We start from the raw sequence: 144,179 nt of genomic DNA, 5'->3' as shown, positions 1-144,179 counted from the left end.
CTTTTCAAGGCCTTATGAAAGGCGAACAAGGACAGGGCCAAACTAATCTCCGTGGGAAAGATGATCCAAAGGGTTGGTGTCATGGCGGAAAAGGCCGGTCTGTCCAAAATTGATAAGCTCTGTCTCTGTATCCTGTTTGGAACTAAATAAATAATTCCAGCTGGTTTATGGTTAATTAACTCTGGTCAAATTCACAAATGCATGCTTGGCTTGGAATACATATTATCGTCACAGAATAATAGAGCTGGAGGTGGCCATTTAGACCAATTAATCCAATCCCTTGCCTAGTGCATAAATTCAAATTAAAGCAACCCTGACAGATGGCTGCCCAGACCCTGCCGAAACACATCCATTGAAGGGAGCCCACCACTTATTTGAGAACTGGTTTCAGTATTAAAACTGCTTTTAATGGTTAATAAAGGTTCTTTCTAACATTCAGTCAAATTCTCATTCCCTTGAACTTCAATCCATTATTCTTGTCAGATGTAAATGCCTTATTCTCTAATGTGTAAATAATGTATATATGGAACATCAGGGGTTAACTTATTCTTTGGACTTTAATGTATTCATAATTTACCACTCCCATTCCTGGCTCCACCCCTTGTATATATAAGGAGCCATCCTCCCCATTTTCATTGCTTCTATCTTGAATATTCAGCGAATATAGAATGCCTATTATGATTAAAGAGAAATATATTTAAATCTCTAACTTCTATCATCTTTATTGAGTCTGATCCTGAAAATATTGCAACAAGCTGGTAGCAGAGGATGGTTAATTGACTCAATAAGTAATAAAAAATGTCCAAGAAAGATAGGCCCAACACCAGGGCCTACAGCAAAGAAATAGAAACTGATCAAGAGACAATCAACGAATCCACTAATGTGATTTCGAGAGAATCCGAAGAATACACCACTGAAGAAGAAGAACTGATGAGTGAAAATAACGACCAGGAAGAAATCGAGATAGAAAATAACGAACTCAGGTCAGAGATATTAAAGATACTAAAAAGCCAAAAGAATGATGAAAGCCTCATCGCGGACCTCCAGGAGATGCTGAGAAACAGCGGAGCAGCGAGAGAGAAAAACGTCATTAAAGAAAAACCCAAAGATCAAAAAACTGTGAGTGAAATGACTACTGAGAAAATAGTTGTAAAAAAGAAAAGATGTGACATCGCGCGAAATTTTGAATGGCAGCCATCTTGTTTTCAACGAACTTCAAAAGAGAGTGAAGCGGAGCCTATCAAAACGCTCAGTTCAAAATTTCTGGCGCGAAAAACGCTATCAGACGAAGAAAGTGAAAAAGAAGTCTCAAACTCTTCAGATGAACCAAAATCAGAAAGTGAAGACGATTTAACAAAGTCTCAAGTAAAGTCAGCAATGAAAACGCTTTTTGCTGCTTTTGGGCCAAGATTGAAAATTTCCAAGACATCAACAAAGAAGCAAGAAATCAAACCGACAACTCAAGACCTGCACGCTCCCATCCTGACTTCGAAAACGACGACACCCGAGCCCAGAGAGCCATGCCGATTCCGTCCTACACCGCAGACAGAATCGAGTGCCAGCGCACACAAGAGAAAGAAAAGAACCGTCGCCATCACCAAAGCCCCAAAAACCGAGCCAGAGACCGACTCATCTGAAGAGGAGCGGATCGAGAGAGCTGAAATGGAGAGAACCTTCCACAACGGCGCCAAAGAAGAAATGAGCAACGCGCATGTGCAAAACTACGTAGACGGCCCCGAAAGACTTGAACTGGCCAGAGAACCGCGCAGACTCGTTACAAGCATCCCAATGCCGTTCTGTAATTTCCTGCACTTGAGAGACCACGGACTGCCTCAGGTTGTAAGTAATGGACAGAATAATGTAGGGAATTTACCCAGTGACTTCCCAAAACTTAGAGTTGATGGCATTAATTTACAAGAGTGGTACCAACAACTTCAGGTTATTTTTATGAAAGAAAATTTACTATTCTTTATAACTAGTCCTCCAAGAAGACCTTGGACTTTAAAAATAGATTGTTTACATCATAGAGCATTTTTCATAATAATTTCTAGCGTGTCTCCTGCAATGTATCATAGCATCAAACCAAACCTAACTGTATCAGAAATAATTCAATGCATGTTTAATCTATTTCACAGCGATAGCGTAGCCACAACCACAAGAATGTCTAAAGATTTCTTTTCTTCTAGAGTGAAACCAGGGGTTTCTATAAGTGAGCATTTGATAAATCTAAACAAAATAAGAGCAGAGCTGCAATTGAGGGGGGAAGTGATTTCAGATCAAACAATGAAAAGTGTTATTATCAATTCACTTGATCCATCATGGGATAGCTTTATGTCACACTTAGATACCATTAATTTGGGATATTTATCAATAGAGAGTTTATCTAACAAATTGATAGCAGAAGACAATTCAAGAAAAAATCGTTTCAGTAACCAAACAGAACACAAATCTTTTAGGAAAGTAGTCTTTCAAGATAAATATAATGAGGCCTTTAGATGCCACAATTGTGGATCCAGGGAACACAGTAGAAGAGACTGTCCCAAAGTCCCAAGGGAAAGACATAGGCCAGAATACAGGAGCAAATACAATTACAGACAATCTTCCACAGATAGACACAAATATAGAAGTCCACCAAATTACAGAGAAAGTAGAGGGGGTAGAGAAAATTCAAAAGAGAGAAAATCTGGGTCACTAAATGGGCTAAATAAACAAGACAGCACCAGAACACAACAAGATGAGAACAATAATTGGCTTATTGATTCTGGTGCAACAAATCACACCACTAACAACAAAAGTATATTATCTTCATTTACAGAAGATAAGTTTGTGATAAAGGTAGCTAATCAAGAAAAGGTTCAAGTATTAGGCAGAGGAAATGTGACCTTGCCTGGTTTAGGGAAAATAGAGGGGGTATTATTAATCCCAGAAATACCTCACAACATACTGAGTGCCATAAAACTAAGCAGAGAATCTGACATCAATATAGTTTTCTCAAAGGGGAAAGCAACTATAGAAAAGAACAAAACAAATGTAGGCACTGTGATGATAAAAGGGGGTCTACCCTATCTGATAACCAAAGAAAGATGGTTACATAACATTGATTCAAATATGGAAGATTGTATTGAAGCAGATGATGAAAATGTCAGTAACAGTGACAATGATGAATGTAAAATAACTCATGATAACAAAAATACACACAATGAGAAGAAACCAAAAATAGGTAAACCAATTCATGATGAGTGTGCTCACATCTTACATAGGAAGTTAGGACATGCAAGCTTTCCTGTAGTACAAAAAATGACTGAACACGCAGAAGGTGTCAAAATAAAAAATTGTGAAAATTATTTGGAATGCTCAGTATGTAAATCCACCAAACTAAAAACCAGTCCCAGACCAAAAAAATCTAACAGATCAACCAACAATATTTTTGATTTGGTACATATGGACTTAGTTGGTCCATTAACTCCATCAATTACCTATAGAAAACGTTACTTCCTAACAATAGTGGATGATTACAGTCGCTATGGTTTTGTTTACACATTAAAGCACAAGGATGAAACCTTTCAGAAATTTAAGGAATTCTACAAACGCATAGAAACACAACATAATATTAGAATAAAACAAATTATGACAGATAGGGGATGTGAATTCATGTCTAAAGAATTCTCCCAATGGTTAAAGGATAGAGGGATGCTACATTTCACGTCCAATCCATTTTCTGCATTTCAAAATGGGATTGCAGAGAGAAAGAATTCCACACTACAAACCATGATTAGATGCACATTAGAGGATGCTGGTTTAGGCAAACAATTTTGGTCAGAAGCCTTACATTATTCAAATTACACTCAAAATAGGACATGGTCCAGTATTGTGAATAAGACACCATATGAGGTGATGTACAATAGAAAACCCAAATTAGCACACATGCACATATTTGGAGTTACTGCAGACGTACACATACCTAAACAATTGAGGAGAAAGGGTGAAAACGTATCCAGGAGATTAAGATTCATGGGATACGAAACTGGAACCAAAGGGTACAGATTCATTGATAATAATAACAAATTTATAGTATCCAGAACAGCTGTGTTCCATGAGCAGGCCAATTGGTCTAAATTGCACCTTAATGAAATATTTCCTAATAAAAGCAAAGATAATATATCTTGCGAGGAAGGAACAACAGAAATTCAAAGTATTAACAAAAGTAAGAACAAAACCAAAACTTGGACAAACAGTCAGCATAAAATAAAGACAGACACATTAACAAAAAAGGAAGCTAGATTTTTGCATGACAACCATAGCAAACCTGAAAGAAATATTAGAAACAATAGAAACCAAATACCAAATAAATACAAAGATTACATAATGCATATGGATAGAGAACAAATAACACCTAATACATATGAGGAAGTATTGAAACTTCCCCGTGAAGAAAGAGAAAAATGGGAACTAGCTATGGAAAAAGAGATGGAAAGTTTACAAGGATTAAATGTATTCACACCTGCGATCGCACCTAAGGATAAAACAATTATAGATACCAGGTGGATTTATAAAATTAAGAATTTAGAAGGAGGTAATACCTTATACAAGGCCAGACTAGTTGCACAAGGTTATGCACAAAAATATCCAGAAGACTATACTGACACATATTCACCAACAGTGAGAACAGAGAGTGTCAAAACAGCTCTTGTAGTAGCATCTGCACTCAATCTGGACGTGTTTCAATATGACATACAGACTGCATACTTACATGCAAAATTAGATAAGGAAATATATGTAAGAGCACCACACAGTCAATACACTAATAAGAACGAAATTTGGTTATTAAATAAGAGTCTGTATGGATTGAAGCAATCTGGAAAAAGATGGTACGATTGTTTGGTAAAAGTACTTAAAACCATGGATTTCAACGCCACCACTGCTGATAACTGTTTCTTTGTAAAAAAGAGTAATGATCATATTGAATTTGTATTAATTTATGTGGATGATATTTTATATATTGGAAAGCATAAAGAGAGCAGGGAAATCTTTGTAAATAAGTTAAACGAACACTTCTCATTGAAATCACTAGGTAGAGTGAACAAATACCTTGGTGTACAAATTAACAAAACAAAAAGGGGATTCAAACTTACTCAGAAAGATAAAATCATTGAACTCCTAAACAAATGTAACTTAAATAATGCCAAGACATGTGACACACCTATGCAAACTGATTTTCTCAGAAACATTGATGAATCTTCCCCTGAGTTTAAAGACAACACATTTTACAGATCAGTTATAGGTTCACTCCTTTATATATCCAATTGGACTAGGCCAGATATTGCATTACCTCTCAATTTATTGTCAAGATATGTTAGCAGACCAACCTTGTATCATTGGGAAGCTGTCAAAAGAATTTTAAGATATCTAAAAAGTACATTAGATTTTTGTTTAATATTGGAACCCAATAATGACAAAGAACCAAAAATTACTTGTTATGCTGATGCAGATTGGGCTGGTGATACATCATGCAGAAAGAGTACCTCTGGTTATGTTTTTCTATTGAACGATTGTCCAGTTTACTGGTATACTGGTAAACAAGAACTGGTAGCCACTTCTACCACAGAAGCGGAATATGTTTGCTTGTCTAAAGCTGCAAATAACCTTGTATGGTTCAATGATTTGATCACAGATATTTGGAAGAAACCTACTTTACCATTTATTATGCATGAAGACAATAAAGCGGCCATTGAAATATCTAGATCCGATGCAATTGGACAAAGGTCCAGGCATATTGATATAAAATTTAAGCACGTGAGACAACTATCTCAAGACGGATTCATCAAAGCAATACATTGTGATACTTCTGAACAATTAGCTGACATATTAACAAAACCCTTACCTTCTAAACAACACAAATATTTAACTTCTAAATTATATGTATTATATTGTCCTGAATCTGAATGTAACTGGTGTTGTATAACGAACCGGCATTTAGAGGGGGATTTGTCAGATGTAAATGCCTTATTCTCTAATGTGTAAATAATGTATATATGGAACATCAGGGGTTAACTTATTCTTTGGACTTTAATGTATTCATAATTTACCACTCCCATTCCTGGCTCCACCCCTTGTATATATAAGGAGCCATCCTCCCCATTTTCATTGCTTCTATCTTGAATATTCAGCGAATATAGAATGCCTATTATGATTAAAGAGAAATATATTTAAATCTCTAACTTCTATCATCTTTATTGAGTCTGATCCTGAAAATATTGCAACAATTCTAGTCCTGAATTCTGGAATGAGAAACAATTAGTCTTGACCATCTATGTGTATGAAAAGGATCAGAAAGAAAGAAAGACAAAGAATACATCTGCTAACAGCCAAAATAGCCCAAATTAATCTTGGATAATCTTTGCACTGGAATCAGACCTATAGAGAAACAGAAAGGCTGGTCATCGAGAAATGACCTTAGTATTCAATCAATTCTACTTCTTCAACTGCACTCCATTCTTAATGCTTCAAACTCCTATTACTTTCAAATATGATGAGTTATTCATAGTCTTTGCCTTCTACTAAGTCAAATCCTTACACAGCCATAGAGCTCACTGGAGGACTTTGGTTTATGCACTTCAATGTATTGCATGGTTCTCACAAGAATAAAACCAGAGAAAATATGTCTGTGTGTATTGTCTAGACTAGAGCATCTAGGAAAGGAATAAAATATATCTTTATATCTGATTTTAGGGAAACTTCATTTTCAAAATTCAAAATTCATTTTCTAGACTTGAAGAGTTAATTCACAGAGGATGCTATTTAGGACTTATAAGGTAGTTCTACTTTCTAATGCTTTGCCAGGACATATCTGAAAAAGAAATTTACCCATTACAGCAAAATGTGGGTAAGATTTGGGCTTTATAGAAAAATATATAAAATAGTTAGATTTTGAGGAGCACTGCCTGCTTGTACATTACCATGGAAAATGGGACTGAACTCTCTGTGTAATGTATTAATTGTTGAAAAGAAAAACATCTGTCTTTACATGCCCAGTTATGTGCTGTGAGAAATATTTTGAGACTTATTTCAAGATAAAACTTCAAAGTTACTCTGAAGCAAAATTTTACTGATTCCTCTTATTCTATATAGTACATCAAGGTTCCTCTCCAGGGTGCTCTTTGACATCATTAACTTCTGCTGTAGTCTATCTACCCTACATTAATCATGACTTTTACTAGCAGCAGCATTATCTATTAAGCTATACCCGTAGGAGCAACAAAAAAGACTCTAAGCTCTTATGGCAAGATATTGCACCAGGGCAGAATTAAGATCAACTGATGCCCTAAAGTACAGCCTTGGGCCTTCCATTGTTTAACTGACAAAACATTAAGACTAATGCTGAAAACTAAAGTTGAGCATGGCAGTGAAAGAGTGAAGGGTGAAATAACTGGGGGGGGGAGAGAAATTCTGTAGTTTTCCCCTTCCCTTGATTATCTAAGCAGGTAGCCCCCAATTTTTTGGGCACCAGGGACTGGTTCCATGGAGAGAGGGTTTTCTGTAGACTTGAGGGGGCTTGGTTTTGTGTGCTGCCTACATCCCGCAGATGGGGCTTCATTTGTTTGTGCGGCCTAGTTTCTGGCATGCCATGGCCCAGTGCTGGGCCATGGCCTGGGCGTTGGGGACCCCCAATCCAAGCACATTAAGCTTATTTTGCTTAGTGGTTAATTCAGGGCACTACATGACAATCTACAACCACTCGTTTAGTGACTGCTCAAAATTCCAACAGCACTGAAAAAAGAGACTTACGACCAGTGTCAAATAATTTAACAACCAGTTCACAATTACACCTACCCCGCTATCAAAGTGGATCCTGGGCACTGCGCTGCAATGGAGAAATGGGAAACGGAGCAGCTGGCATGAAGGAAGGAGGAGGATCAGGGAGAAGAAAGAGGGAAAGCGGCCTTCTCCTTCCCTCACATCAGTCACTCCATTGCCTGTTTCTCCATTGCAGTGCAGCACAGCGCCCAGGATCCACTTTGATAGCAGGGCTGTGTGTGTGTGTGTGTGTGTGTGTGTGTGTGTGTGTGTGTGTAATTTAACAACCAGTTCGCCTGAACCGGTGCGAACCGGCTGAATCACACCACTGCTTATGACCAGTTCTCACAATGACAACTATTGCAACATCCCCAAGGTCACATGTTCAAAATTCAGGGGCTTATCAACTGGCATGTATTTATGACAGTTGCACTGTCCCATGGTCATGTGTTCACCATTTGTGACCTTCCCAGCTGGCTTCTAACAAGAAAACTCAATGGGAGAAGCCAGAGTTGTTCAATGACCACACAATTCACTTAACAACTGCCTTGCTTAGCAACAGATATTGGAAGATCAATAAATGGAGGCAACCTTTGCTTGAATGTCAGGATAAAAATAGAAAATTAGAATATGTCTTACCACAGAATATACCTCAGCTAGGCATATGAAAAGAAGTTATCCAAAGTAGTGAAGAAAGGAGAAAACCAAGTGATACAGGAATAGATTTTAGGACATCATTAGCCATTTGGAAATGGGTCCATTTTATATACTAATTTTAAAACATTTGCCTTAACATCTCCAATTTTATATATTGGTTCTCTAGCCCAAATTCACTTTCTCCTTCCTCAGTACTTAGTAGCAGATAAAAACAAATAATAAGCCATTACTGTGTAAACAGCTTTTACAAGTTTGAATAAGGTATGCCAGGAGCCTGTTAACAGCTGCTTCACATTGAAATAAATTCTAAAGTGCCCTGTTGAAAATGGCTAAAAGGCTGCTATTAAATCATTACGTAGGTTCGAAATGAAGGCTGCATTTTTTACAAAAAGTCAAGTGTTTCAACAGGTCAATCTATCTACCTATCATGTATAATATAGGAGCCAAGGTTCATCAAAGTTTTTCATTAAACTTGAGTATAGCATAGAATATTAGAATTATAGTTCTAATTATATTGTCAAGGCAAAGAGTTAGCCAGCTGCAGGATGATAACCATAGTGGAGTTAAGCCTTTCCTGACAAAGCAATTAGTCATAGATCAATAGAGGGCTTATATATATAGACTGTAAATTAAGGGCTGACCCAGACAGCAACTGTCACAATATGTTTCCTTTACATCCTTGAGAAGGGAGAAAAGTACCCTTCTGAGACATCCATAGAATCCAAGTGTTTTGACAGAATGGTGTTCCAATATAAGCTCACCCACCCACTTACTTATAAACAACAAGTCATCAAAAGGGATAGAATATTCATTGTTGTAATGTCCACATCCACATCCTATGAGTAGCATTGCTGACTTTGTATAATAATTTGGGATAGTTTCAGGATAGCAGTCGATGACTTCCTAGCTGGTTGCAAAGGGAAGACTATTCTGTGTATGCAGAGCCTTCCCAGTAGTATAGTCATTTCTTTTCTTCCTCTTAAAGCATCTTTATAATATCAACCCATGTACTGTATTTTTCGGACTATAAGAGGCACTGGTGTATAAGACGCACCAAGATTTCGAAGAGGTAAACAAGAAAAAAAGTTTTCACCCTCCCCAGCCCCCAGGAGCATTCTGCAGGCCTCCCAAACCCTCTGCGTGTCCCATTTTTCACAAAAACGGGGTGCGCAGAGCAGTGGTGGGTTTCAAAAATTTTTACTACCGGTTCTGTGGGTGTGGCTTGGTGGGCATGGCATGACTTGGTGGGCGTGGCTTGGTGGGCATGGCAGGGGAAGGATACTGTAAAATCTCCATTCCCACTCCACTCCAAGGGAAGGTTACTGCAAAATCCTCATTTCCTCCTGATCAGCTGGGACTTGAGAGGCAGAGAATAGATGGGGGTGGGGCCAGTCAGAATTTTTACTACCGGTTCTCTGAACTACTTAAAATTTCTGCTACCGGTTCTCCAGAACTGGTCAGAACCTGTTGAAACCCACCTCTGGCGCAGACGGTTTGGGAGGCCTGCAGAGTGCTCCTGGAGGCTGGGGGGGTGGTGGCCAAAAAGGGCCTGTTTTTTGCAAAAAAAGGGGGCATTTCTGCCCTCCCCAACCCACAGGAGTACTCTGCAGGCCTTCCAAAGCCTCTACGCACCCTGTTTTTGTGAAAAACAGGTCCATTTTTCACAAAAATGGGACGTGCAGGGTGGGGCTTTGGGAGACCAAAAATGGCTGTATTCGGTGTATAAGATGCACCAACATTTCCACCCTCTTTTTTTTGGGGGGGGGAGTGCGTTTTATATTCCAAAAAGTATGGTAATTGAAATAACACAGTATTCACTCCTGGCAACTGCCTGGATTAGTCCCTGCAGTTTTCTTGGCAAGATTACAGTATTACAAGATTACAATGGTTGGCCATTGCCTGCTTCCTAGGGCTGAGAGAGAATGACTGGCCCAAGGCACCCAGCAGGCTTTGTGCCTAAGTGAACAGAGCAGTATGCTCAGATACCTGTTCATTATGAGATGGAAATAAGGTAAATAAGAGAAGATAAAAGGTGAATAAAAGAAATAATCATTCCAAGTCAGGTATATAAAGTCAGATCAAATCCTATGAACTCTAAGCAACCTTTGAATGAGCTCATCTATTCACTTAAGGATACGTGCTGGCTAAAGGCAGCTGGACTGCCTTATTAGTCAAATATATCTTCTGATGAGGCTCAACTGTCATCCAGCAGAAAAGTTAAGAGTGGAGTTTGGTGAATAGAACTAAGCAATTAGTTCATGGATGTCCCCATAATCACTTGACCTATGGCCCTGTGTCAAACCCTCTGATTCTATACATCTTCTTAACAGAATCAAATGTGAACATCTGGACGGATACAGGGGATGCAAAAGGTTATTTATTGTTTAAAAGTATAGTCATAATTTCTGCATTTACACATTACAGCTCTTAAAGAACAGTTGTAAAACAAAGTGATGGGTTAGTTAAGGTTATAATGGTTTAATCATGGAGTAGTGAAAATGTATAGCCAAAATAATTGTATTAAGTAGTAGGTAATGGTTTGATAATTAGTAAAGTGTAATGTAAGTGAAATGTATTTTTAATGTAACCATATATGGAAGCCGGAAAAGTCTCATGGAACTCTTTGTCTTGAAAACATATTTAAGTAATAGAATAATGACCCATCTTCATTCAGGTTGCAACATTTAAACATAGCCCTGAATCTTGCGCAAATAAACGGATCTGTTTGACCCAGGAATGTGCTTCAGCTCCTTATTTCTACAACAATTAGATCTTTTCCCTTCGTGTTGGTCAAGGCCTTTCGGAAAGTGACATGTAGCTAGCTCCTTTGTAACATTTTTCCAGAACCTTTCTGGTTGTATTATTTGTCTCAACAATGAACAGAAAGGGATAGTGACCAGTGTGCTTGATTAGTCAGGTTAGCTTCCCATCGGGTCCTGGATCTTGGCATACATCCTTTATTGCATATATCTTTTGCCTGCCATAACCATTTTACTTTTGGTCAAACAATTGGATCAGGCTGGATGAATTTTAATCTTATCACTGGAGAACCTAGCAACATCACTTCGGATTTTTGATAGACATGATTCTTATAATCAATATCTTTCATAATCTGTTTAAGTCAAACAACCCACTTAATTTTTTTGAGCATTCATTATCACACTTTCCATTAGAAATCCACATTTCCTTCCAAAGTTCAAGGCTGCTATTAATTTGTAGCTCCATTCAGCTTTCCCAAGAATCGCTTTGTTCCTGCCCTGAGGGATCCTAACTCTATAGCTGGACACAACTGCCACTTAAATTACTATTTCCTTGAAGAAAATAACATTTTTCTCAAGTGTTCACAGCAATCAAATGTTCACTCAAAGACATGGGATGAAATAAAGATAACCTTGACCATGAAAGCGGAGGGGAATTGGTATAGTTACAAGATTATCTGTACAGAAGATATGAAATAAGGTTGTTAGATCAAGCCACAAAAGTTGAAGAAGTTTAAAATCCTCTGATTTCTGAACTATTTGTGATTTAGTAGCATTGTTCTGATAACTAGCTAATTATTTTTTACTTAGCTTTTTATTCAAGCTGTAATGTTATTCACAAAAGGAGCACTAGCTACTGCCATGTTTTGTGTATATTATTAGATCAAAATGGAAAGTTACAGAAATTAGTAAGAAGATTGGTGTGGAAATTGACCTACATTAATTTTAACAAGGAATTTGGCCTGCACACGTCTGAGGCTGTGTGAGTCTAGAGCAGTGGTTCCCAACATGGGGCCCAGGCCCCACAGGGGGACAATTTGATTTTTAAAGGGGGCAATTCGAAAATGAGCTCTTAACTGAATTTTTAAAAGCCTGCTAATTGTTCTTATATATTTGTGATGAAACGGCTGTGTTTCATTTACCTATTTTGTCTTTGTTAAAGTGCATTTTCTAGGGCCTAATCTGAAAAGGATATCCCAGCTGGGGAGAGGAGGGAGCAACTGCAAGACAATCAGATGTGTTCCCACTAAAGATCATGGGACTGGCAGTCTCTCTCTCTTTTTCCTGTGGGCTTTGCTGCTGGGTGATTGCAGGGAGAGCTGACAGAGGGAATGGCTGCTGGGGGAAGCCCAGCAGTGAGGATACAGAACCAGGACCCAAGTTTAAGTAAGAAATTATTAGATTTACAGTTATTTTTAGTCTGTTTTTCCAGGTCGTGTTTTACAAGACTTTCCTCTCAGAGCAATCTGCAGCTGGGCCACATATGCCAGGCCTGCGTGATTCACCTCCACCTACTCAACTACCAAAGCATTTCCCCACTAAGCTGCAGGTTCAAACCAAGTGGGCAAGTAGGGGGGGTCATAGGTTACAACCCCCCTTTCATTCATGACAAGCTTATTATTCATAAATTAAGCTAAGAATGTTTTTTAAATTTCCCTCTTTCTGCGCCATCTTCTCTAAATAGTTATTTCTTTTAATAATATCATAAGTTTTTCTCACAGTTATTTCTTTTAGTCACAAACCCTAGGCATAAAATGAGTAGTGCAAGCAAGAAAAAAGTTCGTCAGTATTCCCACAAATATTTGAAACTTGGCTTCATACCTGCTACCCATGATGAACGGTCCACCTTTCTGCCTCTTATGCCAACAATGTTTGACCAACGAATTTATTTATTTATTTATTTATTTATTTTATTTGATTTCTATACCGCCCTACTCCCGAAGGACTCAGGGCGGTGCACAGCCAAACAATAAAACACATACATACAAAATTTAAAAGTAGAATAAAATAAAATTAAATAATTTTGGCCCCGACAAATTTAAAACCCCAAACTTTTAAAACCATTTAAAATTGAATGTATAAAATACTAAAAGATATTTAAAAATTAAAAATCTTTTATAAAAGAGGGAGAAAATTAGGCCAGGCCTGCCTGGTGAAATAGTAAGGTCTTTAAAGCGCGGCGGAAGGTGCGCAGATCCGGGATCCTCCGTATCTCTGGGGGGAGCTCGTTCCAGATAGTAGGTGCCCCCACAGAGAAGGCTCTCCCCCTGGGGGCCGCCAGTTGGCATTGTTTGGCTGACGGCACCCGGAGGAGCCCCTCTCTATGGGAGCGTACTGGCCGGTGGGAGGCTATTGGTGGTAGTAGGCGGTCCCGCAAGTACCCAGGTCCTAAGCCATGGAGCGCTTTAAAGGTGGTAACCAAAACCTTGAAGCGCACCCGGAAGACCACCGGGAGCCAGTGCAGCTCGCACTGGGGTGTTACATGGGAATGCCATGTCGCTCCCATTACACCCGCGCGGCCGCACTCTGCGCCAGTTGGAGCCTCCGGGTGCTCCTCAAGGGGAGCCCCATGTAGAGAGCGTTGCAATAGTCCAGGAGGGAGGTGACAAGGGCATGAGTGACCGTGCGTAACGAGTCCCGATCCAGAAAGGGACGCAACTGGCGAATCAGACGAACCTGATGAAAAATCCTCCCGGTCACGGCTGTCAAGTGCTCTTCTAAAGACAGCCATGAATCCAGGAGGACGCCCAAGTTGCGAGCCCTCTCCGTGGGGGCCAATGATTCTCCCCCAATAGTCAGTGATGGCGTCAACTGACTATATCGGGACGTCGGAAACCACAGCCACTCGGTCTTGGATGGGTTGAGCCTGAGCCTGTTCCTCCCCATCCAGATCCGTACGGCCTCCAGGCACCGGGACATCACTTCAAGGGCATCGTTGGGGTGATCCGGGGTGGAGATGTACAGCTGGGTGTCGTCAGCGTACTGATGGTACTCCACCCCGAAACCACGGATGATCTCGCCCAGCGACTTCACATAAATGTTGAACAGGAGAGGCAAGAGGACCGACCCTTGCGGCACCCCGCATATGAGGGGCCTCGGGGTCGACCTCTGTCCCCCTGTCAACACAGACTGCGACCGGTCAGAGAGAAAGGAGGAGAACCACCGCAACACAGTGCCTCCCACCCCTAACTCTTCCAACCGGTGCAGCATGATACCATGGTCGATGGTATCAAAAGCCACTGAGAGATCTAACAGGACCAGGACAGAGGAGCACCCCCTGTCCCGAGCCCTCCAAAGATCATCAACCAACGCGACCAATGCCGTTTCCGTGCTGTACCTGGGCCTGAAGCCCGACTGGAACGGATCCAGATATATTGTTTCATCCAGGTGCTGGGGGAGCTGTTGCGCGACCACACTCTCAACAACCTTTGCCACAAAGCGAAGGTTGGAGACCGGACGATAATTTACCAACATTGCCGGGTCCAGGGAAGGCTTCTTGAGGAGAGCCCTCACCACCGCCTCTTTCAAGGCGGCGGGAAAGTCACCCTCACCCAGCAAAGCATTTATAATCCCCTGGAGCCAGCCTCGTGTCACTTCCCGGGAAGCCAGTACTAACCAGGAAGGACACGGGTCCAATAAACAAGTGGTCGCATTCAGTCTACCCAGAATCCTGTCCACGTCCTCAGGGGTCACAGGATCAAACTCATCCCAGATAACATTCTCAAGACCTGCCCCTGTCTCTCCCCCTGAGACTACCCAGTCGGAGTCCAAATCTTCCCGAATCTGAGTGATTTTGTCATACAGATACTGAACAAAATCCTTGGCTCTACCCTCCAAGGGGTCCTCCCGCGCTTCCTGATGGAGCAGGGAGCGGGTCACCCTAAAGAGGGCGGCCGGGCAATTATCTGATGATGCAATAAGAGCAGCAAAATAGCTACATTTCGCTGCTTTTATCGCCACTAAGTAATTCCTAATGTGGGATCTTACTAGTATCCGGTCAGATTCAGAAAGACTGGCCCTCCAACTACTCTCTAGGTGTCTTTTCTGGCACTTCAACTCCCTCAGCTCCTCGGTAAACCAAGGAGCCAATTGAGATCGGCGCCGGGTCAGAGGCCGCAAAGGCACAACCCGATCCAGAGCTCCAGCAGCCACCCTCTCCCAGGTGGCCACCAGGTCTCCAGTCGAGGCGTGTGCCAGAACCTCAGGAAATGGCCCAAGCTCCGTCTGGAATCTGTCAGGTTCCATCAGGCGCCTGGGGCGGAACCATCTTACCGGCTCCGCCTCCCTGCGGCGGGGTGCAGCGGTTCGAAAGTCGAGATGAAGGAGAGAGTGATCTGACCATGACAAGGGTTCAGTAACTATATCCCCTATCTCAAGATCCCTCGACCACTGTCCAGAGACAAAAACCAGATCCAGCGTGTTTCCCCCTGTGTGGGTAGGGCCATGAATTAACTGGGTCAGGTCCATAGCTGTCATGGAAGCCATGAACTCCCGAGCCATCTCCGACGTCTCACCCACGGACGGCAGGTTGAAATCCCCCATGACCATAAGCCTAGGGGTATCAACCGCCACCGTGGCGATGACGTTGAGTAGCTCGGGCAGGGCTGTTGCCACGTGGCAGGGAGCCAGGTACATGATCAGCAAACCCATCTGAACCCCATGACCCCATTTCACAAAAAGGGATTCACAGCCGGCCGTCTGAGGAACAGTGGCCTCCCTCGGTCTCAGACCTTCTTTAATGATAACCGCTACCCCCCTCCCCTCCCCTGTGACCTCGGCTGATGGAATGCTTGGAAACCTGGCGGGCACATTTCAACGAGGGGAACCCCCCCTCCTGGCCCAACCAGGTCTCCGTAATACCTGCCAGGTCCGCACCCCCCTCCTGAACAAGATCACAGATGAGGGGGGCTTTATTTACTATGGACCTGGCATTGCACAGCAGCAGCTGAAGACCTGGGTCCTGAGGGTCTATGCAACCTGAGGAGCGAGTAGAGCCTTGGGGGCCGGAGCACGCCACCGCTCGTAGACAGCGAGTGCGCACTCCCCTAACACGATATGGCCCCCTGCTCCCGCCATATCTACCCCTCCCACCTACAGTACTGATGTTCAAAAAACCATCCGGACAAGCTCTAACCCCCCCCTCGACCCCGGGTCCCCCACCCCCCACACCGCGCTTCACTGCCAGACCCGACCCTCCCCCTTGTGGGTTATCCCCCATACCCACAACCCGAATTCCAATCTGACCCTCCCCCTCCCTGGGACCCCTTAAAAATTTGACTAAAAATTTCGATAGAAAACCCCTCAATCCCCTAGTTTGCACATGCCACCTCTCTGGGTCCCAAAACCTGTCCTTGAGGTGGGCCCTCGGTAGTGAGGAGGGCCACATCTGCGAGAGGGGGGAATCTCGCAGCGCAAGAAGATCCGCTGTCGTGTACATCTCCAAGATACAGCGATGGAGGCACGGAGCTCAAGCAGGGGACTTCACAAAAGATGTTACACAGCCATTTGTTCATTGATGTACTGTTGGTATCTCTACTGTCCTCCCACGACAGTATGAAATGAGGTCGTCTTGAGGCGCATTTGAAGGCGAAACATAATATGTTCGTAAATTCAGATTTAAATTACATCAAGTCTTTAAAGGAGAAGTTTGAAAAAAGATCAACAATAAAGTCTCTGTTCACTGCACAAACTATTACTGTCAGTCATACTCTTGAGGGTAGTTATGAAATTTCTTTACTCATTGCTAAATCTGGAAAAAAATCATACTATAGGGAAGGATTTAATTAAACCATCAATATCAGCATTTCTTAAAACAGTTCTGGAAAAAGATGACAAAGATGTGAAATCCATGCCACTCAGTAACAATACTGTTAGCAGAAGAATACATGAAATGAGTGAAGATATTGAAACACAACTTGTTGAAAAACTGAAATCAAGAAAATTCTCAGTACAAATGGATGAATCAACTCTGAGAGACAATGAGGCCGTATTGCTAACCTATGCAAGATATATTGATAAAGGTGAATTTGCTGAAGCAATATTATTCTGCAAATCACTAGAGACCACCACAACCACTACTTATATATAATAAGATAAAAAATTACTTAGATGTCAATAATATATCAATGGAAAACATAATATCTTGTGCTGCAGATAGCGCTGCTGTTATGATTGGCAAGAAAAATGGCTGCTTAAAATTGATGAAAGATGAGAATCCAGAAATGCTTCTTGTGCACAGTGTTATTCACAGAGAGAACTTAGTATCCAAAAATATTACACCTGTTCTTAATGAGGTAAAATCAGTTATAAAATGTATCAATGCTATCAAAGCTAATGCCAAATGTGAGGGTCTCTTCAAGCAATTTTGTGAAGATAAAAATGCAGACCATGTGAAACTTGTACTTCACACTGAGGTAAGGTGGCTCTCAAAGGGAAATTGTTTGAAAAGATTCATGGAACTATTTGATGTTCTTAGTGACTTTTTAAGTGGCAAGCCTGAAATGAAGAAGCTGCTAACCGTTGATGGTAAAGCATTTGTGAGTTATTTAGCAGATATCTTTGAAAAACTGAATATGTTGAATAAACAGCTTCAAGGAACAAATAAAACTCTTGTTGATGCAAAGGTGAAGATATTTGGCTTCATTATATTTATAGAGTTATATCAAAAACATATTTCTGACAAAAATTTTGACATGTTTATTGGCTAAAAAAATGTGAGGTGACTGATGCTGCTGTACTTGTCATTGTGGATCATCTGAAAATATTGGCCTCTGATTTGAAAGAAAGATTTTCTGATTTAAAACAAATTGATTTTCCAACATGGGCAGTGCTGGTGGATCTATCTGATGTTTCAATGCAGTACCAAGAAGAACTCTCGGAAATGCAAAACAATGAATCATTTAAAACTTTATTCAATATAAAGGAAGCGATGGTATAGCTTTGTGATGAAACAGAAACTAAATACCCAAATTCAACCTACTTTGCAAGAAAATTGCTGTTACCGTTCCCATCTTCATATTTAGCTGAATGTGGCTTTAGTGCTGTAAATTATTTGAAAAGAATTTGACTGGATATCACTGAACGAGGAGGCTTGAGAATAAAGCTGACTAAATTGGAGCCTAATATAAAATCTCTCTGCAGCAGGCATCAAGCTCAAGCATCTCACTAACTTAAGTAGACTAAAGTTGCAATTCTAAAGTTGCAAAACATTTTCCCAGGAGTAAGCCCCACTGAAGACAATGGTACTTACTTCTGAGTAGACATGCATAGGATTACGTTGTAAATATGATCTTGAGGTGAGCTCAAATTGTATTTTGAATTTGTTAGGTACCTTTATTTTAATCTGTATAGTAATTAATATGAGCAAAGTATTACAAAAAAGGCTTTCATTAAAATTATTTTATATTTATGCATTTCAGTTCTCTATTATATGTTTTGAAACTTTATTTGCTGTTTTTTCATATCCCTTCATATTTTTTAAGTTCCTCAGTACTTCTACTGTCTTTTGTTCTTTTATTTTCCTCTTTCATGAATGCCATGTTCTTTGGAACCTTGTTTAAACCAAGTTAATGGCCTTTTAGGCTTCCTCCACGTGAGTAGGAGTTCACTTTTTGAATAGTAAGAATTATATGTCACGGGGGGGGGGGGGGTAATAAGGATTTTAGAGATGCTTAGGTGGGGCATGGCCAAAAAAAGGTTGGGAACCACTGGTCTAGAACAAGGATCTCCAAACTTGGCAACTTTAAGACTTATGGATTTCAACTCCCATGGATGGCTGGGAAATTCTAGCAGTTGAAATCCCCAAGTCTTAAAGTTACTAAGTTTGGAGATCCCCTGGTCTAGACAAGCAGAAGTAGGCTTAGGTTCAACCCTGACAAGACTGTATGGCTGGGCCTCCTGAGTCTGGAGTGATTAGATACTCTTTAGCCCTGAATAGGGAGGTACTTCTACCTATTCAGGACTGTAGCTAAATTGTGAGTAGTGGGTGGCTTAGAAAGGTTCATTTACTGTGTCAGTTGTGCCTATATATAGACCAAGAGGCTTTTCCAGACTGTCACTCAAGCTATGCAAGCTATGGTCACCTTGCATCCATATTATTGCAATGTGCTCTACATGGGGCTGCCCTTCAAAAATTCTTAGAAGTAGTAGGCCCAAGATTCAGTACCACAGGTAGCTGTGAGCAGAACATGTTATAGCCATGTAACACCTTTACTTCATGAGCTACTGTGAGCAGAACATGTTATAGCCATGTAACACTTTTACTTCATGAGCTACTGTGAGCAGAACATGTTATAGCCATGTAACACTTTTACTTTGTAAACTACACCTGTTACTAGTAGACTTCAGAATGCAATTACTCATTATCCCCTATAAAATTCATGACATGGAGCCTGATCATGTGAGGGATAACCTTTCCTTGTAGCCCATTCTGTACATATTGACAGAAATTGTATTTTCTGGATCTCTGATTAAACATTATCGTCTGATGGGACATAAGAAGAAAGTTTTGTCTGCCCTTGTCTCTGCCTCATGTTTCCCATGAAATTTATGTCTTTTCCACCAGACCCTATTTAAACAAGCCCTCAAAATCTGAATATTTTCCCATGCTTTGGATTAGAGTGGGTGACAGATCCCTTGTGTGGTATCTTGTTTTTTTAGCTGGTGTTGTTCCTCCATATTTTTCATTTTAAACTTTATGCTCTTGTATTCCTACCGGTAGTACTGATGTCACTGTGATCAAATCTTATCACTCAGTTTTAACAAAAACAAAAACACCCCTGAATCAATGCTGGAAAGCAGCTAATTAAGATGCGAACCAGCTCAAAAATAAACCTAGGAGGAAATGGAAAAGACATTATTGGAGAATAGTAATTGAACTGTGAACCAGTTAAATAAATGGAGAAAGGAATATTGGAAATTATAACTGGGAAATAGATATTTAAACCATGAATCAGTTAAACAGCTGGTCTAATAGAATTTGAGAATAAATTTGAAGTATTAAGGTAAAATATTTTGGAAGTAATAAAATATAGAAAGAAATGTTGATTTATTTCAAAATGATTTTAAGAGAGGAGGAAAATACTTTTTGTCAAGAATTGGATATCTGTTGTCATTTAAGAGAGATAAAATATAGTTTTGAGGCAATGGGTTTTAGGTTTGAGGAATATATATGAAATATTAATTGTTAAAATTATAAAGATTTAGAACGGTGTTTATTGTTTAGAATTTTGGGTGTTATAGTAGAATGATAAATGTTTAGAATAAGAATTTTGTCTTTTTTTTATATTCTTTTTTTTTCTTCTTAAAGATTTTAAAATTTGGAACAAAATTGATTGAGGGAATGTGAATAATTGTACTTATTTTAAGCCGGACCAAATCCCTGCTCTAAAAAGATGTATTTTATGTTTTATGCTAAAAAAATTAAAAAAAAAATTGGAAAAAAAACCCACCCCTGAATCAAGTTGTAAACCTGGTGACCACATGGAGAGGTCCATGCCACCTTGGTGGCAATATGGAAATATTTTCCTATTTCTTTTTTCCAGAGGCAACCTAAGGCAAGCATTATCTCTGTGCTTCAACCCTGATTCTGTGAGGAGACCATTCACAATGTGTGTGTGTGTGTGGGGGGAGTATACAGATGTGAAGTGCCCTGAGCATGTCATAAAATGTTTGCATAAATTTCAAATGTTAATATTTTTGTATTAACAAGATGAAAATATTAATTTATATAAACTTCTGTATTTCTGAAATCCTACATAGCAGCAAAACTAAAAGCAAAGGGTTGTTGCAAACAAATTGTGCCAGATTAATTGACATTACTTCATCTTGGAGTAATGGCTGGAATGCCACAGATCTTTGTCCTGAATCTGGAAGGGAGGGAGGGAGGGAGGGAGGGAGGGAGGAAGGAAGGAAGGAAGGAAGGAAGGAAGGAAGGAAGGAAGGAAGGAAATTTCTGATGCTTCCTGACAGACTACCACAAGGAAACTCAATGAGGAAGGCAACAGAAAGTTGGAAGTTGTTCCTGCTCCTACTGCTTCCCCCCCCCCATCTATTCATTTAGCTGTAGGAAGAAATATCCTTATGGGTTCAGCTCCAAGTGGGGAAAAAGACTTTGGAAACATGGAGACTGCTTGGAAAGATGGTTTAATGGTGGACAGGATCACATGGCTTGAGTTCCTGAACAGAAAAGGAGCGAGATACAGCAAGTCCCCAGGTTTTATGCTCTCTCCGGCTTTGAACTTCCTGGGGCCCAGAAAAAGTATCCTGATTGGTTGTCAGACTTCCAGGGGGTGGGGGTCTTAGCTAGCCTTGCTGGCTGATGTAATCTTCCCAGGTGCCATGTAGTGAGTTTCTGTCCTAGATGGGTCCTATTGTGTTGCAGATGATGGTCCTTTGACAAAGGATTGAGTTTCTGCCTCTGGCCCATTAACAAAGGTGTGTGTGTGTGGGGAGGCAGGAAGCTGCTTTGTCTTTAAAACATGTTTCTCCATTTCTCATCCAGGGAAATATAATATTCTGCCTTTTTAATATTTCCTAAAATATTTCATTGTTCCAGGAAAGGGGTGGATGCTAACTTCCTACATCACTAAGGAAATATCTCTAAAACGATGACTCAGCAGGGCACAGATTGTCTAGTTATATAATATAGTTAATTCAAAACTGCATTGATTCAAAATATATGAAGAGGCCAAAGTCTATTATAGAGAACAAAAGTGGAACAGTTTAAAAAACATCTACCAATCAACCTCTTCAGAAGATATGAAAAGAAGCATACCCAATTTCATTACCTTCATATACTTAATGCTTTTCCCATAGAATTTTCTAATTTCTCTCATGTCTCCCAGAACAGTAAGTTCTTTGATCAGAAGGATCATTATAAAAGATTGGGTAATACCATGTACAGCAAGGTATGATTTTCAAATTTTGAAAGGGAAAACTATTTCTTCTTTATTATTTTTACAATCTTCCAGTAAGATATTGCAGGCTGGCAAAGCTGCCACCCAGGCTATAGCTGTAATTTGCACTTAGAGCAGGTTCTGTTGCAATATCCTTTTCCATTTTATTTCTTTTTACATGTCTGGGCAGCACTTCTAGTGTTACATTTGTCATGAAAAGAATCCCACATTGTAGAAGAGAAACAGGATGAAGCTTTATAACAAAGCTGAACTTGTTCATCTAGCTCAGTGTTGCCTATGGCCAACTCGCCCCAGCCTACTTTCTGTGGCCAACTCACTGCGGGAGAACTCGCCATGGCCAATTTGCTGTGGGACAACTCGCTGCAGGACAAGAGTTACACTAATATCAAAGAAATGGTGGAATAGAATCATTAAAGAAAGGATGCAAAAGGAGGGACAGAATAAAATATGAATGACAAAAATTAAAATAATTTTTAATTTAGTTTAAATAATTAAATGAATTGTTAAATTATCTTGCAGCGAGTTGTCCATGGTAAGTTGGCTGCATTGAGTTGGCCATGACAAGCTGGCTGTGGCGAGTTATCTCATTTTGTGCCTTGCCTATACATAAGGGCTCCAAGATCCTCAAGAGGCTAGAGAAGTGTCACTGGCTGGGAAATTCTGAGAATTGAAGTCCACACATCTTCAAGCTGCCAAGGTTGAGAGATACAGGGCTAGAATTTAAATCTGAGTCTTTTTTCCCATAAAAAAACAAAACTGCATCTCCAAAATACAGCTGTGGAGTTATGAGAAAAATAGTTTGCAGTTGAAATGGGAAAAAAATAGACTCACTTTGCCAAGGTTGGAGCTTGTTTTCCTGGCACATTATTCTCAGCTTTAAAAAAAACAACATAATGCTAGTTTTGCATTACTTGAATTTAGCACTGTCCTGAACCAATGATTTTGGAATTATAAATTATTCCTGAACGTATAATCTATGTCTGATTGCACATTGAATAAAGTAAGGATTGACAATCTCAGGGAACAAAATTTATTATGTATTTTAGGCAACTAAGCAAGCTAAACTACTAAAATAGATCTACCTGATTTTGAGATACTAGTATACTAAGTCTAGTGATTCTTTTTCAGTTAATAAATTTGGGGTTCTGGTAAGGTATCCTGTGTAGGATTGAAATTTCAATTTTTAATTATTATTAATTCAGGCAGAAATCAAGGAATTATGAAGTGCCATTTTTGAGGGAAATACAAGCTTTAAATCTCATAAATGAATACTTTTCCTCATTTTATTTGAGTATGTAATGCCAGAGTGTTTACTTTGCAAACCACTCCCAGATGAGACTAGGCAAATTCACAATAAATTTGTGTAAAATAAAAGATAAAACATTATTTCCAAGCTGCTACGTGTTCTATTGCTTTAGTACCAAGGATTGTTCTAAGAGAGAAAAGTTCCACTGAGAATGTAAGAGAAAAGAAAATCTATAGCCTTGCTTAACACTGTAAATCAGTGTTTTTAACCTTAGCAACTGAAGTCCATATATCTTAAAGTTGCTATGGTTGAGAAAAACTGTTGTAAATACAGTACACACAAAAATTACGTACCAATTCTTAATAAATTACATTTCTGTTGCAATCAATTTCAGGCCCATACCATTAAAAAAAATCCCAGACACTAGGAATCTGGGTAACAATTATGGACTGTTACATATTTTTTTCATCCATCTTGGACAAAACAATACTAAATTATTTTAAAACGATAGCCTTACTCAATCACTGTCCTGCTTCTTTGTTAAAAGTAAGACTTTTTGACTTTAAAAACCTCTCCTTCCAGAGAAAACATTGAAAAACAGGAACCTTTGAAGGAAGTTAGCACCCACCCCTCTCCTAGAAGAATGCAATATTTTAGGAAATATTAAAAAGGCAGAATATTATGTTTCCCTGGATGAGAAAAGGAGAAATATGTTTTAAAGACAAAGCAGCTCCCTGCAATTCCTTGCCCAGCTCCAGGGTGATGGGATTAAGACATGGCCCTCAGGATATGATAGGATTAGCCCTCTACCGATCTCACCACATGGAACCTAGGAAGATTACATCACCCAGCAAAGCTCAACCAAGCCTTGGACACAGACAGCCTACAAAGTTAGATCCTTGCTCCATGGGAGTCTGACAACCAATCAGAATACAGGCTCAAATTCAAAGCCCAACAGAGGGTATACACACACACACACACACACACACACACACACACACACACACACACAACACCTCGCTGTGCCTTTTTTTTGCCTAGGATCTCAAACCATGTGGTCCTGTCCACCATTAAAAACCAACTTTCTAAACAGCCATCATGTTTCCAGTGTCCTTCTCCCCACTTGGAACTGAACCCAGATGGACATTTCTTCCAACACCTTTCTTACAAAAAGGACAGTATTTGGAATGCCCAGAGACTCTCCCTCTTTCTCTTTTTAATGAAATTGGAAATCTGATGGAGTGCCCTCTTTCTCATAACTGTAGCATCGCCACCTGTTTCTGTATTTTGAGGCTTTGCTTTTGCTGTTCACTCTCTTCTACACTCTTTCTAAATCCAACTTTTACTGATACCTGTCATGTTACTGATTTTTTAAATCAGTTTCATTTCCTCGAACAAATGAACTACCTATTTCCTCCTGAAGAGTTTTTTTCATTGTCTCTAATTTGCTTTTCAAGGGACTTGTTGAATTTGCTCCTATAACCTGCGTCATCCTTTTACCTTTCCTCTTCAGTTGTCAAGAAGAGTAATTTATTTTACAGGTCATACCAGTAATAGTTTTCCTAATAATGTTGACAAAGATCTACATTAAACTTAAATGAGAGAACAAAATGCATATTAATGAAAGAAAAAAAGGATTTAAGAAGTAGAAGGCAGAAAAAGGAATAGTTTATATAAGTAGTATGGTCTGTAAATACAGGGTATTAATGGATTTATGAAACAGTCCATCAATTACAATACAACGCCTTCATTCCCTCCCCACCCCTCCACCCCCCCCAGTAGTAAAATAGTGCAATTTAGAAATCCCCATGAGTAAAAATTTGGGATATGAAGCTGCTGAGTGCTTAAATTAGTTCCTTAGTTCCTATCATCTAATGATGATAAATTGCAGTAAAAATAATGTTGCAAATTGACTTGTTTTTTCTCACATTGGAAATCAGCTTCCTGAGGATTAGCTATGAAGTACCTGCTGTAATGCAGATTTTAAACCTTGGATGCCTCCTAGTGACAGAAAAAAAAATACCAAATACAATTTTAAAAACTATTCATTGAAACAGAAACAAGTCATTTGGACTGATCTATCCTACTCAGTGCTCTTCTAAACAGAATCAAAAAGTTAGCAAACGCATCTTAATTTAATCTGCAATTCCATTTAGATGCCCTGAAGTGGGTGGGGGTGCTGCTTCAGAGTGGATAGAATATCAGGGTTTTGTTATACCATGTGGATCTATTTTACTATTTAAGCTAACTTTTAAAAATAAGAAGATAACTGAGAAATATGATTGTTTTCTGAAGACTTTCTGAAGACTTTTATATATAACCTGAACTCCCACAGTATTCAACTAAATATTCCAAATTTATGCCAGAGAGATAATCCTATTTTCCTGATGGGAAAACCCAGATCCTATTTCTTTATACTACTGCATGCTTGAGTGTAACCCCCCTATTATATGATCTGGTCCTGAATTCTAAAAACATTCTTATTGGCATCTCTGCCTTGGCAGTTTCTATGTACATCCATATTTTCTTTAGCTAATGTTGCTCTTTAAAAAAAACCACTCACTTATTAACTGCAAATCTCATCATTTGTCTTAATTTCTTCAGTTATATTTTTTTAAAAATACTCATATGAACTTAAAGGATTTTAAGGAGAGCTGTGGGTGAGTTCTGAAATTGTTTTACTTGCAACATTGCCTCTAAAACACTTTGAATTACTCCTTTTTAAATATTTACTTCCCGAATATGGCAAAATGTCCTTTATCCCTAGGATGACTTAATCTGGAGGGAACAGCATCATCCAAAAGGAAACCCAACATGCCAGATTTTGAGTGTTTGATTCCTGAGTTGATGCATTTTGCACATTCTATATAGGAGACATATACTACTGTTTTCTACTGTAGATGCTTCTCACAGCATACATAATGGAGAAAAATATATGCTTATTTTCTTGCAAAAAAAAAAAGATTGTAGTGTAATTCAGCATAATTAAAAAAAATTAATATCAGTGCTTCTGATGCTGAAATTACTGCAACAAACTTAATTTTTGTACCAGTTGCAGAGCCATTCCACAAGAGCAATCTATTGCAAGAAAAGATCACTGAAGCTCCAGCCAAATATAATAGTCTGATTATTGACTGTGGCCCATCAAGTTGTTTAAAACTCTTAGCATCCACATAAATTTTCTCCATGAAATCTAACACACCATTTTCTTCAAGCTTATAATGCTGATTGTGCTTCACTATAAAATATTTCCTGTGTCCATCTCCTCTCTTGTCCACACAAGTCTTCTTTCTTTTAAATTTATGTTAATTTTTGGACATTTTCCTGAAAAAATTGATTAGAAACTAATCTTTTTTAAAGTTCTAATGGTCTATCAGGTACATTTTTCAATGTAATGCTAAGTTTGCAAGCGTGCATAGTATAGCATCCTTTCTTTTTATAAACCTTCCTTCCTTCCTTTAGATGGCATTGTTTAATCAAAAGAATCTGAAGCATGCCAACACTGCTGGATTGGAGAGGCTGGGCAGATGATACAGGAAATAACCTGCTCGATGGCCAGCACCTTGATCACAATCAGAATCAAACTGGCAGCTAGTGCAGCTCACATAGGGGGAGCTATGTAATACTTAGTCATGTCCATCACCTCCACTGTGTTCTGCACCAATTAAAGCTTTTGTGTGGTCTTCAAGGGCAGCCCTGTGAAGAGTATGTTGCAATAGTCAAGCTTGCACATCACACAAACATTTTCTCCTACAAGGATCATTACGAGGATTTAAGGATTTCAAGAGGACGTTAATTACTTCTCTCTCCTACCCAGTTATTCAGCAATTAAGATTTCTGTTCCATGCTGTTTTTCAGAAATGTGCATACAAGCACACACAGTGGAACCAAGGATTACCCATGACTTGTCAGATTCTAAGATATAGAGTGTTTTGGTGTTGTCTGAAATTGCATAAAGGGCTTTGCTACAGAACAGAGCTGCTACTTGACAGGAATAGGTTCTACAGTATTGCTTTGCATGCATTTCTGCATCACAACTAAGACCTGAATGGTTTATTTTCTATATGTAATTTCAAAATGCATTTAAAAACTAGTTCACCATATTGACTTAAACCTGACCTTTACATTCCCGCATCCTTTAAAACAAACCAGGTAAGAAGTGTGGTGAGCATGGCTTTTCGAAATCCTTGACTCTATTCTGTCTTCATAATAGGCAGAGACCCTAGAGCAGGAGTGTCCAACTTGCGTCGTCACGGCGGCATCACATGATGTATCAGGACTTCCCCGCCCTTTGCTAAACTGGGCATGGGCATGGCCAGCACGTGACGCACCCAGCCATGGGCCGGCAGTTTGGCAGCCCTGCCCTAGAGCTTTACAAATTTATTTCCAACATTTCACTGGTTGCAAAGAATAAAAAGTAACATTAAATCCAGTTATTTTATTGCCTTATGCAATAAATTATACGAAGTTTAATTTACAAGTTTTGAGCATTCAAGAGAATAAATCTAGAAATTAAATACCTGCCCTATTTAACAAAGTACACTTCTTCAAACTAGATTATTTGTTTAGGTTTACTGTCCAAATGTTAAAGTATTTACAGTCATGTTCTGTTCTTTGTATAAGGTTTCTGCTCTGTTCTTTAAGGTTTCAGCCTTGGCATCATTCTTCTCAACTCCATCCCCCAGTTTGTACATTCGGCTAGCATTGGCACATGCCCACATGTGTCCTAAATCACATGCTTTTAGAGAATATTGCAATGCTTGACTCATATCCTTTGATATCCCAGGAGCTCCTTGAAGATAAATAGTACTTAGATTGAAACAGCTGGGGGCAAAATCATTGTCACAAGCTTTACTATAATAGTCCCTGGCTAAAGGGACATTAGGCTTCTCATCCTCGTTTATGTGTCCATCTTGTAGCAGTAATCCAGCACTGTGACAAGCATTGATGGATTTCTTCCCACCTTTTTCACAAGATTTCAAAAAACATTGGTAAGCAGTTTTCACATCTCTTGGAAGCCCACCTGTAAGGAAAAAGCACCAGTTATTGAATGACATTATAATTGGTTAGTTCATACAACACAGTAAGCCATCAACCATGGTTTACAAAATACAGTTGGGTGAGTAGACATAAGCTTCCTCAAATAATACATATTTCTTGAACAGCTTTATTTGAATTATCTTTTCTTTTAGAGATAATCTCAGGAACAGAAAAAGAAACATGTTATCACCTTTTCCAGTCAAATAGTAATTTCCAAGTTTGTAGCAGCTCTCACTGTGCAGATTATTTTCACAGTTCTCCTTTAGAACTTTTGCAGCTCCTTCAAAGTTGGCTTTTATTCCAGCTAGATAATCAGCTAAACGATGGCAACCTGCAATTTTTCAAGGAAATAAATCTTTGATAAATTATGACTGTACTATATTTCTGTTTGCAAGTTCTCTCACTCCTTCTTTTTTGCTAGTATTATATTCAATTACGACAATAGTGGATTTATCCTACTAAAATGGCCCAAAGAATAATATACTGTAATTGAGTTCTGAACTGGAGATTAAATTGAATAGTTATGCAATACATGAAAATTCAAAAGCTAAGTCACTTGGACAGTATAGAAAGTAGATGAATAAATAAAAATGCTAAGGGTATTTTTCATTAATAACGTCAGATTTTGTTCATATGTAATGTCTCTTATCAGAACATGATCAAAACTCCCATTATATTATATTTTCCTATTCCATGGTTTACTTTTGCAGCAGTTTTGGAACAAGCCCACAATTATAAAGGTATATAATTATAAACATATATATTTGGGACTCCTAAATCCTAATTTGAACTTTTTTTTGTGTAATTATGGCCATGCGGTTTATTTTGTTACTCACTCCATACTAAAGATAAGAAAATATAGTTATGCCTGGAGATGGGTACAGAAATTAATGCTTATAAAAATTCTTAAAGCATGTGAATTAGCATGAATAGCAGATCTGCCTTCCTTCCAGAAGCATTTTTCAGGGGTACATCCCCAAATCATGCATGCAACAAAATAACAGGAATTCATAATTCACAATCGTGAGCCATATATTAGATACCATCATATCTCTATACACTGGCAGATTTCCTGCACGGTTAAGTAAAGTCGTTCCTGTTTTGGAACTATTACCATCTGGCAGACAGTACAGGATAATAAAAACAAGGACAAATAGGCTGAAAAACAGCTTCTATCCGAGGGCAATAACCATATTGAATTCTACGGTATAGTGCAATATCGGATTTTCAATTTCAATTTCAATTATACAGAATGTAAAGGATATATGTTTGTGTTTTTATTTTTATAGTTATAAAGTACACTGAAGACAGCATTTAATTTCATTGTACCATGTGCAATGACAATAAACTAAACTAAACTAAACTAAACTAAACTAAACTAAACTAAACTAAACTAAACTAAACTAAACTAAACTAAACTAAACTAAACTAAACTAAACTAAATGGAGTGGACGCAAATCCACTCCATCCCCGGGAATGCAGGTAGACATTTTCATCTATTAAATTCAGCCTGTAATCCTACAGATTAAGTGAATCGATTTTAAGAGCATTTAAATAATATCTGCAGAATTAACGGTATAATTCTGTTGAGATATAAATTACACTGCAGTCTTCGCGATTATTAATTTCTAACGCTGCTCCGACCTCACCGTCAGGATCGTGCTCCTTGTAGCACTGGAAACTATATTCTGTTCCCAGATTTTCCAAATAAACTTTCACTTCCTCTTCATCTTCGAAATTGACCAGTCCAGACATTTGTTCTTCAGGACAGAAAAATAAATGAGAACGAAAAACACACCCCGTCTGCGTGATTCGCGCGGAAAGGTAGAAAAAAAGTGAAAGCGTCCTTGAATTTTCACCGTCCTTTTTTGCTACCCGGAAGAAAATCGGGGACGGACACAATCTGGAGGGCAACTTCCTCTACATAATTTTACGGGAAGGAACAAAATTGGAGAGGAGCACAATGAATTGTGGTCGTAATTTCTACCCGGAAGTAAAAAAATTACTCCGGAAGTGGCAACGCAGTTATTCCAAAAACCATTATATTAGGAACTTAGCTTGTCTCAAGATTAAGTTTTTAATTTCTTTTTAAATAAGCGTTTTGCCAGGAACACTGTAAAGTGCTGCTGTCAGCGGCAAATTCCCGAGGAATAGTCGTATTAGCAACGTGGTCTTGTTCATACTTTCGCAGAAGTAAATTATTCAGTGGTTACTGGCTTTCTTCGTCCAGGAAAGTGGGAATAAGACACACAATTTAAAAACGTTTGAATTGTTGTTTATGATTATCCGAAAGGCTTGAAAATTGTTATATGTAAATATTTAAAAATCTTCGCGGTGGTCTTTTTAGTGCAAACTATCTTTAGGAGAACAGAATAGTAATAATCTGAGCAAATGTTTCTTCACTATGATCTATGGCTTGGTTATAACAAAAGTACAATACTGTGGGTTGTGAATATTTGTTTTCTTTCGTACTGGATTTAAATACAGATATAGTATGATCTGAATCTCAGACAAAAATGGGGTGAAGTTTAGAGGTGTTTTTTCCGCTCCTAATGGGACAGAAACTTTTCCAATTTTTATTAGTATATTGTGGCTGTTCCATTCTTGTTCTTTTCACAGTAGGAATTTGGCTTTGCTTGTCATCATCTATTCCAGTTTATATATGGGTTATGTATTTGTTGCAATTAGTAAAATATCACTGCTAGCAACACCCATGGGATAATTTTGTGTATGTATGAAACGATTACGATTTGTGAATGTATGAAATGATTCATGTAAGTTTCATTCTGTATATATATATCTGTTAACATGGGTTATTCTAATTCTGAACTCCTTAGGCTACCAATCAAAAGGCTCAGGCCACAGGGATGTCCTAAAATCCCCCCCCCTTTCCTTTTTCTCAGCAGCCCTCAGTGGATTTTCAATTTTCACCTTTTATTGTCTTAAATCTATTCTGTTCTGATTTTGGAGTTATCCTATTGTGGATGATCTGAGCCCTAAACCCTTTTACATAATTTCTTTCTAAGATATTTTAAAACATAATTGTATGCATGTTTTTCAGCATGTGTGTGTGTCATAGACTGTGGCATGCAAGTTGCAGGCTCTAATGCTTCCATGAAAAGTAAGAAATCCTGTTGATTATTATGCATTGATGCTTACCTTTTGATGGCTTTGATTACTTGAAGTAAATCTATAAGAGACCATCAGGTGGCAGCACCTACTTGCTTTTGACTTGTCTGAAGTTGAACATGGTTAATAAATACTTCCATGGGACATCCATATGGATTATAGGGCAAAATAAAAAAACAAAGGGCAGAAAGCAACGACAAGCTATAATATTGGTTGTGCAGTGCCCAAAGTTGCTTTTGGAGAGATGGGCGACTACTGTATACGAACTTGATCAATAAATTAATAAATATTGCTAGAAAATTATTTAGATTGTCCTGGGAATTCACCAGGGGCAGAGCTTGCTGGAAGAATGTTTGGATTTTTAAATGTACAAGTGGCTCTGCTTAGTGATAGCAACTATCTGCATGGTATTTCTCCCCAAAAGATCAAGCAGACACCAATATTTTTATTACCTGGAAATGCTTCCAGGATTCTATTGTGGTGTGTTTTTTTTAATCTTTTAAGTTTAACCAGGCCCCTGACCATAGCTACATTTCCATGTTTGCTGCAGTTTAGTATTCTATGTATTTCAAAATGCATTCACAAGCTACCTGTTTGATGAAAAAAAAAAAAAAGAAGCGACCTAAATAAATGGAGACAAATAAATGGAGTGCGCGATTCCGGATACATTTTCGATTCGGGATTCTCCTACTGCGGTGATGCAGTAGGAAGGAAAGCACTCTGCACAAATGCCGGGACACTCTTCTTCTCCACGAATGACATCATAAATTCCAGCGTTGAACTGGAGGAGGGCGACTGTCAATCATTCCGCCTGCGATTTTACACTCCCCCAACTTGCGAGACGAAAAAGCCCAGGGAATTCGGGGGTGACTTACTTCGGAGCACTTTCGTGGGTTTTTTGGGGGGCGGGAGGGGGGGAGAAATAATTTTTTTTAAAAAAACCCTGCTCCAGCTTCACTTAGCGCGTCTCCTTTAAGGGCAAGCAGCAGCCAGCTTCCCCGAGAGCTTGTGTGTGTCTGCGTGTGTGGATTTAATGCCGGCTCGGCTGAGCCAAATTCACTTCCAGGTCGAGGGTGACAGTTAAGCTGGGGGGGCCCCGGCTCGCTTCTCCACGGTGGTCGGGGCCCGCCCCACAATAGCACAAACAGGAGGCGAGGAGGACGCGGCTGAGGGGTCCCTGGCGCAGAAATGGTGAGTGGGTGGAAGGGGGGGGGGGTTGGAGAGGAATTGCCGCGGCTGCCAGAAAGGGACACAGAGAGAAAGCGTAGAAAGAGCCACATGGTGGTGGCGGGTGGGGGGGTGTGAGACAAATGGGAAAGCCCCGCAGGGAGTACCCCTCTTTTAGTTTCGGATTTTGGAGTCTTGGCTTAACTGCTTCCTATTTTGTCCCTCCCGATCTGTCACTAATGCGGATCTTGCCTTATTGGTCTCCAGCAAACGGGCGAAGATGTATGTCTCTGGGTGTTGGGGAAAGGGATTTTGCTAAGCTTTACTCGGCCTAATAGGGTAAACAAATGGGGGGGGGGTAAGGGGGTCTTGTGGTACCTGACCCCCTCCCTGCCCGATGCCCTTAACTACGGATCCAGTGGAATGAGAATCGTGGTAGAAATTTGTGATGGTGGCTTTTAGAAGCGATTGGAATGTGCAGCAGCTATTGGATTCCATCATGGCAAAGTGTACATCTGCCTATATATCCCAAAATTCTGGATGGCCAAACACATCCCACTGTGTCATCTAGTGGTTGTTTGGATTTTTGCAGCCCAGAGAACTTAGCTCTGAGTAAAATGTATCTCATGCTCAAGTCAGGGGAACCTATCCTTGAGCTCTGTTTGGGCCGGCAGACAGCTCCCTTCCATTACTACATAATTCTATTTACAAATGCTAATGGGAATTGGAATCTGAATTTCTCATATAGTCTTGCGTTGAAACACAAGGGAAAAGACATGCGTTCTTTTTTCACTGTGACTATGAGAACAGCTTGTTGGTCTACTTTCAGAAATTTATAAAAATCAGGAATTATTAAGCCCACTTAATATAATGTATATATGTACTGTACATTACATATACAGGTGTATAATGATGTACTTAATGAAGTTAAGATACCTGAATCGTGGAAAGAAGCAACAATCACATTGATTCCCAAGGAAAATTCCGATTTGGCTTATATTAAAAATTATAGACCGATATCCCTACTAAATTCGGATTATAAAATCTTTATGACAATTATGGCAGACAGACTAAAGAAAATTTTAGAGAATTTCATTCATACTGATCAAAATGGTTTTCTTCCCGGAAGGCATATAAAGAGAACAGGTTGTTAAATTATAACGAGTAGTATTCTAGATTGTTTATAACATTTAGTTAGGTAGGATGGCTAGTTTTTGTAAAGTGTGGCAGAAATTGATACAGTATAGTTTTAGGTAATAGGAATCCCTATGCAGTAAGAAAATAATTGTCAGCCTTACTTGTGTGTATATGAGAGAGATGGACAGAGCCGTAGAATAGATGGAAAGGCAAAAATGGTTCATGCAATATAGAAAATCCAAGGTTTGCAGCTGTAGGGAAACCTTTTGTGTGAAACTCATATAAACCAGTAAGTTGCATACAGTATAACCTACTATATAATTTCAATTTTATTAGATATAAGGAATAGGGAAAACTCTGTAATATTTGATGAGATATCTCTTTTTCTGTAACTCCTAAACTTATAAGAACACTGTCCTCCTTTGGTTAGGTTTGGCCAAGTTATGATGATTTTTCAGTCTAATCCATCCATTATATATCTGGTGTTTGATGTGAATGGTAGTTTGAGTTAGGCTTTGAGCACTACAAGCTGAGCATTCATAAAAGTACAGCAAAATGCCTGCATTTACTTTAAGAATGTCTTGTAAGCTTTTACACATCTGCCATACCCCTGAAAAACAACAATGAACAATAGAAATCAGAATGTAGTTTTGGTGTGAGAAAACAAGAATGTTCAGCACACATGTTTTAGTATAAAAGCTGGATTAATTTTCTGGTATATGTTTACCTGTAGAATAGTTCTTCCAGTGTGATTTTTAGTGTTTAAAAAAAAAGCTGCAGTATTATGGCATTATGGAATGCAAGTGATTTTATTCACATGACCCATAAATATCAAATTGATTCTGGAATAACCTTATCCAAAAAAAGAGAGTATCCATTGTGTTCTAGGATGAATATATTGATTATCTGCTGAGGTTTATAACCTTAAAAGGTTGTTTATAATTGCCTTCCTAAATATTTAAAAATACACTCTGCAGTATGTAATAAATAGGCTTACAATGTTAAAAATAGACATAGGAAAGAAAGATGTATTTAAAAAGACATAGGAGTAATTAATGCTAAGTTAAAATCTCAGCAAATTAAGAGAAGGCTAGAAGAAGAGATATCTGAGGAATTTCTAGAAAAACACAAAACCTTATTCAAGAGTCTTGACGGCAATTAGTAGATAAAATGATACAAAAGACTTTAGATAGGGTTAAGAGAAAATCCATGCAATTTATTATCTAATATATTGGAGATTCTGAAAGGAATAGAAAACGTAGTGAAAGAAAGGGTTGAAATAGAGAAATGAACACATAAAAACAACCATTTGGGTTTATGTATAGACATCAGTCCAATATATACCTATTTTAGTCTAGCTTTTGGTAGAGGCCAGTCAGGGAACAATGGAAGATGGAGACATACATCTCTCCCATTGGATATATCTCTTACTTATAAGATATAATATATCTTATTGTTCCCACCAGTCTAGGAGTAACACAAATCTTCAAGATTAATAGTACTTGATCAACTTGTTCTCCATGAACTAATCAAATCCCATTTTAAGCCATTTAAATTAGTAGCCATCACTTGTGTCAATAACCTAATTATCTGTTATGTGATTTTATTTTTATTTATCCATTTTTGTTTGTTCTAAATCTCCTGCAGTCAGTATTAAACCCTGGTCCTGGTTTTGAGACATGAAGAATATTTTCTCTTGCCCACGTTTTACATGTTCTGCCTATAAAAATATATCATTAGTTGCTGTCCATTGATATTGCATAGCAAATAGTGAGGCAAACACTTCACATTGAACATTTCCAAAGATTTGTTCTCAGAGCTTTTGTGAAAGTACATTTATCATTCCAAGACAGCTTTTCCTGCCTGGTTCTATTCAGTTGGGTAGAAGAACAACGCTGAATGTAATTCCAGCATATCTGGTAGATGCCAGAGGGAGGGAAGAAGTTTTTTAACTTCCACTTTGTCTTAGGTGCACAGGTGCCACAGGTGGCACACGGAGCCATATTGGTGGGCATGCGAACATTGCCCTAGTTCAGCTCCAGCGCACAAGCGCACGCCAGCCAGCTTATTTTTGGGCCTTCTGGGCCCACAGGAAGTTGGGAAACAGATAATTTCCCACTTCCAGAGGGCCTTCGGGACGGTGGGGAAGGCCATTTTCATCCTCCCCAGGCTCCTAGAAAGGCTCTGGAGCCTGGGGAGAGCGAAAAATGGGCTTTCCGGTCCCACCGGAAGTCGACAAACGGGCTGTTTCCGGCCTCTGGAGGACCTCCGGGAGGGTGGGGAAGGCCGTTTTCGTCCTCCCCAGGCTCCAAGAAAGCTTCTGGAGCCTGGGGAGGGCAAAAAAATCAGCCTACCAGGCCCACTGTGCGGGGGGAGTACGAGGCAAAAAAATTAGCTATCACTGTCTTAGACCAACAAGGTCTCTTTACTGTATTATAGCAACATATATTTGTTCTGTGCTTTACATTTTCTACATGAGATTCCACTATAGGACAAGCACTAAATGTCTGATTTTCCCATTTAAATTTTCTGAAAAAGGAATATTCCTAGTTCATTTCCAAGCTATATGTAAGAAATGGGCCAAGAATACCTTTTCACACAGACAATTATTAATGACCTAGTTTTTGTTGGATTTTTGAAGTAGAAAACACTCTTATGAGTAAGTAATGAGTAAATGTTATGAGTAAGATGTTAAGGGAGCGAAACTTTTTTCTCTTGATTCACTCTGACAATAACTTTTAATCCATTTTGTTGACTTTATTTATATTTTATCTAGGAAAAATACTGATAGTGGGGGTTCACATATGTTACTGCTGCATAGCTGTTTGGTCTATATGTATGGTCTCCAGATTGCAAGCTGTTTTAATGCCATCTGTGTGCTTTACAATGATAGTAACAATAATTCAAAGTAAGCCATTACTGTACAATTAGCAGGATAGTAATAAGAACTGCATCCTCCCCTTTTCCATATTTTATTCTCTAGTTTCTGCTTAATAGTATTTTTTGGAAGAATGATTAGTCTTAAGTCTTAAGAATTAGATGTGTCAAATTCAATTATATATGTATAATTGAGAGAATGAACTGGGTGTTGCATATGCAGTTCTTTATGCTTTTTGCGAAGCCTGGATGCATTTTATTTTAGCTCATTTGAATTTTAAGACAAGCTTGCATGAGGCAGATAAATGAGGCAAAATCTTATATAAAATTTCAAGCTGAAATAAAAGAGAAATGCTAGTCTTGAGCCACACTGGTACATTGGCTTGGAATTCAATTTTTTAGTTAAAAAATAATTGGTACAGCTATTTTTAAATTTTTCGGTAGGAGTGTACAGCTTGCTTGCTTTTGTCTGCATTGGGTATGAGTCACAATATTTGTGTTACCCTGTAAGCTACTGAAAACTAAATTATAGAAAATGACAGACTTGTATGTAGATATAGGAAGAAAACAAAGGGAAAATACCTGGATAATTTGAATAAGAAGTCTATGTGTTTTAGTTCATGAATACTTGGTTATTATAAATTATGAACTGTACATGTTTTGCAATATGTTACCATAACAACATGAACCAGTGCAGAAGAGACAAGGATAACCCCAAAACAGTTATTGTTCAGTGTCCTTTATGTCCATTCTAACATGTTTCTTCAGCATGCGGAATAAAATTATAGGACTCTTCCCAAATCCACAATCTGACACTGAAATCAACTTCCTACTGTGTAATACAAGAAATACAGACTTGAAAAATGATCTGTCAAATCCACCTTAAAAACATAAGAGTAGTAATGCTGTTCAGCCAGTTTTGTTGAACATATTACTCTTGCTTGATGATTCAGGATTTTACTTAATAAGAAAAGGGTATATTTGCATTAGTTTGTATGCTTAAACATCATTTTAGGTGCCATTCTTAAGTAATGGCCAGAGTTGTTAAAATTAGCTAGACATTGTTTATTCATTTGTTGATTCTCTAATTTTTTATATGATACAATAATACCTATATTAATTAGTCATAAGTTAGCTTACCTACTTGAAAAAATTGAAATTTAATGAGCTCTTCTCCCTCTAGATATCAAGCATTTTTGTGTCTGTATGTGTACTACAACATGAATCTGTTAGTGAATGGTGGGTGAGCTTATAGGAAATAAATTACCTAATACAGAGAAACTACAATTCTTGGGGAGCAAAACTGGATTTAAATAGTGTAACATATGTCAAAAAGGAGAAACTGTATCACCAAAAAGAGGCCAGAGTATCATCAAATATGGATAATTTATATGTGGAGATACAGTTTTGAGATAATTACTGTAATTTAAATAGAAAGGAGGGACCTGTCAAAGGAGATAATGGCTGGTTTACATTTCTGCATTAAACCATAATCTGATATGCTTGTTTTTAACAGAATACCAGAATAACAGAGTTTAAAGGGTTTTGTCTTAGCAGGATTGCATGCATTTAGCCATTGAGTGTGGAATCCAGCCACTGTGGTTTATTTAACGTATCACAATGTATAACATCAAAGCTTAGTATCATGAGCGAATCAAGCCAATAATTAAAGAACTTCTGTATTTTTTTAATTAGCTGATACAGGTCATTGTTTGCAATAATGGTGAATATCTGTAGCTCGGGTGTAGGATGAGAGTGAAGGTTCATTTTCCGAGCTTGTGGGTTGGTTTCGGAGTATTTCATTACCAGGCTAGGTAACATCTTCAGCAGAGTTTAGGGGTCACAAAACCCCATCACAGGACTCTCACTGGTGACTTTCACCTGACCCATCACAAGACCCACTACAAGACCCTCACTTGACACACCCACACCCATCACAAGATCCTGATCTGAGGAGACCCTCACCTGATGTGACATCACATGATCTACTGACCACATGAAGCCCTTATAAACAGAAGAACACTGACATTGACATCCCCTAAACTCTGCTGAAGATGTTACCTAGCCTGGTAACTAAATACTTAGAAACCAACCCACAAGCTCAGGGAATGAACCTTCTCCATCACAGGTCATTGTTTGCTATGCTTCCTTAGGGTTCTTTTTCTTTAAAATGGATTTGGAATAGACAGTTTTCAACCAGAAAGTAGTCCTTTGTAAAATGGGACACGTGTACACAAACACCCATGCACACCAATGTTGCGCTAAGTCTAGTTTCCCCTCTTGTTCCATATGTATACTTTGAGATCTGAAACTAAAAGTAAACTAGTAGATACTATATCAATTTTGAGTACAGGTATATTCAGGCTTTGACACTTGTTTGACTCCACAAAATAGAGATCAGAGTAAGTGATACCATCAGAAAAATTATTTCATGCTCTCTTTCCTTTTAGGTCTATAATTTTACTTTGAAAATAAATTACCTTTAAGTCAATGATTTGTAATTACATGATTTCAGACAGCTACATACTTATGCAGTAGGATACTTATTACAGTACAGATTCTCACCACTGGCACAAAACGGCCTCTGGTACCAACTTCTACCCTCCAGGTTTTATTTTTAATGGTGATGAGAATTGCAGGTACAGTTCTCCCTCCCCGTTTTGTCAGTTAAACAGTGATAAATGCTGCCTTTTTGAATTTCAAATCTTAGACATTGGACTTCTTTCTGCAGGAAGAGGCTTCACCGTACTCTCTGCTTGACATCTGCTTAAACTACCTAACCTCTGACCTTGAGAAGTTTTGTACGGAAAGGCACGATGGGACATTATGTTTGCAAGAGCCTGGAATATTTCCACAAGAAGTGGCTGACCGATTGCTGCGGACAATGGCATTCCACGGTAAAATAAACCATCCAGATCTGGTAATTGGGGATTCCATTCAAGCATAAAGTGAGCCATCTTAGTTATTTAAACGGGGCTTGAATTTCTCTGCATTTGATTATGAACTCCCACTTGCTTTGGCCTAGTTATTTTTAGCTGAAGTGATGCAAAATTGATGGCGTTAAGAATTAAATGGTATTCTGCACCAAGCAAATAGAACAGAATCAGAACATTCTCTTTCATCAACCATTCTAAATTACAGTACAGCATTTAATAGTATTTGAGGCACGGCAGTTTTTGTGCTATTGGAGAATGGAAGCGATACAATAAAAAAAAAAACCTAGTATAGAAGTGCTTCAGAAATAGTGCCGGACAGAAGAGGAAAGAATAAAATGGTATAGCCGTCCAATTAAATCAGTTGGTTAAAATCAACTTACAAGACCAAAAAAAAAAAAAAAAAGCTGGGAGAAAGAGGATGTTTGAGAGTAAGGAGTGCAATTGATTCCTACTTTCTCCTTTTCGAACTTGCTTTCTCCTTGTAATCTGGGCCTGAAGTGGAAATTCTCTGAGTTGTGATAGCTGGCTAATATCTGGTATTCTTCCTTCCCTTTAGGACTGCTTAATGATGCAACAGTTGGGATTTTTCGAGGCAATCAGATGCGTTTGAAAAGAGCCTGCATCCGTAAAGCAAAAATTTCCGCGGTAGCTTTTTGGAAAGCATTCTGCCACCACAAGCTGGTGGAGCTTGATGCTACTGGTGTGAACGCAGACATCACAATCACAGATATCATCAGTGGACTTGGCAGCAATAAATGGATTCAGCAAAATCTTCAATGCCTTGTGCTGAACTCATTAACTCTTTCACTGGAAGATCCCTATGAAAGGTGCTTCAGTCAGCTGACTGGCCTTCGTGCTTTGAGCATCACCAATGTTCTCTTTTACAATGAAGATCTGGCTGACGTGGCTTCGCTTCCAAGACTAGAAAGCCTGGATATCTCCAACACCTCAGTCACTGACATAACCGCAACCCTCGCCTGTAAGGATCGCCTCAAATCACTTACCATGCACCACCTGAAATGCTTGAAAATGACAACCACTCAGATTTTGGATGTAATACGAGAGTTAAAATTCCTGAATCACCTTGATATTTCAGATGATAAGCAGTTCACATCTGATATTGCACTTCGTTTGTTAGAACAGAAAGACATTTTGCCTAATCTGGTATCTTTGGACATCTCGGGGAGGAAGCATGTCACTGATGAAGCTGTGGAAACATTTGTAAAACAACGACCCTTAATGCAGTTTGTTGGGCTTCTCGCTACTGATGCTGGCTATTCATTATTTCTCACGGGAGAAGGGAATTTGAAGGTAGGCACCTGTTTGTTACAGTAGTTATTGCAGATCTGAATTATTTAATGAAAGCAATCAAACCTTGGTTATTGATGAAATGGGCCAATTCTGATTGTTTGGGGTAAGAGAGGACATGGGGGTGTACTGTGATAATGGCAATCGTAGATACTTATTGATACTTCAAAAACCACTCTCTTAACTCTAATAATATTCCCCTCTAAACTAATAATTCTATGGGGTGTTTTTTGTTTTTTTTTACAATAGCGAAATCAAATAACTACAACTACAACATTAGCAGAAGAAAATTCAGTAGTGGCTGTCCAGTGATCCATTACATATGTTGTAATGATCAAATAAACTAAACATAGCAAAAAAAGGAAAGAAAAGAAAGAATAGAAACAAGTAAAAAAGATGATGCGTATAATACCCATTTTTATTAAATCTAGTTCATATGGAAATGTATTGCTTCCCCTTCTCACTTTTTGAGCATAAGGACTTTTCAAAATAGATAACAGATTCATATTCTTGAATCCAATACTTAATACCAGGAGCAGAAAGTTATTTCTTAGTAGAATTAAAAGTCCTTCATTAAATGACAAATTCTATATTTTAGGGATGTACAACCACTGTTTGTGGCTGTTTTGGTTAGCAAACATTCGTAAATATGACCGTAATAAACAGTTATAAAAGTGAATTTTCCAACTGGTGTGTGCTCTCATGACCAAACTTCTGTACCTGACAACAAATCATGTGTATATAAGTACTGTTGTGGCCTCCAGCAGCCAAATCAGAGGAGGAGGAGGTGGGTGTCAGGGTCAGCATCAAGGTAACCTGAGAGCTCCAAGGGGGAAGAGGGAATGGAGCAGGCAGAGAGAGAGCCTGGGTCATCTGTCAGCCCTCAGAATGAAAAGTCAACAAGGAAAGTCTGGAGGTGGCTGATGAGGAGGAGGAGGAACAGCTGGGTCCAGTGCCTGACACACGGATGCGCAGAAGGCAGAGGAGAGGAGAGGAGAGCAGTGGAAATCCATGGGCCAATCCTTGGGAAGGAAGAGTTACCGCTGGTAGCGAAGCCCCACCTAGCTCTGGGGATAAAAGGTGGGGGGAGATGAATAGATGTGGCAGACAACTATTCATCTCCTGGCTGGCCGGACTTGTTAACCTCCAGTGAGAGAGAAACTTTTTGCCGGGCTACTTGCGCTCCTAATAAAGGAATCTTTTGAGTTAACTTCAAAGGTTTGTTGCTTTTGGGGAGCTGGGTCAGAACAAGTACATAATAATTTATGTGTATAAGAAAAGTTTATTTGAATGAGACAGTGATTCAATCAGTGATCTTTGCAGCATTTCTCTCTCCCTCCCTCTCTCCCTCATTTGATTACATTAATCAAATGCAATTAACTAAGAAGAAAAAGTTTGGCACTTGTTTACCGTATTTAAGTTTCAAACTGCATAAAAAGCAGTTACCTATTCAATATAGGTTGCTTAAACAGTAATGCCATTCCTGGAGTTGTTGAATCTTTTAAAAATCTTTTAAAATAATTTATACTTGTGTTTCAGCACTTTCACAGTTCTTTCTAAACAATGCCTGTGTGGGCTAGGTTAGCACACCAAGCTATATTACATCTGGTTTTCAAATCACAATTGTTGAATTCACACATGGTAAGCTAATTGCAGACAAATGCAGTGTGTGAACCAAGTCATGAGATCATTCCTAAATGTAGCAGATAGGCCAACTCTACACATCTGTTCAGAAATAAACTCCACTGACCTTACAAGACTTTTGATGTAAATACATTGCTGTAATTGTATGTAGATCTGTTTCTATATGTATATATAAAGATACACATATACACAAATGTATATTTCTTTACTGAAATATGTACAGACCACTTCTTAGAAAAGCAATTTATTATAGAATTAAAGCATCAGTTAAAGAACTTTTAAAAGTCTGAAACAGGTTAACTTTGAGGATGCTTGATCTGATAGAAAAGTACTAATTATTTTGGGATATTCAGTGAATCTGTTGTTTGGCATCTGCATTTGTAATGTATTCTGCATACTAGAATTGTCTACTGGTCTAGAATCTGCAGCATGTTGGAAAGCAGACTTGCCAATACACCGTTTGTCCAGTTTATAGACAGCGTCATCGATATTTCTCATTAACTAGATGAGGATAAAACTGGCATGGAAAATAAATAAATAATTTTTTTAAAAAAGAAAATAAATACAAAAATAATATAAACACTTGAATATTGCTTGAAAAAAATTGATTATAGTTGAAAATAGTTCAAAGTTTAATTATTTATGAACAATATTAGAGGAGAATATCTGAAAAACCTAATATATTTTGGGAAAATTCTGTCAGCTTGGCAGAAGTTTAGCATTTATAAGAATAATTCAGAAAAAGTAAGTTAAATGTATATAATTTTTCAGCAGCATACATAACTTCCAGCCTTTTCTCTTGTAGTGAAATAAAAATAGATCATTTGAAAATATTTCTGTTACCTGTATTTTTTTTTTCTAATTGCAAACAGATAATGTTGTGTGTTGTATATTTTGAAGGTTTCTGGAGAAGCAAATGAAACTCAGATTTCGGAAGCTCTGCGGCGTTACAGCGAGCGGGCATTTTTTGTGAGGGAGGCACTGTTTCATCTGTTTAGCCTTACGCACTTTATGGAAAATACCAAACCAGAAATTCTGAAGGTAAAACTATCTAAACTGATAGGACATCTCTCTAATGGAATTACAAAATGTGATGGACTTTAGCAAAACAGAGATCATGGAATATGTGTACACTGGCAGATTTGGAGCGGTGAGAGAAAAGAGAAGCATTTTAAATTCAGAAGCTGTGGTCGTCATGTTTACATAAGTTATGCTAAATTTAGCATAGAAGAAGTAGGAGGCGTTGCCTGCATCCAGAAAACATTGTAGAGCGCATATCTGTATTTGTGGAGTAGGAATCTTATTCGTTCAGTAATTGTCAAATGAAATGATATCCAGTTAAATTGATTAGCTTTCCATGTTGTGAAGTGGCCAAAACGGTGAATAGAATTAGGGCCTGTAATTATGGATTGGTACAACACAGCAGCAAAGTAGCAAGGTAAGAAGTAAGCATTTTCCTGAAAGGAAAATGTAGGAGAAAGAGCTTTCCCTTCAAAAAATAGGAGTGAGCTGCTCAGTTTTTTTATCTCTCCTCCAATGGTTCAGTTTAATTGCTAAACAAAATCAATAAAATTGACATAGTCCATATTATTTATATTGTAAAATAAATAGCAGTATACGCAGCTTCAGAGAGGTTTTCGTTTTTCGCACAAATTTGTGTGAGACTGTTCAAAGTTTTATTTCATAAGTTTGCCCCAGGCCAGAGATCTAGGTCTCTTTTTCGGCCCACTTTATTTAATATTAAAATGGAAGGAAACAACATGGAGGAGTGCAAAGGGCCAGGCCTTTTGACAAGTTGCCTCTAGTCATGAAAAGAAAAAGTTGGAAATAATCAAGGTAGATCTGTGAATTGGAGTGTAAGATACCTGCCAGCTAATTTAAAGAACTTTAGAAATACTAAACTAATTCTGCTTTGGATATGGTAGCTGTTTTCATTGTAGATGATAAGCAAGCCAGCTCACAATTTCCTCTCTTGATCCTTCCTTACAGCTTGTAGTTGTTGGCATGAGAAATCATCCTCTGAATTTGCCTGTGCAATTAGCAGCAAGTGCCTGTGTGTTTAACCTGACAAAACAAGATTTAGCTGCAGGCATGCCAGTTAGGCTCCTAGCAGATGTTACCCACTTACTCCTTAAAGCCATGGAGCATTTCCCCAACCACCAACAAGTAAGCCTTTCCACTTTTAATATTTTTTTTGAGGTAATGGACATAGCATTTCAAATGCAGAATCAGTGTATTGTTTTTTTAAAAAAATCCTTTGAGATGAATTCTTCGACTAGATACACAAAGTGCTTCATATATACTGTTAATTTTGATTATGTGTGGATAGGTGTTAAAACGTTTTTTTAAATGCTTGTATTTTATAACAGGAGTATTGTGAAAGTGAATATTGTCTTTTTAGAAAAGTTGAGCTTCAGTGTAATATATTATGAATATATCCAATATTGGTTCATGACTGAAGAAACAATAGAGGAGAATATTGATAGCTCAGGATTGAAATGAGGGATCCTTGGTGCTCTCTGGGCTTGACTGGTTTCTTGCGGACATTTCATTACCCAAATTAGGTAACTTCATGAGTGATGATGTTACCTAGTTTGGACAATGAAACTTCTGCAAGAAAACAACCAAGCTCAGAGAGCAGCAAGGACTCCCTCATGACTGATGGATTTGCCGTTCTACTGTTGACATTGCATGTATCATAAAACAGAAACATTTTACAAATTAGCATTCAGTGGCAATTACTCTAAATGTTACGAAGTATGCACCACACCAGAAGTAGACAACTTTTTGGTGACTTGGAAACTCACTTCACATTTTTATTTTTTTTAAAAAATTTTAATAAATTTTATTAGAGCATTTTGTTATAGTTAAAAAAAAATCAAAAACAAATGTATAATAATTTTTCTATCATGGTGTAACATTGCCAAAATATCCATATATATATATATATATACACCAATAATCAGAGAGTAAAAATAGAAAATATTTACAGATTCTTGTATACAAATTTACCTTTCCAATACTTATTGATTACCATAAATATACCATCATCTATAATTATAATCTCTCTCCCATCGTTTCAATCATACCACATACTCCAACTACCATAAAAGTCTGAGTCTCTTTTACCCTTGATCAGTTTTGTAAGTCTATCGGACCCATAGGAAAACGGGTAGGCATTTTTGATGTGTTTTTTTTTAAAATCTGTGTTTAAATTTACATAGGGCTACCATTAGTTTTCATTTATGTCCTGTCCCAAAATGGCATGAGGCTGGCCTGCCAATTTTTAATAATTCTGGTCATAGAAGGCTTTAAGAGAACTTTGAAGTAGAACTTTCACCTACATCTTGTACATTCTTTTCTGTTGTAATGCTTAACTATCTCCTGTTCCTCTGAATTCAGATATTCTCTTTTTATTCTTCATCATGGATAAACCATTAATCCATGATGAATAATGATTATCATTAATAAGTCAGAAACTTCTCTTTAATATTAACCACAAAGTTAACTTTCATCCAAACCCTAAACTTTGGCCAGTCCTATGAGTCCTATGAGCGGTGGCTCAGTGGCTAAGACGCTGAGCTTGTCGATCGAAAGGTCAGAAGTTTGGAATCCCTAGTACCACGTAACGGGGTGAGCTCCTGTTACTTGTCTCAACTTCTGCCAACCTAGCAGTTCGAAAGCACGTAAAAAATGCAAGTAGAAAAATCGGGACCATCTTTGGTGGGAAGGTAACAGCGTTCCGTGCTCCTTTGGCGTTTAGTCATGCTGGCCACATGACCACAGAGACATCTTTGGACAGCGCTGGCTCTTCGGCTTTGTAACGGAGATGAGCACCGCCCCCTAGAGTCGGGAACAACTAGCACATATGTGCGAGGGAAACCTTTACCTTTTATGAACTGTATGGTTTGTAGAAATAAAAGGGCTATTAAGGTATCATTTGAACTACCCTTTGTCCAGAGTCAAATGAGGTGGCAAATTGTAGGCAATGAAAATTAGAAATTGGGATTGTCAAGATCATTCTTATGGTGATTACTTAGAAGAGACTGCAGTAGCTGCAGGTAGATTAAGTTTAGTGTATCTTACATAAAGAACCTAGATTGGGCTCAATTTTTTAACTCTACAATGAATTCAATTTACCCTATAAAGGAAACCTAATAGTCTCTTTTCCTTTTGTTAAGCATATTTTAATGCTTTGTTTCTTGAAACACACTTTTACCCTCTATCTTATTTGTAGATATCACAATATATGTTGCTACAGATGGATATTTATAAGCATCCTAAATGCTGGTGTAGAAAATACAAATAAGAGATTCATATTTATGAATACATATGCACATTTTTATCATTTTTGTTCAATTTTATTTCAAAATAACTATGTTCATAAATGATAATATGAACTCATTAGAAGAAATGGCAAATTATCAATATGTTACAAGATTCATTTGGGAGAAATAAAATCCTGTCCTAGATATGAAATATTTTTGCTGTGTTTTTTTCCATCTTACAGCTGCAAAAGAACTGTCTTTTATCATTGTGCAGCGATAGGATACTTCAGGATGTTCCATTTAACAGGTTTGTTTTTATTTTTCAAATTATGAAGACAAGGAAAAGGAATTTTAAGATTGCTGTCTAAATGCAGTTGATCACTCTATCTCACTACTGAATAATTTTAAATAATTCTCCTTATTCATAGCTAATGGATAGAAGGATTTTCTGTCTATCTGTCCATCTATCCATTCATTCACCCACCCACCCACTTATCTGAAATGCCAACATTTTTCTAAGCATATATTAAGACAGTAATTTATTCATTTATCATTTTTAAATGTTGCATATTCAAGCAACTCAAGATGCTAACCATAGTCCTAATAACAGGTAAATAAATGCTCTGATAATTTGCAAAGGAACCTATGAACATTGGTGAAAAAAGACTTGGAAACCAGAAGGGGCTGCTTATGTTCTCTAATAGTTATAGACATTGAATAGCCTCTTGGCTATGCTTCAGTGACTGCAGTTTGCTATTGCTTGGAACTAATGCAACCTCTTTTATAAACTATGCTCTTAGTATGTGCATGAGTGCATGTTGTGTTGCAGGATAGAAAAAGTTCATCCTGGAACCATCAGCCAATGATGAATTGGCATCTATAGCAGTCTCTGCCTAGTACTAAAATCTAGATCTTGAAAATAAAAAATGGACAGACAGAAAGACATATTACTGGCCCAAAGTGGCCAATCATTCTTAAACTCTGTCAAGAAGTAGAAATTGTTTTGCTCTCTTTAAATAGCTGACGCCAGCTGAAGGTTTTATTATAGTTCTGTTGTACATTGCTATATTCCTTTGGGCTGAAATATGGTAGCTGGAGTTTTTATTTGCCCATTGTCAAGATTTTCTGCCTATGGTTTTTTTCCCCCAGGTTTGAAGCAGCTAAACTTGTCATGCAATGGCTATGTAATCATGAAGATCAAAACATGCAGAGGATGGCAGTGGCTATTATTTCCATTCTTGCTGCAAAGGTGTGAGATTTTGGTGCTTCACCATTTTAGCCTTAATTTCCAAGTCTTACCAACAGCAATCTGACATTTCTCTGTGTTTGTTTTCTTTCTTTCTTTCTTTGTTTGTTACTTAAAGCTTTCAACAGAACAAACAGCTCAGCTTGGGGCAGAGCTCTTCATTGTCAGGGTAAGCAATTAGAACGATTTGAAATGACTGAAATGCTAATATTAACTGAGTTGACATAATAAAAGAATGTGGTTTATTTGATTTGGGATGGGATGTTATACAAACTGTTATAAATTATTTATACAGCTTATGCATTCTATACATAAATAAACCCAGCCACTGTGCCTTTCAAATCATGTTTTGCCTCAATAATGTGTGAACTCAAGTCTCTGTCTGTAATAGTGTTAAGTGGAAATGTTCAATGTTCCTCTCCTTGAACGGTTTGTTTTTTTACAAAAAATCTTGCTACTTTGGCATACACAACTATTGTGCCTCCTTTCCCGCAAATATTGAAGCATTAATGTGCCCTGTTACTTTCAAATTCAAGAGAGGAAAGAAATTATTTGATTTTTTTTTTTTTGATCACATGCTCTTACACGGCCATCCTAAGTACTATAGTGCATCACAGGTGTACATCACTCGCATACTTCATACGGAAACAATGATCTTTCACAAAAAAAATTAAACTCACTGTGATAATAGAATGGATAAAAAGTGGTTAGTAATGGTCCTTTGGTTGGAGATCTTTATTTTATTCATTTTAAATAAATAAGCAAATTTTCTGGCCAAATTGCAATAAAATATACTTTAGCGATGTTTGTATTATATGTGTATGTAATACACCTTGCCTAATTATGTATAAAGTTGAGAGTGATTTAATTTTAGGACAAAAGGAACCTTTCTTTTTTATGCCAGTATTTTTCAAATCTGACTCTAAGAATTGCCCAGCATCGGTTAAGTCCACATGATTTAAATTTGCCAAGTTTTAAAAACACTATTTTTAGACTATGACAGTAGTAGGTTTAAAGAAATGTTCTCATTGTGACTGTTATGCCATTAAGTATCTGAGATTTGAAAAGAGTGACTTAACAATATCAATTGCTTTATTCCTCCCCCCCCCAGCAACTTCTTCAAATTGTGAAGCAAAAAACAAATCAGAACGTAGTGGACACTACACTTAAGTTTACGCTGAGTGCACTTTGGAATCTCACTGATGAGTCTCCAACCACGTGTCGGCACTTTATTGAAAATCAAGGGCTGGAACTCTTCATGAAAGTTTTGGAGGTGGGAACTGAAAGATATATGTCAACATCCGTCAGATACATATTATTGTATCTGTTTACTTCAGTTTCCTAATAGAGATAATGAGCTTTGTAATTTTGAAGTCATGCTGTATACTTGTGATAGGCTTCTTATTTTCACAAGCAGCAGTCCTCAAACCAATTACAGGTAGTCCTTGGCATAGGACCACAATTGAGCCCAAAATTTCTGTTGCTAAGCGAGACAGTTGTTAAGTGAATTTTGTCCCATTTTACTACCTTTCTTGGTATAATTGTTAAGTGAATCACTGCAGTTGTTGAATTAGTAACAGGGTTGTTAAGCGAATCTGGCTTCCCCATTGACTTTGCTTGTCAGAAGGTTGCAAAATATGATCATGTGACTCAGTGGTGGGTTTCAAATTTTTTTACTACCGGTTCTGTGAGTGTGGCTTGGTGGGCGTGGCTTGGTGGGTATGGCAGGGGAAGGATATTGTAAAATCTCCATCCCCTCCCCAATCCAGGGGAAGGTTACTGCAAAATCTCCATTTCCTCCCGATCAGCTGTGATTTGGGAGGCAGAGAATAGATGGGGGCGGGGCCAGTCAGAATTTTTACTACCGGTTCTCCAAACTACTCAAAATTTCCGCTACCGGTTCTCCAGAACTGGTCGGAACCTGCTGAAACCTACCTCTGATGTGACTCCAGAACATGCAACCATCATAAATATGAGTCAATTGCCAAGCATCTGAATTTTGAACATGTGACCATGGGGATGCTGCAATGGTCATAAGAGTGAAAAATTGTCATTATAGTCACTTTTTTCATTGCTGTTGTAACTTCAAATGGTCACTAAATAAACTGTTGTAAGTCAAGGACTACCTATAACTAAGATTGTCCATAGAAATCTTGACTCTTCTCTCAGGTCAGCTCACAAAACAATGTGCCTTGTCTCTTGTTGAAAGAATTAAAAAGTCCTTTCGTATACTTCCTCTGACTCAATCATCCTGCTTTGGATAGCAGTGACTGAAAGTTGATCCTGTACTGCCAAAATAATTATTTAATTTTGTAGACTTCTCTGAGAATGTAATCTGCTTGTTATCCAATATTAGCAAAATATTATTACTTACTAATGGTTGTCTATTCTTTTAATTTACAGTCTTTTCCTTCAGAGTCTTCTATCCAACAGAAGGTTCTTGGTCTTTTGGTAAGATGAAAATAATAGTATTTTTTAACCTAGATGTCGGCAATGTTTGTTTTCACTATTATCTTTTTTCCTGCTCCCTCTAACATTCTTCACTACTGTACTTGGAATACATTATTTTTAATTCCATTCTATTAACTTTTGGCCCAGTCAGACCAACCCTGTTCCTTCACAATCTCTGTTTATTTCAGTTTAAGGGTTAGCATTAGAACACAACTTTGACTCAATAAATAGATTAATCTAGACTAACATCCTATTTCCATCAATATCAGGGCAGCTTTGAGGACAGTCTTCTCCAACCCATTGTCCTCAAAATGCAATACAGTAGATTGGAATTCAGTCAGCATACCCAGTCTAATGAGTTATATGTTGAGAAAACTGTTCTAGAAAGTAGGACAGAAAATGAAAAGCCATGTCTGCAGTAGTAATTTTTCAGAAACATCTGGAAAAGCATCTTAATTAGTTAGGACCATTTGTACTAAAATTTCTTCTTTTTTTTTTTTACTTAGAACAATATTGCAGAGGTTAAAGAACTCCATTCTGAGCTAATGTGGGAAGACTTCATAGACCACATCAGCAAGTTGTTGCACAGTGTTGAGGTGGAAGTCAGTTACTTTGCAGCTGGGATTATTGCTCATTTAATATCCCGAGGAGAACAAGCCTGGACATTAAGTCGCAACCAGAGAGCCTCACTCCTTGATGAACTGGTATAGATGTGACTGAAAAATATTTCCTCCTTTTCTCTGAGTTACTTTGTAAACCTTTGCAATAACATTTCTTTCTTTGTTTTATAGCATTCTGCCATTTTGAATTGGCCTACACCAGAATGTGAAATGGTGGCATACAGGTAACTATGGATTTGAAATAAACTCTTCAAAAAATATTAATACAAGTTAGTATTAATAGTTAGTTTGTTGCACATAAGACTATTTTTTCCAGAAGTATGTATAGTCTGCCTATCGTGACAAAATCATGTTTCTGATTTTCCAAGATACAATTGAAAGACATTTTAGGTTATAATCCCGCATACCTATTAATGAATAAATCCATTGAATTCAGCGGGATATTCTTAGTATACATGTGTTGGATTGCTTTGTTGATCTGCCATATTCTAATGTGTTCAGTGGACTTAACATTGATTTATCCTTCATTTTAAATCTGAAGCCAGTAGTACTGCTGCTAAGGAAGAAAACTGAAGTAGTTTTCGAATTAAAACTGATGCAAAAGATGTATTTTCATGCAGGTTTAGAATTAGTCTATTCGACTCCAGTGCTAAAACAGGTTGAAATCTTCAGATGGGGGCAGATTTGTTATGAATGACTAAGTAAATGTTATACGATCGGAGCGCTACTTCTGGGTGTTGTGCTTCTATTGTCTAATTATCACTTTCTATCCAAACCTCTCCCAATTATGAAAAATTTAAATAGCTTTTACCTTCTTCCCCACACATTCTAGTAGACAGAAAATTTGTAGGGTTTGTCGAATGTCATGGTTTCCTGTTAGGAATTGCTTGTATTCCAGTAATGAGGAGCTGTATTGCCATGATACATCCTTTTATACTAGTATTTCAGATGTATCCTACCAGCTCTAGGAAGAAAGCAATGACAAATCACTTCAGAAAATGATGTAATGGAGCAGCATGGACTTGACCATGCAGTATCCCAGAATCAAGAGTGACTTGAAAGGACGAAAAAATGTGTGTGTGTATAAATGCTGTACTCACAATTAAAATCTCAGAATGTTGGACTTTTCCTTTTTCTCTTCATGAATAGGTCTTTCAACCCTTTTTTCCCCTTGCTTGGTTGCTTCATGACTCCTGGGGTGCAGCTCTGGGCTGTATGGGCTATGCAGCATGTTTGCAGCAAAAATCGTATGTATTGACAAAAAAAAAAGCTTCTTTATATTAAACAATTCTTTCAACATAAGAGTAATTAGTAGGCACTAGATAATTCTTGTGATATCTAGCAATACAGATTTGAAATATTTTTTTGGGGAAATGGGGAATGGAAATAATCTTGTAGCAATTCTGTCAGTTAAAAGGCAAGCTATGCGAGTAGGTAAATTGTAAATGTTTTCGATTTTAGCAGCTGATGATGATGCAGTGGGTGGCATTTTGAACTTGCAAACAGATCTAGCTTGGTCTTTGTTCAACTGATAAGTCAGTCTATGTCTAACAAATGTAACAAGATACTTGTTATCCTCTTCCTCTTACTTAATTAAAGTGCTCTCCATCCATTTTTGAGTAAAAAGAAACCAATATAAAATTTGCTTGGCCCCAATGTCAATCTCTCTCCTGTCTCCATTGCCTTTTTTTAAATGCCTTTTTAAATGATGCTATGATGCATGTGCAACACATGATAGGTAAAATAATTGGCTGAGCCTCCTGGCTTTGCTCTTTTCTGGATATATTCCTTCAATATCTTTTAAAGCAGGGTGTCAAACTCAAAGCCCATGGGCCGGATTTGGCCTGTGGGGTGCTTAAATCTCGCCAGCAGGACCAGTCTGGAAATAGCAAAGGACTGGCCTGCGGTGCCTCTGGCAGGCAAAATGGGGCACGGGGCCATGTGCAGCCCCTCGCATCGCTTTCAGCCTGAATGGCTTCCTGCAGCACCCTGCTGACCAAAACAGGGCACGGGCTGTTTTGGGTGGCAGGAAGCCGCCCAGGCCGAAAAGGGGGCATGGGGGGTTGCATGTGCTCCCCATACGCCGTTTTGGCTGGCAGGGTGCTGCAGGAGGCATCCGTCCTGTCTCTCCTTCACTGCCCGGCCCGTGGAGAAATACAGTGCTAATCCAGCACTCAAAGAAATCCAGTTTGACACCCCTGCTTTAAAGTCTTGGGGTGTAGAAGTACTTATGTGTATATACCATGTAATCTTATGTCCATCATTTCAAGAAGCAAATAGTATAGCAAAGAATTGAGGATGCCTTGTGACAATTACACTACACAAAATAATTTTGCTAAATCTATAGGCAGTTTAACCAGAATTTAAATATGTAAACGTTATATGTCTGTTGCTAGAAACAGACAGTGAAATTCTAGCCTCTTGATTTTATTGAATTTTCTCTTTTTGTCATTTCAGCTGCCAGGTACTGCAGTATGTTAATTGAAGAAGGTGGATTGCATCATTTGTTTAACATCAAGGAAAACAGCCAGACTGATGCAGATGTTCAACGAATTGCTGTCTCTATCTTAGATAGCTTAGAAAAACATATTTTGCGACATGGGCGGCCACCTCCTTATTAAAAAAACGAATTGAAAATGAGCCAGATTGAATGAAAACATGTAACAGGGAATAGGTGTGCAAATTATCCTCTCATCATCCCTTACTGAAATGTCCCTGGTTGGAATAATGTTGATAAAAGTGATCACCATTAATTTTTTGTCAGCTGGTATGGAAGCAGGGCTAGTACATGTTATCTTTAACAGCCTTTGACATTAAGGAGTTGTCAAGAGGATTTTGGAAAAAATCCTAACTGGTAATATCTACTAGTATCACCTCTGGTTGTGGAAAAGTGGAAATTGTGCCATTCAAATGCACATTCGAAATTAAACCTGTAGACTGTGTGAGTTCATCAGAAAATTGTTTCTGCTTGCTTCATCCCTTCAAAATAGTTGTGTTTCAATAGAACTATCCACTGATTCAGTATTTGAAAAAAAACTGTTTGTGCTTGTAATGTCAGCACTATACAGCTCAAAACGCTGTCATATATTCACACATTAGAACCCAACAGATTATGAGTAAGGTGACCAGGGATGTTTGTTCTTCTGTGGACCCTTTAAACTCATGGATTCTTCCGTTTTTACTAATATTTCATATAAGCTCTTTAGCAGAAACTTCTGAGTTTCAAACCACGGTTTTGGTTTTTTTGTTCTGTAATATACTTTGATGAAAATATCCATGGAGGAAGAAATGTCAGAAGGGAAAGATTGAATTATAATTACAAAAAAAAAAAGAATATATTATGTTGCTACACTTGTAACTAAGTGTAAATTTGAAAAAAGAGTAGAGAAACTAAAATTTTCTACCACAAGAATTGCTGGGGGAAATTTGCTCAATTTATGGGGTTGTACATCTAATCACCTTATTTATGACAGTTAATAGCTTTGTTCTTTCTCATAAATACCTTGTCAGTATTTGTGCTGTGAGCTTTATGTGGAAGGCAATGCCATACAAAATCTCACCCAACATTTTATGTAAAGTCTGGTGTAAATTACATTCTTGTGTGGTATATTAAATTTTTTTTACATAAAACATTCCATGATTAAAAACTCAATAATGTATGTGTTGATGCTTAATGAAATAAGATGAAAATAGCAACACAAAGTCCACTCTAAAATAGATGTCAACAAACCATGGTTTGGCTGAGGCTTACTTCCAAACAAGTGCATTACAATGTGCCTCACCTAGTAGAGGTGTGAGGACGCTGCAGGATGGCTAACACTATATCATTGTGGGAGCTAATCTGGTTACAAGAGAAATGACAAAAGTTTTCTATGAGAAGCTAATTATGTGATTTAATGTATATGATTTTCAGAAATAAGTTTTAAGTTCAATGAAAGACTCTTAGAACATTTGCATAAAATTGTATCTTAAGGCTACAGTCTTCAACTTCAATTATTTGGGAGAAAGCCTCTCAGAATAAAAGAAATCTAGCTTCTGAAATAGGTTTATATGTGAATTATGGCTCCTATCCTGATTTTTTTTATAAATGACATAAAAAAAAAAGAATGCTTCCCAGCAAGACTTTAATTGTATAATTTGCCCTGCCTCAAACATAGGTCCAGATGATCCTTCCATTCATAAACATCCTATGTATCCCATATTTCTGGGATAAAAAAACTCTTAAGAAGGAAAAAAACCTAACTACATAATATAAAATATCTCATTTCTTTCATTTTGATTTCAATCTCTATGCAATAGTCTATCTTTACTAGCTATATTTCTAAAAACCCATGTGACTGAACGAATCCCAGGAATAATTAAGCTTTTATATATATATATACTATTACATACACACAATTATGATCTGGCTCCAAGAATTTGGATAGAATGGGCACAAGATTTTGGAAAAGTTCTTAGTGATATGTCTTCTGAAATTCAAACTAGGTATGGTCATTTAATTTTTATCATCTATCTTCAAAATGATATTCTATTTCATAGACTCACTGAAGAGAAATAAAAATAGCTGAGTAGAACCATTTTAATTAGAATTTTAAAAAGCAAATGATATAGTGACAATGTCTGCCTCTACTGGTCTGTGCCCCAACATGTTTATTGATTTTTTTTAATCCTTATTTATTCCCTTTGGTGAATTTAATCTGAACTTGAAAAAATGTCAACTGGTTTAGGCTGTAAATATAAATATCATAAATAGGTTTGATAGAATACAACAGGACTCCAAAATTGGCATGCTCAGGAATGTGCTAAAAGCATGTTCAGGAATGTGCTAAAAGAAACTGAAGTGATAAAATTCCACGTTTCCAAGTTTCAATTCCACTTAATTTTAAATTGGCCATCACAGAAGTTTGGATTAAGCAACACAGCTTCCCCATCTCAATAGGTGTAAATGAAGCCATTATGCTGTTTTACTGAGAATGCATATATTCCTGGCAGTCTGGCTGCATTGGCACAAAACATTGAACCACAAACTAGCCAGGCATCTTTCAATGTACAGTGAGAATCTAGCCCGGTGGGTACTTCAAGTTTCAGAGAATGGTGCACACCTGGAAAACTAGTTTTACTCAAAACTAGTATAACCTCTTCTTCAAGTTTAGTTTCCCTCCTGGTAATCTTTGGACATGTCAGTTTACTTGATAATAATATGGAAGTATGTTGACATTACCTCCCTCAGGATGTTTTTCAATTTCCTAGTCTAGTTTACACCTTGGAACTTCCTGGTGACCCCCCCCCTCGTAATCTGGATTAACTACAATTAGGTGCAAATTCAATTCTTGAAGACTTTTACATAGACACGTCAGTTCGTATTTTCTTGCCTTATTCGGCAATGTTTTGACTTCTTGTTCTATCCTAGACCCCACATCCTTGGTATGTCTCATAATCTCTCATCTACGTCTTAACTAGGACTGCCTCTACTTTTATTTCCTGAATCCAGACACGTGCAAAAAAAGAAACTTATTAAAATCTTTCCTGCATCTATCTATCTATCTATCTATCTATCTATCTATCTATCTATCTATCTATCTATCTATCCTATATATAAAGCGCACGAAGAAATTCGAACCGAGAAAGATACCTATTTCCTCTCAGCCTATCTAAACCCATTTTAGCAATAAAACACAAAAAGCGCGTGTTTGTTTACACAGCGCACACCCTTCGATGAAAAGAACTGCAGCTTTTCCGGCTTTCTGGCACAACCAGTTTCGTTCATCCATCGCTCGACACTCGACCCCGCTTCCCTGGTCAGCGAGACATCCATCGGTGACCAAATAAGGCGGCCTCGCCCTACTTTTGGCGGCTAAAGGTGGTTCTTGTTTTCAGTCAGGCCGCTTCCGGTTGTGGTTCCTCCCCTCCTCTCGCTTTCCGGTTTGGGGAGGTGGGGGGAAGTGAATGCCGGCTGTTTGCGATGGTTCGCTTCCTGCAGATCCGCCAACGAGCCCCGCTCCCCCTTTGTGGAAACTGTCCGGCTGTGCAGGTGAGAAGAGGCGGGAGGCGGCTCTAAAAAAAAACGTCCGATCGAGAAGCGAGAGTGGAGGGGCGGGATGTGAAGAGAGCGCGTTTAGGGAAAAGCCAAGAAAAAGGTCGGCAGTTCGGCGGTTCGAATCCCTAGTATAGGTCGTCTGCGTGAGCAGGGGGTTGGACTAGATGACCTCCAAGGTCCCTTCCAACTCTGTTACTTGTTAAGGGCGGCTGTAGAGAGGCGAAGCTGCTCCGAGGACCAAAGCATCTCCTCCTTGAGGGCAGGACATGTCCGGCAATCAGTTTGCCGGGCAGAGGATCTTTAACACACAGGGTTGACTTTTTCTTTATAGAATTCTTGATAGAATTTCCTGAATTTCCAAGAAGTGTTTTAGGACACTGTAGTGTGGGAAGTGTGTCCCAGGAGGACAGTGCCAGGGACCTCAGCACCAGAAACCTCAGAAAACAGTGCAAGAGACTCAAGACCCTTCCCCCTTGAAGAAAACCAAGACCCACCAGCTGAAACAGAGCAGCCCTGCTAACAGAGCAGACAATAGAAATACTTAAATAGAGCCATTAAGGGGAATCAGGCTAAAAATAACTCCCCTTTTCCTCTTTCCTGGCACAATTAAACCCCAGAATAGGAAGGACAAAGCCCCAGGAACAGGATTAAACCATTAAGGCAGGAAGACAGGATTCAGACCTTAACTAAAGGCACATACAAAATCTCATCAAATCACACCAATTTCAAAGGGAAGATGGGTATAAAAATCCATACATTTATCAGGCCACTTTGCTTGCAACCCAGGAACACTCGAGCTGTTTTTGCCTTCCTTCATTAAAGAATCCCACTTTCTGGAAGCTGCTTCGGAATTAATTTCTTTTCAGGGTCCATGGTTTTTCCCAGCTGGGAACGAACTCAGGAAATTTCTTCCAACAGTAGCAATGTAGGGCATGAGCCTAGTCTCTAGTTTTAAGGTAAAGAAGCTACCAGGGAGTGATCATAAGAAACTTCTGTTTTTTCTTCCTGCTTTTTGGGTTAAGATCTGTATCAATAGCACATGACTACTACTGTATGAATAACAATGTATTCAACTTGTATCACTGTAATCACTGAACAACACTGGGTGGCTCACAGTAGTAAAACAAATATCAGGTAGTCCTCGACTTAACAACCACAATCGAGCCCAAAATTTATGTTGCTAAGTGAGACATTTGTTAAGTGAGTTTTGCCCCCCATTTTGCGAACTGTCTTGCCACAGTTGTTAAGTGAATCACTACAATTGATAAGTTAGTAAACCGGTTGTTAAGTGAATTTGGCTTCCCCATTGTCTTTGCTTGTCAGAAGGTCACCTGATCTTCGGCCATAGCAACAGTCATAAATATGAACCAGTTGCCAAGCATCTGAATTTTGATCACGTGACCATTGGAGATGCGGCAAAGGTTGTAACTGTGAAAATGGTCCTAGGTCCCTTTTTTCAGTGCCGTTGTAACTTTGAACGGTCACAAAATGAACTGTTGTAAGATAAGGACTATCTGTACATAAAATCAATAAAACATAAACCATGTCAACCATGAGGAAGAAGAACCTCTGCCTTGCTGAAAGCCTGGGTGAAGAGCCGGGTTTTCAAAGCCATGTGATTTTTAAGGGCAGCCCCACATACATATTATTGCAGTAGTCAAGTCACAAGGTGACTAGGGCCTCTTGATATAGGAAAGGGTGCAACTGAGGCACAAAATGGGCAAAGGCCTTTATGCAGGATTGTGACTCCAGGAAAAGCCCCAGGTTGCATAGCAAGCTTGAAGAGGGAAGGTCAAAGATGGAATATTTGCAGATCTGGGCAGTTCAGACAGCCACAGCCACTCGAGTCTTGGTAGGATTGAGTGGTTTAAATGTTGCTACCGTGATTCAGTGAGGATCTTCTTTAAACATAAATAATGTTTATAGTAGTGATAAGAGCATTTTTCAGAGTTTAGCTTTTGGCAATACAAATTAAGTGAAACTAATGCTATGGGGGATTGAACTGTACAAGATACTCAATTGAATCCTCTGTTAAAAATTTAAAACTTCTGTCTGAAACATGTGGCTAAAAGGCAATGAACTAACATATTTTTGTTGCTCAAAACACACCACTTCCAGGTGGCATTTGAGTCCTGATACTATACTGATTTGGTTATATTTTGGTACCATTAATTTTATTTTATTAAATTTCCACTACCTTGGGGGCCTTTTAAACTCACAGAATCTTCGAGATTTTACTAATATTTTATATAAGCTCTTTCAGCAGAAATATCTGAGTTTCAAACCACAGGTGAGCCGCTTATAAATATAATGAATAAATGGACGAATAAACTGAGTCAAGAGGACTATCAGATACACTGATATAAAGACAAACAGACTACAAGTAGTCCTTGCTTACCAATGGAAATTGGGACAGGAAACTTTGTCACTAAGTGATGCAGTCATACAGTGTGATGCCTCATGATTGTACCAACTTATGATGGCAGTTCCAGCAGTCCCAACTGCTGTTAACATTAGGCAAAATTGGCAGGGTCACAGCATTCTGCAGTCATGTGATTGTCTTTTGTGACCTGCCAGCTTTCCATTGTCCTTGTCAGAAGTTGGCAGTAAAAGTTACTGGATACAACCACAATTCCAAAGTCCTCATTCAGCACTATCATAACTTTAAGCAATTGCTGAATGAGCGGTCATTAAATGAAGACCCCCTGTAGGTATATGCTCCTGCTGAAGTTGGATAGTTCATTTCTATATCATGTCTATTTGGAGATCTTGCCTTAGGGTAATATAAACACAACTCAGCAGTGTAATCAATCCTCAGAACATTATTTTCTGGTTGATGTCATGATGTATTTTATGTATGGCAGGCAGACGCTTCTCCATATTCTCTAGTTGACATCTGCTTGAATGTCTTGGTTGCTGATCTGGCAAAATTCTGTACAGAAAGACCAGATGGATCGCTATGCTTGAAAGAATCTCAAAGGCTTCCACAAGAAGTAGCTGATCGATTGCTGCAAACAATGGCTTATCAAGGTAAGAGATTTCTGGACCAGAAGAGACAGAATGTTAACAAAGTGGGGTTCTGAGTATGGGATTGCTCATAAATTAGAACTCGTAATTCTGTTTATTTCACATTCCGGGGCTCTAAGGATTCAGGAAAAGTCCATGATTCAGCAGCACGTATAGTTATGCATTGCTTAACAATGGCAATCCAGTCTCAATTTTCATCATAACTTGAGGATTTACTTAAGGTTAGTTTGGACTACTTTGAAAATACAAGTATCATTTATTAATAGAGCTTTACCAGATGGCAGTTCTTAGCTCACCTTGGCTGATTTTGGAAATTGAATATGTTTGTAGTTAGTGCTGGGATGGGCAACTGCTTGGGAATTTCAGTGCTGTTGGCTAACCTGTGAAGTTGCAAAAAACATTCTGAAAGAAGGCAGTAGTCAACTACTTATGTAGTGCTGCCAAGGAAATGACACATATGCATTATCAGGAATTAACTTTAATTTATGTAAATTTTTATCATTAATATGCAAATAGGAAACAGTTGGACTGATTTCAGAACTTTGCTCGGTCTGATGTATATCTTTTTTTTTATCTTTACTGCCAGAGTTGTTAAATGATGGTACTGTGGGCATTTTCCAAGGCAACCAAATTCGTTTGAAGCAAGCTTGTATCCGCAAAGCAAAAATCTCAGCCCAATCCTTCAAGAAGGCTTTCTGCCATCATAAACTAGTACAACTTGATGCTGCAGGAATGAATGAAACTGTTACCATTGCAGATGTTGTGAGTGGATTGAGAAGCAGTAAATGGATCCAGAACAATCTCCAGTGCCTTGTCTTGGACTCATTAACTCTTTTTCCTACAAATTCGTATGAAAGATACTTTAGTCAGTTCCCCGGTCTTCGTTCTTTGAGTATTACAAATGTATTGTTCGGGGATGAACATCTAGCAGACGTTGCTACCCTGCCAAGATTAGAAAGCTTGAACATATCCAACACTTCTGTTAAAAACATATATGCACTTCTCGCCTGCCGGAATCATCTGAAATCTCTAACTATGTACAATTTGAAATGTTTGAAAATGCCTACCACAAAATTCTTAGATGTCATAAGAGGACTAAAGTATCTGGTTCACCTTGATATCTCAGATGATCAGCATTCTGGATCCGAGATTGCCTTTTGTTTGCTAAGGCAAAAAGACATTCTGCCTAATCTTGTATCATTGGACATTTCAGGGAACAAATCCATTACTGATGAAGCCGTAGAAGCGTTTGTCAGACAGCGGCCGCGAATGCACTTTATAGGTTTGTTAGGTACAGCAGCTGGATTCACAGAGTTCCTTTCAGGACAGGGAAGCTTGAAGGTTGGGACCACTGAAATGCACTGCAACTACAGTGATAATTGATAAACCAGAAGATTGCATGATTTGAAAACCTAACCGTAGCTCTAGTTAATTTATTTGCAGCATAGAACTAATAACATTGATACTACTAAGGTTTCTTTCTTAAAAATGGTTATATTATTAAAAAATGTTTAAAGAAAATACTGTAACTAAATAGCTAACAACTTTCTTGTACTAACACAAAAGATTTATGACTTTTGCCTGTTGTTCTCAAACCAACAGATAAACCTGTTGCTAGCTGAAAACTTATTTTCCTCCCTTCAACTGAAAAAAGATCTGATTTAATATTAACAAAACCCGAAGTTTGATTTTTATGTCATTATACAAATGCTGGGAAATCCCTGAAGTTCCTCCAAAATGTAACAGGCTGACCCAGATTCACTTTTAATAAAAGCAATAGCTAAGTACGGTAAGCCATAGATTTGGTGGGAAAGTAATATATTGTGTATCTCAGAACCTTTAGATAATTTTTGTCTAAAGACGGTTCCTTGTCAGCCTTGCTGATTAACTCATAATTCAGTACAGCTTAACTATTTCAGCCTAGGGGAATGGAGAAGAGTGTCAAAAGTGATTTTGTGCTTTAAAACAGGGGTCCCCAACCCATGATCTGTGGACTGGCACCGGGCCATGGCATGCCAGAAATTGGGCCACACAAACAAAGCCCCATCTGTGGGATGCAGCCAGAATGTGAAACCACGCACCCGACAGTCTACAGAAAAACCTCTCTATGGAACCAGTCCCTGGTGCCCAAAAGGTTGGGGGGCTGCTGGCTTAAAAGTATTACTTAGGATTGAGTGTTTGCCTTCCAGCTTTATTGTTGCACAACTCATGCTAATTACTACATTTATTCTGATCAGAGTTACACTAAAGGAATGAAATCTTCGTATGTTGAAAGGTATCGGGAGGAGAAAATGAAATGCAGATTTTAGAAGCTCTGAAACGCTACAACGAAAGGCCAGTATTTGTGAAGGAGGCCTTCTTCCATCTTTTTCTGCAAACCTGTTTTATGAAAATTACAAAGCCTGAAATTTTAAAGGTGAGGGAGTTTAATTTGAAAGAAATAATTGCTTGCCAATTGTTGAAGTTTGACTATATTCAATAAATATCATTATTTAAAATTTAAAGATACAAATAGGTTTGTGTTCTTTGATTTTTTTTTTCTTATCAAACCATATAATATATTAAAGTTCTCATTACTGTTTCTTTTCATCTCGGAGCTTGTGATTATTGGAATGAAGAATCACCCTTTGGATTTGGCAGTACAGTTGACTGCTAGTGCCTGTGTCCTTAATTTAACTAGGCAAGGCCTAGCAGCAGGTGTGCCTGTTCGTCTGCTCTCCAGTGTAATTCAGCTGCTCCTTAAAGCCATGGAAACATTTCCTGAACAACGGCAGGTAAGGATGTAAAGTAGGATATCCTGTACAAACACACACACAAGTTTGCACAAATCACTCCTAATATGTACTTGGTGCAGTTGATTTTGAATTTTTTTGCTGAGTGGAAAAACAGACCCCTTAGAGGTCCTGTTTCATTGCCAGAGACAATGGACATACATTGGATTTTTTTCACTTACATTGATCTTTTCTGGGAGAAAAATGCAAAGCTTTTGCTTGTGCTTTTCATTTATCATATACCGCATAGGATTCTGTGGCCTACCCATTGCTTCTCCCTAGCTGGATTTACACACTCCCAGTTGTAAAAGTTGTTTGATATGCCATTCAAAAGCATTAATTCCTTTAAGATTCAAAGCACTAAAAGCATACACTTCTTAGTTGACCATTTTATGAACAACTAATAATTCAAGTTCTGAATATCACATTTTCATAAAATTGAACTCTCTTTTTTTCCCTTCTTTCCACACAGCTCCAGAAGAATTGCCTTCTTTCATTATCTAGTGTCCGGATCCTCCAAGATGTTCCATTTAATAGGCGAGTGACATTCTGTTTGAATGTTTCACAATACAAATGGTCAACTGAAAGTGAAGCCTTAATCTGGATGAAAGAGGTTTTCCTTTTTATGCATTAACATTAAGCTATCTTCTTACATACTGTACATCCCATCACCAAATTAAAATTCAGACCTCTGCTTTTTCAAGCATGTATATTCATTGTTTACTAATCTCCTCTTTTCCTAATGAAAAGACTGACAATGTTGAGTAGATTTTCTGTTCTAATGCTCATTCCATTTCAATTTAAATTCAATTTAGATGTGATGCCAATAAACTAAAACACTGTTTTGTGGAATTTTGTGTGACCTCTTACCAAAATTTGGCCCTCTGAAGATATATCATTGGAATGCTAAAAATCTGACACATGTGGAGTGCCATTTAGAAAAGCTATTTATACTTGCCTAGTGTTGCATTTATAATCAGATCTCCCATATTAATCTATAGATGGCAGATTGAAACAAATACTGTACCAGTAATGCATTATTGATGTATCTTTTCTATAATTGTTCATTTTGGACAAAATTTTAAAAATCCCTTAGCATAGCTTTGATAGAGGAACTGTTGTTCAGGGGTTAAAATTTTGTGTGCATGCATTGTAATTATTGGCATCTATAAATAGTAAAACTTGTGTGTACCGGATCATTAATTCAATTTGTTCTGGGGAAAAAATGTGTAAAAGGTTATGGAATTGTTAGATTGATTTACAAGTATTCAATTTGCTGATTCAGTCCAAATCAACTATCTGATTCAGGGATTAGATAATTGCTTTGAACTGAACCTCTAAAGTTAATTCTTACCGTGGCAGAGCATATTAGATAGACATATTTAGAAATGTCTTCTTAAGAGAAAAAAAATACAGGCTATTTTGAACCTAATTCAGCTCAATTTAAAATACAATACCTACCAGAACAAAGTGTTGTGCATGTCATATTCCTGTGTTGTACATAATTCTTAGAAAATGTAGTTTTTAATCTTATTTATTTAGAATTTTATTAACTAGATTTGTAAGGCACCCCACTTCAAACAACTAACAAAAGAGTTTTGCACTTCTAAATATAAAAGAAAATAGATTTTTGTTTGTAGATAAATAGTTGCTTAAAAACTGTTGGATGTGATGAAAACACAAAATGTTTTTAAATTGTAGGTTTGTGGCTGCCAAATTTGTTGTTCAGTGGCTTTGTAATCAGGAGAATCAACATATACAAAGAATTGCAGTTAATGTAATCTCTATCCTGGGACTTAAGGTATGTGGCTTTACTTTTAATCCAGTATTTTCCTTAGCTCTCCAGGGTATTACTTTAAAAGTCTGCTTTGTTTTTAGCTTTCAGATGAGCAAGCAGCACAACTTTCTGCAGAATTCTACATTGTTGTTGGGGTGAGTCCTCTCTGTCTCCCCTGAATAATAGTTAAGAGGACAAGGGATTTGTACTTTCCATATTTTTATATTGTACAATATTTGTAGTGCTATCTTTTTCCTTTATAGAAACTGCTTGAAATAGTTGAACAAAAAACAAATCAGACTGAATTAGATGCGACTTTCCATTTTACACTTCGTGCGCTTTGGAATCTCACAGATGAAGCTCCAACTATATGTTCACACTTTATGGACCACAAAGGACTGGATCTTTTCTTGCAAGTTTTAGAGGTAAAGAAGGCAGCTCTGATAGTACACTACGTAAGATGATAGATAGAACACGACATACATTTAGTTATTTTTTTCTTTACAGATTTTTTCTTCTGATTCATCTATACAACGCAAAGCTCTTGGCCTCCTGGTAAGATCAAAATCAGGTGCGGCATACAAAAATAATTCCATAAAATGAGCATGACTTATTTTTTAAGGTGAAAATAGATCTTTTTATGAGTATTCTTCCTTGCCTTCTCTGCTCCAGCCACGACAAAAAGTATGAATACCAATTGAAATAAAGAATCCCTCCCCACAAAAGTTTCCATAAGGTTTTCTTTCATTTGTCCTCCAAAGTTCATAAAGCTTTACTTTAATTCAGTACAGCCACCCATATAACTTGCAGTCCTCAAACCTTCCTGAAATGAGCCAGCCAAAACATGGCAGTTTTGAGCAATGCAAGTTTTAGGAGCAAAATATGCTAAAATAAGAGTAGAATAGATGTATTAAGCTTCTGCAAAATCTATTTCACCTTTAACCCACCACCATCACCAACATAAAATGCAAGTAGTCGCATGTAGCGACTGCCTCATACAGCAACCTGTTGTGGCAGTGATGAAAAAATGACTTTGCAACCAATCCTCACATTTATGACCTTTGCAGGTCTATAAAATAAATGAAAGCTGAAGTAAGATCATAAGCACAGTCAGGGTTTTGCTTAGTGGCCACTTCGTTAATGACTGAGTTGGGGATCACTAAACATGGACTACTACCTATATAGGTAAATTATCAAATGCTTGCATTTGATTTCAAAGTCTTGTTTTCAAAAGTGTGTTTTTTTCCTATCCTAATAAGAACAACGTGGCGGAGGTGAGAGAGCTGCATCCCAGGCTAATGCAGAAGGACTTTGTGGATCATGTCAGTGAACTTCTGAACAGTGCTGAGATAGAAGTCAGCTATTTTGCAGCTGGGATTATGGCCAATTTAATATCTAGAGGTGAAGAAGCTTGGACATTGAGTCAAAAACTGAGAAGATCTCTTATTGAAAAGCTGGTATAGTAAATTCAGTACTGTAACTCTCTTGAAAAGCATTCAAGGTTGCCTGAAGTATTTAAACTTGTATTCTCTGTTACAGCATTCAACCCTTTTGAAGTGGCCAACACCAGAATGCAAGATGGTAGCACTGCCAGCTTATAGGTATAATGTTAAAATAAAACTTGAACAATAATTCTGTACTTACTGCTTGCATCCCTGCATGCTATCTGCTCATGTGCCAGTAGATTCCTTTCCTGGCATATGCAAGCTTCCCACCGCACATGATTTTAAAAATATTCCGTTAATTAAGCACAATGAAAAAAATGAAAATCAAATACATTGAGAACAAGATGTAAAACAGAAAGCTTTAATTCACAGGTGTATTTATTTATCTGAAGCTTATGAGCATCATAGATTCTAGAGTTTTACCAGACTAAATTAAAGGTCACATTTGTGTACACCTATCAATCCAAGTGCAGTCAAAGTGCTGGAGATTATTGCTCATGTTCAACTCATTAGAAATAATCCTGCAAATTTGAGTGCCCTTAACACCTTAGTTACAAATGCTTCCTCTTCCTCTGCTTAAAGTGACAACTTTAATACTAACCAAGATTTCCTCTTAGAAGCTGGTTGATTGGTAAACTCAGATTAGTATTATCTCCTACTAATTTGGGTAGCAGTGCAATACTTATATACCAGTGATGGCTAACCTTTTTGTCATCATATACCAGCGGAGGGAGCACAGCGGGAAGTTGCGTGTGTGTGTGCCCACACCCATAATTCTATGCACCCCACCCCCATGCATGCACGTGTGATCCACCCCCATGCAGACCATGTGATGGCCTGGTAGGCCCGTTTTTCTCTCTCCTCAGGCTCCAGAGCCTTTCTAGGAGTCTGGGGAGGGCGAAAATGGCCTTCCCCACCGTGGAAGCTATATTCTTCATATGGCTGATTTCATGGGTTAAGCATTTGTGCAAGTCCTGCCATTAACTGTACTAATTCAGGATCGTAGAAACCCAGGCTGCCACCATCAACATATTGCACTAATAGATAATCATAAGATATCTTAGAAATGCAAAAGGTTGTTGTATTGTGGCTTCATTGATTTCATGATTTAAGAACTTACCAGGATACAAGTACCTGATAGCACAAAATCAATTTTTTTTTATTATTATTATTATTATTATTATTATTATTATTATTATTATTTATTTATTTATTTATTTATTATTTATTATTTATTATTTATTATTATTATTAAATTTATATACCGCCCTACTCCCAAAGGACTCAGGGTGGTGAACAGCCAGAAAATAAAATACATATAATACAAACGTTAAAAACCATTTAAAATACATTAAATCCTTTGACCGAGAAAACAAATTTAAAACACCCCAATTTATAAGACAAATTTAAAATTTAAAAAAGCAATTTAAAAAAGAGATTAGGCCAGGCCAGCCTGCTGGAATAGGAATGTTTTGAGGGCACGGTGGAAAACACACAGATCCAAAATCCTCTGTATCTCTGGGGGGAGCTCGTTCCAGATGGCAGGTGCCCCCACAGAGAAGGTTCTCCCCCTGGGGGCCGCCAGTCGACACTGTTTGGCCAACGGCACCCTGAGAAGTCCCTCTCTATGGGATCGTACTGGTCGGTGAGAGGCTACTGGTGGCAGAAGGCTGTCTTGTAGATACCCCGGTCCTAAGCCATGGAGCGCTCTAAAGGTGGTAACCAAAACCTTGAAGACCACCGGGAGGCAGTGCAGCTCGCACAGGAGGGGAGTCACATGGGAGCGCCACCCGTGCGGCCGCAATTAATAACAAATGCTTATGTTTATTTTTTATGACTGATAAATTTGCAAAATATTCTTTAATTCTCAGGTCCCTCAAGCCATTTTACCCACTGCTTGACTGCTTTACATTACCTGGAGTACAGATCTGGGCTGCGTGGGCTATTCTGCATGTCTGCTGCAAAACCCGTAGGTATCCTTCAATAAGCCTTAAAACTTTCATTTTTTAAAAGATTGATGTTTATTTAACTTTTCAAACTGAAGGTGGGAACTATTGCATCAATTCATAATTACAAATTTAACAGTCCTGCTACCTGAGTTGTACTGGTTGCCAGTCAGCTTCTGGTTGCAATTCAAGATGTTGATTATCACCTATAAACCTACATGGTTTAGGGGTGGTTATTTGTGGAATTGCCTCTCCCATAGTCTTCCATCATTCTCTGCACTCCAACAGGCTCAGCTTCCTTAAAATGCTATCAATTAAGCTGTGTCACCTAGGAAGTGAATCTCCTCTGTCACTGCATTTACCTTTTAGAATGGCATTATCTGGAGATCTAAACTCGGATCAGGAGGTTTTTGGAGGGTTCCTTTTAACTGAGGAGTTGATATATAAATATAATATGCCCACCACCTTGGAGATTGAGGAGTTTTTTTTTTTTAATAGAATGTTCTTTCTTTGAACTTTATGAAGCTGCCCAGAATGATTTTGAAGTTGGGCAGCCTACATACAAATGAAAAATTAGAGTTCTTACGAACAATGGGAGAAAGATGTATGTGAGCCTGACAGATATTTCCAAATCACTGAAGTGTCTTTGCCTTATATCTGAATCTTGACTGGAATTGTAAATCAAGCATGATTTGCAGTTTTAGTGATATTGTAAACAAAAGTTGATTATGTTTTCGACATACCCTCACATATTTTAACATTGTCATGTTTATGTTGAAGATGTTAATTAACAGTTGTATTTCTCCTTAGCTGTCAAATACTGTGCAATGTTAATAGAAGAGAATGGACTACAGCACTTATATAATATCAAAGAAAACGACCAGAGTGATCCTGATGTCCGGTATTTAATAACTAAGATATTAAGTTATGTGGAAACTCATGTGAAGTATTATGGGAAGGCTAAACATCTAAAAGAGCTACAAGGCCATTCAGATTGATAACTGAGGTCATATCTCTACTTCTGCCATATAGTGTTGACATCTGTACTGGTGATCCGTTTCACAATCTTTTTTTTTTTATCAAGATGGCCCTTCTTGTATCTTTTTCAAGTCTTCTGTAACTTGCTTTAACTTATGGCTCTTGTATATTGACAAATGGAGCAGAGGACCAACTCTAAAGAAAATTGGGCTTGTTTCCACTAAAACAATGAGTTTGCAGCAAACAATCAGGTCAGTCACAAACTACAGTTATGAACTTGTGCAAATCCAAAGAAGAAATTCTGGCTTTAGTCTATTGTACATAAATGTTTGCCATGATGTAAGCATAAATCACTTTGTTACTGTATTTTTTTCTGGATATACAAACTATTTTTCTATGAGTGGGGAAAATCTTTCAAGAGACTTTTTAAATGTTATCTATATAAAAAAAAGATACGTTCTGTGATGGTATTTCAAACTGACTGCTTGTTTCTGTCTTTAAGAAAATTGGTCATAATGCAAAATAAAGCTTTCATAAGGTCATATTCAATAGATGGTAGCTAACCATGTAGAAGTGAGTTTTATTTTTGCTGTTCTTATTGGTTTCATTGAGTGTAACATTTACATTCTCCCAAAGTGGGTAGCTTGGATTAATTGGTGTAAGAAAAATACAGTAGATGGTGAATTTATCTTATGGGAAGTTGCTAGTACAGTTAAAGCAATATATCTGAGGAAAAATGGGGAAACTTATGAGGAAAAATCATCAGTTAAACTATCTCATGCACTCTAGAATACTGTTAAATAGTGCTAAAATAGGGTGCATTTTGACCATAACTCATTAATGGAAAGGGAAAAGTCAGTGTAGTCTTGTTTTTATCTTTTCTACTGCTAATTATTAGTCAGTCAAAGCTTATTTCAATTAAAGACCAATATAGAACAAACAATTATTGCAGAATGGGGCCTATTTGCAAATGTAAGCACAAGAATTTATGGATTTTGTCCCCTTGTCTCAGAAAGATCTCTAGATCTCTAAGCACAACATTCCTGGATGTTCTCACAACTCCTAGGCAAACTCCATCCACTTTCTTTCAAAGAATGCCTTTTCTGTGCTGATTTACTTAGGAGAAGGAAAATAGCAACCCCCCCCCCCTTCTCTTCTGTAGCTAAATGAACAGTAAGAGTTGGGAATCTGTGTGCTGGATATAACACCTTTGAGAATGAGGGGCTGATTGGATAATCAATGCAAGGATCATTACCAATATAAAGGAAAAGAACTATACAGGAGGTGAAACCAAAAAGAGAAGGAATGAAATAATTGAAATCTGCTGCCTTTTACTCATTGGTGGTTCCTCCAGCCAGGGACAGAGAAGGACGAAATATGTAGGTAGAACAAAATAGAACAGGTAATAAAAGCGCAACTCAGATAATTTTCTCCCCACCCCACCCCACCCCACCCCACCCCAAAAAATAAGTCAACATTCTAATTTGCCTCTAGCTTCGGCTATTTGCACTTATTTATTTCCTGGATCACCAATTCCAGACTCCTGAAATGGCAGGAGGATTTTCTCCTGTGGCAGAAAAAAAAGGCAAAAAGAGCCAAAAAGCACTTCTTTTGACGTTGACTAAGAAGGGAAACCTTCCTGTTCTTGACTGTCCCTTTAACAGACTTTCCCAGTGACTTTTAACATGTGTTCTAAAATTGCTAAGGTTGAGAAACACTGATCAAAGCAAATCAGATTTCAGTGACAGCTCAAACTTTACATCCTACACACCTACCTACTTGTGCATTAGATTTGAGGTCCCTAATATGGTATACTTGCCTGTCTTGCTTGACGTAGCCCCACTCTATTTTATTTTTGATTTTATTAATGTCCATATTTTATAACTAGTAGACTTCTTCCTGAACCGCCTTTTCTAGTTTGACAGCAACAAACATGTTTGGTTAATAACCTCTATAAATAAAATTAACCACACCAGATCTTACTAAGTCCTATTTTAGTCCAGCATTTGCTCCTCACAAAGACCAGGGACCTACCTTTGTGGTAGTCACAAGTAGGAGGTCAAGACATACCACTCTCCTCCTGCTATTGCAACTGGTAATTGGAGGTTCTCAGCTCGCTCCCATTGAATCTCAAAATTAATAGCCAACAATAGATCAGTTTTCTATAAATTTATCCAACCCCCTTTTAAATACTTCCAAGTTAGTAACAGCACAACTTATTTATTAAATTTGTTTGCTGCCCATCTGACCACAAGGCGACTTTTGTGACATGTTTTACAGGCAAATGGTGTTGCATAAAGCACGTTATTTTATTTGTGATAAATTTCCTTCTGATCAATTTCATTGAATGAACCCTAGCCCAGAGAGAAAGATCCTTTCTCCTTGCCATTCATGATTTTATGTATTGCAATTATTCTCCTGCCCCCCCCGTTCTCTTTATTCTGTGCTAATGCATCCCAAACATTTCAGCCTTTCTTATCAGAAAGTTGTTCAAAAACCATGATCTTTCGGCTGTCCTGTTCCCCACTTTATTTTTTTTTCAAATACAGCTTCCTGACAGTACAGTTTTCTAGTTCCCTTGTACAGACCATTACAAGTGTTGGCAGTTTTCTATCCCTTTCCTAATATTTTCTAGTACAGAATTCACATTTTTCACAATTTCAGATATCCATTATAACCTCAAGACCGTTTTTCCTGGTTACTGTATATATTGAAGTTACATGTTTTTTGTCCAACATGCATAACTTTACGTTTATTTAAACTGAATATTTTCAATTTGGTTGACAATTGTTTATAACCAGATCTTTTGGCAATTCTTCAAGAGCATATTGGATTTTTTTACTACTATGAATACTTTGTATGATCTACAAATTTCACTAGGACACAGTTTAACTCCAAATAAAGTATTTACATGCTACCTTAAAAGGTAGCCACCTACTCTGATTTCATAAGAACAGTCAATAACAAAATGTCAGCAAGCAAGTCTGGAGAAATTAGAACTACCCACTATTAATAGATTGAGCAATGTTCCTGGTGTAAGGAAATAAAGCAATGGCATACTTACACATTTTCAGTTAAGTCTTTTAATTCTGAGCTTTATATAATTCAGAAATATAATTCAGAAATGCAAAGAAAATGCATATGGTTTTATACTAGTCATAAAATATCTGAAGTTTTTAAAATATTTAGGGCAGGGGTTAGCAACCTGCGGCTCTGGAGCCGCATACGACTCTTTGGGCCCTCTGCTGAGGCGCCCCGTCAGGTGATCCCACCACTGGCTGGCCCTGCCCCTCGCCCTCCCCTCCCAGTCACTCCTCGCCTGGCATGAGAAGGTAAGGGTGATGGCAGGGGATGGAGAAGCGGCCAAGGCAGAGACAGAGAGGTGGTGGGGGAGAGAGAGACATAGAGAGATACAGAGAGAGGGGGAGAGAGTGTGGGGAAAGAGGAAGGGAGGGGAGAGAGAGATATGTCAAAAGGATTTTGTGGTTCCCGGTGTTTTTTAACAACTAGTTCTCTGCCCTAATGACCGGCTGGGTAGGCATGGCTAGGGGGTCATGTGACTGGTGGAAGTGCGTGTCACGCTCACCCAGGTTTTGTGGCTCACTGTGTTTTCTGTGGGAAATGGGTCCAAATGGCTCTTTGAATATTTAAGGTTGCAGACCCCTGGTTAAGGGAATTACATGAAATTCTATATTTGATAACCATTAAAAAAAATACCCAAAGGTGACTATAGCAAACGACTTCCATCTATACCAAGAAAACCGCACTGGGTTGAACCATATAAATTACCAGAAGCTGAACCTGACTCAATGGTGACTTTATACATTATTGTAAATTTTCTTTGTAGAATCATCTTATTTTTTTGTATATTGCTTATAAAATATCTAACAAATGCAGTTGGTTACTCTTTGGGATAATATACAGTTTCTCCTCAATTAGCAACTGAAATCTTCCTAAGTGAACAGTGTGAGAGAAAAAGAGAGAGAGGGGCTGCGAAGTCAACAATTGCTGCTGTCCCGTTGGATAAAAGTTTTCTTGTGCAGCAATTGTCAGTGTTATTCCTCTGCAGGCACAGAAATTTGCTCATAAATGCGTGCTTTGGTTGGAAAATGATTTTTTTATTACTGTCACATTCGAACAGGAATACCCTTTACATTATCACTATTTAGTTCTTGACATCCAAAGTAGATTTCAAGCAAAAAAAAAAAAGTATGAAGCTTATAAGGAACAGCTCTCCAATAAGGCACAGCCTTGGGATCATCTTGTATTGTATTCAGGCACTTTCAGAAACAATGTTTTAGCCTCATTTACCAGTGAATTTTGGAAGTCGTTTCTCATTGAAAGCAGCCATTCCTTCCTGACGGTCTCTGGTAGGGAGATTCTGTGTTTAAAATATAAGTCAATTGTTTTATATTTCATCTCTTAATCTTTTCAAAAGTTTTCAAGCCTTTCATTAATACACCAAAACTTCCATCCCCTCAAACAGCCCAAAGATGATTGGGGCTGTAGCTCTAAACCTCTAGACTAGAGTATAGTCCTAGTTTTCAGCCCGTTGTATCTTTTTTCAGTCAAAACTACTAATAGATGGGCTGTGTCTCAAAAATAAATAAGTAATACTCACTAGGTTTTGTAATTGTTTTTATTTGATCTACACTGTCTGGACTCATTTTGAAGCAGGGCTGCCTCCAAATATCGTTAAATAAAGAAAAGGCAGGTGTAGTTTGGGATGTTGCGTGTGTATGTGGATACACAAAAATTGTAATTTGGTTTTCTGGGTTTCTTTTATTGATCTGATGGGTGTGGGTGCATATTTGTATTAATCAGAACTGAAGAATGGAGAAAAGTGTAACAATCCAAATGTCTGAGAAGCAAGAACACACACTGAAGCTAAAATGAAGAAACATCTGGCTCTTTTTACTAATTTTTGTAAATTGTTAACATCACAAGATTTGATAAAGTTTGGGGGAAGGCACAAGAAACAGATTTTTTAAAAAAGAAAATACCTGGGCATAGCACATTCTTTCAATAGCCATTCCTGATGCAATATCAACCTGAAAAGGAAGAAATAAAATCTGTTTGTCCATCTAAAGGAAAGCAGTACCAAGTTACCAATTCAGAAATAATATATTGAAGTATGGCTTTAATGAATTATAATCAATCATCCTGGATTTCCCCCAGGTTTCATCAGTGACACAAGACAAGGTTCTCTACCAAGCAAAGCTTTTGGCACATAAATATTAACAGATTTATTATAGGTGCAGCTACATTAGATTCCCAGAACAGATACATTTGGATTGTGCCAGAAGTAAACCTTGTGGGAATTTCAGTATGAAAATGAGTGTTACCTATGCAATTGCTATATGTGCACATATACACTATCCAGGTCTCCTACAATAACACTTAACTAAGTTGCATTTTAAAGTTACATTTAAGATAACATTTAAGTGGACAACCACTTAAATATGAGCCAGCAGTGTTCTGGCAGCTGCCAAAAAAGCCAACACAGTCCTAGGCTGCGTTAACAGGAACAGAACTAAGTTCACTGGAAGTTTTAGTACCACTTTATAATGCCTTGGTAAGACCACACTTGGAATACTGCATCCAGTTTTGGTCACCACAAAATAAAAGCAATGTTGAGACTCTAAAAAGAGTGCAGAGAAGAGCAAGAATGAGGATTAGGGGACTGGAGGCTAAAACGTGAAGAACAGTTGCAGTAATTGGATATGTCTAGTCTAATGAAATGAAGAACTAGGGGTGACATAACAGTGTTATCTGTTTGAGGGGCTGCCACAAAGAAGAGGGGGCCAATCTATTTTCCAAAGCACCTAAAGGCAAGACAAGAAGCGATGGATGGAAACTTAATAAAGGAGAGATCCAACCTAGAAATAATAAGAAAGTTCCTGACAACTAGAACAATCAATCAGCGGAAAGGCTTGCCTTCAGAAATTGTTGGTGCTCCATCACTGGAGGTTTTTAAGAAGAAAATAGCCATTTATGTGAAATGGTTTAAAGCAGTGGTGAAATGTAAAATTTGTTACTACCGGTTCTGTGGGCATGGCTTGGTGGTGGTGGTGGGGTAATGTGACTGGGTAGACATGGCCAACTTTTTTTTTTTTTTTTTTTACTTTTAAAAGTATTTTTTCTACAACTTCTTCCGCTGAGGTAAAAAAATGCTTTTAAAAGGCTCTGATGATCCCAGCTGAGCCGTGCGATCATCAAAGGCTTTTTTTTTTTAACTTTTAAAAGCATTTTTTCGGCCAAAGAAAAAATGCTTTTAAAAGTAAAAAAAAAAAAAAGCCTCTGATAATCGCGTAGCTCAGCTGGGCATGGGGGAGGGGGCAGGGATTTTTGCTACCGGTTCTCCGAACCACCTGCCATCGCTATTGGATCAGGCGATCCGGTCCGAACCGGGAGCATTTTACCCCTGGTTTAAAGTCTTCTTGGGGATTGGACTAGTCACTAGAAGAAAGTCTCTTCCAACTCTGTTATTCTGTATTCTGTATAATTGTTCTTCTGCCCCTCCTGACAACTCAGGAGAATGTTCTATAAGCTATAGTAACAGTAGTTGAAGCTTCATTGTGTGGAAATGGTGATTTGTAAGGGTATTATTTCTTCCACTTCTCTATCCTGGACCTTTTTCTCTCCTGGCTGAGTGCACTAATACTGAAAATGCTGCACCAGAATGAAGAAGCAATTATGGTCATGTGTACATTTCTTATTTCTACTTTTGATTCAGACAATGAAATAGATCTGTCACTCATGTCAAATTACCATAACTGGACTGCAAATGTAGAGATAGCCACCAGATGGCAGGAAAAAGATACGGACAACTTTTAACTCTTGCTACAATATTAGGGGACTGAATTTCTGCAGTTTAGCTCTGAAAGCTCTAATAAAATGTTGTGGGTCTTTTGGGAACATTATTTTTCCAGCTTTCTGTGGAACCTTAAATATAAATTGAAGAAGCTTGTTGAAATGAATCATTACCTCAATCCCTTTGTTTATAGCCAATTTACCCAGTCTCACAGCTATTGGAGCCTTTGAAAAGAAAAGAAATATTTTTTTCATTTTCATTTTATTTCATTTTATTAAATTTGTATACCGCCCTACTCCCGAAGGACTCAGGGCGGTGAACAGGCACGAAATAAAACACATAAATACAAAAGTTAAGACATGATTAAAACCCAATTAAATAATTTTTGCCCGAGACAATTTAAAACTCCCAATAATTTAAAACGAATTAAAATTTGAGTTTAAAAATTTAAAAGAAGGGGAAAAATTAGGCCAGGCCGGCCTGCTGGAATAGGAGTGTCTTCAAATCACTTTTGTATTAGAAATTTGTTTGCTTGCATGGACACAATGCGCACCCGCACACCCACTCACCCACACCATTAATTCAATCTCACACATAACTAGTCTGGACAAAGTGCCTCATAAAGGAACTCATAATCAACAAGTACTACAGATTGCAATACATCATTTTCACAATAAGGTCAGTAAATACAAGACTGCCTCTGGTGTATTGCATAAATTCCTAAAAAAACGGAAGATACTTTTAATTTGCAGAACATACACTATTCAGGGAGGCATCGGGAGTTTTGAGGAAGTCTTTTTTAGTTTTACTTCATAAAGACAAAAAAAAGACTCCGTCAAGACTCCTGATGCCAAACAAAGTTGAAACTATGGTAATCCCAGGGTCGTAAGCTAAATTGGAAACTTTAGACTGCTGTCCAAAAAGAAGGCAATGGCAAACCAATTTTGTATTATCACAAAAAAAAAAATTCCCACATACAGTAGATATGAACCCAATTTAAGGAGATTTTGCTTTATTCAAGCAGTCTGGTCAAAGTTCCAGCTTCAGCAACGCTTGCTTTGGAGCAGCGGGAATAGAGGGAGGAAAAATAAACAAATGGATTATAAAATCAATTTAAGGGTCTGATGACATGGAAGAGACAACTCATATTACAATGATAATGACATTTTCAAAAAATGCCGGTGTTCTAAAAATAAGATAACCTAAAGAGCAACTATGTCAAGAAAGATATTGCACAAATTATGAAAGGGCCTCTTTAGCACAGAGCAACTTTAAATTTCAAGTCATTTGAGAATTATTTCAGTTATCTAAGTGGATACCTGGAAAAAAACAAGAAATACTTGTTTTTTACTTAGCTTATGCAAGTCTCTTTACACCATAAGGCAATGGCCTCAGATGTTATAAATTCTCACAGAGACAAATGAAAAGATAATTGTATCTTGTACGTTCTTTTGGTTCACCTAGGCATAATCACTGAAACAGGAATAGCAAAGTATATGTTTTTGGTGCAGTAAAGCCAAATCACTACTGTTTGTTCAGGATTTATGGGCATCCAGTTAATTTATTAATGGATGTGGTGTCTTCTAAACCAAAAAGAATTCTTTGTCACCAAGAAATATATAAATATTTGAGACAGGTTGAATTCAAGATTTCATTTGGCTTTAGAAATTTGCAGTGAATTGTATTGGCCCAACACTGGAAGAATGAGGTAATTCCTACAGATGAAAATATAATTTAAAAAATATTAGAATGTGCAGAAATTGATAGGTTAAACACTAAAGATAAAAGACAAAGAAGATACAGAATATTTTTTAACATGGGATTTGTTCTATCACTGGTTAGATAATAGACATAGAAGTTAGAAGTTGAAAGATTATTAATATGTATAAATAAATATTACTATTATTACTATGTATAAGTAAAATGGACCCAGATAATACGCTGTTTACTAAGCACCAATGTATGTTAAAGAAAAATGTATAAACAAAATATTTTTAAAAAGTACTCTATTTTTAAAAAAGCAGAAACATATTACTTCTTCAGCGATATAGAGAGGAGAGTGAAGAACACACTAACCTGAGGAACTATTTCTTCAGCTAAAGCCAATGCCTTTTTATATGCTGCATCCCCTTCCTCATTCTGTGGTACTGTGTGATTAAGTAGCCCCATGGAGAAAGCCTCTTGCCCATCAATCTGTCTGCCAGTAAAAATGAGCTCTTTGGCAAGGCCAAGGCCAATGTAGCGTGATAAGCGCTGGGTTCCACCTAGACAGGAAAAAAATGCAAAATTCCTCAAACGGATTTTACAGAAAGCTGTTATATGCCATTTCAATTTCATGGAGAGAAGTAACGTAGAGCTAGAATAGAATAGAATAGAATAGAATAACAGAGTTGGAAGGAACCTTAGAGGTCATCTAGTCCAACCCCCTGTTTAGGCAGGAAAGCCTACACCGTTTCAGACAAATGATTATCTAATTTCTTCTTAAAAACGTCCAGTGTTGGAGCATTTACAACTTCTGGAGGCAAGTTATTCCACTGATTAATTGTTCTGTCAGGAAATTTCTCCTTCATTCTAAATTGCTTCTATCCTTGATTAGTTTCCACCCATTGCTTCTTGTTCTACCCTCAGGTGAAATTTGAAATATTTGAAATTTATTTGAAAATATTTGAAATTTTTCAAAAATTTGAAATACCGTGTTTCCTCAAAAATGAGACCTTGTCTTATATTTTTTTGAACCCTGAAATAAGCGCTTAGCCTTATTTTTGGGGAGGTCTTATTATTTTGGGGTGCATGGAGCAAGATGGGGCTCCTCTTGCCATCTAACCTGATTTCCAGCTCTGTGTTTAAATATTTTTGGGGAGGGCCTATTTTCGGGGGGGAGGCTTATTTTAGCGGATGCACTGAAAAGCCCAATTGGGCTTATTATCAGGGCATGTCTTATTTTCGGGAAACAGGGTACTAAGGAAAATTTTTCTAACAGTGAGAACAATTAACCAATAGAAAGGCTTGCCTTCAGAAATTGTGAGTGCTCCATCGCTTTTAAAATGGGACCGGACAGCCATTTGTCTGGAATGATATAGGTATAGGCTCTCCTGTTTGAGCAGGGATTGGATTAGATCTCTTCTATTATTTTATTCTGTTATTTAATTTCACAAAGAATCATATCGCTAAAGTTAAAACTAGTGATTACGGCATTTCTCCTAAATTTCGCTGATGGCTCTTTGGAGATTTACTTGGGTTGAAATCCAGTTCTTACTGGCCTACTGACATCAAACCAGATTCTTACAAACCAGCCCTATAAGATAGGCCAGGTCAAGAAACAGGAGCAGTAGGAATTTTAAGGAATGTTTTTCATAGTAAAAACGTAAGATGGTAGAATGAAAATCTGCCCATGTTTTTTTCTGTCTCAGGTGATACTAAACAAAATCAAGGTAGGGTTAGAACTATATCTTCTTTTTTGAAAATCCCTACTGAGTAATTCTTTCATAAAGGTAAAGGTTCCCCTCGCAGATATGTGCTAGTCGTTCCTGACTCTAGGGGCCGGTGCTCATTTCCGTTTCAAAGCCAAAAAGCCACGTTGTCCAACAACGTCTCCATGGTCATGTGGCCGGCATGACTAAACGTTGAAGGCACACGGAACGCTGTTACCTTCCCACCAAAGTGATCCCTATTTTTCTACTTGCATTTTTTACGTACTTTCGAAATGCTAGGTTGGCAGAAGCTGGGACAAGTAACGGGAGCTCACTCCATTACGTGGCACTAGGGATTCGAACCGCTGAACTTCTTTCACACTTTTCCCAAAATCATATCTAAATTTCTTTATACCTGTATAAATTATATTGATATAGTAGAACTCATCTTAACAGAATAATTGGTATAAGAAATTTTATGATACTTCTTAAATGGTTTTTAAATATCAAAGTATGTTATAAAAGTGATGTCTGGTAGTTGCTTGATGCTAAACATTGTACAAGTAACGTAAATGTAATGTGTTGCAGACTAAGCCACTGCACTGAGGTATGATCAATGGAGATTTCACTGTAATAATTTCATGAAAAAGTTTTGTTCTCGATCATGGGAATCTTGCATTAATTTACTTGGATTCAAAGTTTAGCATAACTACGTTTTTTGACATTGCCACCTCAAAACAATTACATTCCCTCCATCAGCAAAGAAAGCTTTTGGAATTTCATTTTTTTTCTTCTTTAGCAAAAAAGGAAGCTAATCTGGCAGAGATGCTACCTTAATTTTTTTTCACAGTTGGGGTCCCCTCAATTGGGTGGCAAAAGCAGGACAGTTTTCATGAGCTAATCAGTTCTCTTTCACCTGGCACATGGAGGGGTTACATAAATCAACAGTGGGTCGATTTTCTACACATTCTCCTTTTACCTGGCTACATTCATCTCCAGAGCTAGGAAAAACAGAGGGGAAACTATGCTGGAGAGAGGGGAGTAGCAGATCTACATTTCTGCTTGATAGAGCAAAAAACAACATGCAATGGCAGCTTGATTCCTGGGAAAGTTGGGAAATCTGAAGATAATCTTAATTGACAGTTCCAGGCATGTGTGCAAATCCTTTGTGAAACCTTCAACATCCTTTGTATCACATTCATTTATGTCATATTTTTATAGGAAAATAAACTATTTCCATGTTGGGAAAACAGGAGTTATACAATATAAAATCTGGGAACTTATATTAATAGTTTTTGCTATTTTTAACAAATTACAGTACAATTGTATGACAAATGAAAAAGGGGCAAGAAAATTGATGATGCAATCTTACCTGCTCCAGGGAGAAGTCCTCTGGTAGTTTCAATTAAACCCATTTTAGCCGATGATGCTGATTTAAGAAAAAGACATATACAAGATCAAAATAGTAGTATAATAATAGTATAAAGGTAGCACACATTTAACAAATCTTAAAAAGACTACAGTTTGGCTGGACCAAGTTCATAAGATAGAGCAATAATGTAAACAGTTAGCTTATGAATTTTAAATGTTACAGGTTGAATTAAATTAACTGTTTTTAGAATAGGAACCAAAAATATTGGTTATACACGTACTCCTTGACTTATGACCACAACTCAGTCCAAAACTTCTGTTGTTAAGTGAGACATTTGTTAAGTGAGTTTGCCCCATTTTACGATCTTTCTTGCCACAATGGTTAAGTGAATCACTGCAGTTGATAAGTCAGTAACCTGGTTATTAAGTGAGTTTGGCTTCCCCATTGACTTTGCTTGTCAGAAGGTTACAAAAAGTGATCACATGACCCCGGGATGCTGCAATGGTCATAAGTATGAACCAGTTGCCATGCATTTGAATTTTGATCATATGAGCATGGGGATATTGCAAAGGTCATAACTGTGAAAAATGGTCATAAGCCACTTTGTTAAGTGCCATTATAACTTTGAACCAGGGGTGAAATGCTCCCAGTTCGGATCGGATCACCCGATCTGGTAGCGATGGAGGCGGGTGGTTCGGAGAACCAGTAGCAAAAATCCCTGGTCCCCCACCATGCCCAGCTGAGCCGCACAATCATCAGAGGTTTTTTTTTTTTACTTTTAAAAGCATTTTTTCTACAACTTCTTCAGCCGAAAAAATGCTTTTAAAAGTAAAAAAAAAAGCCTCTGATGATCGCATGGCTCAGCTGGGATTATCAAAGGCTTTTAAAAGAAAAAACCCCTTTTTTTCTTTTAAATGCCTCTAATGATCAGGCAACTCAGCTGGGATCATCAGAGCCTTTTGAAAGCATCTTGAAACCGAAGAGGTTGTAGAAAAAATGGTTTTAAAAGTAAAAAAAAAAAAAAAATGGGCACGCCCACCCAGTCACATTACCCCCATCACCACCAAGCCACGCCCACAGAACCGGTAGTAACAAATTTTAGATTTCACCACTGCTTTGAACGGCCACTAAATGAACTGTTGTAAGTCAAAGACTACTTGTACTGATATTCTCACCTGCTACTCGGAGATCACAAGCTAGGGCCATTTCCAAGCCGCCACCCAAGGCATAACCATCCATTGCAGCAATTGTCGGCATTGGTAATGCAGCTGCAAACATTACAGAACAGGATCATGAAGTGCGTTTTTGCAAAAATGGCATAATAAAAGAAAAAGCAACAAGAATCTAGGAATGAATCTACTGGAGAAGGAAAAATATAAAGAACAAACGGCAGTAATATACAAGCGGTCTTTGACTTACGACCACAATTGAACCCAAATTTTGTGTTGTTAAGTGAGACAGATGTTAAGTGAGTTTTACATTTTACAATCTTTCTGGCCACAGTTGTTAAGTGAATCATTACAGTTGTTAAGTTAGTAACACGGTTGTTAAGTGAATCTGGCTTCCCCATTGATTTTGCTTGTTGCAAAAGGGGATCACACGACCCTGAGTCACTGCAAATGTCATAAATGTGAGTCAGTTGCCAAACATCCAAATTTTGAGCATGTGACCATGGGGATGCGGCAACAGTTGTTAAGTGTGAAAAACGGTCATAAGTCCTGTTTTTCAGTGCCGTTGTAATTCGAACGGTCATTCAATGAATGATTAGAACTATAGTTTAGAAACAAAGATTCCATGATTGATGAAATGAAACCTAGCATTGATGAAATTACACCTAGCATTCTGACAGGTATGGTAGGTAGTTCTCAACATATGACATTGGGCAGGATGTGCAAGAGTGCATGAAGGTGCACAAGTGCTGGGAGAGGCATAGCGAGACTTGGAGATCCGCAAATGGCCAGCCAGTATGGCACAAGGGCAGAGCGGCTGGAGGAGACTTACTCAGTGACTTTCCTGCTGGTTTCCCTATCAATCATCTGGGAAAGCTGGCAGGGAAGATTACTAATGGCAATCACATGATTGTGGGGCATTGCAACATAGGATGTAATAGCAAGCTGTTTGCCAAGTCACTCACGCCTGACTGTGGGGATGCAGGAATGGCTGGAGCTCCGAGGACCAATCATAACCACCATTCCTTCAGCAATGTCATAGCTTCAAACAGTCACTAAACAAATGGTTGTAGGACATGGGTGTCCCACCTCTTGGTTTGCCTGGGTCGTTTTGACAGAAGAGGAATTGTCTTGGGCCACATATAAAATATATAATATAGTTAATGTGTATATATATCACATTAATAATGTCATAAGTGTACAATCGTGCGGATGCATTACTAGCTGTCTGGGGCTGCATGTGGCCTACAGGCTGTGGGTTAGTCATGGCTGTTGTAAATCAAGGATTACTTGTAAAGTTAAATGGGCCCTAGAAAACATTTCAAATCTTATAGGATGATGCTTCAGGTGGTACTTGTAGTTTGTAAACATGTACAAAAAACACAGCAATGGTCAAGAGAAGGAAAAGATCACTCTACATTCCAGTACCAAAAAGGCAGTGCTAAAGAATGCTCAAACTATCAATCACAGTGATCTCACAGGCCATTAAGATAATGTCTACGATATTTGGAGTGACATATAACAGATGTACAAGTTAGATTCAAAACAGGCAGATAGCACATTGCTGATACCTGACAGATAATGGAAAAAACAAGGGAGTTCTCAAAACATTTATTTTTGCTTTTTGGATGAAACAAAGGCATCTGACTGTGCTTCATATTAAAAATTCATTTGTGAACAAAGGGATCTGCCAGGTACTTACCAATGTTGTCCATTAAACTTCTGAGCCTCTGAACAAAATGGTCAGCTTCAGCATCACTCATTCGAGCTCGCTCTTTTAAGTCGGCACCTACATATGCAAAACCAAGGCATAATTTGGGAAATACGGAAATGCTTGAAGGTAATGTTTCAAATGCATCAATATCTGCTGCATGAACTACAGAAGAGTTGTATGATGGTAGAAGTAAGTACCCTTAATTATCCATAGACTCAAGCAGTTCATATAGATAGATAAATACATATTATTTAATAATATTATTTACTACTGTTTAATAAATAGTACATATTATTATTAACATTATTTGCATTGGTAAATAATGATGTGTAATGTATTTATGTCTATAATGCCAGAAGTCACACTCTTAAAACAATCAGAATAGAGCTGTAAGGGACCTTGGAGATGTTCTAGTCCAACCCCCTAGAGACCCTATACCAAGCAGGAGACCCTATACCATTTCAGACAAGTGGCTGTCCAGTCTCTTCTTAAAACTCTCCAGTGATGAAACACCCATGACTTCTGAAGGTAAGGTCTTCCATTGGTTCATTGGTCTCACTGTTAGAAAGTTTTTTTCTTAATTGCAAAGGTGAGATAAGAAAATAATTTATATAAATTGAATTAGTGATTAGAAGCAATTGTCCATAAAATAAAAGATAAAATAAAATAATGAGAGCCAATTTTGTGTAATGATTAAGGAATCAGGCTAGAAAATTGGGGGGGGAGACCATCAAAGCCAGGTTGGTGACCTTGGGCCAGCCCAAGGGAGGAGGCAATAACATACCACTTCTGAAAAACTTTGTCATTGATACAGGAGATACATTTTATTAAATTACCAAGTGGAAAGGATAGGATAAGTGATTTATTTTCTTCCACTTCTTCTCAGTTTTTTTTTTTTTTTTGGCTTTTTCAAATTAAAAAACAGCTTTACTTACCAGCACAAAAAACACCTTTTACTTTGCTTTTGACTATTACAGCACGGATACTTTCATCAAAATGGAGAACATCAAGGATTTCATATAACTAATGAAAGAAGAGAATAAATCCAACATTCAATTCAATGAAAACTTTCTTTGAGACCACATACAACTTTCTATGTATGTGTGATCACACTTTAGCTGATAAAATACATAAGCTGCTATGTGCATAATTTGTTTTTTGTATGTGGCTTCTACTACAAAATCTGCATGAAGATCTAGGAAGCTACTGTTCATTGATAATTATGGTGACCTTGGATACCCATACCCTTTCAAACAATATCTACAGTATATAAGAGAAAATTAAATACCATCACTTACTTCATCCACAAACACTTTTCCCAGGGCATTTCTGGCATGTGGTCTGTTCATCTGAATTTCTGCGATTCCTTTACTCCCCAAAAGAACAATAATATATATATATATATTTAAAAAAAGAGGTTTTGTGTCTTGTTTACTTAATCAAAACAATTCCAGGCCAACATTCAGTTCAAGCTCATAATAAAATATCAGAAAATGCAAACACTGTGTTTCAGGAGGGTTTTTTTTCAGCGCAGTCTTCTCAGAGAAGCCTAAAAAGCAAATCTAGGAATAAAAGCAGCAGTAAAACTAATGAATAAATGTGGGTTTAGAAACTAATTAAGGTCAGGGTTGGAGAGCAGTCAGTAAATAATTTCAAAGAAGTGTGAAACACGGGTCACCCCCACCCACCCCCAGGTATCGATCCACGGCATGCCAGAAACCATGCTGCAATGGTCATAAGTGTGAAAAATGGTCCTAAGTCACTTTTTTCAGTGCCGTTGGAACTTCAGTCACTAAATGAACTGTTGTAAGTCGAAGACTACCTGCATACTGCTTCATAGTTACTCTTTATAGCTATACAAACATTTCAAATTTCGTTTTCTACAATTAAGAGTATGGAAAGCCTCTCTGCGGTGGGACTTTAATTTCCTTAAAAGAATCAAGCATTCTCATATTTATTTTTTTAATTTTATTTATTTGTCAAGAACATATTAGGTAATATATATAAGTATAAGCATTAATTGAATACATAAAATAGATACAAATAGAGGAAACATTAGGACAGGGACGGTAGGCACGCTGGTGCTCTTATGCACGCCCCTTACAGACCTCTTAGGAATGGGGTGAAGTCAGCAGTAGCCAGTCTAAGGTTAAAATTTTGGGGCTTTTGGGATGAAACCACAGAGTCAGGTAGTGCATTCCAGGCATTGACCACTCTGTTGCTGAAGTCATATTTTCTGCAATCGAGTTTGAAGCTGTTCACTTTAAGTTTGTATCTATTGTGTTCTCGTGTATTGTTGTGGTTGAAGCTGAAGCAGTCATTGACAGGTAGGACATTGTAGCAGATAATTTTATGAGCTACACTTAGGTCATACCGAAGATGGCGTAGTTCTAAGTTTTCATATGGCAAAAGTAAGTCCAAAGACAATTTTGTTTGGCTTTGCATACTATTTTCTCCAGGGCCCTCTGACAACTAGTTCCAAGGCAGTGGTGTTTTTTTTTTCTTCTTCCAAACTTGGCAACTTTAAGATGTGTGGATTTCGAATCCCAGAATTCCCCAGCAACCTTGCTGAGGAATTCTGGAACTCCACACCACCTAAGAGAATTGTGTTCTTAATGAACACAATTGCGGCCTCCTCTAAATTCTCCGGTGACGATTGGCCCATTCCCCACATAGCTAATAAAGGGGTGTGTCCCCGAGGTCTTCTACGATTGGCTCACGGCCTACAGTGTCCTGGATCGCCATAGGAAGAACGCGCGGGCTCTGATCAGGTCGCGTTCTCTGGCTTTTCCCTGCCGCTCAGCTGTGGGAAAGGGAAAGTTAGTTCCTTCTTCCTTCAGCCTAGTGTGGGCAGCAGGCGGCACGATGGCCGGCCTCTTCCAAGGCACAGGCATTTCACTGCATGTCCCAAAGGTGCTTTTTCAACTGGATTTTCTTGTTTTTCTTTGAATGTCTTTGTTTAGAGAAAAAACCAGAAAGTGCCTCTTGAAAAAGCACCTTCGGAACAACTCTAACCTGGATGACTGAGAATCTCCATAGACATTTCACTGCATGCTTTCTGTGGCCTTGTGCCTTCGGGAGGAGTCACTCACCGCAGTCTGCCTTTCCGTGCACGTGTAACAGGATCTCTTTTTTCTTCTCTCCGGACGCGGCTCTTCTCGGGGAGATGCCCACAGTCCCCAAGCAGCTCTCCGTAGAAAGTAATCGCAGCACAGCGGTTGCTTGGCCCAGGCGGAGCATTTTTAGGACGTAGCAGCTGGGCTGAGAATTAAACTTAACAAGTCAGACAAACCGAGGCTCTGCTATTAACGAAGAAAGGACGGAGGGCAAGCGAGTCCCAGTTGTTACGGTTCAGTTAAAATAACACAGATCTCTTAGTGCAAGCCGAAACGAAACAAGTTTCAAACAACAAATTAATTTCGGAGCAGTCAAAAAAACAATACTTTAGGAAAAAGGCAGTAGCGCCCCCTTCCGAGCACGAAATCTCTTTTATTCCAAAAATACAATCAAAAGCTCCTTAGCTTTAGGAGTCCGACTGCTGATGATCTTATAGACAAATCCGTATACTTTTCTCGGCAACTATGCAAAAATAAATGGCCAGCTTGAGGATTTTCTGGTGGTCTCAAGTCCGAGTACTACCCAAACCCGAGTTTAATTACAGTAGCTTTTGAGTCTAGAGAAAGGCTGATGGAAGGAGCTGCTGCCAAGCTGCTTTCTTTTATATAACAGGCGAGAAGGCTTGATCAATAACTTTGATCTGACATTCTGACTGTAACCAAGAGATTGTAAAGTGGCATAACATCAATGCAGCCACGATCCTGTTCTTTGCAATGTAATCCAGTTTCCCCAAACTTGGCAACTTTAAGACTTCCAGAATTCCCCATTCCCCACCCCCTTTCTGTTGGCTGGGATTTATGGGAGTTGAATAGAATAGTTTTTTTTTAATTGGCCGAGTGTGATTGGACACACAAGGAATTTGTCTTGGTGCATATACTCTCAGTGTACATAAAGGAAAAGATATGTTCATCGAGAATCATAAGGTACAACACTTAATGATAGTCATAGGGTACAAATAAGCAATCAGGAAACAATATCAATATACATCATAAGTCCACATGTCTTAAATTTGCCAAGTTTGAGAAACACCGATTTAAGGCAATGCTGGCTTTGAGATTCATTGCTATTATGGTATCAATAAAGGAGAACATTTGTAGCTCAGGGTTGAACTGAGGGGTCCTACATAGTAGAAGACTGTCAGAACCTATCCATGAACACCAATTGGCAGTCAGAAGACATGATGGAAATACTTTAATTTCACAACATCTAGACAGATTTAACCATAGTTTCAATTGGGAAAAACGTGACAACCCTAGACCAGGCCAAGTCCAAAAATGCCAAGAAATTTCTAGAAACTTGGCACTCTGACAAATCAGCCATCAATAGACACATAGACATTAACAACATCCATAGACTATGCAAGAGACAATCAACCACCCCAAAAGAGAAAAAGACTCCAGCATATCAGCACTCAAATCAGCATAGACTAACTTCAAGGTTAACCTCAGAACAACAATAAAGCAAGCAGTACCCAATCAAGAAACTGCCGAAGATCCATCAGTAAACAACTCAACCAAAGAATCTCTAAGACCACCCCCACCCACACAAGACATCCGAATATAAACTGACAGCAAACAGCACTCCTTACTAGCACTGATGGTGTTTTAGATAATGAAAGGTCTGCAAGAAAACTAGCAAGCTCAGAGAGCATCTCACTGGTTGTAGACCACCCCAAGACTCATTTTTTTTGTGAGATGGGTGGCTATTTAAATTTGCTAAATAAGCGATGTTTTGTTCTAATCTCTGCTCTTCGGCGGGCTAGAGACTAACCCTTATTTTAATCAAAGCTGGGGATCTAAAGCATTCTGCAATACTCGGGGATAGGCTCGCTCAGCCTGTTATTTCCGACTCATGAATTCAGGCTGGATTTCCAGAGTCTTTCCTCATGCTACCGCTTTAAGAGGGTGGAGAGAGATTGAGACTCGGCGCCGCCCCGTGTTTCGACCTTTTTTTGGAGGTGTCAAAAGCTCGCGCGGGGAGGAAAGTCGCAGCGACTGTGCATTTCTTTTGCGTGTATTTGGTGCTACGGCCACGCAAGATCCTGGGAGCATCATGGGCAAGAACAGCAGCAACCTGGCCCCGGTCCACGTAGGGAAAAGGGTTTTTGTCATCGGAGTGGGCATGACCAAGGTAATTGGACTGGGCCGGGATACTTGGGAGTGTGTTTCGGGTTCTAGAGTGGGACTACAACTGCCATCATGCGTGGTCGCGTCTGGAAAGCAGAGCGGGCTGCTTCAAAGGGTTGGTGAAGTTGGCGTGGGAAAATGGGAAGGAGGTCGAAACCAGTTTCCCTTTCTCAGCGGGACTTATCCGTTAGTCAAAAAACCCAGCATTTTCCCCAAGAGACACGGTCCTGCTTCTCTTTTCCTCATTTTGCAGTACTGTACCTTCAAATCAACTGCACCAGTCCTTGCAGTTTTCTTGTCAACATTTAGGAAGGGCTTTACCATTGCCTTCTTCCTAGGGCTGAGAAAGGGTGACTGGCTTAAGATCATTCAGTGCTTTGTGGGTAAAACTGGGATTTATGGTTTTCTGGTTTATTGCCTGATGCCTTAATAGCTACACCAAGTTGACTCCCTTTTGTTTCATAGCTATACTTTATAGCTATGGCTATATAGCTTTATAGCCATAGCCATAGCTATAGCTAAAGTATAGCTTTATAGCTATACTTTTAAATTACCTATATGGCAAACCTCTCTGCAGTGGGGCATTGGTTTCTTTAAAAGAATTACTCTCATGTGGCCAGGATCAGTCCAAGGTTGGGGCAACTTTGTTTGGCTTTGCAGATTGTTGTCTGCAAGCCTTCACAGCTACATATGTTATAAAACAGTGTTTTTCATATTTGGTAAGTTTCAGATGTGTTGAAAGTTGCCAAATTGGAAAAACACCATTCTAAAGGAAAGGTTGGGGAACCACCTAATACAGTTCCGACCTCCTCTTAATTCTCCAGTGACAATTGGTGCTTTTCACCTTTTTAATACCCCCTCCCCATTTTCACCATTGTGTTCCAAAATGGGATAAGTGGAGTGCCTAAGACTCCCTGGCTCCCAGTTTCTAGTTTGGCGCCTTAACCATTTCACCAGACTGGCTCTCTCTTTACCCAAAAGTAAAATTCTTTCACTTATGTGTGGCTGATTTATAACTTTATCCTTAGAATAGCTTTGTGAGGTAGATTAGGATGGGAAGGGCAGTGGCCAGTCCAAGCCCATCCAAAGGTCAGGTTTACTATACCTTTTTCTGGTGGTGGTGATTTGGCAAATGACTGTGCTCAATAGGTTTTTTTTTTTTTTATAACTTGAAGGATGGATCCCCTTGCAAGATCACATCTGGATTGAGAAATTGCACTTCTGTATGGTTCCCAAGCTATTATAAATGTTAATGGTTTGGTTTTGTTCCCTTCCAAGAATCCTTGGTATCATGTTGTTTAAACATTTTCTGTAAGAAAAGTCCAAATTGTTCCTGCACTACAAAGGGAGACTGAAGTTAGAGTCAAAACTCCATGTTGCTGTGACTTTTAATGCCACCTGTTGTCTAGGACTTATGGACTATTCCAAATTCCAAATTACATTAACAAGATTTTTATGTGTTGTGTTCAGGATAACTGAGGAGAGAGATGGAGAGTTTGGGTACAATTGTGTACAGTGTTCATACATCCCTTAAAAGACTTACAACAGTTCATTTAGTAACCATTCAAAGTTATAATGGCACTGAAAAAAGTGACATGATCATTTTTCACAGTTACGAACTTTGCAGCATCCCCATAATGGATGCCCATCATGTAATCAAAATTCAGAAGTTTGGCAACTGGCTCTTATTTATGACCGTTACTCTGTCCCAAGCTCATGTGATCACCATTTGTGACCTCCTGACAAGCCAAGTCAATGGGAAAACCACATTCACTTAAGAACCAGGTTACTGTATTTTTCGGACTATAAAACGCACTGGAGTATAAGACACACCAATATTTCGAACAGGTAAAGAAGAAAAAAAACGTTTTTGCCCTCCCTGGCCCCCAGGATCACTCTGCAGGCCTGCCAAACCCTCTGCACGTCCCATTTTTGCAAAAACGTGACGTGTGCGGGGTTTGGGAGGCCAAAAACGGGCCCATTTCTCGCAAAAATGGGGCGCACAGAGGGTTGGGGAGGCCTGCAGGGTGCTCCCGGGGGCTGGGAAGGGCAAAAATGCCCCTGTTTTTGTGACAAATGGGCCCGTTTGTGCCTCCCAAAGCCCCATGTGTCACGTTTTTTGCCCTCCCCAGCCCCCAGGAGCACTCTGCAGGCTTCCCAAGCCCTCTGTGCATCCTGTTTTTGCGAAAAACAAGCCTGTTTTTTCACAAAAATGGGGCATGCAGGGTGGGGTTTCAGGAGCCCAAAAATGGCTGTATTTAGTGTATAAGATGCACCAACATTTCCACCTTCTTTTAGTGGGGGGAAAGTGTCTCTTATACTCTCAAAAGTACGGTACTAGCTTGTCAATTGCAGTGATTCACTTAACAACTGTGACAAGATAGATTGTAAAACGGGGCAAAACTCGCTTATCAAATGTCTCACATAACAACAGACATTTTGGAATCCACTGTGGTGGTAAGTCAAGGACTACCTGTATTTCAGAAATCTGTCCTTTAGATACATTTAATTTAATTATTTGTTTTCTTGGTTTTGATCTTGAATTTCCAGTATCAGCAGGAGACTCTGAGTTCTAATTTTGCCCTAGGCTTTAAATCTGGATGGGTGACTTTGGGCCAGTCACGCTCACTCAGCCCAAGCCAACTCACAGGGTTGTTGTGGGGAAAATAGGAGGCAGGTCTCAAATCACTCTAATAAGTCACCCTCACCTTCTTGGATACGGTGCTGTGCCCTCCTTCCTTGTGCCTTCCTGTATTTGCACATACTCACTCTGTGTCCTCCATCTCTGGGCTTCCTTGTTCTCATTTGCATATATCGCAACCCCTTCCTAAGTTGTGCATGGTTGCATCAGGCTGCCCAGGTTCTCCCACAACACTCCTGTGCTCCTAAAACTGGAGGTTGCAGGGTTATTAGGTATATTCACCACCTTGATTTATATGTAAAAAGTGGCATTAAAATCTAACAATAATTTAGACTTGAAGACCTTTTTTGGTCATAAGCATCTTCAACATTTGCTTTTTTTCTAACAGTTTGAAAAGCCTGGCCGTCGTGAAAATTTTGATTATCCAGATATGGCAAAGGAAGCAGGTAACATACTGGCTATTATATTTAAAACATGGGCACAGCCACAGATGAGCTATTTGCTTGGTGCGCTAGGTACATAGTGGTATAAACAGTCAGACAGTATTGTATTGCCAGTAGCCATGGTTTTCAAACCATGGGGTTTGAGGTTCATCTGTTTATGCTCGAGAGGTATGAAAATGTAATTATCTGCAGAAGAGTAAGAAAAGCAATAGAAGAATTGCTGTGTGTGTGAACTTTAACTAAGTTATCTTCATTTTATAATATTCCTTTCAGATTGGGCCTCTGCTTCAGAAGAATAGGCAGGGTACAATAAAAACCTCCGTAAAATACTTATTTAAAAATATAACATTAATGTAAATGTAAACATTGCTGATCCCTTAAATGCATTTATGGCTGTTTCCACCATCCTGTGGTCAGGTGACTGCGATTTATCATGTTGTTTTCCTGGAAACCAGTGCTTATTTCTGGTTTTCAGCAAAATCGTCCATTGGAAACGATGGTTTGGCTTAATGACCACTTAATGATTTCTGCATTCCCTTTATGATCATTGCAATCCCTTAAAGACATGGCAAAAAGTCATAATACCAGATGTGACCACACAATGATCTGCTTAACATGACTACAATTGTAATTCTGGGCTCAATTGCAAGTCGTACGTCAAGGACTACAAGTAACCAAAAGTTATGGTAACAACAGTCTGGGTTGACACACAGTTTTGAAACTAGAAGTTTATTTAATCTGCCTAAGAGTGGGTAAGTGTGCTTGCACACTCTTCACTTTTGAAATCTGGCCTTTTACATGCAGCTTGTACAGTAAGTTTCTAATAAAGATTTTTCTAATCAATAATATGTTTTTTAACCTTGTTCAGGTCAAAAGGCTCTTGCTGATGCAGGCATTCCGTACTCATCCATAGAGCAGGCATGTGTAGGCTATGTTTATGGTAAGTGAAGGTACTGGTAAAGCCCACATTTTATCCTGATTCTTCTTTGCCCTTTTTAAGCTTGTGTCCTCCTTGAAGCAGAGTTTATAACACATTTCTAAATATTCTAACAATCTTGAGTGTTTAGAGCTTTCTTCTAATAAGAGGCAAAGCATGAGGAGAAACCTTTGTGTTTTTCAAGATGTTGCAGAGCAAGCTCTCTATAGTGCTAGAATTGCTGACAACCTTTAACCTTTCCATCTGTACATTTGATTGTAAAATAGATAATGGAGAGGAGAAGCCATTTTTATTGCAGTGTTTTTTGCAGGAAAGTTCATTTAACCCTGCAGGCTTGAATTTTGATCGTTGCATGATTTAAAATTTACTGAAGAAAAGATCCTTGATTAAGATACAGATAAATTGTGAATTGAATGTATCTCTTTTAATCTATCTGTGAATCTGAATGTTTCTCTACAGTTTGGGATAAGGACCTTTTTTGTCCCACCAAAAAATCCCTGACTAATTTACATTTCATAGTAAATTAGGGCAATCATAGAATAAATCCCAGGAGGATGGAATCATACAACTTTCTAAGTCATAAACTCTGGCAAACCCCAATGCCTGCATTCCTGCATCACGGCATGCTAAAAATTAATGAATCACTTTAGAGTTTAACATGAAGAAATTTAGCAACTTTAGAAAGAGACTAGAGAACATGTTGGTATTTTATCAAAACTGACTCTGTGTCTTTTTTTTTCTTTTTCTAAAGGTGACTCAACCTCTGGGCAGAGGGCTATTTATCACAGTTTGGGTCTAACAGGTATCCCTATTATAAACGTTAACAACAATTGTGCTACTGGTTCAACAGCTTTGTTTCTAGCAGGACAAGTAATAAAAGGAGGTAAGTTACATCTGCTAACCCCCAGCAAAATACACTTGTATTTAACTCCTGGTCAGGAGAGAAGCTGGCACATTCTCTAAGTTGTACTGAATTACACATGGTTTTTTTCTGCACTTTTGAATGCATGCTTACTGGTCATGTGCAATCTTTACACATACAAAATAAGAAATAGAATATAGCATGTGCAGACTTATAGGCACTCCTTCAGTCAGTATTTTGTAACATCTCCTTTGGCAGAAATAACTCTTTCTAAAAGTTTCCATTCATTCTTGCTTTGGGATTCTTTCCCCCCCCCCCACTTTTCCTTGCAGAACTTTACCATCTTAGAAATAATGTTAGGTCTCCTTGCTTGTTTGAAATCTCAGATTTTCAATGATATACAAGTCCAAAAACTGAGAGGAAAAATATTAACAATTTGGTTTCAATCAACATCCACTTAGCTAATAAGGATATACAGTATACATTTGTGGATAAACCAAAAATTTAGGTACCGAAATACAACAAGACAACAAGAAAATTGGCTTTGGCTTATCCATAGGCTTATCTGCAAGTATATACAGTAATCTGTATTACTAAAACTCTTGTCATGACCTTTAACTGGGCAAAACAGTGCATCATAGGACAACTATTTTTGAACCAGTGTACCTTAAATGGACTAACTTAAAGAATGTGTCCAAAATCTGAGATCCATGACCCCCAAAGGCTGCGGTTATGGCAATGTCATATTCATTTTCAACATTCTGTGACAGTTTCCTAGCCAGTCTTGCAATCCCTTGCTCCATTTCCCTCCATTTAGACACTTACCTGCCTGTTGGAAAGGGAAGGGAAGAGAAATTTTTGATGCTCCCTGCCAGATTCTCACAAAGAAATTTGATGGAGAAGCTGGCAGGAAGTTGGAAGTCACTCCTGTTCCCACTGCTATTTTGCTTGTCCTTGGTTACTGTGTATAGGTAAGAAAATATCTCTGAAACAATCAGCCAATAAGGCATAGGCTAGTACTTTTTTAAAGTACCCGTGTATCTCATATAAACATAATTCACCTGCAGCTAAGCAGACCCTTGAATTTTTAACCTAAATACCATGAAAAATGTAGGCCAGCTTATCTGCAGGTGGCACTTTTTTTATTTTGATTTTATAAAAAATCAGGGATTGGCTTATCCACAGATTGGCTTACATATGAGTACATATGGACCCTGCCCAATGGTTCTGAATCTGAGCCCTCCTCTAAATGTTATGCACGTCCCTAGCTACCCAAATTTAGCCACCCTATGGCATACCTTGTGGCATCTGTTTTGTTTATTATTAGTGCCCTGATATTTTCCAAGTAGAGCAAAAGAGATACAGTACCTTCAACATTTCAAAGCTAATAGATTTGAAGATGTCTTGCAGGTGCCATCATAAAATTACTGGATATGGCTACTTGTGACAGACATATTTCACAGAACCATGAAGCTAAAAAATGAGACAGAGATGGAGCTTTGTTCCCTGATCTGCTCTTCAAAATTGCTCCCTTTTCTAATGTTCTCCCAGAACACAACAGCACCAGTGGTGGGTTGCTCCCCGGTTCAGGCCGGTTCACAAGAACCGGTAGTAAAACTGGCGGGAGGCCCCGCCCACTGCCCTGGATGTCGTCATCAGCGATCTGCGCATGTGCAGAAGCTTCTGCACATGCACAGAAGCAAAGCGCACATGCAAGCGAAACAATCATCCGCCATCCCGTTGCAAACCGGTGGTAAAGGTAAGTAGAACTCACCCCTGAACAGCACCTAACCTCACTCACTCTCTTCCCAACTGATACTTTCCCATGCTTGTTGCCACAGAAGCTATAGGTTTCCATTTTCTCTTCCCTCAGGCTTTCCATGTAGGCTTGTGCAATCCCTTCCTTGATCTCTCTGATAGTGTTTCTCAGGATTGTCCCCTCTCTTCATTTGTGAAATACAACATTGACAGTTTCATCCAGGGAAATGGGTTAATAAGAGCTTTCAAGCAAAAAGGCTTGGTCTCTGACTGTTACTGAACTTTATTTCTAAGAACATTCTTGTTCCAATTTGGACCTGGAGGCATTTAAGGCAGTTGAAAAGGTGGGTAGCTGGGAACCAGACTTTTGCTTCAAATTGAAGTTGAACTGGTTTAAGAGAGATGAGTTGTCATATGTCTTCTCACAGCATAAATTTAATACACTGTTCTGTCCCAGCTCCGGATTCCCAAGGATTGTGACACACACCAATGGTCCTTATCAAAGTTATAACGTACCAAGAATAAACAAAGTCCGGCAAAGGTTAGCAACCAGCCCAGAAAACAAAATATGATAAGACATTCACTCTCCGAAATGCTCTGTAATAATTACACGTTGTTTCCAGCAAGAAAGTACTAACTGCGACTTAAATAGGCTAAGGGAGTGGCCAATTATCCTCAAACCTTACTCTCGAGGAGACCTCCTCCTCCTGAGTACCACTCCTGCCTTTTGACAGCCCTGCGTGCTCGAGCATTGAGGAGAGGCTCCTCTACTTCGCTCTCTCCACTTGAAGGAGCCTCTGGAGGTTCTGAAGGCCCTGGCTGAGTCTCTGCCTCTGGCACCACATCCTCTTCAGCCTCCTCGCAGTCCGACGCAAGCGCCGGCTGCGCAGGCTGCTGGCGCAACCCCACACCAGCCTCCTTGTTGGGAACAGCCACGATCTGTGCAGGCCGCTGGCGTACACATAATTCTGAGCTTTGAATTTGTTTTGAGGGTCCACAGTGAATGGAACTCCAAATCCTTCTGCACTAAAATCCACTCCTGGATTTTTTTCCCTGCAACATTTTGGGCAGCGGGAGGCGGGGGGGGGGGGAGGTGATTAATCCTTGCCTATCTCCTACCAATTATTTAGAGAGCTACCAATAGATCTAACTTCTGTTCAACTCTTTATTAAAGCTTAAAACATAATTATGCAATAATTTTTGTATTCAAGGTTTGGCTAACTGTGTATTGGCTCTTGGATTTGAAAAGATGGCACCAGGGTCCCTTTCAGCCGGTCATGTGAGTGTTCAAGTCTTTGCTATGCAGGAAAAGAACGTTTTTTTAAAAATTTTATTTATTTTTATTTTTTATTTTTATTTATTTATTTGTCGAGTATGTATTAGATAATATATATAAGCATGAATTGAATACATAAAATGAATACAATTAAAGGGAACATTAGGACAGGGACGGTAGGCACGCTGGTGCTCTTATGCAAGCCCCTTACAGATCTCTTAGGAATGGGGTGAGGTCAGCAGTAGACAATCTTAGGTTAAAATTTTGGGGGGTTTGGAATGAAACCACAGAATCAGGTAGTGCATTCCAGGCACTGACCACTCTGTTGCTGAAGTCATATTTTCTGCAATTGAGTTTGGAGTGGTTCACATTAAGTTTGTATCTATTGTGTGCTTAAATATTGTTGTGGTTGAAGCTGAAGTAGTCATTGACAGGTAGGACATTGTAGCATATTTGAAAAATGGATGAGAGTGTTTCATCTATCAACATCCTTTAGCAAATGCATGTCATTTCTGTAATTTCTGAATACTTCTCCAGTAGCACAAAGCTGTGGAGCCCTTTCCCTTCCATCTTTAGTTAGGACCTCAGGTTCCACTGTACCTTAGCAATGTAATCCTTGAGAAGATTCCTCTGAGTTTTTTCCTTAGCAATCCTAATTACTATAGAGGCCTGGCGTTTTGGAGCAAAAGGCAGCTATGGCTCAAACTGAAAGGAACAGAAAGAAGGCGACAATTTTTTTCTGGTTTACTGGAATCCTCTTTCATTGGAGCCTCAAGGCTTCTACTAGGGAAACAGTGGTTTGGAGTTTCTCTCAAGGCTTTCAGCCTATATCTGGGTTTTTCTGGAAGGATTGGGAAATCGGGTGGGAGGAGACAGAGCAACGGAGTTCCGAAACATCATCAACATCATCATCATCATCATCATCATCATCATCATCATCGTCATCGTTATTATTATTATTAATTCAATTTGTATGCCGCCCCTCTCCGAAGACTCAGTGCGGCATACAAGATCTCGGTCTGGCTATAAATAGGGGAGGCTCCAAAGCACTGTATAAATGGCAGTTGTAGAGTTAGAAGCAAAGTTTGGAGCACCTTGTCATTTGCTTTAGGCCACAAAAAGAAAGAGGCATCCTCAAAGAATAAAGAGAATGGTGAAAGAAGAGGAAATTAATGCCTCAAATAAGTTTGAGCTTCTTTACTGGGAAGCCAATTTTTGAGTGAGCCTGGCCCACAATCAGGAGTCTTAATAATGCTGATACGATCAGACTGATGAGGCAGTGGGGTTTCCTGAGGATATGTTTCTCACTTGGTATTCACAGCACACATAGATATTAAGATTTGTTCTTTTTCCCTCCTTTTTCCTAAAAAAATCTATTTGAACTATTTTAAGCCTAAAACAAATAGGATGAGGTGCTATTCCCCAAACAGATGTCCTGATTCTGAGCATTCATCCCAAGTGTCCTTTTTACTTTCTGAAGCCGCCTGTTAAAGCCTCATATTTATTACATCTTCTTCAGAAAGGGGCTACTGTGCATCAAATGGCCTGAGGGATCAATATGGATGTGAAAGTAGAAAAAAAATACAGGATATAATATATTTGGATAAAAATTTAAATCTAAATCAAGAGACTCAAAAGCAAGAATTGGAGAATGGTAGTCAAGTGAAAAATAATTCTGCATATTATCGTGAAGTTGTGGTTTATTGATTTCTCTGGTTCTTTGAAAGACCCTCTCCTTATTTGAGCCATTTGTACTCTGTTGCTAGTTTGTCCAATTTATATGTATGATAATTTGCATTGGGTTCCATTATATAGTAGCATTTTGATTTATTATGATATTATTTTTTCTTTGAAACCCCTAACATGATATTGTCTTGACTCTTACCTGAAAATGAACATTATACAGGTAGTCCTTGACTTACAGCAGTTCATTTAGTGACAGTTCAAAGTTACAACAGCACTGAAAGAAGTGACTTATGACCATTTTTCACACTTACCACTGTTGCAGCATCCCCGTGGTCATGTGATTTACATTCAGATTCTTGACAACTGACTCACATTTATGACAGTTGCAGTATCCTGGGGTCATGTGATCTCCTTTGGTGACTTTCTGACAAGCAGAGTCAATGGGGAAACCAGATTCACTTAACAACCGTGTTACTAATTTAAGAACTGCAGTGATTCACTTAACAAATGTGGCGAGAAAAATTGTAAAATGGGGCAAAACTCACTTAACAAATTTCTCACTTAACAACATAAATTTTCTGCTCAGTTGTGGTCATAAGTTGAGGACTACCTGTAAATTATGCCCACTTATAAGTTACACAATGGACTGCAGCAGAAAATTAATGTATTTAATTTTTATAAATTGTTTGATATGTCTGTCTGCCTATATGTTTAATTTAGAAGCAAATGAAATGATGCAGTCTGAAAAGAGTATATACCTGTGATGGTGAACCTATAGCATGCGTGCCAGAGGTGGCACGCAGCGCCCTCTCTGAAGGCATGCGAGCCGTCGCCCCAGCTCAGCTGTGGTGCGCATGCACCCGCACCTCCTGCCAGCCAGCTGGTCTTCTGGTCTCTGCCACGCATGCGCGGGGTGTGTGTGGGGCCCCACATGCGCATCCATGGAGGCGGGGCCATGTGCAGATGTGCGGGGGCAGGGCGCATGCTGGGGTGCGTGCATGTGTGGGGGTGGGGTGCATGCAGGGGCCCACACGCACATTGCATTTTTGGGGTTCGGGCAAACACGCTCACATTCACGTGCCTGAGTGCGCGCTTTGGGCACTTGGTCCAGAAAAGATTAGCCATCACTGGTATATATAGGGTGGCTATTCGAACAAGAGAACTTTCATAGTGTCTTTTCCTTTCTATGTGTGTTCAGTGTAAGACTGTTGTAGTATTCATAATATACATTTTATGTCTTTCAGTTTTCTGATAGAGTGAATCCAACAGACAAGCATTTGGAAGTTATGATAAATAAATATGGCCTAGAAACAGCCCCATTTGCTCCACAACTTTTTGGAAATGCTGGCAAAGAACACATGGAGAAATATGGTATGTTAAAATATTAATGTTCTTAAAAAACCATACAATGAAGACATTATTGATGTGCCACACCACTGTGAAGATCTTTGTGCCAAAAAAATCTGATTTCTATGGGGACACAGTTTAGCTGCAGTATACAATCAGCTGGAATTCTGTTAACTGTTTTGTCTTTTGTGTCTTGAAACGTGATTCTTATCTAATTTCTGTTGAGCCTCTGAGATCACCAGATCACAATAAGCACAGCATATTTTCTTAAACTGTGTTGAATCAACTAATGAAGTCATCCTTTTTAATATGCATTTAATATGCTTTTGATTATTTTAGGGACAAAGCTTGAACACTTTGCAAAAATTGCCTGGAAGAATCATAAGCATTCAGTGAACAATTCGTAAGTACAGTGTTTTAGGTGACGTGTTAGAATGCAGGCTAAAAAACAAGTATTGTGTGTTTTATTGGGGAAAAAATGCAAAGAAGTATTTAAAATGGGGGAGGAATGTTGTAAAGGTGGCTAGTAGATTAAAAATTTCAATGCTCAAAAAAAGAGAGTTAAAATTATGATGGATTAGGATATTTAGCCAATATTTCTCTGAATATGAATACATATCAAAAGGGAATTATAATTTTCTTGTACTTCCTTGGGAACAACAAAAAAAATGAATCTGCTACTATTAGCAGTATTATGGTAGGTAGTCCTGAGCAAAGCTGCTTTATGCAACTACATTGTTCAAATGAGATTTCCAAAAGTTTCTAAATTTGTGGAAGGAGCTGGCAAAATAGTGGTGGGTTTCAAATTTTTTTACTACCGGTTCTGTGGGTGTGGCTTGGTGGGCATGGCATGGCTTGGTGGGCGTGGCAGGGGAAGGATACTGTAAAATCTCCATTCCCTCCCCACTCCAGGGGAAGGTTACTGATCAGATGGGACTCGGGAGGCAGAGAATAGATGGGGGTGGGGCCAGTTAGAATTTGTACTACCGGTTCTCCGAACTACTCAAAATTTCCACTACTGGTTCTCCAGAACTGGTCAGAACCTGCTGAAACCCACCTCTGTGGCAAAAGCAGGAGATACTCATTGCAAAATTATATGATGATTTCACCTATTGTGGGAAGATACTTTTAAGATTTTGAAGAACAAAAGCAATAATTCACTGCCGCTGCTGTTGAATTGTTCTGACTGCATCCATTTTCTCTGTTTTTTGTAGAAATTCCCAGTTTCAAAAAGAGTACAGTTTAGATGAAGTCTTACAATCTCGCAAGGTTTTTGACTTCTTGACTGTCTTACAGTGTTGGTAAGAATCCAGCTCTACAGTGCTTTTGTGACCCCATTTCTCCTTTTATAAAAAAAGCTTATTCTCTTCTTGATTTTGTTTCTCTTGGCTGTTTTATTCTGTTTCTTTGGAGCACTTCCTTTTTGCTAGATATTAATTTTTTTTTAAAATTGGAGATTGAATTGGGGACTTTGCATAAAGCATAGTATTAAGCATTAATCTATGAACCTTACACAAATGTATTAATTTCAAAAGTTACAGAAGTGGTTACACAATAGTAATAACATACTGCACATACTTGAAATTGCAGATTTCCTATGCAGTAATATACAAAATAGCACATTTACACATTTCTGCTATATACCGTAATTGCTTTACAACTCATTAAGCAGTCTTAAGACTCGTAATTTCAATAGTATAAATTTGACTATTGGTCAAATTCTCATCTGCCACTATAAACTTTTTAAACATTTAAGGGGAAACACATGCATGGGTAGAATATTTTTAGCTAGATACGTAATATGGTGGGACGCCTTAGTCAGAAATGGAAATCCTAGCTTGAAACCAACTTTTGATTCTCTCCCTTATTGCCCCCCCCATCATGACCTCAGAAATTCACAACTTGATCTTCAACCTGAAAAATGGTAAAGCTATTGGAAATGAGTTGATAAAAGCAGAGTAAAATCCAGAGGCATGGCCCCTACACTGTATTACTGTCCCTTTTTACACATATACATTGTTCAGGGAGTGGAATAGTCCATAATCAACCTTTATTGTGTGTTTTAAGTCCAACATCTGATGGTGCAGCAGCTGTAGTCCTTGCTAGTGAAGAATTTGTGAAGAAGAACGGATTGGAGTCGAAATCTGTCGAAATTTTGGCCCAAGAGATGAGGACTGATTTTCCGAGCTCGTTTGAAGAAAACAGCTGCATTAAAATGGCAAGCCTGACCTTTTAATGTATACAGTAGTATGCACCATACATGAATATACCTATGAAAGATTGAAAATAGTTTAAGGATTAGACACAAACTGAAATGATAAAATAACCCCTGCTTGCCATAATATAAAGAATATATTTTAAAGGGAAAATGAAGTGGGAGAAAAAACAAGCAAGCAAGTGTGGGAGCTGGAACTCCTTTCTTTGGCAAACAGCTCCCCAGAAGAAGAGCAAGAGATTTCTAAGCAAAAAGAGTCCATTATGGGATAGAAAGGGGCGTGATAGTTCAGTGGTTAAAGATGCTGAGTTTGTCATCTGGAAAGCTGACAATCCATGTTCGAGACCCGGGAACTGAGCTTCCATTATTTGCCCCAGCTAGCAGTTCCAAAGCATGCAAATGTGAATAGATAAATAGGTACCACTTCGGTGGGAAGATAATAGCCTTCTATGAAGGGGTGGGATTCAAAAATTTTAGCAACCAGTTCTCTGCCCAGCTGCTGGATGGGTGTGGCAATGGTTGGCATGGCCTACTTGGTCTCTTGCACCATGGCAGTGGGGGTGTGTTTTCACCCACCTCAGGCTCTGGAGGCTTTCCTTGAGCTTCTGGGAGAGCAACAACGGCCTCCCCTGGGCTCCAGAGGCCCTCTGGAGGCCGGAAACAGACCCATTTCCAGACTTCTGGAACTTCCGGAAGACCCGTCTTTTGCCTTCCCAGAGTCTCCTGCCACTTACCTGGCATCCAAAACAGGCCGTGTGGAGACTCCTGGGAGGGGAGGGATGGACGGAGCCAGCCAGTCCTTGCAACTACCAATTCGGCAAGCCAGATGTAAAATTAGCCTCTGGGTCGCCCGAACCGGTCCAAACTGGTTGAATCCCACTCCTGCTTCTATGCACCTTGGCGTATAGTCATAGTGGCCATATGAGCACAGAAAATGTCTTTGGACAACGGTGGCTCCCTCAGCTAAGAAACAGAGATGAGGAGTGCCCCTTACTGGACAGGGGAAACCTTTACCTTTTATGGAATAGGAGATCCATGAGAAAACAGGAAGCTTTCAGTTTAAATCCCATACTCCAAATCTAACTAAAGAATACAAAATTGCTGAAAGAGCACCTCTTGTTGGATATGAATGGGTCATAAGAGCAAGAATGAACAGATGTAAAATGACTCGCTCATTACTTTTGAAGAAAGTAATTTCATAATTCCATGAATATATTTAATAGAATTCTTGATAGACCATTCAAATTTGTTTCAGTCATGCCTAAAATTAACCTCTTCCCTGGGCATATAACAGTGTAGCTTAATTCAGAAGAAAAGTACCCACTTTTCTTGAAATAGCTGGATGTATTTTTTAATTTGCTGCTGTTGCTTTCAGTGCATTTATGTATATGTTGCCTTTTGATGTACATTAATTGGGAAATACATATAAAGTAATAGGGAATATATAAAGTCAGTTTATTATTCATGAACTTCAAGTGCATATTTACACAGCATATTTAATTTCTGATAATTTCATTTTTTTCTGTGGTCTCTCCAAAGTAGTGCTTCTTGATGGGGGCAGTGTCTAAATATTATCAATCCCTGCATATGCAGTCAGTTCATATTTGTTCATTTGGTTATAATATTCCAAATGGTTAATTAAGTGGTGTTTGTGTGTGCGCGCCCATACACATATTCCAATTTTTAAAAAGTCATTCATCAGGACAATTAAATGGAGTTCAGAAAACAGAAACATTCAATGAAATGCATTCTGGTTATATTTTATTGCTTTTAGGTTGGTTATGATATGACAAAGGAAGCTGCCAAAAAATGTTTTTCACAAACTGGCCTAACACCAGAAGATGTGGACGTGATTGAACTTCATGACTGTTTCTCTGCTAATGAATTAATTACATATGAAGCTCTGGGACTCTGTCCTGAAGGTATTCCTTCAATATTAGAACTACTAAACAGCTTGGTCATAGCTTCCACACAATTAAGTGCAGTTTTCCCTTTGTTTAACTCTTCAAAATGATCTCTGGAGGCAAGATGATTGCTAGAAAGTTCTCCCTGTCTGATGCCTTTCTATCATCACGCAGATAAAAAGAGCACAGAATAACAGAGTTGGAAGGGACCTTGGAGGTCTTATAGTCCAACCACCTGCTTAGGCAGGAAAACCTATACCATTTCAGACAAATGGTTGTCCTATCTATTTTTAAAAACTTCCTGTGTTGGAGCATTCACAACTTCTGGAGGCACTGATTAATTGTTCTAACAGTGACCTCCTCCTCTTCATTAGCACTGCCTTTGAAGATAATACTAGCCTTTAAGATTTCGAAGGAATAGGTTTAATTAACAGGAGACTGAATCACTGTCCTCCAAGTCCAGTAGTCCTTATTTAACAACCACAGTTGGGATCAGTCACTCAATCAATAAGTAAAGGGACATTAAGTGAAACCACAACTCTGCTTATAATCTTGCTTCAGTTTTCTTTTGCTTGATGGAAAGATTGTAAATGCAAAGGATTGGTAGTAAAGTTACTTTTTCATCACTGCTGTAATGGCAAATGGTCACTGTACGAGGCAGCTGGTAAATGAGAACTACCTATATCGTGTGCTATTATAAGGATACGAGGTTGGTTGTGGAAGTGCTGTCTGAAATTAGGCTGAAATCAGATGGTGAGCATTGAGTAGAGACTATGAAAAAGATTTGAAAACAATGCCTATCCTTTGTGGAAAGGAATTAAGAATATTTTTACACATATTAACTATTTATTTAATACTGTCTTGTACATCCATTGAAGAGTGGTCTTAGAAAAGCTATATAACACCCTCAATATTTTTGAATGGGAAAAGTAGCAATATGAGTTATTGCTTATTGGGTAGTGGTTAAGGCACTGGCCTGGAAACCAGGAGACTGTGAATTCTAGTCTCACTTTAGGCATAAAAGCCAGCTGGCTGATTCTGGGCCAGTCACACTCTCTCAGCCCAACTCACCTCACAGGGTTGTTGTTGCAGGGAAAATAAGAAGAGGAAGAAGTATTAGACATGTTCTCTGTCTTGAGTTATTTATAAAGTAATAAAGGCGTGATAAAAATATAATCAATAAATATAGCTAGAGCATAAAGAATTTATTCCTATGAATTTAAGGATATAGAAATCATTACACAGATATTGTCCCTGTTAAATGTTCTGCACTATTAATGTCAAGTTAATGTCAGAGACTTCAAGAATTTTATTTAGAAGTGGGGGATATCATATGCATTAATAATTTCCTTTTTTCTTTTAAGGAGGAGCTGGTGAGCTGATTGATAGAGGAGACACAACATATGGTGGAAAATGGGTTATAAATCCCAGCGGTGGTTTGATTTCAAAAGGACACCCACTGGGTGCTACGGGTAATTCAGTCGTCTATAAGGCTTTTAAGTATCTTTATGGAGGAAATATGCCATTTTATTTAAAGAAAAGGCTAAGCTACGCCTTCTTCTCTTTTGCAATCAGCCAACCACATAGACCTGCTCCTTTGAGGAGAAGGTATAGTAGTAATATTCAATTATTCTATGCTGATTTATCTGGCAGGAAATCCTACTGAATGCCCTGTTAAGGTGAAATGTCCATAAACCCTTTAAACACAAACACATATTTCTAGTCATTTCAAGAGATAATTTCTGGCCAGCTGGACTATTTGGCAAGGAAATTGTAAGCCTGGTCGCATTTCATAGGATTTGCTAAGCCGCTCTTGGAATTGTCCCAATATATCTTCATGCCTTCACTTTTTTTAGTATGAAGGTAGTTCTTTATGTAGAAAAAACTAATACATGCAACTAATAGTCATTACAAATATACTGGTTTAAACTGAATTTGATTTCAAGCCTATGCATGGGTAGATAAATATTTATAATCCCTAAATGGAGTAATGTTCGTTAATATTTTTGTTAGAAATATTACAAAAAGATTATGATAACATTTCTAAGGCTAAATTGTCCCTTGGGTGAAGCTCATATTGTTGCATGACATATTATTTTCTTAGCAACAATATGAAAGGGTTCCAGAAATGTGTTTTAACTTCTCAATGTAATCTATAACCTGTGTATGCCATCCAAGTATAGCCAGTACCTACCATACTTATCTTGTCAAACTCAAAAGAGTTGGCTATATCTATTCATTTTTTCCCCAAACAAGTCTTTCCTTTGTGTGCTTTCATGTTTGCTCAATTGGTTGTGAACGTGAATTTAGCTATTGATCTTAGGAGGCTTGCACCCAGGACAGATTATATTTTTACTTGTATTCAAATATTATTGCTCACTTGATGATGTGCCTCTCTGGGCTCTTTTCCTCTTTAAAAATAACAGAAATTCATTTATTTAAAGTCATTCATGAACAGCCTCGAACTGTTATTCATAATCTGTAAAATGGAACAACTTGTTTAGTTTATTGTTCTTGACTATTGTGTTCTTCAGCATATTTATTATATTCTTGAGCTAAAAGACAACTTTAATCTGGCTGTTGAAAGCTCAGATATTAAGGGTGCAGATACAGAAAATGCTGTCCTAATGCTGAAAGCTAATTTTTAGTTTGTCGCTCTGTGCAAATATCCTGACATTCTTTTTTGATTTCAGGAGTGTAATTGCTCTTTGAACAAGGTGATGAAATCTTTTCGTTTTAGCTTATATCAGCTTTTCAATTTTTTCAGAATGATTGCTCTCTACCTATCTGCTGGCAACATTCCAGAGAGGGCCTCTAAGAAGAAAGAGGGAAGCTATATTTGCCCTTTGCTTTATAATGTAATCTAACTTCTAGATTGCATAGCAAGGAACTGCATTCCTGTATTAGGGAAAAAATATTTGTCAAGTCTTGCATAATTTAGAGCAGTGTTTCTTAACTAGAGAAATTCTGGGAGTTGAAGTCCACATATCTTAATGTTGCCAAGGTTGAGAAACACTGACTTAGAAGCTTTACAGGAAGATAGATTCTATTTAAATGTTAGGAAAAAAATCTATAGAACTAATTCTTTGGGAAGTGATGAGTTCCCGCACACTGAATGTTTTCTTGCAGAGGCTGGACAGCTGTGTCCAGAATACTATAAATTAGCCATTGGCTACAGAAAAGCTAGCTTTGGGGTTTTGAACGAACCTCTCCAATTTTGTGATTTCATCAGGAAAAGATACCAGTAGTTTTTGTTGTCAATTTAATAAAGCACTTTTAAATATAAACATAAGAGGGATTACTTAGACCCATACCTAATTGGTTTTAATGTGTACTTTACCTTCAATGACTAACTGTGGAAATGAGTTTGCATGGTTTTTTAAAAAACCCTCTTTAGCTCACTCCATGGCATGCAGGCAGGTCATAACATGCATGTATTCACATTAAACTAATACCTGCTTGCTTGCTTATTTATTTACAAGTAATTCATTTAATGATGGTTCAAAGTTACAATGGCCTCAAGTAATTTACATCCAGTTCTTGAAGTTAGGATTATTGCACCACCCTCACCATCATGTGATTGCAATTAGGGAATTTAGCAACTGGCTCACATTTATGACCGTTGCAGCATCTTGGCAGGTCACATGATCATAATTTGTGACCTTCCCAGCTGGCTTCCAACAAGCAAAGTCAATTGGAGAAGCCAGATTTGCTTAATGACTGCATGCTTCACTTAGTAACAATGTGATTTGCTTAACAGCTGTGGTAAAAATGGTGATAAAATTGGATCTGTTTATATAATGGCTAGCTAAACAACTACTGTATCACTTAGTGGCCAAAACTCTAGTCCCAGTTAGGTTTGTAAGTCAAGGACTACCTATACTGCTTTTGGCCTTGCACAAAATATTTATGTCGGGGATTGTGAAGTAGGCTCACCTTATTTTTATCACAAGAACTATATAGTACAACTGAAGACTTCATCACCTTGGGAAACTGTAACTCTAGTTCAGAGGTCTTCAAACTATGCTGGCTGGAGAATTCTGGGAGTTGAAGTCCACAAGTCTTAAAGCTGCCAAGTTTGAAGACCTCTGCTCTAGTTTATACAGTTCCTACACCTGGTTTTTATTTTATTTTATTTTATTTTATTTTATTTTATTTTATTTTATTTTATTTTATTATTTTATTTTATTTTATTTTATTTTATTTTATTTTATTATTTTATTTTATTATTTTATTTTATTATTTTATCTTTATCGGACATCTCATCACAAGGCGAATTTTTATAGCAAAAAAGTAATGTTCCTAGTGGTGGTTGTGGTGCAATTTATTTATTTTTTATCAGAAGGCTTCATCTTGGATTTCAAACACGCCTCATTTTCTTTTCCTTTCCTTTCGTTGGGTGTGCATGAACTCTCGTAATACAGCTTGATCTACAGGCTCTGTGTTTGATGCATTAGGTCTGGCTCAGTGTGCTGAACTTTGCTGGCATCTAAGAGGAGAAGCCGGAAAGAGGCAGGTTCCCGGGGCAAAGCTAGCTTTGCAGCATAATTTGGGCATTGGTGGTGCAGTTGTAGTCTCTCTCTACAGAATGGGCTTTCCAGAAGCTGCACGGTGAGTGCCGAGTCCTCCTTTGATGCCTTCATTTCCTTCCCTGTGCAATATTCGTCCTTGCCGCTGTAGGAATTTCAGCGACTTCGTTTCCACTTTGAACCTTAAAGTGCCTGCTGTGAATAACCAGATTAAGCTGCTCCTTGTAAATCAGATTAATGTGCCTGCTGTAAATAACGTATTTTGCTATTATTTCCCACTCTAATTCTTGCATAATTAAAGTGGGCAGTTGGAAATCGTCCTGCTTACAACAGGAAAATTATCGGGTCGTGGATGAAAGTCCTTGGCTCAGAATTGTTTCTTTGAAAAAGGAACATGCTTTGTCAGATGCTTTGCTCATAGATCAAAGAGTTCTATCTTAATTATGTTTTCCAAATATGGTTCCATATTTTTTTCTTTTTAAAAGCTTTTAAAAACTGTAAAGTTAAGAGAATGTACAGAACAAGTTTTAAATTGCCTAGAAAAGATGAGGGCCAATTTTGTACGCATAATACTGTAAGATGAATTAAGATTGCTCATGTATTATAGCCTATGGATGTTTCTTTTAGGCAACAGTTAAGAGTATCCAAATCGTTTTGTAAGGTTATGAGAAAGAGCAAGGAAATTTAGATGGGAAAAAAAAACTTATTTAAGCAGTTAACTAATTGTTTCCTGTGCTTACTTACACATTGATTTTCTGCATTTTCTCACATATGTGAAAGAGAACTGTCTGCATGCTTTAATAGTTTCTTTGTATATTTCTTTGTATAAATAATGGTTTGTTTATTTGTCAGATTTATCTCCTATATTCCCAACTCCACAACATTTTTTCTACACCATAATGTTGCAAAACTAGACAGAGAGAGATAGTGATTAACCAAAATCACCCATTTTATATGAGCATAGCCTTGAACAAGGATCTCTATGGTCATAGTCCAACATTTAGAAATATTAGATCAAGTACCAGTTCAGTACATAAAGCAGAGGTCCTGTAAAGATCTTTCCAGTTAATAAGTAGCTTTAGTGTAATGTGCATAAACGATAAAATTCTTTACAAAGAGCAGATTATAATGAACTAGAATAAAACATGCACAGGGGCTTTTAGATTTAGAAAAGACTACTTAGGTTCCCAGTATGAAAAACTTAAATGGAAATAGTTGGCAGTTTTAAACCAGCCTGGATTTCTTATGATAAGATGGCTATGACATAATTTCGTCTAAGTTTTGCTTTGATCCATTTTACACTAAACAAAATCAGACTTTTTGTATCCCACTTCCCTCTTTCCCAGGTTTATTATCTATTCTAGAAAATAATCGCTTTAGATTAAAAGTTAATTCAAGTAGTAATATCTGAAATTTATATTCTTTCTCAAGGTGAATTCATTTTTCATCACATTGCCGTATTAAGTAATTATCTTGTTCAACTGGAAAATGAAGCATTTCAGCTTTTTAATCACATCTCACCAGGGCTTAAGATAGATTGCATCATTTATATCTTTACCCTATTTTATCTTTACATTAATATGTGGAGGAGGTTACTCTGAGATTTTGCTCATGGAAATTTTGGGAGGGCAGAGGTAAAGTTGGGTTCAAACAAAAATTATCCCTAATACTTTTCAAAGAATGTGTAGATTTTACTTACATTGTGAATTTGTTTTTCTGCTGGACATACGTGTGTAGCAAAATTATATTGCTAAAATCTTGCCTGATCAGTCAGCAAGGATTTGGAACATTAGGATTAGCTTTTGAGTAATTAGGGAAAAGGTAAGCTTGTTTCATCATTTCCATTTTACACTTTCATAACTATTGTTCACAGCTGATTGCCAGAAGATGCTTTGACCAATTTAACTACAGCAATTATTAATATAAAATTTTGCCTTTTTCTCATGTCAAAAATTGTTTCTACCCACGTTCACCTCTTAATTCTGATTAGATTTTTTTTCCTTCAGAATACATTGTATTTCTATTTAAAAGAGGAGAATGCACAAAATATTTCTCTCCCTCTTCCCTCCCTTGTAGAGGTGGTTTGATTTTGGCTTAGTGCATTTGAGGAATTATACTTCGTAAACCATTATTATGGCTTAATATGTGTGTCACATGCAAACACTATAATTAGATTGTATGGAAAATTGCTTGTTGGAATCTGCTTATTTCACTGATACTAAGTTACTTTTTCCCATTTCAGGAATCGGAGTATCCAGGCCATTCCTACTAGAGCAATGGTTGATGGATTTAAATCATCACTTGTATTCAAAGAAATTGAAAAGAAACTTAAAGAGGTTTGTACAGTAAATATGCTTATAAATACATTGCAAAAGACCTAATTTATGTACCGGCACAGAAATATTTTAAGTACACAAATGATTATATTCTTTGAATATGGCTGGTCTGCCAAAATTAAGTCTCTTTAATTATCAGATTAATTTTCCTTGTAATGAGTTCTTTTTTCCTTACAAAATAAAGAAAAAAATAGGTCAGAACCAAGAGACAGAACAATGTAATTATTGTTGTCTTTGTCTTAATAATAGCTATCATGAATTTCTGAAATACAAATTGCACTTTGTAAAAAAAAATTAAAAATGGATCATTAATATGGAACTATGTGCCTTGTGTTATTAATTTCTCTTTCTCTGTTGAGTAACCTTGGAACTAGAAAAACCTGATTATGTTTTGGTGATAATATTAATCCTGTAATAGGAACTGTTGGATTGTTAAAAGTGCCACTTCATACTGGAGATAGAGAGTAATATGCTTGAATGAACTCTCATGTGGTAGGGGGGGAAAGACAACGCATGTAGCAAAATGTTTACAGCATATCTAAATTTCTCTGTTTGCCTTGCCTGTCTGCAATTGCTTCAGTTCTTTTGTAGGCAGAGAATGAAATCTAGGACAGGGCAAGATTCAACTTGGCAAAATAATTAGCTACCATGTTATAGATTGTGGAGATAGGTATTTGGAAACTCAGATAATTATGTCCATATGCTTGGCATTGTAACCTGAAACAATTCGCTCAAAATGAAGCCACTTCAAGTTTCATGGGTGTTACTTCCTTGACACTGGTTAGGGTTGAGGAGCTACTTACTCTCCATAAAGAACATTTTTTTAGGAAAGAGTGTTTGTGCAGCATTAAAGAAAGAGCTGCAGTTCAAAAACTTGCATTCTTTCATACAAACTGCAAGAACCCTAGAGTTGATGTTATTGCAACCAACAAATCTGACCCTACTGCTCAACATACCAGTTTAAGCATCTCCAACTCTTTCATCCAGAAAAGATGACCTCACAATCTCCCTTGGAAGTCAATTCCATTCTGAAACTATTCTTTCTGTTAGCAAGATTTTTCCTCAACATTCAACTGTAATATTTTTGCCTATTACTAAAATAATTAGTCCATGTACTCTATACTGTGATAACTGACAAGAGGTAATGAACTTCTGTGTGCCCCATTCTTCTCAATTCTTCATTAAAACAATTCTCATATATCCTCCTTATTAAGTCTAAATACACCTCAGTGAACTTAAATTCTGAACTTCTGATTTTTCTCATTGCTCTTCATTGCCCAAATATCAGTGTTTGAATCTTTATTAAATGGTGAGAGGAAGAACTGAGCACAATTCTTAGTGGGGCATCTGATCTCTCTAAATTGCAGTGTGACTATTCCAGGGTCTGCCTTTTGGCAGCCACAAAACTGCTGAATGATACTCAGTTTGGGATTATAATTCTATTTTTTCACATATATCATTCATATATAGTTCATCCTCTGCTTGTGCATTTTATTTAATTCATTTCAGTTAAAAACCTTTGTAACTAGTAAAATTCATTTTATTTTTACCCAACTTCTCTAAACTCTCATTTTTAATTTTGTTTCTGTTTTCTTCATTATTAGTTATCCTGTCTTGTTTAGTGCCAGCAAATTTAAGTTCTTCATTTTTTCCATGTTGTAATTGTTTATGATAATCATTTTAATACCTTTTTTTAAAAATAGTGTCACCCATCTTGGACTACTTCTAAAGCCTCAACCTTTTGGGCACCGGGGACTGGTTCCATGGAGAGAGGTTTTCCGCAGACCAGAGGGAGCGTGGTTTCACATGCTGCCTTCATCCCACGGATGGGGCTTCACTTGTTTGTGCAGCCCTGTTTCTGGCATGCCACGGACCAGTGCTAGTCCACGGACTGGGGGTTGGGGATCTCTGTGCTAAAGAAATAAAACTCACTGCCGTTGGCAGTGGGTATGCTAAACCTTGGCAACAACTCCATTATGTTCTTGATCTAAAAAGATACGATATTTTATGAACAGAGTGTCTGGAAAGTACACATTCATTCTGTTCTTCCTATTGGGAAGTCAATTATTAGAATTCTGTTCTTTGTCTTCTTCAGATAGTATTGTGGCCATTATGCTTTTCAAGGCCCCAATTTCTTGTCTTTTGTTCAGTGTTATCTTAATAAACATAGCATGTGGGAACTATTTCTTCATTTCAGCTGTACACAGGGTTTTCTTTTCCTAATCACTCATTTATTGGGTTGACTTCCTCTTCTGTTTCTTCCTCTGACAGCAAATCCTTTAATCCAAGAAATTTTCATCCTCTTAAGTGTTTCCACTTGCTCCTGCAAGTCTCTAATTCAAAGTAGCGATACCATATTTGCTAATGTGATTTGGATTGCTAACCAGGTGAGCTGTTTGTCTCCACTGGTTTGAAAGCAGGTGCCACCAAAACTGATAGAGAACTGTGAGCAGTGTCACCAAAGAATACAGTGACTACACTGTGTTTCCAGACGGGGGTTGTAGAGCTCACAAATGAACTGTACAACAGCGCATCTTCTTCAGACACGAACGACTGCCATATCTAATGTTGTTTGGAATCATTCACTCAGATTAATGAGGAATGTCTACAAGGCTTGAGCATGTTGTAAATATGTCGCACACACCCAGTTTAAGATCGCATTTTAATGATTGTAACTTTTACATTATGATTACAGGAAGGAGAAGAGTATGTCAAGAAAATTGGCGGCATTTTTGCCTTTAAAGTAAAAGATGGTCCTGAGGGGAAAGAAGCTACTTGGGTAGTTGATGTGAAAAATGGTAAAGGCTGTGTGGATAATAACACTGGTGAGTGTCATTTTTTTTAAAGAAAAAATTCTTAGGTTGTTGGATTAAAAGGGTAACAAAGTATATACGGTGGGTGTGGATGAAGTATAGGAATGGGCATAATTAGAGAACGTTTCATTAGATCTGCAAGTAAATGAATGTATTGTGATGCACTTTTTAATAAACATGAAAAATATAAGCTACGCATTCTTGATGTGATGCTTTCTTGCAAGTCCCAATTTTAAAACACTTGCATCTGAAATGTAGGGCAGAAGAAAATGTTTGAAATATTTTAGTTATGTTCCCTTTTTCCCTTCACTTCTGGATACAACATTGTTGGCTTTTCTGCCTGTTAGTTGGCTGTGTTATTAAAAGTGCTATTGATTATAATGCTAGTTTTCATGCAGTGATCAAGTAGGCAACCAACATTTTTAAATGTAGACCACCAAAATTTTGTTGGTGGTCACCTATCCCTACTAAAAAATTCTATTGGTTTATCATTTTGTAGGTGATAGAAAGAAAATAATAATAATACACAAGGAGTTATCATATAAACTGCAGCACATTATACTTGAATTTAATCAAATTTAAATGTAATCAAATTTTTATTTTGTTCTGGACCTGCTTACTTTTTTGAGTACATCTGCTACTGTAACACTGAAAGATCAGATATGAGCTGCGGTGGCATAGTGTTTAGAGTGCAGTACTGCAGGCTACTTCTGCTGACTGCCGGGTGCCTGCAATTTGGCAGTTCAAATCTCACCAGGCTTAAGGTTGACTCAGCCTTCCATCCTTCCGAGGTGGGTAAAATGAGGACCCAAATTGTTGGGGGCAATGTGCTGACTCTGTAAACTGCTTAGAGAGGGCTGTAAAGTACTGTAAAGCGGTATATAAGTCTAAGTGCTATTGCTATTGCTATATAGGCATAAAATTTATATTCCTCAGTCTAAATTTTTTCTTGCTGTGGTTGGTCACCAGAATGTTGAATCATCTTATTTATTATATGTCATCAAGACATTCTTGACTCCTAGCACCCTCGTGGATTTTTTCCATGATAGCTCTTAAACTGGTCTTTCAGGTCTTCCAATACAAATCACTATTTTTTTTATCCAAAGTTATTCTATAAATTGAGTAATATGACCTGGATAATACATAGCCCAGACTCTGTCAGTGGTTATTTTTGCACTATAGGTAGTCCCCGACTTACGACCACAATTGAGCCCAAAAGTTTTGTTGCTAAGCAAGGCAGTTGTTAAATATGTTTCGCCCATTTTACAACCTTCTTTGCCACAGTTGTTAAGTGAACTACTGCAGTTGTTAAGTTAGTAAATGGTTGTTAAATGAATCTGGCTTCCCCATTTGCTTGTCAGAAGTTCTCAAAAGATTTTCACATGACCCCAGGTTACTGCAACTGTCAAAAATATGAACCGGTTGCCAAGCATCCGAATTTTGATCACATGACCATGGGGATATGGCAGCAGTCGAAAGTATGAAAAACGGTCATAAGTCACTTTTTTCAGTGCTGTTGTAACTTCAAATGGTCATTAAGCAAATGGTTGTAAGTCAAGGGCTACCTGTAACAACTTTTCTGTCATAATGTTATCAGCTATAATTTTTACTTGTCTGCCATCAATATATGTGAACTTTTGATATCTTACTTTTACCGAGTCACCCATAATATGAAAGTAGAATATCCCCAAGAACAAAGATAATATTTTAGTAATTAGGGTCCTGTTCAATACTTCAAATATTCTTTTTCTGGCCACCATAGATAAGAAAGCCGACTGTACAATTGCAATGAGTGATGAAGATTTGCTGTCACTGATGACGGGAAAGATGAATCCTCAGACCGTAAGTAAAAAGCAAAATAAATTATACCACGTTCAATATCTCTATTACTTTATCGCAGAGGATTAATGAAAACAGCTTGCCTTATTTTCCCCTCAAAATTATTTTAGATTAAATGAGAGTTACATTGATTCTTGTGAGTACATACTTATTTATTTTATTTGCTTTTCATATTTCTGTATCGCCTTCAAAGAGGGACTCTAGTTTAGCTTAACGTTGCTTAAATGTGGTCCACAGAGGCTACTTCCATAAATACATTTTGCTTTTTTTTTTAAATAGTGAATTTTAGTGAAGGTAAAAACTAAAAAAGAAAAGAATTTTAAAAATACTCTTTAGAATTTTTAATTCTCTTTTTCTAATTCTCTTTAGAAAGTGTAGAAAAGAAATAAAAAACTGAAAAATGTTTACTTCACCATTTCTTCCCCGGAAGTCTCAATAATACATTTTTCAAAGTAATTTCAAATTGGCAATAAATTAAGAGCGGATTGAATTTTCGTTATCCTGAACAATCTTTTTAAAAATCCCCCTGCTGTCAATTATAATTTTAGATTAATTATGGTCAAAATGGCTTCTTTATCCAGACCTCACTGAAAAATTATTTTGTCTAAAGAAGTAAAAAGGTTTTCCTTTTTTATCAAATTATTTGCTTCATCTCCCATTTAAATAAATTAGATCTGTAGACTGATTTATACACGCTTGAAAAAGATCATTTTAAAATAAAATCACCTATTTAGCCTCAAATTATTTGGCTTCCATCTTGAAAGGCATGATCTTAGAAGACATTTTATTTAGAATTGAATGAATACATTAACAAGTGAAACATGATTCTGTTTTTTTTTTAATCTAGGCTTTCTTTCAAGGGAAGTTGAAAATTTCTGGGAATATGGGCATGGCTATGAAGCTACAGAATCTACAGCTCCAACCAGGAAAAGCTAAGCTTTGAGCCACTCTGACTTGGCCACTCTGACTTCGAGATGGAAACTTGGAAAACAAGTTCCTTAAGAACTAGGCTGGAACTAGATGTTGGAAGTAGCATGTTCTCCAAATACATGTATTTGACTTTAGCTTTCTTGAAGCATTTGTTTAATTGAAATTTTGGCATTGCCTTCCATAAAATCATTACAAAGTTGGTAAAATATTAACATTAAAGTATCCAAGACTATGTGGTATGTAATAGACTGATGCAAATCCATCCAAAATTACTTTTCAAAGTGCAAAATGAGAGTTCAGTTGGCCGTATTTTTTTGTACAATTTTTAACACTAAGAACAGCAGCAGGAAAGAAGATGTGGTTTGTTGGCAAAAATGTCTCCACAGTTTCATTTTTATTCTTTTATATTTGTCATAGCTGATTAAGAAATACCCTTGTATTTTGGCTGGAGTCTACTGAGTCATTTTAGACAAGGACAAGTAGAAGGGGTTTTTTCCCCCCTTTGGCTGATATATACATATATTTGTATATAAAACCCGCTGACATATCACAAATGGCTATACACAACCCATTTTTTTTCCAAAGGTGATTTGGAATTGTCAGGGAAGTATTGAAGTCCAAAGTTCCCACAGTTGCATAGAATTAAGTATACTTTTCTTTGGATGTTACTATCTAAAACAATTTGCTGCTTCCTAACTTGCAAGGATTGGATTAGAAATCAATTTGTTTGCATTAATGGAGCTGAATAAGACAGCACTAGTTGTAATTAATATTATTGTAGTGCTTTTCTGCATATTTATAAAGACAATGATAAATACTTTTTAAACACTTAATTGGTTTAATTATGATATACTTATAAGGAAACTGATAATTCTTTAATAAATTCCTTTATAATATGCTATTTTTTTAATCCATTCTGGTTGGAGGTAATGTATTCTGTTCTGCAACTTTCTTAGTAAATTTAAATCAAATCTTCTATTTGCATCTGTGGTTTCTTTTTTTTTGTCATGTTCATTATAATAAACACTCAGAAGTAGTATAACTTAATCATGTTAAGCACGAAAACAACACTTTGCACAATGAAAAGGGTTGTTTTGCATATTGGATTAAAAAATAATTATATAGGTTACAAAGATTGGTGTTACAATTCATGGGGTATCCATCTTAAAACAAAAATTAATATAGGCTTTTAAAACAAAGTAATGAAGACTCAGGATTAAAAAGTATATTTAAAACTTTTGGTTTTAGATATACTCTGTACATTTAATAACACTTCTACCAAAATAATTTTATACGCTACTCCTGTGACTGGTACGAGATCTCTCTATTTTTCTTTGAATGTTTTTATAGTGTGCTGTAGTAGATTTGAGAATATATATTAATAATATATTAAATAAGATATATAGATGATTATGGTTGAGAAACATTATGTTAGGCCAGGGACTGGTTCCATGGAGGGCAGTTTTTCCACAGACTGAGGTGGGTGGGTGGGCGTAGCTTTGCACACTGCCTGGATCCTGTGCATGTGCAAATGAAGCTTTGCTTATGCAGCCCAGTTCCTGTTGGGCTTCAGAGAGGTGCTGGTCTGTGGATTGGGGACCCTTGCATTAGACTATAACTTTCATCAACACCAGTCAGCTGATAAGTCGTCTTACCTGGAAAAAGATAAAAGACTGGAGTTTCATATCTTCAGGCACAGATTAAACAAGAATTATCCATAGATAGCTAATGTGCAATATATGTACTGTAAATATTTAGTGTGATGGAATCATGATTTTATGAAATTGTGGATCAAAATCATGCAAGGCTAAATATCACATGGGAAAGACGCTGAAGTACTTGCACATGACCAAAAGTGCTGGAGATCCCTTGCTGCCCAATATTCCTCCTTAGCATGAGAGCATCTAATGCTAATGATAAAAATATTTAATATATTTTCTCATTTTGCTTAAACATTAAAGTTCACTAAATTGTTTTTTCTGACCAAAATCGATAGCAAATTGTCCTATGGTTTAAAAATGCATTAAACTGTGAACAGGAGAATGATTTAGGAACACTGCAACACACACACACTACTATATTTCCTGAAACATGCTGTAAATATAACATTTCTTTGTCTCTAAAGTAATTCCATCAATGATACTTCGTATGAAGCTATGGTCAGCATAATACAGTATCTCTAGGTGGCGCTAACTCACCTTTAGCCAGAATAGTTATATGTGGAAGAAGTTCTTCCTTGAATAACTCAGGAATTTTGCCATTTTAAATTTGCTTAATTTATGCTTTGTTTTTTATCATTGCTGATTCCAGTTATAAATGGTTCAACTCACATATCCTTCATTCCAAGTTGGCTTTCACTTATGTAATCACCATTGACCAATGAATCAATTAGGATCAGGTTTTGTCTAGTCCAGGGGTTCCCAACCCCTAGGCTGCGGCCCACTACAGGACCTTGAGCCATTTGGAACCGGGCCGCAGAAGTGGTTGGGGAGTGTGTGCATGTGCAGCCTCACTTGTGCGAGTAGCGGGCAAGCATGTGTACACTGCATTTGCGCAAGTGGCGAGTGTGTGTGCCACGAGTCGTGCAAATGGAGCTGCATGTGCGTACTTGCCTACTGTTCATGTGGAACTATTCTCTTTGGAATGCCAGTTGCACTGCGGGATGAGTTGCTTCTTACACAATTTTTTAAAATTACATCTAGTCTTTCCCAATCAAGGAATCCTCCAGACCTCAATTCCCAGAATTCTGAACATCGACCAAGGATCATCTTGACTAAGGAATTCTGGGAGAATGTCTAGGCCAGTGGTGAAATCCAGATTTTTTGTGGCTTGGGCGTGACTTGGTGGGTGTGGCAGGGGAAGGATACTGCAAAATCTCCATTCTCATCCCACTCCAGGGGAAGGATACTGCAAAATCCCCATTCCCTCCCCACTCCAGGGGAAGGATATTACAAAATTTCCATTCCCACCCCACTCTGGGGCCAGCCAGAGGTGGTATTTGCCGGTTCTCCAAAATACTCAAAATTTCCACTACCAGTTATCTGAACTACTCAAAATTTCCGCTACCAGTTCTCCAGAACCTGTCAGAACCTGCTGGATTTCACCCCTGGTCTAGGCCCATGATGGCGAACCTATGGCACACGTAAAATCTGGCTGCATTTTAGAATGCAATTCCCAATCCTATCTGCATTGTTTAGGAGTTACCTCCATCACAGTTCCGGTGTCTGTAACAACAGGCACCAATAGCTAGAGAAAAGCTGCCAAAGGGAAAACCTGCCAAAATTATATCATTAACCTGTCAGAGGTATTTTGTGCCTCTACATGTGTGTTTCCATATTTTACAATGTTCTGTCCCCCCTTCCCTAGACAGGCAAACACACAGCCAGGCACGCCTGCCAAGGTTTTATTATGCAATCAGACTAGAATCCCTTGCAGATAAAAGTTTTGGCAGTAAACTGTGAAATGCCTGCCAAGTCAGTTTTCACTCACAGTAAGCGAGAGAGAGTTTATCCTCAGTCCGGTCCAGTAGCAAAAAAGTAATCCACGAAGCCAGAGTTAGCCAAGGTCCAATCCAAATATGTACAAGCCAGATTTCAGGTAACGCGATGTGACTCTCAGGTTTTTAACTTTGACCATCACAAAGCCTGAAGAGCAATCACACCCCCTTTTATTCTTTGTGGGGGGTGGCTCAGTGACTCAGCTCAATCTCTGGCCCTCCCATGACTCTTTCGTTGCTGCGCACGCTTCTCCCTCCGACGCTTCCTGGGATCAAGCCAGGATTCATCATCCTCACTCCCTATCTGTTGTTCCGATATGCTTTCCTCCTGGCGTATCCCAGGCTGTTCCTCTTGGCCTTTGGATGAAACCTGAGGCATTGCCAGAGAGGAGGGTCCTGGAGAGGGAGGCCTTGTCAGTTCCTCCCCATCACCTTCTGAGTCCTCTTCCTCTGTTAGGACAGGCTCGGGAGTCGGAGTCACAACATACAAATTGCACTGCCCCATAAACCTTACCAAAGACAGGTTGCTTTCAAACTGCTTTGGGGGCCAAGGGGAGGGGAAGAAAAAGGTGTCACTGATCATTCAACTTTAACTTAAACTATCATTAAAATCAATGATTGGGATTGCTTAGCTGCTAAGGTAGTTAAAAGACTACAGTATGAGACTTGACTTCTTTTTTTATTGAAGACACTGGAGAAGGGACGGATCCTACAAACTCCTAAATACTGTATTCTAGAAGCAGTTTACAGTCCAGGGTGCTCCATATTCTGAACTATCCGTGATAATAATGTACCACAGGTTAATTCAGCATTGGCTAGAAACCTTTTCTAATATTTCTAGTATTTTTGGGATTGAATCCCAAAACTGGATGGACATTTCCCCCATTTTTTCCTATTAACTTATTTAGTCTTCAAATATAGCTGCGATCTTAGGTAGTTTTAAATACCTCAAGCTTATTAAAAAGTTTAATACATCTGATCTTGTTTGTACAATTGCTGATATATTATACCATGACTGTATAGTGATTTGTCACTGAATTTTGACAGTGTGTGTTTTCAGGGGGCCCAGAGGCCACACACTGTCTACTCATTTAAACTTTCCCAAATACAATACAAAAACATTTTCGACATAATCTAAACTTAATGTCTAAAAATGTAGGACAAATGCAAGGGAGAAGGGCTGTATCTAGGAAATCCATTAATTGAGGATTATCTCTTCAATCTTAATACACTTTGTTTCCATAAAATGTATTGTATTCCCATCCTCTGCCCTTGATTCATTCTCTTTATTGGGTGTAAAGATTTCAGGAAAATTATTTAAATACTACACAGTAGAAGATACCTGTGAGGCTACAAACAACCAGAAATAAACATCTTAATATATATAGTTTCAAAGGCTAGTGGTCAATGAAATGCCTAACAGGCAAGGCAATGTACAATTCTGAGATTCTGACCTTCTTACCTTTGTCAGAAGACAAATAGCAGCTCTAGAAGCAAGCTTTCTAAGGTCTAAAACCAGAATTATACAAGGAGAAGCTACACTCATCCTCATAGACTTTCTTTGAAGACCATCCAGAATTTTACCCGGGGTGAAATGCAAGATCTTTTCCAAAAGGCAATTTGACTTTCTTGTTCTTTTCCTTCAAAATGTTTCACTTCTCATCCAAGAACATCTGAAGAAGCTTTTTGGATGATAAGCGAAACACTTTCAAAGAAAAAACAAAGAAATTCCAGTTGCCTTTTGGAAAAGCAGCTTGGGAACTGGCTTTTATCTATCAATCCTTAGAAGGCTCAGAGTCTTAGGGATCGCCTTTCCCAAGTGTATTCTGTCTACCAGTTTATAAACCTTGTAAATAATAAACGGAATATACAAAATAAAAATAAACCAGGTCATAAACTTGCTGTTTGTGTGGTGCACATTCCCTGCCAAAGAGAAAGGGAAGAACTAACAGAATTTAGCATCAATTTTTCTTCTTCTCCCTTAGATTTTAGGCCAAGCTTTTCCTTGTTGCCCATTGCAGTTTGGAGGGAAATGAATTGGCTCAACTGTTGAAGAAAAAGTACAGTGTGAGACCACAGGATGTGAAACCAGTCTAGGAGAAACTCAAACTTCTTGCACAGAAAAGCTCTTTCTCTCACACCATCAGGTCCTTGTGATTTTTATTATTTATTTGTTTGAATGAGTTCTATAGCCATCTCAGCAAATGACTTTGGATGGCAGAGATCAATTGGCAGATCTGAATTCCCCACATAATTCAAGCTAATCTTAAGGCTTCCTCACTATCTCCTTCTCTTTTTTGTATGGTCCCCCAAAGATAGCAAAATAAAACTCAGGTTCACTTTGTTATTCTTCCCTTATCTTTTCATCCCCCTCTCCCCAAGCCACTCTGCTCAAAACTTTTAGAAGTATGTGATTTCAGCTCTCATAATTCCCAGCTAACATCCTATCTGGAGAATGCCAGTTAAAAAGGCTGACAAAGTATTTTGCGTGGTACAAGTCAGTCAATTTTTCCTGTCATTCTCAAATTTCACTTCTGTAGGAAGTTAGCACCCACCCCTTTCCTAGAAGAATAAAATATTTTATGAAATATTAAAAAGGCAGAATATTATGTTTCCCTGTATGAGAAATGGAGAAGCATGTTTTAAAGACAAAACAGCTCCCACTTTCCTGCCCCACCCCTTTGTCAATGGGCCAGAGGCAGAAACTCAACCTTTCAATCTTTGAAACTCATCTGCAACACAATGGGACCCATCTAGAACAGAAACTCACCATATGGCACCTGGGAAGATTACATCAGCCAGCAAGGCTAGCTAAGACCCCACCCCCTGGGAGTCTGACAACCAATCAGAATACTCCTTCAGGGCCCAAGGAAGTTCAAAGCCAGAGAGAGCATAAAACCCAGGGACTCGCTGTATCTCACCCCTTTTCTGTTCAGGAACTCAAGCCATGTGATCCTGTGCACCATTAAACCATCTTTCCAAGCAGTCTCCATGTTTCCAGTGTCTTTTTCCCCACTTAGAGCTGAACCCAGAAGGATACTTCTTCCAACACTTCAAAATAGAATTTTAAGATGATTTAAAAAAACCCATAGCTTTGTCAATCCACTGGAAAAAAATCCAAAACCCATCATTGATAACATCCGTATTATGACTAGCTTCAGTAAACACAAGGTAAGCTTTCAAGTACCCTTTGTTCTAACTCCCCCAAATACTTTTTTTCTCTTTCTTTTCCATAAATTGCTTTTGAAAGTAGCATAATACTTACTTTGTCTATGGAGATTCATCAGTCATCCAGGTTATGGGTATTCTTTCATTGGAAAGGAAGGAAAACAAGGAAAAACAAAGTCTAGTTGCCTTTTGCAAAAGCACCTTTGGGACAATACTCACTTTGAATGCCTGGTGGGCAGAAATAAATTATAACAACTTACAGGTTTTTTTGAAATTGCCAGCAATGAACACAGAAACAAATCATAACATAAGAAATAAAGTGTATGCTGTATTTAGGGAACTGAGGTTCTGGGGAAGTGTACTGGTTAAGGTTTCATGTTTTGATGAAAAGTTTCCCACTTCCCAAAACCCAGGACTTTTCTGAACCTTGAAATGAATGCATTTTATTTATTTATTTATTTATTTTTATATGCCGCCCTTCTCCGGAGACTCAGGGCAGCTTACAATGCGTTAAGCAATAGCCTTCATACTTTTGTATATTTTTATACAAAGTCAGCTTATTGCCCCCACAAACCAGGTCCTCATTTTACCCACCTTAGAAAGAATGGAAGGCTGAGTCGACCTTGAGCCTGGTGAGAATTGAACTCGCAGTAATTGCAGGCAGCTGGATGTTAAATGCTGCCTTAGTAGGAGGCATTAGCCTCCTACGCCACTCAGGCTCCTATTTATTCTGATTTCTGAAATCTAGGTTGCATGTATGATCCTGGATTCCAGCCTGTAGATGTACAGAATAGAAAAGTGCAAAATAGATTTTCCATACTGAGTAGTTTTGCATAAAACAATTGATACATTCGATGAAAGCATTCGTTTTGCTCTTGCCTTTTGGTGAAAATAAACCAAAAGTGGTGATGGAGATGAAACAACAGAAATTTAAACACAGCTAATTAAACAGTGGATTTCAGAAGGAACCATTGCAGAATCTCAGGCTAGTACTTGAGATAAGAATTTGCATAATTCCCATAAGTATCTTGTCAGTCAATCCAAGGGCTGTTTAAATTGTTGACTTAAATTGTTGTTAAAGCTGGTCTTAAAGGAATTATTTTACTCTTCTGCTGCACTTCACCTGGAAGCGTTTGAAATGACAGTAGCTGCTTCATTTCCATGAAGAAATTGAGTTCTTCCTTGAAAAAAGAGATGAATAAGACAGTATGCTCTTTGTTCATATCCCACATACATGTGAAATATGTGAACCTGACACTGAGGAGAATATCAAGTGGAGTGGAAAACCCCAAGCAATGATAAAAATGATTGGGGCAAATGATATCTTCCCCTGTTTACATTCAAGAAGCATATCCATATACGAAGTAATTGGTGTCAGTGGGTATCAAGGTTGAGATTTAGAAATCAGAAAATATTCAAATGGCAATGCTATTAGAAAAAGGCAAGGCTTTAAGAATTATTTTCTTCACTTTTTAGGCTGCCTAGGATAAATTGGCTGGTCTCTCTCTTTCACTTTGCTTGTTATTCCCTCAGTTTATGCTGATAAAAATGATTGGGAATGCGCAAGCCACTGAATTCATATCACAGCTACGAATTTCTCTCATATTTTATCTCCCACATTCTTCAGCCTGTTTACTTACATTTTCCCATATGGTGACTTTGGAAAATTCCTTCCTGCATAAAAAAGGACAGGAAATTCTCTTTGGTGGAGAAGTTGCTTTCTCTCTCTCTCTCTCTCTCCCTCTCTCTCTCTCCCCCCTTCCTTTCTAGTTGTGCTGATCACATCTGGAAAGCCTCTGATTCGGGAAAGGGGGAAAGTGTTCGGCACTCGGCGTGTATAATTGTCATGGCATGAGCAAACGGAGCCTTTGGTGGGGGGGACCAGAGAGACATTTTTTTTCCAGACACTTCCATCACTGTCCACAAAGTTGAGGTGAGTTTATTTCTGAACTTTAACTTTTTAGTTGCCTGGTTGTAGATGGTAAATGGCAGGGGCTCTTTGGAAAATCATTCTGAACACCCAAAGCTGCATAACCTAATAATGCTGATCAAGGGATACAGGAAACAATAAGGGGCAAAGCAGAGGCCTGAAGGCACCAGAGTCATTGACTTTTTATTTTCTGTGCATGTCCAATTGCTTCCCCCACCCCCAGGAGATAACTTTCAAACAATTCCTTGCACACCCAAGCACTCCAGAGACATAGTTCCTAACCACAATGATACTGAGATTCTATGACTTGATTGGTGGAGGTTCTGTTTTAGATCCTAAAAAAAAAGTTGTACCCGTCAAATTAGTAACTTTATACTATGCTTGGTAGAGAGTCACAGGATCTTAGCCAACCCTTGGTGAAGTCTTGGCAGAGGCTTGAAGTGAGGACAAGCTTTGACTAAGGCACTTTATATAAACCGAAGTTTTCGAAAAGCAAATCACCTCAAGATTTTCTTTGAACTAAAATAGGAATTGGAATAACTTGCCTGATATGATTACCTGCTTTGTGAAACCTAGCAGATGTTTCTTTATTCCAAACATGTCCCAGTGGTATCTGAGCTGCTGTTGCTTCAGAGGAGGGAAAGATTGATGCCAAAAGCATAAGGATCTTGTTCCTTGCAAGCAGAGCGTTGAGACACATTCTTAAACAAGCAACTCTTATTTTGTTATATTTTTAAAAAATCTAGGTAACCTATCATGTGACTTTTCATTTCAACATTGCATCCATTTATGTTGATTTATGTGTGTGCGTGTGCGCATGTGTGTATTTAGGATGTATATTCATATGTATTTGTTCTTTATACAGACTGTATATTATGTGGGTGTGTGTGGGTATGTGTATGTGCATGTTTGAGAGAAAGAGATCAAAGAAAAGCAAACATACTCATCATCCTTTAAGTAAGATGCCAGCAATTTTATTGATAATGGAAGTCATTTAAGATCTGATGATTGAAATTGGAGTGTGGACAACAAATAGTTTGGATCAGTTTCTGACGCTGAAGTTAGAATTAAACCCTATGGAGGTCTCTGGAAAAACTCACTAATGTGGAACATAAACTTAAATATCAAAAGGCTTGCATGGTTTGAGGCAATAATATTCTGTCTGAAACAGAATATTACACATTTATGAACTTTGGAACTTGCTCATTTGCAAGCATACCCTTGAGAACAATTATTTTTTAATATTTATTTTTCTGCCATGAGGTGTTTTTTATCTTGTCTCCATTCCCTGAGGGAACTTCAGTTATCCTTAGCTAAACCAGTGTTGAGTAAGACTTTGTCCTACGTTGTGACTTCATCCAAGGGCAACTGCAAGGTGTGTACTATTTGTTAAATCATTTTATGTTACGTTATTAAGTTAAGTTCTTACTTTGGAAGGAAGTCAGGGGACCTCGGTGATTGAAAACAGACAACAGAGGCAGGCTAGATATTAACAAGGGGGAGAGCAAATATCATGATAATTTAGTTTTTTGCCTACTCAGAGGGGTGGGAAGCCCTTCAACTAGGCAGATAGGAAAAGATCTAAGTCTGCCAAAGATTTTATCCATCGACTAGCTTTCAACATAGCAAATTAAATGACTCGTTTTGTTTTTGAAAAATTGTCACTCTTTGGTTTGTTCTTAGTGGTCATACTCTGAAAAATTAAACACTGGGAAAAATGTCAAGTTAAAGAAGAGGTGTGGTGGAAAACATCTCCAAAGAAATTACCAACAAAATGGAAAGGATCCAAACAATTATTTTATTAATATAACAGGTTGTTGGACCCTAAGTCTTAGGAGTGAAAAATCTGTTCTGTAAGGTTACTGTGAATACCTATGTAGGCAATACACATTCGGTATACATAAGGTGTATAATAATACTATTAAGTATACGATATTGATATAGATCAAGGTGTAATTAGAAAGCTAAAAATGTTGTGGGGCTTGGAGTTGAACTGACATTGGGGCGACCGAGCTCAAGTCCACCCTCCTCTATCAAAACTCATTGGTGACTTTGGGACAATTACTCTCTTAGGTACCCCACCTCACAGGAGTGTTGTTATGGGAAAATGGGAACAGCTCCAGAGAGAAAGGTAGAGAATTATTAATTAATCAATTAATTAAAATTAAAAAGCTTCAGTAGTGATTATTAAAAGCATACCAGGTAAGAAAGACTTGACAAATTTGGTTATGAGCTGCTGTAGATTAAGAAAAAGTTCATCAGCAGTTTTTTTCTTGGTATACACAAATGCTAAGATAATAACAATTGGTCTTCTGTTACAATACTTTTAGAAGTAGAATTTTGGAGCTGATGGACATATTTGGAAAGTTAAGGTTATGTTGTGAATACTTATCATACAATGACTGTTATGTTGATCATCATTAATCACAAAATACCATGTATAAGCTGATATCCTAGTCAAGTTGTTCCATGGATCCATAATCAGTCTATTATTTTTTCAGGACCGATGTGCCACTTCTAAGCAAACTCTGGGTATAGCAACCTATTGTCATTTTTCTAAGAATACCTATGGAGATATATATAGCTCAGATGCACTATTATAAATAAAAGCGGAGTCTTCCTTTTGTAGGATGCCATCTTCATATTTTTTTAAAATTAAAATAATCTAAAATAAATAAATCAAGGGTTTAGGAATAGGAGCCACAAGAGCATAAAGGAGCTTTATTGGTGCCCACAACATAGATGTTCTTTTTCCTATTTTGAAAAGTGGAAAAGGTTAAGTTCTACATTTGATTGGCAGATTTTGTAGTCATCTTACAGAACTCTTGATTGGTTATACCTGAGAGTAAATAAGGTTTATCCACTTGTTTTTCTGTTGGTTTTTTTTGTGTGTGTGTGTGTTATGTTTCGCTATTATAGAAGACTGTGCCTATTTATGAAAAGTAGCTAGCAGCAATCCCCAATACATTGTAATTCCTTGCTTTCAGTGGAAATGTACCTGAAGATCCTATTCCTGTTTCCAGTGCTGTGGCTATTGGTACTTAACTCCAGCAGGATTCAAGGCCAGAACAACGAAGACAGCAACGAGTTCCCAGAACATTCTCCTGAGCTGCTCAATCATCAAGATACTTCCTTGGCTCCAGATTGTCCGAAAAAATGCACATGCACCTCAGAAGGAATTGTGGATTGTGGTGGATTTTCATTGAAAGAATTCCCCATGGATGTCCCAGAAATGACAAGCCACCTTTCCTTACAGGTATAGGTACACTAAACAAGGACTGACAACTCTTGGATGAGGCAAGCCCCCTTGCACCTTAGTCACCCTGTAATATTTGTTCACTGCAAAATTTATAACTGACTTTTAAAAACTGATTAGTGGGAAAGAGGTAGAGATAGTCCTTGTTTAGTGACCATAATTGGGTCACTCATGAACTAATTAGAGGTAGTCTTTGTTTAGTGACCACAACTGGGACCAGCAATTCAGGCGCTAACGGAAATGGTGATTATGTTTATGATCTTACTTCAGCTTTTGTTTGCTTTATCTTCCAAAGGTCGTAAATGCAAGGATTGATTACAAAGTTACTTTTCCATCACTATCATAACTGGGATTGGTCCTTTAATGACACAGTGGCTAAAGAGGACTAGTTGTAATTATTGTAAGTCCTTGACTTACAACAGCTTGTTTAGTGACCGTTCTCAGTTACAACAGCACTGAAAAAAGTAACTTATGACTAGTTTTCACACTTACAACCGTTGTAGCATGCCCATGGTCATATGATCAAAATTCAGATGCTTAGCAATTGACTCATTTTTATGACCATTGCAGTGTCTCAGGGTCATGGGATTCCCTTTTGTGACTTTTTGACAAGCAAAGTCAGTGGGGAATCCAGATTCACTTAACAACTAAGTAATAATTTTAATTAGCAATTTTATGATGTTTGTGTGTCTATATTTTTCTTGACTGTACACCGCCTTGAGTCCTACGGGAGAAAGGCGGTATAGAAATATAATAAATAAATAAATAAATAAATAAATAAATAAATAAATAAATAAATAAACAACAGTTTGACTAATTTAACAACTACAGTGATTCACTTAACAACTGTGGGAAGAAAAGTTGTAAAATGGGGCAAACTTACTTAACGAATGTTTCTCTTAGCAACATAAATCTTGGGCTCTATTGTTGTTGTAAGTCGAGGATTACCTGTAAATAGGTAAAATCTATTTACCTGGCAAAGTGCACTTTGATCTAAGATACTTGTTGTTTTCATATCATTTACACAAAAAGCTGGGGTGGAAAAACATTTGCCCAATCCTGGGAAAATTTCAGAGTTAAGGAACTGCAAATTGGTGCTGTGTTTCACCCCCACATACGCCAAAATATTTTTTAAAAACCTTCCTATCCAAAGTGCTGCAAATCACTAGGAATAACAACAACAACAACAACATAATTAATTGTTATGCCTAAGCTTTTGAGTAGATTCAGAGGAATTCTTTCAGTCCTGGCCCTATTTTAATAGGCTTACTGTAGACACAGACAAAATTGAACAAATGTCTTCGACTTAACCACCACAATGAACTCAAACTTTCCATTGTTAAGCAAAGCAGTTGTTAAGTGAACTTTGCCCCATTTTATGACCCTTTCTGCCACATTTGTTAAGCTAATCACTGCAATTGTTAAGTGAATTGGGGTTGTTAAGTGAATCTGACTTCTCCCAATTATTGACTTTGCTTGTTGGAAGTTGTCTGGGAAGGTTACAAATGGTGACCCTGCAGAGCCCAAGACAGTGCAACTGTCATAAATACATCCCAGTTGCCAAGCAGCCAAATTTTGATCACGTGACTGTGAAGATGCCGCAACGGTCGTAAATGTGAAAACCGGTTGTTACTTTTTTCAGTGCCGTTGTAACTTCGAACAGCCAGTAAACAAATTGTTGTAAATTGAAGACTACTTGTATCACTGCATAAGCACATTCAAGAGTGATCTCTTTGCCAGTCAGGTGATCCTGTTGTTTCAAAAGAAAACTTGTGCAATGAAGTTAACTAGGGATCAAATGCTTTCGGCTAATCTCTTTTATTTTTAATGCATCTTTTCTTTTAGAACAACCAGATAGAAACAATCATTCCAGAACAGCTTGCACGTCTCCCCTGGCTAGAAACACTGAATTTACAAAACAACCGACTCACATCCAAAGGTAAGTTGGGAAATCCAAGATAGTTTAAAAGTAAATATAATAGGCAGCAAAGACAATATTACAGGAAAAAATGGCCATATTTCATATCCTGGCCCTGTTTTTTTCCCCTGGCAAATGATTATGTTCCTGAAGAGCTTTACTGTGGTCTGAACTATCAGTTTGATGGTGCATTTTCTAAATCTGATGGATTTATTTGTGTTTCAGAAAAAAGGGAGGGGGAGTTTAAAAGAGAAAAAAAACCTACCACTGTTGGCACAAAATTAGCAAAAGAATCATTTCTGTAAAAATACAAAATTGGATGAAAATGTTGTGCTTTAAATAAAAAATATCTCATCAGCATTGGGAAGACAGTATCTATTTAACATTCTCAGTCTGCTGCTCTAATGTACCTAATTGTGAGGCAGATAACTTCAAAAATTCCTCTGAGGTTTTTTTATCTTTAGTCTAGATTGCCTTTAAAAGGATGATAATCCTCTGTTCCTATTCTGTAACAAACTATACTATTTGAACCATTTGGATATACATGTAGGCCTCACTTATTAACCACAATAGGGAGCAGGAACACTGTTGCTAAGCAGTACGGTTGCTAAGTGTGATGTCATGTGACTGTGCCAGCTTGCTCCATCAGTTCCGACTGCAGTTGTTAAGTAAATAACTCTGAGTCATCAAATATAATGTCACATGATCATGACTTGTGACGTCCTGCTGGTTTCCCCATTGACTTTAATTGCTTGTTATGAAGGTTGCAAATGCCAATAATGTGTCCATATGATGCTGCAACTGTCATAATGGCACACCAGCTGCCAAGTACTTAGATTGCAATCACTTAACCATGAGGATGCTGCAGGGGCCACAATTTCAAGGACCAGTCACAAATTTCTATTTTCACTGCTGTTGTAAGTTTGAACAGTTGCTGAACAAATAGTTGATAAGTAAGGACTAGGACTCAGTGGTGAAATCCAATTTTTTTTACTACCAATTCTGTGGGCATGGCTTGGTGGGCGTGGCAGGGGAAGGATACTGCAAAATCTCCATTCCCTCTCCATTCCTGGGGGAAGGATATTGCAAAATCTCCATTCCCACCCCATTCTGGGGCCAGCCAGAGGTGGCATTTGCCAGTTTTCCGAACTACTCAAAATTTCTGCTATTGGTTCTCCGAACTACTCAAAATTTCTGCTACCGGTTCTCCAGAACCTGTCAGAACCTGCTGGATTTCACTCCTGATAGGACTGTGGTTACTATTATCCTAATTGGGATAATAGTCTATAGTTCTACACAACTCACCAATATCAACTGAAGCAGGAATTTGCTGTTCAAAATAGTCAATGTGCCAGGAGTATCTGCTTGGATGATCCCAAAGTATATAATTAAAAACACCTTTATAAAAATGTTAATCTGTATTTTGGGGGGTTTTCAAATAGCACCAGCAGCAACCAATATTATAACACACATAAAATATTTTATGAGGTAAAAATTGCAGTGGTTACAACCAGTGAGATACTAATTGTCAAAATACTGTATCCATATTCTTTTAAGGGCTTCCAGAGAATACATTTGACCAGCTGGAGAATTTGAATTACCTGTACCTTGCAAATAACCAGGTTAGCAAATGTTTCAAGAGTTGCTATTTCTCTCAAATTGGTGTCGTCCAATATGTAGCCCTGTGACTCCCATATTCCCCAGCTAGAATAAAAGGAAGTAAACTGGAATATAATACCTTGGCAGGTAAAACTTTGTGGGTTTGAAATTTGAGGAATTAAGGGAAACTACCACAGTAGTTAGATGAGAGCTAGACAACAGTGGCAACAAAACAATGCTATGAAAATTAATAATATAAAGAGATTGAAGGGGTTATGTGATACACATTTGCATAATGATAAGATATACATTTACATAAACGAACAAACCCGAACACAGCCACCTTTTTATATATTATCAATAAAAATGTATGCACCTTTCCCTATAGGAACCATAGATTTTTCTTCAAACTCTAAACTCATGAGGATATGATAAAAGGCAAATAGTTTCCTTCTCCTGTTAAAATCTTCATTTTTCTTTACATGTACTGTATGTAACATTGAGATGAAATTTATATTACCTTTCAGAGGGAAAGTCATTGTATTTAATGCTGTTTCTCCTGTATTTGAGGATCTTCATGAATTTGTTATATATAAAAATGAAGTAGAACACTAGAAAATTAGAGAATGGATTAGATCATGTTAGATGATCTTAAATATTTAAATGGTGGATTCAAATAATCACCTAACAATTGTTGCAGTTTTGGAAAATAGCTTGTGTTGCTGAGTTCCTTGACCACAAAATTTTCCCTTAATTTGATAGCATGATAGAAATAATCAACAGGCCCATTTAGATATTTAAATCCAACCCCTTCCTGAGTGCAAGAATCTGATTAAAAGCATTTCCAGCAGATGGCTGGCTGTTCAGCCTGTGCTCAAAACATCCAGTAAAAACGAGCCACAAGTCTCTCTGGGGAATTTCAAGAGAGGGGAGAAAACTGTTGCCTTATTTGAAATGTCTGAGAAATGAAGTTATATAAACACTGATATTTGAATCATATGATTTGATCTTAGATCAGTATACAGCTAGCGTATCTCCACCAAAGTTCTCTATGAAGAGAAAATATTTAATTACAATAATGCGGAAAAACAAGCATCACACTGAAAGCTCAGGACCTAAAATCTGGTTATACTGTTTCCAATGTTCTATAATGTTCTATCATTGGCACTAAATTCTTGTGTTATCACTTGTTTAATAAATATATACATTAAATATTTTCTTTCTTCCTCACTAGCTAATTTCCTGCCAGTCTCCATTAGAGCTCTGCATTGCCAAACCTCCTTATTCTAGCCCAAGGGTTTTGTTTTATTTATTAATGTTATTTAATTTGTTTATGTACTGGCCTGGTCAGTAAATAACTCAGTGATAAGTGAAGGGGACATTCTTAATTTTGGAGTTCAGTTATGAAAGTCTCCATAACTCTTTGGAAACCCCTCTGCTCCATAGTATTTGCTGGTAGCTGATAATTAAAAATTTGGATAGCCATCATTATATAAAGAGAAAGTTCAGCAACTTAGTTTTTTTCAGACAATGGGCACTGTTATTGTGGAGTTGCTGTACCAAACTGCTTATCCAGTAACACCGTGTCCTTTTCTTCATTTACAACAATTTTCCATGTAACACTTTTGGCAGTGAAGAGGGCTTCATAAAAACTAAATCGAAGCCAGGCTATGACTAATATTCCAGAACTTTTGTGTCCAATTTTTTTTCCCTATGAGATAGAATAGCTATCATTGGTCTCTCCTTGTGCTGCTGGTACTGCAAAAGAAAACTGCATCCAAATAATAAAAGCAAACCTGTTTAAAAGAGAATTCGACCAAACGTCTGAGGCACATAAAAAATATGACTTTACATATTCAGGACTAAGAGATTGAAATATATTTTCAGGCTTTAGCTGAAATTCATCTCGAGCAGAGCAACAGGGATAGGCTGGAGTTTTAGCCCACCCCAGTGAATCATTACATGCCTAGCCTTGGTTATAAAACTGCAGATAAAGCTTTCTAACAATGTGCATTTAGGTGTCACAGTCAAATAAAAACATTTAGATTAAATTTAAAAAGCTACATCAGAAATTTTAGACATATCAAAGAAAATGTAGCAGTGGTGAATAGGAATATTTACAAGTAGTACTTTTCAATATGTTCATGAATAACTTGGATAATGTGGAAAGAACCTCTCAGTCCGTATGACTGATTGTAGTGCCCCCTCCCCCGCTGCCTTTTCTTGCACCTCTTCCAGTTTGTATATTTTCCTTAATTTGTATTCAAAACATTAAAATGCAAAGTCTAAAAAAAAAATAGAGAAAGGAAATACAAAAACAAAACAAAACTACCCAAGACCACACAAAGAAAAAATGTGCATAAAAAGAAAAAACAAAACAAACATAAATTGTCCCCCTTAGTGGAATACTGATAAATATATTTCAAAAATAATATTTCCCTAGTCTTGCGAAGCAGGCACACAATTCATAAATTTCTAGAATACTGATTACCAAGCCATTTGGCCTCGCATTTATCTACTACTTAGAAAAAAAAACTATTAACAAGTAAAACCAATAGTAGAATTAAACTTGAAAGCCCTTTGTAACAGTCTATTATTGTATTTTGCACATAGAAAATCCACAACACTTCTAATCTACTGTAAGACACCACAGTCATTGCCTCTGCTCCATCCAGAATCAAATATCCCTCATTGATTTTTTTAATAATAAGCTTTTCTTTAAAATAATAATCAGGATCTTTCCTAACAGTTGGATTTTATTTTCTAAAATCATAAGTCTCTGTTGTGGATATCCCCACAAGATTTGTTGTTCAAAAAAGTCTCCTGTAGGTTTGTCTATTTTTTAAAAAAAAAATATTAAAACCAGAACTGGATACAGTATATAAAATGCAGTCTCATTCTGGCTTTAATTGGCATATAAAGTATATTTGCTCAAGCAAAGGATGAACAGCCATCTGTCAAGAATAGCAAATACTTTAATTTGGGATTCCAGAATTGAGTTTTGAACTTAATGACCTAAATTGGTCTCATTGGCCTCTTCCAGGTAGGGGATTCTCAGATTGAGGTAGAGCTGGCAGCAAAATGTTGGTTGGTGAAATTCTCCCAAATAGAATTCTAAACTGCTCACATACACACTCGCTCCCCCGGTCTGTCCTCTTCCCATTTCCTAATTTTATTTCCATCAATTATCACACTCCTTCAATCTGCAATAATTGTTGGATGCATTTTGAAGTTAATTAAATAATATTTTCCTATGAAATGTTATGTAAATAGTTATCAACTTAAAATCAACAAGTCAATCTTGGGAATCTTGCAACAAAACCATATGAGAGGAACCCTTTTCTTTTTTAAAATAGATCTTCGCAAGCAAAATAATACCAGAAGGCCATTCTGTATGTGCAATGCATTTCTTTTATCTTTTTTGTTCCCCTCCCACATCCAATGTTCAGTGCACAACTGGCCCAAAATAAATGTTAAATAATCATCATGATTTCCCCATTACATCTCCACAGGGTTACAACAGAGTCAGAAGCACCTCAGTGGTTCTCAAAGGTAACCAGAAAAACAGTCTTCTGCAAAAAAAATTATGGCCTATTTATATTGCATTCTGCTGAGGATTGTGGAATTAATGTTTAGCAGGATTTGTTCCCAAGCTCTTGGTTTTCTTGGAACTTGCCCAAGAAAGAAGACTCAGCTATTTCTGGAAGGACACACAAACTGTGCAAAATATATTTGTTCTCTCAATCTGTGCTTCCTATATATCTGTTGAGTCCAATAAGCACAACTTTCCAAGTGAAAGCTTAAATGCATTCCACACTAGTATTTATTAGTATTAGAGAGGAAGGTAAAAATCCTTAATCCTGAGAGATCTGAAGCAACTTTATGGTATCTGTCATAATACCTTTCCTCACTGGAACAAATAGCCATTTAATGTTCTAAGGAAAACTCAAGGATGAGTGTGCTTGAAGCCTTTATACCTCTGACAATGATTTCCTTCTCTGGCCTTGTCTCTCCTTTTCCAGCTCACAATGGCTCCAAAGTTCCTTCCACAGACTTTGATCAGTGTGGATTTTGCCGCCAATAATCTCACAAAAATTTATGATCTCACTTTTGGACAAAAACCAAACCTGAGGTAAAAAAAAGAGGGGTTTTTTTGGGGGGGGAGAAGAAGGGGGTTTAATGGACCCTGTTTCTGCAGCAGAAGAATCATCATCAGCAACAGCAACAGCAGAAGCAGCATGTAAAGCCATACAATGAATGTTCGTAAGAATATGTTTCTTTCAGGAGGAAGCGATCCAAACAAACAAACCTATGTTAGCATCTTGACTGGATGTTGCTTGCTTGTATGCAGATTGGAAAATCTCTCAGAAAACAGGCCTGTTAATTAAGACTTTGCTAGTTCTGAGATTTATTATGCACATGGGATGCTATTTTTTTTTCTTTTAGCTTTTCTTAAAGGACGTATTTCAATAGCAAGAATAAGAATGCATGCTCTCCGATTCTCTGGGAGGTGAGAAATTCTAGGAACACCATATTTATTCATGTTTATTTTTTTTATTTATCAAATTTATTTGCTACCCGTGCTTCGGGTGACTCTGAGTGGATATTGGATTCTCTTAGAAAGGAGAGCTTGGAAATACGCTGCAATATTTCTGAAATATTTCTGCATAAGGTTTCTTATACCTTATACCTTCTTATGCCACTACAGATTGGATGGAAGAATAAATTAAATCAGGAGTCAGACATTTTTCAGGCCTTTAAACTATTGTGTGATTTTGCATAGTGTTGACACTATAAATAAATATATAAAATATAATACATCAGAAGGACTGACATCTTGTAAGATGTCCTGCAAGAACACCGAAATCTTGCAAAGTTTAATTATATTTGATTTCACAATTGCTTGTTTGTTTGGCTTAAATGCTTCAATGGTTTCCATATCACAGTTCTGGGAAAGGTACAGCATTTAAAATGCTTGAACTTGAACAGAATAAAAAAACACAGCCCCTCCCTCTCTCTTCATCTCTAAATATAGGGAATTCTCTTGCCCATGTTAAATCCCCCATTTCAGCATTGCTTACATTCACTGGCTGCCAAGGATTCTTGCCTTCTATTGCCTGTGATTGAACCTGGGTTTTCTGCTGGTCTGTCCCTGAGCTTATCGTCTGCGTCAAACTATCCCAAATTATGCCGTCTTCGGTCATTTTCACAGTCAAACATCTGCATTACCACATATTTAACTGGGAAGGATGAGACTGATTATTTTACTATTCAGAAAATTCCAAAATAGTTTTGTGTCAAGAAAGAATTTGTTATTTAATCCCCATGGTAACATTTGATTCCCATGCACTTGACCCATTCACCTTTTTGTTTTAATCTGATCACAAGGTTTATAATAATTTAGAAGATACCCTTGGGGAAAAAACATAGAAAAATAATTCTCTAATATATTGCTGAGATTAATTTCAGATTGGAGAGTGTTTCAAGGGAAATATTTTTCTCATTGTGATGGGCCTGTCCTATTCACTGATCCCGACTCTGCACTATTGACATCTTCCCAGCCACTGCCTTACTTTCCTCCATGAGATAAAGACTCATGGGTGAAAACTCCAAATAGATTTTATCAATTTGGAGGGTGCCCTTAATGGAGTAAGGGGAAAATGCTATTTCAACCACAGTACAGTTAAGGACAACATCAGGCTGTCTTCTCGCTCCTGGGTGGACATGCAATGAAGACAGTATCAAGAGAAACCATAAAGAAAAAAGGTTGCTAGGACATGTTGGTCCCAAGGTTAGGACAAATAAGGAGAGACCCTTAGACTAGAGCTAGAAAAAGTGAAGCAAAGGACAGCTGAGCTGATTCGATAGCAAATTCCTTAAGAGTGAAACATTGCAAAAATTGGAGTACTTTAGCTCTAAAAGAGGTAAGTGGGCACATGATAGAGTTGTATTGAATTATATCTGACAGGAAGAGCGTGGATAGCTGCTGACATAACTAGACTGAGTAGTTGATATAAGAGAGTTCTCATTTTCTTCTTTTAGGTCAGTCTACCTTCACAACAATAAACTTGATGATGCTGGACTACCAGAAAACATGTTCAACGGTTCTGACAATGTGGAAATCTTAATCATGTCCAGCAACTTCTTAAAATATGTTCCAAAGAATCTACCACGAGCATTGTATAAGCTACACCTTAAGGTAGAATATCAGTTCCGTTGCATGTCAGAACCTCAGCCTTTATAAAGCTTATTCCTTTGAATTATTGAATACATTGACTGCTTAGCTATTGCATTTATGGATCATATTGTCTGCCCAAGAACAAACAATCCATAAAAGAATTAAAAAAGAAAACTACCTGATAGAGTCTTTAAAAAGTAGTGGCAACATCAAAGTTGCATTCTAGGCAGTAGCCAAACTATAACAGCACAATGCCAAACAAACCTCATGAGGTGAGTCAGACTTTGATCTCCTTCCTGCTGATACCCCTGAGAATGATATTCCACAGTGGAAGCTCTAGAACAGAAAAAAATCTGGCAGGAAATTCTGGAGATTGTCTTCTTATGTTCATTGAAGGTCACCCAAGTGGGGAACATTGCCTTAAGGCTTAAGGTCATATTTGGCTTTTTCTCTGGCCTCTTCCTGTCACCGCAACCACCTTAGAACATCCCTCTTATGCTCTGAGGACTGAAGTTTCAGTGAAGAGGCTCACACTTTGTTCCCTTTGTCTCTGGACAGAATAACAAATTGGAGAAGATTCCTGTAGGAGCTTTCAATGAGCTGTCAGATCTTCGAGAGTTATATTTGCAGAACAATAAATTAAACAATGAGGGGATGGACAATGAAACCTTTTGGTGAGTTTGTTAGTTTTTAATGGATGCACATTTAATGGATAATAGAAGATGGATTATTTCGCATGGTCCCAAACAACCATGGGACTCTTCTAAACATACTCAACTGTTAAAGGGTTAGGGATCCATATTTATTTTCTTTGATTGTAAGACATAATTGACTATTTTTAACTCCTTTTTTGCCTCATCCTTTGATTAAGATATTAAACTGGAAACTGGAGTTGATTTAGTCTTTGACAAGCTTTGTTAACTGTTTATCTTGCTCTTCAGGAGATTAAAATGGCATCTTACAAGAGGAGCCTTCTTCAAGTGTCTGCAAAGTGTGGTCAAAAAATTCAATCTGAAACCCATAATGGTGTCATGACCCGGGAGTTGTCATGGCTGCCAGGTTGATTTTTTACCACTCCCTGTTTCTGCAGTGTTAAAGGGGCAATCATTAGGCATGGATTCTTGAACTGAGATTTATTAATCATGAACTATTATAGGTAGCAACAGTTTTTATGTACATATGAAAAAAAAAAGTCTGGCAGAGTTGCAGGTATAGTTATTCCAATTGCTACGGTGATGAGAAACAGAGGCAAAACCTATTCATTTCCCCTCTACTAACACTGTGTGTTTGGCTGCTTAAACACTTATAAGGAATTCCTTTTTTCCCCCCAGGAAACTCTCAAGACTCGAGTACCTGGATTTGTCTAGCAATAATCTTTCCAAGATTCCACCCGGTTTGCCTCGAAACATTGTTCTTCTCCACTTAGAGAAGAATGCAATAAGATCAATTGGCAATGATGTCTTGACCCAAATCAAGAACCTGGAATATCTTCTGCTTCACAATAACAAACTCAAGGCCCGAGAGATTCATCCACTGGCTTTTCATGGTCTGAAGAAATTGCACACTGTTCATTTATATAACAACCTGCTGGAAAAAATCCCCAGTGGACTGCCCAGGCGAGTAAAAACTCTTATGATTCTCTACAATCAGATTTCAGAAATTGGCAGGGAGGATTTTGCTACCACTTATTTCATGGAGGAACTCAACCTGAGCTACAATAAGATCACCAGCTCACAGATTCATCGGGAGTCTTTCCGTAAACTGAAACTACTGAAGTCCTTGGATTTTTCTGGCAATAAACTCCGCACCATGCCTTATGGCTTCCCCAAGAATTTGCAAAGCCTCAAGTTAAAAATGAATTTGATCAGTTCCATTCCCAAAGGCACACTCTCTGGCATGTCAAAGCTACAGGAGCTATATCTCAGCGCCAACAAATTGAAAAACAATTTAATTCACAGTGGATCATGGAGAGATCTCACCAGTCTTAAGGTACAGAGATCTAGATCTAGAGATGTGTATAAATGATATAAAAAATAGTAATTAACTTTTTCATATAGGCAGATCTATGGGAGAAAAATTAAGGTGCATGTTCTGAGAAAAACACAGCTGGAATAGATATAAAATGAAAGAATGATTCAAACCACACAAAATGAAAAAAAAATGTGCTACTTTATCATAGAATCTGAAGTTCTGTAGGTAGTATGGACAAGTAAAAGGGGAAGGAGGAATAAAAAACCAACAGGTATATTGAGATGGGTGGAATATTAAGGAATCAAAGACATTTCTATCTCTAACCACGGGATTGATATGCCCTGCTATGTATTTCTAAAGTCCTTGTGATAGTGCCTTTGACTCTGTACTGATTAGGAAAAAACACAACAGTTTTTAATTGCAACTTCTGCAAAGTCAATGAGGAACCTAGTTTCACTTAACAACTGTGTTAAGAGTTGCAGTGATTCACTTAACAACTGTGTTAAGAAAGGTTGCAAAATGGGGCAAAATTCACTTATCTTGCTTAGCAACAGAAATTTTGGGCTCAGTTGTGATCATAAATCAAGTACTACTACTTCAGGCTGACCTGAAGAAAATTCTCTGTGTGTGTGAGGGGAGGGGGGGAGAAACTAAAATCGTACGATACCCATTATCCACCAATCTCTTTCCCTCCCCCTCTTCTGAGGAAAATGTAGGGAAGGAACAGATAATTCTTAAATATCTGAACATATCACTCATTGTAAGTTTTGAAATTGGGCCACAGGTAGCTTGAGGGCCAGAAGTTGTTCAAACCTGGATGTATATACTTTTGGGATACATAGACTGATGGTTTCACCTAGTATGAGATGTCTAATTCTTTCATAGTTGTATGAAAGTATATAGAATATTGAACTTCAGTCACGAGCCATGAACAATTAAGCAGTGACAGTAAGCAATCAGAAGCCGTAATCAATGAGTTCCCTCTGTCCTGTTTATATGGGCACAATCTGAAACACCAATCATTATGCTATTGCTATTCAGTTCACCAGAATAAATCCACAGCAAGCAAAACCAAAAGGCAGAAAACAGAAGTCAAAGCCAATCCCAAAGGAAAGGAAAGGTTCAGCTCACCTTGCACTCAGCTTCAGCTCATTTCCATAGCTGTGTTTCAATGTATCTGTGAAAGAACTGGGATTCCTCTTGCTAATATGTTAGCTGACCAGGATGAAAGAAAAGGAAGTTAAACGTAACACTACAGAACAGACAAAGGAACATGGAATATCAAAAGCAATGGTGTGTCTGTGTAACTGTGAAGGAGAGAGGATGAGAAATATAGTTACAAAGGTAATAATGTTGGATTTGCTGGGAAGAGATGAGAGCTTGCACTCTGCTATTGGGTACTGATGCTTACAGTATTGTGGGTATCTCACTGGTGTGTAGAGTAAACCTAGCACCTACAAAATATAGATCTGAGTGAATTATAGAATGTGGGATTTATAGTAATTTACTCTTTTCAAGTAAATCAGAATGACTTTTGTTAATTATTTAAATTGTTCTCTTGTGGATCTTTTTCCAGATACTGGACATGGCTGCCAATCATCTGACTTTGATTCCATCTGGTTTACCAGAAACTCTAGAATATCTATATCTCCAGAGCAACAAGATCAGCACTGTGCCAGAAGATGCCTTTGATTCCACCCCCAATATCAAGGGAATTTATCTCAGGTGTGTAGCCAGGAAAAAGACTCTCACAAATGGCTTCACAAATGTAAAAAAATACCTTTTTCTTTATGTATGAACTCTATACTGTACTTCAAGCATGTTTTGTTATGTGCGTTAATTGTTTATGGACAAGAAATTGTGCATTCGTTGTGCTTATAAATCCTTGTCAGATATAGTATAGGTAGTCCTCAACTTACAACAGTTCGTTTAGTAACCATTTGAAGTTACAACTTCACTGAAAAAACTGACTTATGATTGTTTTTCACAGCATTGTGAAAAATAACTGTGATCTCATGATCAAAATTCAGACTTTGGCAACTGACTCATATTTATGACAGTTGCAGTGTCCTGGGATCATATGGTCACCTTTTGGGACTTTCTGACAAGCAAAGCCAATGGGGAAGTCAGTTTCACTTAACAACCCTGTCAAGAAAGTCACATAATGGGACAAAATTCACTTCACAAACGTTCATTTAGCAACCAAAATTTTGGGCTCAATTGTGATCGTAGATACCTGTATCTAGAACTTACTTTACGCACATAGAAATCTCCTGAAATTGTAAGACATCAGTTGTAAGAATGAAGAGAGGTAGAATGGGTGGAGATGAAACCGAAAAACCGAAAGTGTGAGTAGAAAAGGGAGAGAAACAGACTAACCTCCTTCCTCTTTACAAAAAGCCATTTAGTGGTATCCTTCCCTTAGTATAGAATTTATAGGACAAGGAAGGACATTGTAATAAAGTATTGGGAAGTAATTCTATTCATTTTCTTTCCTTTAAATTTCAAGGTTTAACAAGATTGCATTCAGTGCTGTGAAAGAGAGCACCTTCCAAAGACTGAAGCATCTGCAAGTGCTGGACATTGAAGGAAATTTTGAATTCAGTGACCCCTTGAAAAATGAAGATCACTCAGAGGAGGAAATAGAGGAAGAGGACTAACGGGAAGTGGCATTTACCTGAAAACAAACCTTTGCTGACCCAAGCGTATCACATGGCAGAAAATTAAGTTAAACGCTTTTCTAAGGACACACATAAATTATCTCATTTACTCAACCCACGCATCTGTGACAAAAACAAAGCTCTTTATGGCCCCATCCCATGAATGGCTAAGTTAGCAAACAAACATATAGTTCACAAGTCTGCCAATCATTATAATTGGTAACACCACAGATGAACAAGTGATAAAGATAGTATATCTGCATTGGCCAGCAGTATCACATCCATTATGGCTTTAAGGTACCTCATACCATCGGCCCATGATGGCGAACCTATGGCATGTGTGCCAGAGGTGGCATGCAGAGCCCTCTCTCCTGGCACACGCGCAGTCGCCCCAAGTCAGATCTCTGTGGCGTTTCTTTCATGAGCTTCTGTTTTCCTGCAAATGCTGAAACAGAAGCTCACGAAAGAAAAAGATCTTACCTTTTGCCGTGCTGCTAGTGTTGGGATGCTCCGCCTCCTGCTGGCCAGCTGGTCTTTGGGTCTCTGCTGCATATGCATGCATGCCCATGCATGCATTCGCAAGCGTATGCATATCCACACATGCCTGTGCATGTCCATGCATGCTCACATGCACGCACACACACCTTTCAGTTTGGGCATGCGTGTGCACAGTTTGGGCACTCGGTGTCTAAAAGATTCGTCATCACTGCCATAGGCTGATTCTGCACTGATAGGTTCTGGATTTTGTGGCTCAGATATATCATATTTACCTGATAGGAAGACAAAGTGTGTGTTTTTTTGATCTGAATAATTACCTGTATATTGGAATGGAGGATGTCTCAGCATAGAGATTCTCCTTTCAAAGCAGCAAACAATGAAATGAAATTGGTGGTAATTAATTAATCTCACTGCACCCTCTCGTCAGTTCTGCACAATATAGGTATATATTCTCCTCCATTCTTATAGGAAAAATAATTCCTCATCCCTCTGAAAAATCTGGTGACATCGCCATCTCATTGTGGCCTCCCAGGATGAAAAATGCTAACCCTGTCTAGCTGCATTTACTCTAGTGCTGACATCTACAACATTTTTAAAGAATCGTATCAATGACCAAACTTCAGAAACACAACCAGTGGACATCTCTATACTGCTAAATTAAAATACTGTATGACTTATCATCTGCCACCTTAGTTAAGGTGATAGAAATTGCAATTCATTGTCATCCGGAGAGCCACATTGACTATTGCTTTAGCTGTAAAATGGTTAAATATATGAGTTACTTTGGCTATGTGCATTTCAAAGTATCATTCATTCTGAGTCACTGAGTAGATCTGGCTTTATAAAATTTAAACAAATTACTAGCACGGTCATCTTTCAAGCGTCTGATTCCTATCTGCAATCTGAAACTCTTATTTGGCAGATTGTATTTTGAATGGTAGCCACCGATTGTGATAAAAGTGAAATAAACTATTTCCTCCCTACAGATTTATAGCATTGCTGGAGCAACAAATCATTAATAAAATGCTCTAAGTCACTAGTGAGCAAATGGCCAAATAAATTCTAGGGTGGGATAAATGGTAATGATTACA

The 144,179-nt window shown here is 38.0% G+C and overlaps 6 protein-coding genes across 12 annotated transcripts; 4 read left to right on the top strand and 2 right to left on the bottom strand.

Moving 5' to 3' along the window:
* Positions 1-27,795: 27,795 nt before the first annotated feature.
* Positions 27,796-30,277, bottom strand: COA7 (cytochrome c oxidase assembly factor 7). The gene is made up of 3 exons (XM_070939543.1): positions 30,062-30,277; positions 28,603-28,743; positions 27,796-28,395 (listed from the first exon to the last, which is right to left on the bottom strand). The coding sequence occupies exons 1-3, from the start codon at positions 30,165-30,167 to the stop codon at positions 27,944-27,946; spliced, it is 699 nt and encodes a 232-aa protein (XP_070795644.1). The 5' UTR covers positions 30,168-30,277; the 3' UTR covers positions 27,796-27,943.
* A 2,064-nt stretch (positions 30,278-32,341) lies between these two features.
* LOC139315228 (protein zyg-11 homolog B) lies at positions 32,342-54,850 on the top strand. 3 transcript variants are annotated; one of them, XM_070941332.1, is made up of 14 exons: positions 32,342-32,732; positions 39,454-39,619; positions 40,215-40,969; positions 43,511-43,651; positions 44,600-44,776; positions 47,121-47,185; positions 48,028-48,127; positions 48,243-48,293; positions 49,236-49,397; positions 50,528-50,575; positions 51,082-51,279; positions 51,367-51,419; positions 52,345-52,442; positions 53,653-54,850. In XM_070941332.1, the coding sequence occupies exons 1-14, from the start codon at positions 32,730-32,732 to the stop codon at positions 53,814-53,816; spliced, it is 2,181 nt and encodes a 726-aa protein (XP_070797433.1). In that variant the 5' UTR covers positions 32,342-32,729; the 3' UTR covers positions 53,817-54,850. The 3 variants fall into 3 exon arrangements, with proteins under 3 accessions (XP_070797433.1, XP_070797434.1, XP_070797435.1); XM_070941333.1 differs by lacking the exon at positions 32,342-32,732 and having other exon boundaries at positions 39,557-39,642; XM_070941334.1 differs by lacking the exon at positions 32,342-32,732 and having other exon boundaries at positions 39,557-39,670.
* Positions 54,851-57,133: 2,283 nt separating this feature from the next.
* LOC139315227 (protein zyg-11 homolog B-like) lies at positions 57,134-69,739 on the top strand. Of its 2 annotated transcripts, none has more exons than XM_070941330.1 (14): positions 57,134-57,226; positions 60,101-60,262; positions 60,846-61,600; positions 62,535-62,675; positions 62,857-63,033; positions 63,503-63,567; positions 64,732-64,831; positions 64,909-64,962; positions 65,071-65,232; positions 65,315-65,362; positions 66,067-66,264; positions 66,347-66,408; positions 68,124-68,221; positions 69,009-69,739. In XM_070941330.1, the coding sequence occupies exons 1-14, from the start codon at positions 57,142-57,144 to the stop codon at positions 69,194-69,196; spliced, it is 2,295 nt and encodes a 764-aa protein (XP_070797431.1). In that variant the 5' UTR covers positions 57,134-57,141; the 3' UTR covers positions 69,197-69,739. The 2 variants fall into 2 exon arrangements, with proteins under 2 accessions (XP_070797431.1, XP_070797432.1); XM_070941331.1 differs by having other exon boundaries at positions 60,097-60,262.
* A 3,544-nt stretch (positions 69,740-73,283) lies between these two features.
* On the bottom strand, positions 73,284-88,612 carry ECHDC2 (enoyl-CoA hydratase domain containing 2). Of its 2 annotated transcripts, XM_070941328.1 has the most exons (11): positions 88,543-88,612; positions 86,748-86,916; positions 84,954-85,021; positions 84,591-84,678; positions 83,644-83,730; positions 81,948-82,040; positions 80,773-80,829; positions 78,067-78,254; positions 76,164-76,214; positions 74,180-74,227; positions 73,284-73,557 (listed from the first exon to the last, which is right to left on the bottom strand). In XM_070941328.1, exons 2-11 carry the CDS (start codon positions 86,893-86,895, stop codon positions 73,480-73,482), a joined length of 906 nt encoding a protein of 301 aa, XP_070797429.1. In that variant the 5' UTR covers positions 86,896-86,916; positions 88,543-88,612; the 3' UTR covers positions 73,284-73,479. The 2 variants fall into 2 exon arrangements, with proteins under 2 accessions (XP_070797429.1, XP_070797430.1); XM_070941329.1 differs by lacking the exons at positions 84,954-85,021; positions 88,543-88,612 and having other exon boundaries at positions 86,748-86,795.
* An 11-nt stretch (positions 88,613-88,623) lies between these two features.
* SCP2 (sterol carrier protein 2) lies at positions 88,624-117,390 on the top strand. Of its 3 annotated transcripts, XM_070941324.1 has the most exons (16): positions 88,624-88,902; positions 91,928-91,985; positions 92,851-92,922; positions 93,671-93,802; positions 96,751-96,818; positions 99,746-99,872; positions 100,188-100,251; positions 101,063-101,149; positions 101,916-102,066; positions 103,838-103,985; positions 105,332-105,439; positions 108,425-108,578; positions 110,739-110,832; positions 113,528-113,657; positions 115,408-115,487; positions 116,332-117,390. In XM_070941324.1, exons 1-16 carry the CDS (start codon positions 88,624-88,626, stop codon positions 116,425-116,427), a joined length of 1,848 nt encoding a protein of 615 aa, XP_070797425.1. In that variant the 3' UTR covers positions 116,428-117,390. The 3 variants fall into 3 exon arrangements, with proteins under 3 accessions (XP_070797425.1, XP_070797426.1, XP_070797428.1); XM_070941325.1 differs by lacking the exons at positions 110,739-110,832; positions 113,528-113,657; positions 115,408-115,487; positions 116,332-117,390 and adding an exon at positions 109,928-110,727 and having other exon boundaries at positions 88,747-88,902; XM_070941327.1 differs by lacking the exons at positions 108,425-108,578; positions 110,739-110,832; positions 113,528-113,657; positions 115,408-115,487; positions 116,332-117,390 and adding an exon at positions 106,735-106,807 and having other exon boundaries at positions 88,747-88,902.
* A 9,733-nt stretch (positions 117,391-127,123) lies between these two features.
* PODN (podocan) lies at positions 127,124-143,123 on the top strand. The gene is made up of 10 exons (XM_070939541.1): positions 127,124-127,139; positions 127,996-128,264; positions 130,110-130,203; positions 131,740-131,804; positions 135,804-135,913; positions 137,824-137,980; positions 138,518-138,633; positions 139,291-139,948; positions 141,507-141,655; positions 142,440-143,123. The coding sequence occupies exons 2-10, from the start codon at positions 128,001-128,003 to the stop codon at positions 142,588-142,590; spliced, it is 1,764 nt and encodes a 587-aa protein (XP_070795642.1). The 5' UTR covers positions 127,124-127,139; positions 127,996-128,000; the 3' UTR covers positions 142,591-143,123.
* Positions 143,124-144,179: the final 1,056 nt, after the last annotated feature.

Source organism: Pituophis catenifer, unplaced genomic scaffold (assembly GCF_029215685.1).
Source record: "Pituophis catenifer annectens isolate HBS135680 unplaced genomic scaffold, rPitCat1.0.hap2 SCAF_3, whole genome shotgun sequence".
Classification (NCBI taxonomy): Eukaryota; Metazoa; Chordata; class Lepidosauria; order Squamata; family Colubridae; genus Pituophis; species Pituophis catenifer.
The sequence above is the reverse complement of the archived record's forward strand: the minus strand, read 5'-3'. Positions and strand labels throughout refer to the sequence as shown.

Bases quoted from the DNA above. Each gene is read 5' to 3' on its own strand.
- COA7 (XM_070939543.1), bottom strand. From the start codon at position 30,167: ATGTCTGGACTGGTCAATTTCGAAGATGAAGAGGAAGTGAAAGTTTAT. The intron at 28,744-30,061 runs GTGAGGTCGGAG...GAAAAATTGCAG, and splicing joins CAAGGAGCACGATCCTGACG to GTTGCCATCGTTTAGCTGAT. The intron at 28,396-28,602 runs GTGATAACATGT...TTTTCCTTACAG, and splicing joins TTACTATTTGACTGGAAAAG to GTGGGCTTCCAAGAGATGTG.
- LOC139315228 (XM_070941332.1), top strand. The intron at 51,280-51,366 runs GTATAGATGTGA...TTTGTTTTATAG, and splicing joins CCTCACTCCTTGATGAACTG to CATTCTGCCATTTTGAATTG. The intron at 51,420-52,344 runs GTAACTATGGAT...CTTCATGAATAG, and splicing joins TGTGAAATGGTGGCATACAG to GTCTTTCAACCCTTTTTTCC.
- LOC139315227 (XM_070941330.1), top strand. From the start codon at position 57,142: ATGCCGGCTGTTTGCGATGGTTCGCTTCCTGCAGATCCGCCAACGAGC. The intron at 64,832-64,908 runs GTATGTGGCTTT...CTTTGTTTTTAG, and splicing joins TCTCTATCCTGGGACTTAAG to CTTTCAGATGAGCAAGCAGC. The intron at 64,963-65,070 runs GTGAGTCCTCTC...TTTCCTTTATAG, and splicing joins AATTCTACATTGTTGTTGGG to AAACTGCTTGAAATAGTTGA.
- ECHDC2 (XM_070941328.1), bottom strand. From the start codon at position 86,895: ATGCTCCGCCTGGGCCAAGCAACCGCTGTGCTGCGATTACTTTCTACG. The intron at 84,679-84,953 runs GTAAGTGATGGT...TTCTTTCATTAG, and splicing joins GAAAAGTGTTTGTGGATGAA to TTATATGAAATCCTTGATGT. The intron at 80,830-81,947 runs GTGAGAATATCA...TTCTTAAATCAG, and splicing joins TTGTGATCTCCGAGTAGCAG to CATCATCGGCTAAAATGGGT.
- SCP2 (XM_070941324.1), top strand. From the start codon at position 88,624: ATGAATTCAGGCTGGATTTCCAGAGTCTTTCCTCATGCTACCGCTTTA. The intron at 96,819-99,745 runs GTGAGTGTTCAA...TATGTCTTTCAG, and splicing joins GGTCCCTTTCAGCCGGTCAT to TTTTCTGATAGAGTGAATCC. The intron at 108,579-110,738 runs GTGAGTGCCGAG...TTCCCATTTCAG, and splicing joins GGCTTTCCAGAAGCTGCACG to GAATCGGAGTATCCAGGCCA.
- PODN (XM_070939541.1), top strand. From the start codon at position 128,001: ATGTACCTGAAGATCCTATTCCTGTTTCCAGTGCTGTGGCTATTGGTA. The intron at 135,914-137,823 runs GTAAAAAAAAGA...TTCTTCTTTTAG, and splicing joins GGACAAAAACCAAACCTGAG to GTCAGTCTACCTTCACAACA. The intron at 138,634-139,290 runs GTGAGTTTGTTA...TTTTCCCCCCAG, and splicing joins ATGGACAATGAAACCTTTTG to GAAACTCTCAAGACTCGAGT.